This window comes from Vigna angularis, chromosome 8 (assembly GCF_016808095.1).
Source record: "Vigna angularis cultivar LongXiaoDou No.4 chromosome 8, ASM1680809v1, whole genome shotgun sequence".
NCBI classification, from domain to species: domain Eukaryota; kingdom Viridiplantae; phylum Streptophyta; class Magnoliopsida; order Fabales; family Fabaceae; genus Vigna; species Vigna angularis.
In genome coordinates, this window is record NC_068977.1 from 34387716 (window position 1) to 34511847 (window position 124132).

At 33.0% G+C, this 124132-nt stretch overlaps 14 protein-coding genes, 1 long non-coding RNA gene and 1 pseudogene across 18 annotated transcripts; 5 read left to right on the top strand and 11 right to left on the bottom strand.

Annotated features, from left to right (window-relative positions):
• Positions 1 to 9540: 9540 nt before the first annotated feature.
• Positions 9541 to 13557, bottom strand: LOC128193542 (uncharacterized). The gene is made up of 3 exons (XR_008244846.1): positions 13412 to 13557; positions 13191 to 13260; positions 9541 to 9712 (listed from the first exon to the last, which is right to left on the bottom strand). It is a non-coding gene; the product is annotated as an uncharacterized LOC128193542 (long non-coding RNA).
• A 21209-nt stretch (positions 13558 to 34766) lies between these two features.
• Positions 34767 to 35643, top strand: LOC108344621 (uncharacterized). The gene has a single exon (XM_017583055.2). The coding sequence runs from the start codon at positions 34839 to 34841 to the stop codon at positions 35415 to 35417; it is 579 nt and encodes a 192-aa protein (XP_017438544.1). The 5' UTR covers positions 34767 to 34838; the 3' UTR covers positions 35418 to 35643.
• A 4880-nt stretch (positions 35644 to 40523) lies between these two features.
• LOC108344620 (uncharacterized) lies at positions 40524 to 42587 on the top strand. The gene is made up of 2 exons (XM_017583054.2): positions 40524 to 40934; positions 42199 to 42587. Exons 1-2 carry the CDS (start codon positions 40581 to 40583, stop codon positions 42442 to 42444), a joined length of 600 nt encoding a protein of 199 aa, XP_017438543.1. The 5' UTR covers positions 40524 to 40580; the 3' UTR covers positions 42445 to 42587.
• Positions 42588 to 42895: 308 nt separating this feature from the next.
• On the bottom strand, positions 42896 to 43980 carry LOC108343986 (non-specific lipid transfer protein GPI-anchored 10). Its single transcript, XM_017582448.2, has 3 exons — positions 43508 to 43980; positions 43235 to 43306; positions 42896 to 43080 (listed from the first exon to the last, which is right to left on the bottom strand). The coding sequence occupies exons 1-3, from the start codon at positions 43869 to 43871 to the stop codon at positions 42935 to 42937; spliced, it is 582 nt and encodes a 193-aa protein (XP_017437937.2). The 5' UTR covers positions 43872 to 43980; the 3' UTR covers positions 42896 to 42934.
• Positions 43981 to 44662: 682 nt separating this feature from the next.
• LOC108344623 (heavy metal-associated isoprenylated plant protein 26-like) lies at positions 44663 to 45739 on the top strand. The gene is made up of 3 exons (XM_017583056.2): positions 44663 to 44958; positions 45055 to 45136; positions 45328 to 45739. The coding sequence occupies exons 1-3, from the start codon at positions 44947 to 44949 to the stop codon at positions 45555 to 45557; spliced, it is 324 nt and encodes a 107-aa protein (XP_017438545.1). The 5' UTR covers positions 44663 to 44946; the 3' UTR covers positions 45558 to 45739.
• A 239-nt stretch (positions 45740 to 45978) lies between these two features.
• On the bottom strand, positions 45979 to 47115 carry LOC108344619 (dehydrin DHN3). The gene has a single exon (XM_017583053.2). The coding sequence runs from the start codon at positions 47040 to 47042 to the stop codon at positions 46284 to 46286; it is 759 nt and encodes a 252-aa protein (XP_017438542.1). The 5' UTR covers positions 47043 to 47115; the 3' UTR covers positions 45979 to 46283.
• Positions 47116 to 52700: 5585 nt separating this feature from the next.
• On the top strand, positions 52701 to 58942 carry LOC108344616 (aluminum-activated malate transporter 9). 2 transcript variants are annotated; one of them, XM_052867215.1, is made up of 7 exons: positions 52738 to 53315; positions 54959 to 55096; positions 55206 to 55475; positions 55581 to 55717; positions 55804 to 55950; positions 56979 to 57023; positions 57878 to 58942. In XM_052867215.1, the coding sequence occupies exons 1-7, from the start codon at positions 52913 to 52915 to the stop codon at positions 58562 to 58564; spliced, it is 1827 nt and encodes a 608-aa protein (XP_052723175.1). In that variant the 5' UTR covers positions 52738 to 52912; the 3' UTR covers positions 58565 to 58942. The 2 variants fall into 2 exon arrangements, with proteins under 2 accessions (XP_017438535.1, XP_052723175.1); XM_017583046.2 differs by lacking the exon at positions 56979 to 57023 and having other exon boundaries at positions 52701 to 53315.
• A 2180-nt stretch (positions 58943 to 61122) lies between these two features.
• Positions 61123 to 69891, top strand: LOC108344617 (serine/threonine-protein phosphatase 2A 65 kDa regulatory subunit A beta isoform). 3 transcript variants are annotated; one of them, XM_017583050.2, is made up of 14 exons: positions 61123 to 61281; positions 61528 to 61944; positions 62245 to 62491; positions 63371 to 63483; positions 64456 to 64535; positions 64713 to 64854; positions 64936 to 65016; positions 66457 to 66561; positions 66672 to 66854; positions 67956 to 68048; positions 68675 to 68814; positions 68885 to 68951; positions 69478 to 69615; positions 69745 to 69891. In XM_017583050.2, exons 2-13 carry the CDS (start codon positions 61552 to 61554, stop codon positions 69595 to 69597), a joined length of 1764 nt encoding a protein of 587 aa, XP_017438539.1. In that variant the 5' UTR covers positions 61123 to 61281; positions 61528 to 61551; the 3' UTR covers positions 69598 to 69615; positions 69745 to 69891. The 3 variants fall into 3 exon arrangements, with proteins under 3 accessions (XP_017438539.1, XP_017438537.1, XP_017438538.1); XM_017583048.2 differs by having other exon boundaries at positions 69478 to 69891; XM_017583049.2 differs by lacking the exon at positions 61123 to 61281 and adding an exon at positions 61298 to 61425 and having other exon boundaries at positions 69478 to 69891.
• Positions 69892 to 71273: 1382 nt separating this feature from the next.
• LOC108344615 (lysine-specific histone demethylase 1 homolog 1) lies at positions 71274 to 74451 on the bottom strand. The gene has a single exon (XM_017583045.2). It carries the CDS (start codon positions 73885 to 73887, stop codon positions 71575 to 71577), a length of 2313 nt encoding a protein of 770 aa, XP_017438534.1. The 5' UTR covers positions 73888 to 74451; the 3' UTR covers positions 71274 to 71574.
• Positions 74452 to 74604: 153 nt separating this feature from the next.
• LOC108344618 (aspartyl protease APCB1) lies at positions 74605 to 78614 on the bottom strand. The gene is made up of 9 exons (XM_017583051.2): positions 77911 to 78614; positions 77066 to 77183; positions 76593 to 76822; positions 76252 to 76491; positions 75908 to 76058; positions 75724 to 75809; positions 75463 to 75577; positions 75305 to 75377; positions 74605 to 74915 (listed from the first exon to the last, which is right to left on the bottom strand). The coding sequence occupies exons 1-9, from the start codon at positions 78477 to 78479 to the stop codon at positions 74782 to 74784; spliced, it is 1716 nt and encodes a 571-aa protein (XP_017438540.1). The 5' UTR covers positions 78480 to 78614; the 3' UTR covers positions 74605 to 74781.
• Positions 78615 to 83673: 5059 nt separating this feature from the next.
• Positions 83674 to 84734, bottom strand: LOC108323587 (protein PLANT CADMIUM RESISTANCE 7-like). The gene is made up of 4 exons (XM_052867216.1): positions 84517 to 84734; positions 84367 to 84438; positions 84055 to 84264; positions 83674 to 83965 (listed from the first exon to the last, which is right to left on the bottom strand). Exons 1-4 carry the CDS (start codon positions 84620 to 84622, stop codon positions 83889 to 83891), a joined length of 465 nt encoding a protein of 154 aa, XP_052723176.1. The 5' UTR covers positions 84623 to 84734; the 3' UTR covers positions 83674 to 83888.
• Positions 84735 to 90921: 6187 nt separating this feature from the next.
• On the bottom strand, positions 90922 to 91977 carry LOC128193808 (uncharacterized; annotated as a pseudogene).
• Positions 91978 to 92640: 663 nt separating this feature from the next.
• LOC128193543 (protein PLANT CADMIUM RESISTANCE 7-like) lies at positions 92641 to 93702 on the bottom strand. The gene is made up of 4 exons (XM_052867217.1): positions 93484 to 93702; positions 93334 to 93405; positions 93022 to 93231; positions 92641 to 92932 (listed from the first exon to the last, which is right to left on the bottom strand). The coding sequence occupies exons 1-4, from the start codon at positions 93587 to 93589 to the stop codon at positions 92856 to 92858; spliced, it is 465 nt and encodes a 154-aa protein (XP_052723177.1). The 5' UTR covers positions 93590 to 93702; the 3' UTR covers positions 92641 to 92855.
• A 7934-nt stretch (positions 93703 to 101636) lies between these two features.
• On the bottom strand, positions 101637 to 102698 carry LOC128193544 (protein PLANT CADMIUM RESISTANCE 7-like). Its single transcript, XM_052867219.1, has 4 exons — positions 102480 to 102698; positions 102330 to 102401; positions 102018 to 102227; positions 101637 to 101928 (listed from the first exon to the last, which is right to left on the bottom strand). Exons 1-4 carry the CDS (start codon positions 102583 to 102585, stop codon positions 101852 to 101854), a joined length of 465 nt encoding a protein of 154 aa, XP_052723179.1. The 5' UTR covers positions 102586 to 102698; the 3' UTR covers positions 101637 to 101851.
• Positions 102699 to 110468: 7770 nt separating this feature from the next.
• LOC108343984 (protein PLANT CADMIUM RESISTANCE 9) lies at positions 110469 to 112223 on the bottom strand. Its single transcript, XM_017582445.2, has 4 exons — positions 112001 to 112223; positions 111852 to 111923; positions 111538 to 111747; positions 110469 to 110747 (listed from the first exon to the last, which is right to left on the bottom strand). Exons 1-4 carry the CDS (start codon positions 112104 to 112106, stop codon positions 110671 to 110673), a joined length of 465 nt encoding a protein of 154 aa, XP_017437934.1. The 5' UTR covers positions 112107 to 112223; the 3' UTR covers positions 110469 to 110670.
• Positions 112224 to 113454: 1231 nt separating this feature from the next.
• LOC108343734 (cytochrome P450 CYP736A12) lies at positions 113455 to 120656 on the bottom strand. Its single transcript, XM_017582082.2, has 5 exons — positions 120414 to 120656; positions 118051 to 118837; positions 116990 to 117817; positions 114400 to 115002; positions 113455 to 114322 (listed from the first exon to the last, which is right to left on the bottom strand). Exons 2-5 carry the CDS (start codon positions 118741 to 118743, stop codon positions 113483 to 113485), a joined length of 2964 nt encoding a protein of 987 aa, XP_017437571.1. The 5' UTR covers positions 118744 to 118837; positions 120414 to 120656; the 3' UTR covers positions 113455 to 113482.
• Between the last annotated feature and the right edge of the window lie 3476 nt (positions 120657 to 124132).

A 124132-nucleotide genomic window follows, 5' to 3' on the forward strand; every position in this document is an offset into this window, starting at 1 on the left:
ATAAAAGAAATTTAGATCATGCAATTGTAATATCATAAACACATTTTACTTTCAAATCAAAACAACCAAAGTATACAAATAGATTTTAGACTTGACCATCCGGAAACATGCGTTATTGTCGAGTTATGACAGGTTATACACTTGCAATGGTGGAACAACTGACCAACCTCAAGCTACCACACAAGATTAGTCTGTTAACTACTTATGGGTGAAAAACTCCATGCTATAAACTAGAACCTCCTCCTACTCCTCACCACATAATCTCTTTCTCTTTCTGAGATGGAGTAATTACTGTATTATTAGGATAACTTGCAAGAATGAGTCTCTACATCAATACATTACTCTACTTGGAACGACCATCAAGAATTTCACCTTAGAAACTCTTTTCAAACCATACATCCATACATACCTAGCCTCGTGCATAAGCCATCATAATATCCAATATATATTACCAAACAAACATTAAAGTATTAATATATCTCTCATCCATAAAAAATAAAAGAAAAGAAAGTGAAAACTCAAACTATTAACAGCACGTCCAGTGTTAGAACCCTGTCGCTCAACGTCAAACTTGCAGTATGCAAGTGCCGCTCAATGCCCAAATACACCACTCAACGTCCAAAAGTCAATTAGAGAGCTCAATGACTTTGTGGTGCTTAGTTCCATAATGACACTCAGTATCCTAGGACCCAGGAGCTCTCGGGTTTAACAACGTTGAGCGTCATATGGACCGCTAAGTGTCATACCAGATGACAATAACTTGTTTTTCTGGTTTGGGTGTACCTAAGACCTATCCAAATGACCAAATTGGTTTCTTAAATATTAGAATTGATGCAAAAACATGTTTATGGTTAAAAACATGTTTATGGTTAAAAACTAGTACCATTTTGCTCATTGCGTCAAAAAGTAGATGCACCACACAAAAGTGAACAACTCAAAAGCACCTTTAATTAATTCTACACATTATAAACTGAAAATTTGCAAACAAAGGGCCTAAACAAGTCATTGTTGACTCAAAACCAAACCCCAAACCTTCATTTTTATCACAGACCTTCTCCTTTGGATTTTCACTTGTTAAACCCCCTAAAATGGACTCAAAAATAGCCTAAAACTCAACCTATTAATTACTTACCAATTCAATATCATATTTTTTTTAATTAACTCAACTTCTAGACAAATTTTAAATGTCTCTAAAACAAATCCAAGAACTCAATTTCTCCCATTCGATCGTTACCTCAAATTCTCGCATATCAAAATCTCTTTTAGACCAAAATCAACCTACAAATCAACCTATTTTCTACTCAGTTTTCTTCCTAATCATACTCCAAAACAGCCACCTCAAATACACAACCAATACCAATTCGCCAACATAAAACACAATATATATCAGATTTCCAAAATGACAAGCATTCAACTTCATTTTAAAATTCATAGGTTATTGAACAATAAATCAGTGTAAACAGTTAATAATTCATCACACTGAACTTTAATTTCACAAAATACACCACAATCATCATTAATAAGCAATTATTCACTCTATCAAGATACACACTTCACTCAATTTGTGACATTCAACAAGTATACATCTTATGCTCTATCAAACATAATTACATACTTCTTAAAGTAAAATTAACGAAATCATTAGCTTCCCTTAACTTATTGAAAAACTCAAACGACTTTTGAAAGTAAACTACTCATGTCTCAACTCAGATAACTATATCTATACCTACAAATTGTATAATTTTGATCAAAGTAAACCATTATGACCAATGATCAATAAGGAACACACAAAAACTCTAAGAATATACATGCAACAAAAAATCTTTTTGCATGCGTGAAGGAAACTTAGTTTGAGAAAAAAGAGTAAAAACTGACTTACTCTTTCTAGAAGATTGATCGAATGAAGTTGAAGATATCACTATTGTGATCACCTAAATACTTTTTGATTATCAAAGAGATAACTCAAGGATTAGGAATCTTAAAAAAAGGAAAATGAAGTCTAGAAAAAGAGTTTTAAAAATATTTGTGTTTTTAGACAATAAGACGTGTTTAATATTTTTTTATTTATATTATCAGATTTTTTGCATTAAAATAATCATTTTTATTATTTTAATATACATATCAACTTTAATCTTTATTTTCTAAGTTCGTAAATATTTAATTAAAAAGAAAATATTTAATTTATTAAACTTATTTTCGTAAAATTACAAACTGAATCATCTTTTTTATTTCAACCAACTGTTTAAATTAAAGATATGAATTTGTAGTTGAATTACTTTTTCAAGAAAAAGTGAAATATAATAACGAATTTTAAAAGAGATATTTTAAAAATAGATTATTATTGTGATATCATGTATGCTTGGTTATGTAATTATATAATAATTGAGAAGAGTTGAAATGGAAGGAGAAGGACCTTTCAAACAAAGATAAGGATCGTTTGACTGAGTCAGCTTTATTGCGTTGTGTTGTGTTGGTGTGAGGTAGTTTCGCAGTTGTAATGCAAGTGGAAGGACAATCCAATGCACCGCTGTACCACATGTTTTCCTACACTACCTTGGTGAAAACAATAGATATATTATCAATATAAGCTATTTCCTTTTTGGATAATTATTCTTTTAAAATACTGTTAAGAATTCAGTTTAACTTTAATTTTGTTTTCATCTCTGTTTCGGTAGATTTTTTTCGGGATCGAGAGACCAATCTTCTTATGTGTCTTTTTTGTTTCGCTGGATCGTCTGTCTTTCTTCCGCTTAGATCGCTCGACTTTTACAATCTGATTGCTCGGTTGACTTCTGTCTAGGTCGTTCGGTCACGCCAGTCTTGGCCGATCGGTTGCCTTCGTGCTTTAGGAGGGAGGTACCTGCAGAAGATACTCTGACACTCAAGTTAGGCGCGAATTTGAAGAACCTCGGCTCTTGATTGAATATTTAGTGAAGGATTATCATTACTGAATGTTTAGGTGTTATGAAGTGCGAGCGTGAATAGATTGTGAATGGAACGTACCTGGCTTATGGCCTGCCTCTCTATTTATTTATATGTTGTCTCATGGATCTTAAGTTGACATAAGTCTAATAAAATATTAACAGAAAAAAATATAAACAGACTTATCTAAAAATCTGGTTAGTTGTTTATAACCTGCTTATCAATATCTTTAACTAGATATTCTTGATTATTTTATCATCCGCTGGATCAGTGGCCCAATAATAACTTAAGCATTGGTCCAATTGCGGCTCAATCTTTGACCTGGGTGGATGGACCAAACGGTGCTGAATGTTAACCGTTCGGTCACTAAATACGATACAATATCCATTTTTGTTTTTAAACGGATTTATTTTTGAGGAAATAAGTTTTTGTCTTTATGATTTTTGTTTTTGTTACTGACGACGTGAATATTCCAATTTTAAATTTGTTTATTAAACTGAGGCCCAAAGTGATGTGCACTGTGATGAAGCCCAATATTGGGCGGCCCATGGAAGGATTAAAGCCATCAGATGAATGGCTAATGTAGACGTGGCGAACGCTTCTTCACAAGTCAGGATAGAGAACGGAGAGCTTCCAGAGGGTTCCGTCTCAGAGAGTGGCGATCTCACGGTGGTCCGGCAGCCTTAGAGGCTTCAGATGGCAGTGGTGAAAGAGGAGAAAATGATCAGGGCAAAGAGACAAGTAAGTATTTCTTGGTTCCCATTTCTTTCTGTGTATTAAAGTGTTATTGCTTTTCATTGATTGTAAAACAGAACACATACAAAACATAAAACAGAAAACAGAGCTCTATATATAGTGCTCTGATGAACAGAAAACAATAAAGACCTAAAACAGAAAACATTAAAACAAAGCCCCAAAATGAACTTCGGTTCATTTTGTATTTATGTATCTAATAACAGATTCTTAATAGCCTCCCCTCAAGCTGGATGATGGATATTCATCATTCCAAGCTTGGGAATAATGGATTTGAACCTAGTCCGGTGAGGAAATTTAGTAAATACATCTGCAAGTTGCCCTTCTGATCGAATGGGAAGCAAATGTAAGAGCTTGGCTTGTATTTTCTCACGAACAACGTGACAATCTAACTCTATGTGCTTGGTTCGCTCATGATAGCTTTGATTGTGAGCAATATGCCTTGCTGAGTTGTTATCACAATAGAGGACAGCAGTAGCTGTTGGCTCAATGTGTAAATCTTGAAGAAGATAGTGTAACCACTGCATCTCACACACGGTGGCTGCAAGAGCCCTGTATTCAGCCTCCGTGGAAGACCTTGACATCGTACTCTGTTTCTTTGACCTCCATGAGATAAGAGAGTTGCCTAAGAAAATGCAGTATCCAGTAGTAGACCTTCTTGTATTAGGACATGTGGCCCAATCTGAATCACTGAATCCCTTTATCTGAGGATTAGAATCAGCAGCAAAGAAAAGTCCTTCAGCTGGACTTGATTTGACATACCTAAGTACGTGTTGTAAGGCTTGATAGTGGTGCTTAGTTGGTTCCTGCATGAACTGACTTAAAAGATTGACAGTGAAGCATAAATCAGGCCTAGTGTTAGTAAGATAGAATAATTTTCCTATTAATTTCCTATAATCACTAGGGTTTTCCATATAATCCTCCTTTTTGTACATACTGCTAGTATTGCTCAAATAAGGTGTAGAACTAGGTTTACTCCCTAGCATTCCTGTTTCTTCTAGGATATCCAAGGCATATTTCCTTTGGCACAAGTGTATCCCTTTCTTCGATCTAGCCACTTCAAATCCAAGGAAATACTTGAGTTCTCCTAAATCTTTAATCTGAAATTGATTATCCAAAAGAGTTTTCATGAGATTGATTTCTTTCATTGAATTCCCTGTCAAGACAATGTCATCAACATATATAAGTAAGGCTGTGAAATCCGAAAGGTTTCTTTTAACAAATAGGGAATGGTCGGATTTAGATTGGGTATATCCTGTAGAAATAAGAAAAGATGAAAGCTTGTCAAACCACTGTCTGCTAGCTTGTTTCAGCCCATATAAGGATTTGGTTAGTTTACAGACCAGCCCTTTATTGTCAACATTCAATCCTGGAGGAAGATCCATATAAACATCTTCATTCAAATCTCCATGAAGGAAGGCATTGTCTACATCAAGTTGATGTAGGAACCAGCCTTTAGAGGCTGCAAGAGCCAACAAAAGTCTAACAGAGGTGAGTTTAGCAACTGGGGAAAAAGTATCCAAAAAATCTATTCCCTCTTGTTGAGTGTAGCCTTTGGCTACCAATCTGGCTTTATATCTCTCAACTGTGCCATCAGCCTTATGCTTCACCTTATAGACCCATCTGCATCCGATAGACCTCTTTCCTGGAGGAAGTTGGGTCAAATACCAGGTTTTATTCATCTGTAGAGCATGTATTTCTTTCCTCATAGCATCAACCCATTCAGGGTTGTTCTTAGCTTCTTCATAGGAATTGGGCTCTTTGTTCACAGTCACAGCAAGAGTGTATCTCAAATGCTTATCTGAAAGAGATTTATAGGACAAAAAATTTTTAATGGGATAGGGAGTAATCAAACCATTTTTGGCACACAGTTGAGTGGATGGAGAGTGATCACTTTGTTGTATGTAATCTTTTAAGTATTCTGGAGTCCTTCTCATTCTGCTGGATTTCCTCTGTACATTCTCAAGTTCTTGGTCTATAGGATTGTCATTATCGGTGGCAGCTTCCTCTCCAGTAGATCTCTCATTCTCAGTAGAACTTTGTTCATGGCTGCAAGTAATGTCACCAAGAAAAAATAGGTCTCCTTTATCTTTATCATGATTACTGTTTCCTGCTTGTTTGTTTTTATATGGGAAAATATTTTCATAGAAGATAACATTCCTACTTATGAATATTTCTCTACTATTAATGTCAAGGACTATATATCCTTTTATCCCACTCTTGTATCCTAGAAAAATACCCTTTCTAGCTCTAGGATCAAGCTTACTTCTGTTACCTTCTAAGGTAGATGCAAAACATAGGCAACCAAAAATTTTTAAGTCAAGATAGGTGGGTGATTTACCCTGTAAAAGTTCGTAAGGGGTTTTGTCTTTAATGATAGGAGAGGGAAGTCTATTGATCAGATAAACAGCTTGGGATAGAGCATAGGACCAATATATGTGAGGGATATTAGATTGGAAGATCAAGCTGCGGGTTACATTCAATATATGTTGGTGTTTCCTCTCCACAACAGAATTTTGTTGTGGAGTCTCAACACAACTTCTTTGATGTTCAATTCCATACGAATTATAGACACTAGAGCAATTAAATTCAGGTCCATTATCGGTTCTTATCACCTTAACAGCCTTATTATGTTGTGTCTTAACCTTAGCAATAAAGCTCTGCAGCAGCTCTCTAGTTTGGCCCTTATTATGCATAAGAAAAATCCAAGTATGCCTACTGTAGTCATCAACAACAGTTAAAAAATATCTATGACCATGTACAGAGGGGGTAGATATGGGACCCCAAATGTCACAGTGAATCATGTCAAAACAGTCATCAGATAAAGAAGTGCTTTTAGGAAAGGGCAATTTGTGCTGTTTGGCAAAGTGACAGATATCACAAGCATCATTATCACTAGCAGTTTGAATATAAGGGAAAACTTTACACATCTTATCAAGAGTTTTATGTCCAGGATGACCAAGTCTAAAGTGCCAAATATTTACATTGTCATGTTCATACGAAAAAGCAAAACTAGGAGCTAAATTCCTTCCAAAAGATTGTAAATGGTAGAGTCCCTTGCACACACTAGCATACCCAATCATCTTCAATGTTGAGTTGTCCTGAATTTCATACATCTTAGAAGAGAAAGTTAGTGTACAGTTTATATCCCTAGTAAGACTTTGAACAGATATGAGATTAAAAGTGAATTCTGGTATATATAAAACATTAAAAATCACAAATTCTTTAGAGAAATGTATGGTTCCAGCATAGTGAGCAGTGACAGTAGAACTATTGGGTAGTTTTACTGATATAGGATTGATTTTATAGAAAGTTGTAAACTGGTTTTTATCATGGGTTACATGATCTGTTGCCCCTGTGTCTATGATCCAAGAAAATATACCTGGTGCATTTTCTGTGTTGTCTTTCTGGATTTGACTGATGCTGTGAGATGGGGTGTCAACTTTCTCCAGCATTTGCAGTATCTTTTGCATATGTTCATGAGTGAAAGAATTTTGAGTGATATTTTGCTGACTTGTCTGCACTCCAGTAGATGTTGAACAGACATTAGCTGCCCCCCATTCACTCTGTCCAGTGTTGTTTTCACCACTGTTGTCATTCTTTTTGTACCAAGGTGGGTATCCATGCTTGGAATAACACTCATCAATGGTGTGGTTCATCTTATGACAGTAGGAACACTGTTTTCCGTAGTTGGGGTTTCTCCCTCTCCCTCTTCCTTGATTTCTGGGAGGATTTCCACGTCCATAATTCTTCCAACCTTGATTGTTCTTCCATTGATTTTACTTTTCAGTGGTACTAGCAAGGACCTTGTTGTCATTCTGATTAGAATCATTTTTCCCTTGTCTTTCTTGCTGTATGATGAGGGAAAACACACGATTAATGTTGGGTAGAGGCTCCATAAGCAATATCTGGGTTTTAACAGTATCATAGCATTCATTTAGGCCCTTTAGGAAACATATGACATGCTCCATGTCCCTGTATTTCTGTGATGCTTTGGACAGATCACATTTGCATGGAATTTTGCAACTGCAAATGGGAATGGGTCTTAGAAATTCAAGTTCTTCCCACAAGGTTTTCAAATCTGTAAAATACTGGGTCACACTCCTTTCACCTTGCTTGATGGAGTGAATTTCTTGGAGTAAATCTGAGAATTTGAAGTGATCTCCTTTAGAAAATCTTTCCTTCAATTCTTCCCACAATTCTTGTGCATTCTCTACGTATATCACACTCTCAGCTATTTGGGGTGATAGGGTTTTAATGATCCAAGACAGCACCATCATGTTGTTTCTTTCCCAAGAATCAAACAAACTGTCACTTCTTTTGGGTCTTGTGATGCCTCCATCTATGAATTTTAGTTTGTTCTTGGATAAGAGAGCCCTTCTCATGTTTCTACTCCAAGAAGTATAGTTGGTTTCATTCAAGACCTGAGATATGAGGGAGGTGCCTGGGTTCTCCCCTGGGTGTAAGTAGTAGGGGCTGACTGGGTTATTGGTCTGGTCCAGTTTTTCCATAGTTAGCAAGAAAATTTCAAAGAACCAAAGAAAGATCAAGAAAAAGAAGAAAATGCAGCGGAATCAGTGGCAGAACAGGTCCAAGACCTGCTCTGGTACCATATTAAACTGAGGCCCAAAGTGATGTGCACTATGATGAAGCCCAATATTCGGCGGCCCATGGAAGGATTAAAGCCATCAGATGAATGGCCAATGTAGACGTGGCCAGCGCTTCTTCACAAGTCAGGAGAGAGAACGAAGAGCTTCCAGAGGGTTCCGTCTCAGAGAGTGGCGATCTCACGGTGGTCCGGCAGCCTTAGAGGCTTCAAATGGCAGTGGTGAAAGAGGAGAAAATGATCAGGGCAAAGAGACAAGTAAGTATTTCTTGGTTCCCATTTCTTTCTGTGTATTAAAGTGTTATTGCTTTTCATTGATTGTAAAACAGAACACATACAAAACATAAAACAAAAAACAGAGCTCTATATATAGTGCTCTGATGAACAGAAAACAATAAAGACCTAAAACAGAAAACATTAAAACAAAGCCGCAAAATGAACTTCGGTTCATTTTGTATTTATGTATCTAATAACAGATTCTTAATATTGTTGACATATATAATTAAGTTTTCTTATTACAGGAGAGATTTTGGGATGATTTTGTTGTTAAACACTAAAAATATATTAAAAACTTAAAAATATACATTTAAGATATTATTTAATTTAAAGGATAAAATTATGTCACGATTTTGTTTTAACAAAAGAACAATAAAAGAATAAGATGGATAGTTAGTTTAAGAATCTTGTTAAATCAATAATTATATTTTAAAGATATTGTCTTTTAAAAATAGAAATTTCATCACTTTTTTGTCCATAAAAAAACATCATTAAAGTGAAAGGAGAAAAAAATATTTAAACGGTGACATAAAACTATTAAACTATTAATTGTTATAAGAATAAAATATATTTTTTATATAATTTTTATATTGATAATCTCAAGTAGGAATATATTTAAGTTATTTATGAAACTATTATATGCATTAGTACAAATTTAAAAGAAAATTACAAGAAAACATGAAATTTTATACAAATATTGTCTATTAAATATAATCAGATGTTATAAAAACCAGTATTCAAAGTTTAACACTGACCTAAAGATTAAAAAACAGTATTAAAAATGAGTTTAAATTTAATTTTGTTCCCGTGTCAAGTTTTCGTTTCTAAGTCCTTTTAGTTCAGCTTTATTATTATATTTGAAATTTTTGCCATAATTATTTTTAAAAGAATAGAAGATATTTTAGAGAAATTAAGAAAGACAATATATTTAAATTATTCAAATCAATTTTTAATTGACACATCCAAAAATATAGTTATTCTAAAATAACCATAAATTTAAAACTTTACAAAATTCTGTCATAATATAAAACTATACACATGATCGAACGGTCCCTACAAAATTATACACACAACCGATCGGCCCTAGTCTAAGCAACTGGGTCATCTCCATCCAGCATCTGTTCTAGAGAACACTCAGTCATCCTCTGCTCACACCTACAGGAGGATCATTGCAAAGAAGAAAATACCGAACGAACAACGTATTCAAGACAGAAAAGAAAGGTAAGTTAGTGTAATTTAATAGTCATGTGAGCATACGATTCAAACAAACGGATCAGATAACCATACATATGTATAAAACATATAAACACATATTGACCGACTATGTTGAAAGTTCCACATCGACTAGAGATAAGACCAAATTATAATATATATAAGTGAGGTGTAAACCTCACCTTACAAGCCGGTTTTGTGGGGTTGAGTTAGGCTTAAACCCACTTTCTAATATGGTATCAGAGTCAGGTCAGAGCCTATCCTAGCGAGTTCTAAGTGGGCATTCTATTCTTCTATTTCACCCGCTATCGGGTCGTTATCAGACCATCCAATTTCTACTATCACGCACGAGATGTCTATACCTCGGCGTGAAAGGGGTGTGTTGGAAGTCCCACATCGACTAGAGATAAGGCCAATTCATAGTTTATAATTGGGTGCAAACCTCTCCTTACAAGCCAGTTTTGTGGGGTTGACTTAAGCTTAAAAGCCCACTTTCTAATATGGTATCAGAGTCATGGTTAAAGCCTATCCTAGCGAGTTATAAGTGGGCATTCTATTCTTCTATTCCACCCGCTATAAGGCCGTTATCGGACTACCCAATTTCTACTATCACGCACGAGATGTCTATACCTCGGTGTGTTGAAAGTCCCACATCGACTAGAGATAAGGCCAAATTATAATATATATATATATATATATATATATAAGTGAGGTGCAAACCTCACCTTACAAGCCGGTTTTGTGGGGTTGAGTTAGGCTTAAACCCACTTTCTAACAGACCACTTTAACTCGACCGTCCGGACTAGTAGTATTATGTAGCTTTGGTCATTCGTGCACTCGTGGGTGTAGTAACTGGAAACCCATCAGCTGCCACACGAGGTTAGCCCGTTATCAGTCATCGTAGGACCCCCCCTAGGCTAGGGCCTCTTGCTATTCTCATGACATGACTTACCCATCTCTACTTGAGAATTGGTAATCATTAGAATGTCAGGATGAACGTCGTGGATTTCGCTATCCATATTCATACTTTACCACCACCTTGATAACCAATCACTCAGACATTCCTCCTTGGAATTCTCTTTCATACCAGTTGGAACATCATACCTTATGACAACATCCACTACATTATTCATACATGTTCATATAACTGAATTTAAATAAGTGCTCAAACAGCAATGGAAACTGTCAGAGCGGCTGCAGCGGAATTGTTAGCGTGGAACAACAAACCAAGAGGGGGGGTGAATTGGTTCTTACTAAAAACGTGTGCCTTAAAAATTTCTACTCAATTAAACTTACTTAGCAATTAATGATAACAATTAAATAGAGTAAGGTTGAGAGAAATTTGCACAGATGATTTTATCCTGGTTCGGATCTTACCAATCCTACGTCCAGTCGCTTATCTCAAAACAAGATAAACAATTCACTAATCACAAAACAATTACAAACTACAATCACAAAGATACAATTTGTAAAAGTTTAGAAAACACCTCTCTTGATGCCACACGAGATGAGACAACACCTCCTTTGAATCTTCACAAAGGATGAAACACTTCCTCCGAATACTTCACGAAGGATGAACACCTCCTCCGAATACTTCACGAAGGATGAATTTCCTCTTCCAAACACCTCCTTAGACACACCAAGGATGAACCAGCTATTCCTCTATCACCGTAGCAGTATTTCACCAACTCTACAGACAGAGTTTCCTTAGCTGAGCAAGAGCACACAATTCTCAAGAGTTTATGAGTATTTGAGCACAAGAGAAGAGTTTCTCTTTTACAAAATGAAGCCTTCCATTATACTTATAGGCTTCCATTCACTAAAAGACAAACTTAACGGCTAGTTTCTCCAACGGCCATAAACGGCTAGTTTGTCCAACGGTCATAAACGGCTAGTTTCTTCAATGGTCATAAACGGCTAGTTTCTTCAACGACTAGTTTCTCCAACGTCCGTGTTAAGTGCGATACTCTTACCGTTAACCGTCACTATTCACGTGAATAGTGTCACTATTCACGTGAATAGTGTTACTATTCATGTGAATAGTACTATAGTGTTTTGTTGCAATGATTTACTATAGTAATTTTACAAAACACTTTTCTTTTTCTGATCTAAGTCCTATACATATTTCTAAGAGTATTACAAAAGCTTTCCATCACAATACAAATCTTCAAATCATTTTGATTCTTGATTGGTCTTGACTTGATTTGGACATCATCAAAACTTCATCTTCATCATTTTGCTAACAGAAACCACATGCAAGACCGAACACACTACGTACTTTGGAGACCGAACGATTTCTCACTACCCCAAAAGAACAGGACTGAACGATCCATAATAGGTAAGGCTGAAAAAGTGACCGAACACTCTTAAGGATTTAACTCTAACGTAACCAGAGTACAGTTAAACACTACTGTAATACCGAATACTATGGTGAGACCGAACACTAGAATAACCGAATCACTTGAGCTAAATTGAACACTTATAACTTAGGTCGAAAACTAACTTAGACTAAATACTCAGGTAAGACCGATCACTAAAGCATGACCGAATGGTCATTAACAGGTAAGGCCCATAGGAGGCCGAACGTAGTTAAGACCAAACACTACTAAGACTGAACGCTAGTAATAACTGAACACTACTAAAACTGAATGCTAATACAAAACCGAGTACTGCTAAGACCGAACGCTATTACAAAACCAAACACTACTAAGACAGAACGCTAATATAAAACCGAACACTTGCTAAGACCAAACGCTAATACAAAACCGAACACTTGCTAAGACCGAACGCTAATACAAAATCGAGCATTGCTAAGACCGAACGTTATTGCAAAACCAAACATTACTAAGTTCGAACGCTAATACAAAACCGAACACTTGCTAAGATCGAACGCTAATACAAAACTGATCACTACTAAGACCGAACGCTAATACAAAACCGAACACTTGCTAAGACCGAATGCTAATACAAAACCGATCACTACTAAGACCGAACGGTTATGAACTGGGAAGATTCTAAAGAGACTGAACCCAGTTAATGACCGAGTACCTGAACCTGGCCGAGCGGTCAACAGCGAATGCTTAACTTTCTGCATAATTCTGCAAAACTTCTGCAAAATTAAGAACACACTAGAATTTACCAAAACTAAACATTTTTCCCAACTTCTAATCCTCCATACATGATTCATATACTCATTTACACCTATCCAAGATTACCTAAACCTTTCTAACATCATTTCAAAGAATCCCAAACCAGAATTCACTCCAATTTCTGCATAATCCACAACTCAATAACCACAACATTTATCACCCCACACAAACATTGCCGAACACACAAACATTCAATTTCACACATGCAAAACCATCAAACAACATTTTCATACATCATCGACCAATCAATTAAATTAACTAGCTTCTCTTACCTCTTATCCGAAGAGAAAGCTTTTAATACCTTTAGGAAATTGCTTGATCCTCAGGAAAATCTAAGAACACCTACCGATCATCGATTGGAAAGAAGAGACCAACAGTAGGTCCAAAAACGAAATCAAAATTTGAGAAAAGAGTCTGATGAACACATGCAAATAGAATTTTCTCTTGCATGCACAAGAAAACATAATCACTAAGAAGAGAGGATGAAACTTACTGACTCTAAACACTAACTCAATCAGTGGAATGGAAAGCTCTTGACACCCGGATTGCTTAGGAACGATCTGATTGTTGAATAGATGAAGTGAGATTGAAGGAATCTAGAGAGAAGGAGTAAAAGAAAAGAGAGTTGAAGAATTTGGAGAGATATAACTGTATTCAGAGAATGAGACGAAGCTTTTGAAACTTTCATTTATATATCACTCTTATTTTACTTTAAATTGTTCGATCTCATCCTTTGCTTATATCTGTCTACTTCAAACTTCTTTAAACCTCTCGGCTCTTACACATGAAACTAGTATTAAAATAAATTTTATTTTATAAAATTTTAGAAATTGTCTTAACTTACATAAATAAGTTTGTTATATGTAATAAAAACGAAATCCTAAACACATATTATCTGATTAAATATAATGAAATGCTTAAAAAGCAGAGTTCAAATTTTATAAGGGAAGAACACCTAGAACACCGAATTAAAAATATGTCACTTCTGAAAGAGATAATTTTCCAGAAATTCAAAATAATGAGTGAGGTGAAAAAATAACCTAAAAAAGCTAAGAAATGTATGGTGGGAATGGGATATGCAAAGTGCAATATTTTTATCTGTTTATCTAAATGAGGCCCACTATTTATTTATTTATTTATTTATTATTATTATTATTATTATTATTTTCTTTTTAGATTAATAGTTGAATTGACAAGTGCAACTGACCCTTGTTTGCTCCATGCCTTCTTTAACCAAATATGCATGTTGAAGTTGACATTCACATTAATACATATCTCTTATTGTGAAATTATTAATGCGTCCACACTCATACTACAGTACAACATCTTCCACTGGATCCCACCACCTTTTTTTTTTTGTCTCTTCGGATACCTTAGCTGCTAATATCTATTTCCACTTTTATTTCTATTCCACAACAAAAAAAAAATGAAAAAAAAAATGCTTTAATCATTCAAAAATAGAATCACTTAAAGTTTGGTTCGGTTCTCTGTACAAATGTTTTGCTAACAAGTCAATCTCAATGGACTAACTATTTTTATTTTTATTTTTATTATTATTATTATTACTATTATTTTATTATTAATACTGCGTGTTGTTATTTTCGTACTTCTTATTGTCAACTAGGTTATCGTAGTACGATTGTTTATCATTTCTATGAAGATATATTTTTTAACTAATTTTAGTATAATAAAAAAATTAAAAAAATTACTTCAAAATTGAAAATACCTACAAAATTATTTACAAACCTAATTATTAATATTTTTTTGATTGATTAAATTTTAAGTTATTTATAATTGTTTATATTTCTAATTGTTTATATTTCTAATTAAATATTTCATAAAAATTGTTCTAGTAAGTTCTTAAAATATTTTTTTTTATTTTTGTCAAAGTATCTATTATTTGATTATTTGACTTTTGTGGTTAACAAAACGACGTCTTATTCTTTTTGTCTTTCGTTTCTAACTTATCTATTAACTTATATAAATTTTTCGATCTTCTCCAACTCGTGTGTTAACTTGTTCTTATATTAACAAAAAATAAATTTACTGTAAATTAAAGAAAATTAAAAAAAAAATTGATCGAAGAATTTTATATAAAAATACAAAGTTAACGACCACACCACTTCTTAATAAAATAATTTGTTTATTATATATTCAATTGAAAATATTTAAATATATAGTTATTTAAATTTTAATTGATTTTTTTATTTGACAACTATAAATTACACCTTAACCAATTTTTCAATAATATCTTAATTTAAGTGATTTTTTTCAATAAGAATTAAAGCATGTTAAAGAACTTATGATAAATCATGCACATACCGGTTAATACTTAAGTTAAACTTCTTTAATATTTTGATGTTTAATTTAATTTATTTTATTAATAGTTCTTTTTTAGGGTTAAATATGTTTTTATCCCTTAATTTTTCAGCGAAAATTGGAATTAGACTCTCTTCAAAACTATGGACTAATTTAGTTCCCAAACTTTAGAAATGTGTGAATTTAGTCCTTTTAACCAAATTTTGTTAACTTTATTTAATGTTTTAAACTCATTTCTCAGTAACTCAAATAAACTTTATTTTGTTAACTCAAATACTATCATGAAATACACTTGAAACATCAAATAAACCTAACAAAATTTAGTTAAAAAGACTAAATTCACACATTTCTAAAATTTGGAGACTAAATTAGACTAAAGTTTTGAAGAGGGACTAATTCCAATTTTCGTTAAAAGTTAAGGATAAGAAACATATTTAACCCTTTTTTTTATCTTGATTTGATAGCCATAGAAAAACAATTAAAAAATATCTCATAATTCGATTTAAAAGTTATAAATATAAGAAACATAATATTCTTATTTTCTGGTGTTTTCTTGAGCGAACTTTTAAAAGCAAATTAACAGAAAAAAGTGTGTATGTTTTTCATAATTATAAGTAAACACGTCAACTATAATTAAAAAAGAAAACTTGCTCTCACTAATTCTAAAAACGTGTCTTTAACTCTTAATACTTCTTTATTTTCTTTAAGTAAGAAATAACGTCATTATATATAAACTTACCTTTATCTTTAATGTTATAAAATTAACAATAATTATTTTATATTTTAAATTTATCATATTAGTGTAAATTAAGTCTTCATTAAGTTGTTTTAGAACTTTCAGATTAACTTTATAATGTCTCAGTTTTTAAATTTCCCTTTCACCTTTGTCTTTATCTTTCAAATATTCTGATCTTCATCTAGCATTATTAGCTGTCTTAATTTTGGTTTTATTTATTCTGTATTTTTTTAATATATTTAGTATAAACAAAGTAATCATGTGTATGAAATGATAATCGTGGCAAAATAAGTACTAAATAAAATAAGTAATTATTAATAAAAAAAACATGGCCTGCAAGTATTGATAAAAAAAAAGCCAGGAATGTATCTAAAATATTCAGTTAAGAAAAAACATGAAAATAAAATATAACGTTTTTCGCTATAGTCAAACACATCTGAGTCTAATTAAAATAACTTTATATTATATGTAATATTTAAACAATATTTTTTTGGTACAAATATTTAAATAATTTGTGTCGGCATTTGGCAGAAGACGTGATGCACTGGGGGACAGCGACGCCGTTTTATATTCAGCTTAAAATAATTACATGATTTTCCTGAAACGCAGTTATCTATCTGCCAAACCAAACACGTCATATCCCGAGAAATCTTCAATTTCATTATCCTTTGCCTGCATCTAAAATTTCTACCCAACAAGAGGGACACATTGGTACTTTCACAGATACTGTTTATGTTCCATATATTATTTACTTTTTTTCTTTTGCTGATAGATATTAGTTGCTTTATCATCATCATTTTCTATAAAAGAAAATAAAAAGTCATTCTCTACTATTATTTTTAATTGGAGAATTTTATTTATTTAACTGTTATTTTAAAAATTCAGTATAACATTAAAAATTCAATCTAACATTAGTCACTACTTTGTTACTTAAATGTTTGTTTTTATTTCTCCTTCAATGAATATTTATGGTGATGTTGAAATTAAAAAATTAAAACAACTATGACTATTCTATTCAAATAAAAAAGTATTAATTATTAAATTTTAAATAAATAATCTTAAAGAACACACTAAAAAACCAATAGAGTAAGAGCTTCGGTAGAAAAATGGTATTAGTTGGGAGTTTAATGTCATTGATTTAAGATATTTCCTGTCGGTATTTTATTTTTTTATTAAATAATTTAAGTTACTTTTAAATCCCATATCATATATTTACATTTTTTTTAATTCTAACAAATTAATGTTATGAAAATAATTGATAAATATAGATGGAAAGATATGAAACAAATATCTTTAACAAAATTTCAACTCTTATATTTTTCTCGTTTATTACTATTATACACGCTTATTTATTTGTCTATAGAAAGATAAAGAATGTGCTTATATTAGGGCGTTTAAAGATTCTCTTCTTATCTTCTCAAATTGGAAGTTCCTTTTTTTCGTGTGAAAGGGATTCGAAGTTAATTATCACACGTTCTTAGCTATATCCTGTCAAAATTTTGATTCAATTATTTTCCAAACATTACAAATCAACACGTAAATTATTTTATTATTTATGAGAAAATCTATTGCATGTATTGATATTTTTTTACATGTTAAAATTTTATATAACATAAAAAATATAAAAAAAAATTTAATACTATTTAAACTTTAAATAAAAACTTAAATCACAATATATAAAAATATTATATTAACTTTAAAATCATACACAATTATACAATTAAGCATACATAACCCATATAAATTTATTGTAAAAATCTAAAAAATAGCATTTTAGAGGTGACAATAATAATTGTAATACTTGATTATTTTAATATTAAAATATTTTAATATAAATAGTTTTACTATGAAATTTTTTTATTATTTAAAATACAATATTTATTATAAAAAAAAATTCAGAGTTTTTTGATTTCTTTATAAGAGTTATTTCTCTTTACTCGTGTGATTAAAGATCTGAGTTTGTATGATCAAACGACCTTTTCAATTTGAGGCAATCAATCTTTCTATTAACGTAAGTTGAGTTTCAACTTTTACTTTCATATGTAAGGTTGTTTGTTGAATGTGAATCTTTTTTTCACTTGTATGCATTTTTAGTCATCTATATAAGTCTCTACTAATCAGTTGTTATAATGGTATGTTTTGATCGTTCTTGTGATATTTTTATATGTAAATAGAGCATCTTGCAAGTTGGAAGGAGTTTCGCTAATTAGGGTATTGTAAGTTGTTGAACATATAAGAGAAACTAGCTATTTTGATGTACGTGAGTTTGATAATTTAATGTGTTGCGTGTTGATGAGATTGTTTAGTCTGTATGATTGTTTTAAACTAAATGATTGAATCATAATTGTTATACTTATTTGTGTTTGAATTTGTGCCACTGATAAAGCCTAAAATCTAAACAATTAAACAAGTCATAGACGTTTTCAACTTTAAAACTGTTTTGAACCAATACACAAAGAAAAAGTATTAATTTGAACAATTCATCAAGTTAAAATTCACTTAAAATCACAAAATTCATTTATTGGTAATTGATATAATGCTAAGTAGTATTAGAGTTAGATTAAAATATACAAGTGCGACAACTTTATTCAACTTTTTTTTAATATATCTTATAGAACAATAAGTAAAATTAAAATACATTTTAGAAAACTTGATTATATAATAATTACTCAATTTTTATTATTTTTCGAAAATGCATAATTTTACTAGTTTGTAATAGTGATAATGGAATCATTGCTAGCTCACAAGCATGTACTATGTACTATTAGCTTGTCTTCTGTGATAATTAATATACAATAAAAGAATGTGTCTGCTGAATTTTTCATAATTATACTTTTTTTATAAAATTTCTAATTGTATCTCTACGCGACAATTTCCTATTGGCGTACAGTTACACATATGAATACATTTGGTGACTTATTTAATCATACAATTAAGTAATTTATATATAAAAAAGTTCCACCATTCCAACATATCTGCTTGGCGTAAAACTGTAGTTAAAAGATTATTTAAAATACAAAAGCAAAAGTCAAAAGTAAGTTGGAAAGTAAAGTCTGAAAGAAAAAAAAATGTTAGATAATCACTGTATACTATTACAACCGTTTATAACAATACAAAATAGTTACACCACACAAAAAATATATATATATACATAAAAATTAGAATAATGATGTTTTGATAACATTCTTTTATAACATTTTAACATCTACGTGTTATGTGTTATTCTATAATTGATCCAAAATTATTTTACAATTAATAATAATAATTATAAATATCAATATAGATTAATCACAAAATACACGTAGATGTTAAAATGTTGTTAAAAGAATATTATCAAATTATCATTAATTTAAAAATTATATTATATATAGTTAGACTGAGCCAATATTTATACACACCCATATTTTATTTATCAAATAAAATAATATGAGCATCACAACTTTGTATTTACAATGTAAAGTAATATTTAAAAAAGTTAAATATATAAGTATTGCAAATTTAAATTAATAATGAAATATATCATTTGAATAAATGATTTTATCGATATGAAATATTAAGTCACATCAATGATGAAATATTAATATTTACTTAATTTCATTAATTAAACTTAAGATGCCTGAAATTTAAATATTATTTTTGTAAAATTATTTTAAGAATAAAATTTGCCAAGAGAGTTTTAATTTGATTTTGAGAGAGATTCTTTTGTATTTTTTGTTTATAGGGAAATGTATCTGTCTTTACTGAAAAGTCAATTGGAGGTGCATGTGAAAAGCTTTTCATTCGTACAACTTCATAATATTAAGATTTCTTCACTTATCTCATTAACGTTGTGATTGGTTTTAGGTAGCGGTGCTGACTAGGGCTGGGCACAATTCACTTAAAAACCATAAACTATAGTTTATCTATACTGTTTTGTACTTAAAAAACTTAAACTATTTTTACTAAAAACCAATTATACTGTTTAATAGTTCAGTTTGAAAATACTAAACTTATTGTATAGTTAACTGTTAACTGGAGTTAACTAGAGTTTAGATCATTCTCTGTCTCAATTTTCTCTCAACTCACGGCCACCGAAAGCTTGTCACTGTGCCCAAATGATGAACACACGTTTTCGTGTATAATCTCCAAGGTATTAAAATGTAATTTTTTTTCTTTTCTGAATTGTCTAACTTGAAAACAAAACCGTAATACTTTCGAATTGTTTAATTGAAAAGGGGAAGATGATGTTTATGTAGGATTCTAAAAAATTTCTAGAAATTTTGTTTCAAAAATGAGTTGAAACATGTAGTATCATAGTTACTTATTTTAATAAGATTTCTTATTTTTAGATCTATTGATTTTATAGAATTAAATTAGATTTAAAACTAATTGTTGTTAAAAACTTGTTTCAATAACCTTATTTAAAAAATTTTGTTTAATAAAACTTATTTTGAAAGGCTTCGTAATAAAGAAAACATATCATAAAAATTAAAATGGTCATTTCAAAAATTATAGAACAACAATTAATAATTATGGGATGCAGTGAGCAAAAGCCTGACACGTATTACTATTCATAAACAATTTGCAGAAAGATTTGGATCACTGTTAATTTTGAGCGCAATGCTAATATTTAACAGCAGTGCCAAAACATTTCGTTAGTTTGAGTTAAAATAGTTTACTGAACTAAACTATAGTTAACTAAAAAAATACTTTTTTTAGTTGAGTAAAATTACAACATAATTAAATTGTAATGATAAATAATTATAGTAATGATAAATAATTTTTGTATTAATTTTTGTATTAATTAGTTGTTCTTAAAAAGTTAACTATTATTATAATAATTATTAAAATAAAATGATATTATTAAATTTATACTAAAATAATTATCTATTTTAAAAAAAACTAAATTTTATTATATTGTAATTATATTTCAAAAACTGGTAATTATTTTTATAACTTAATAAAATTAACTATAATTGTAAAAATAAAAAGATAAAAGTACTTATGTAAATAATTATAAAATATAATATTATATATATATATATATATATATATATATATATGAGAATTCAGAAAAAGGTGAAAAGAGAAGAAAGATGAGAGTTTTTATATTAAACTAGATAATTGTCAAAATAAAAATATTTCGAATAACGCAAAACAGAGATAAACAGAAATATTTTTTAGAGATTAAGTTTTTAATCTATATAAAATAATATATAAACAAATTTATATTATTAAATTAAACTATATTTAATATGAGAATCAAATTTTAGACATTTTATATTTTTAAATTAATAATAAATAGTAATGATAAATAATTATAGTTATTAATTTAATTTTAATAATATGATAAAATAGTACCAATAATATTTCATTAATTTTTTTAAATTTTTTATTATAATTATTTACTAATTCTAATTATATAGATTTATAATTTAATTTTTTTAAATGCTGTGATGTTATTGAATATTAATTTATTTGTTTGTAATTATTAAAAAAAAATCAAATTGAACTAATTCTTTTAACTTTATCGATGATTAGCCATTGACAGTTGTACTAGTGCAAAACTACATTTATTTATTAGAAAAAGGTGCATTGTAGTTAACTGAACTAAAAAGTAGTTTAGTTCAGATTTTGTGAACTATTTTCTAGTACAGTTCAGTTTTTTTAAACTATTTTATAGTTAATTGTAATAGATTTATAGTGCAGTGCAAATAGTGCAGTTTGCCCACCCCTAGTGCTGACAGACCAAACAAATCAGACCGCATTCACGATACACTGAGCAATTGTCGGGAAAAGTTATCAGAATATATTTTCTTTGCTTCAAAACATTTTCTTTTTTAACATTTTTAGTAAAGGTCATGTAAAAAAAATGGTTTTATTTAATAAAAATAAAAAAATGTATATTGTTTCGGTATAAATCGAGTCATCTAAGTCCTGTTCTTTTCGACGTCGTTCGTTCCACGCTTTCTCCGTTCTTTCTGTTTAGTCAAGTTTTGTTCAGTCTCTTATGTATCGATTGAAGGTGTACTTGTTAAAGGTGTTTCGATGTCAAAGTTAATGATAGTCCCATCAGTAAGTTAAGCACGATAACAAATGCATAACTAATAAACTTGTCTACCTCTTATTTTTAACCTGTATTTATAGTTTTGGTCGTGAATTTCGAATTAGCAAAGTCTTAATCACGACCCAATCATCCTTAATCAGTATTTTACTTTAATTATGTTCGAAAATTCACCTGTCGTGACTGTCCGATCTTGACATTTCTCGAGATTGTCGACGCCGTTCGGAGATCACCAATTCATGAATTGGTAAAAGTAGTGTGTGAATGAATGGACTTCTAGATTAAGAAATTTAGATTAAAGAATTTATTTTTACAAAATTATTTGAGGCCGTAATAAGAATGTAAAAGTAGTAAATAGCTAGGAAGTGTTTTTTGTGGTGATTTTGGTTTGAGTGTTCCAAATGCATCCACGTCATCAAGGAAAGACAATTGAAATTATAGCACAATTATTAGTTTAAATTTAAGAAATATTTATGAGAGAATATTTTGGAAAAGGAAAAAAAAAGTTTGGCACGTAATAATCGAAAGAGTGGCACGTGTGAAGTGTAAGAACTGAGTTGGCACCGTGCATGGCTAATGGTGTCATGGGGAAGTGTGAAAGCCGCCACAGTGACTTGCACCGAGACAGTGCACGAGGTATTAACAAATGCTGTGTGCCGTACAACTTCTGCCCATTGTTTATTCTCTTAAATAATTGTTTTTTTAAAAGTATATATATATATATATATAACATGTTCTAATACTTCCGTTCACAAATATAAAGTAAAGAGTGGAACGAGGTTAGGATGTCTTATTTCTCATTCACAATATGCATTATTATAAATTTAAAATAAAAATGTAACTTTTGGAGCTCATATCTTACAAAAAAAAAAAAAAAAATTTCATTCATATAAATATAAAGAAAAGTTAATGGTTAATTATTTAACAACTATATCAAATCATATAAATAATAAAATAAAATTTTAAATATCTTTTTATTAATTGAGTTGTGTTTATTTGACTAATTATAATTACTTATTAATTCAAGCATGATAAAATAAAATATTGATGATTCAATTTAAGATAAAAACATATAAAAATTACTATATTTTAAAGTTATAAAATTATAGGATAAAAGTTTCACTAGATTTTATGAATCAAACTCTATGCAATAGTTTATATAATATATTTTTAACCTAATCAAACATTCACATCCCAGACATACTAGCTTTAATTTCTTAAAGATAAGTTGTAAATTTTTATGTAAAAATTAATTTTTTAGTTATTTTAACATAATATTTACAATAAGATAAAATAAATTAGTTAACTTATTATATATATATATATATATATATAACAAAGCAGGTTAATTTAATTTGTTTACTATGATATGATACTGCTTTATTAAGAAAATGGTCGAATTATACTAGTATGACAATTAAAAATGGGTTGAATTTTATAATCCAACTGTCGAGTTATTAGGACTAGCAAGTTTGCTCGTTTATTTTTTTTTTCTATCATAAAAAATATAACATCATGAAAATAGATTGAAATTTTTTATTTTTTACATAAAAACGGATGTTGAGTTGCCATATTGATTCTAAACTGAAAAAGGGTGAAACAAACTGAAAAGAACTTCAAGCTGTTTTAGATCTAAGCCAAATTCCTAATCTAGTTGTTAAGATTATGTTAATATGAATAGTTTAAAATTTTATGTTATTTTTTTTATTATTTTATCTAAATTTATAAAATTTATTTTATTTTAATTTTAAAATTTTATCTTTTGGTATAATTTATTTAAATTTGATTTTCAAAAGATAAATTTAATGCATAATTTTATTTCCCTTTAATCTTTTAATGTGATTTTATTTTAAAATTTTCGTTTTGAATAATATAATTTAAAATAAAAGATAAAAATCACTACAAACTTTCAAATATATGTGAATAGAAAAATAATATGTAAATATTTTCTTGCCATTAACAAAAGGAACAAATAAAGAATCATGATAATATAATGAATACTTTGTTCGTACCATGATAAGAGATATATATTTATTTGAGACACGTTATAAGAATAGAATAATTATAAAAAAAGTAAACTTTTATATTTTTAAAATAAAAAAATCAAACTATCATTACTTTCTCTTACCGTTACTTGTGCTCTCCATTTTTTTAATAGCAAAGTTAAAAATAAAAAGTAAAGAAGCTTTTTGAAAGTTTAAAAAGAAATAAAGAAGAAAGATTTGGATAATATAAAAAAGAAAAAGAAAAGGCTGCAAATAGGTTTATTCGAATGTGACGTGGTAGAAGAGAAAATAAGTTCTCATCTATCAAACTTTTCAGATGCCACGAGGAGAACATTGTCAGCGGCTGCTTCGGTAAAGAGACAACGTGCTTTCTACACTTCTTTTAACCTATTTTAAATTTTATCTTCATAAGTTTAATATATTTTTGTAATTCTTTTCTAAAAAATATATTTAAATTACATTCATTTTTTCTATTTTTTAAATTATACTCACTTTATAAGAAAAAATGATAATGATACTTTGACAACATTTTAATATTATTTACGTGTCATTCTGAGATTGGTTCATGTTGATGTTTATGATTATTATTATTGATTATGGAATAATTTTGAATCAATTACAAAAATTACATAATAACAACATGTAGATGATGTTAAAATGTTGTCAAAATATTATTATCTACAAAAGAAATTAATAAGCAGAAGTGTGAATGTAATTTGAAAATAATTTAGGTGATATTTATGTAACTTCAATTGTTATATTATTTAAAAAATAGTTTTAAAATATAAGAGCTAAAAACTGTTATAAGATTTTATTACAAAACTTAAAAAAAATAAAGTGACAAATGAGGGTAGAGATCAAAGTTATAATATATATGTGTAATTTTTGGTGAATAAATTGTGAATCTGTGTAATTTTTTTTAATGATGACTCCAAAAATAATTTTTTAATTTTATATGTTTTTTTGGTTTTCTTCTTCTTATTCTAAATTTTGTAATTTTAATGAATACCTGCTTGATAACTTAAAAAAATGTCATTTTAACAATAATGAATTTTCTAAAATATAGGATTGACTGAAGATTAATAAAACTTAAAAAACCAATTTTATTTAATAATTTTTAAAATAGAATAAAAATTGAATTACTTCATATTTCACTTGCAAGTGAGAAAGTACAGAAAAAAAGGACCCAAGAAAAGTAGGTGGGAGAATGGATGCCAATCAATGTTAAAGTAAAGGTTTAATGTCTCGGTAGGTCCCTATTTTCGGCGTGAATTTCAAATAGGTCCCTTTTCTTTTTGGCGTCTTAATTGGGTTCTCTTTTGTGTAAAATTGGAGCAATTAGGGGTCTGCCGTCAAATTAGACAAACGGCCGTTTAAGTTTGCCTACGTGTTATTAAAAATGATTTTGAATTAATTTTTGTATTAAAAAATGGATTTGTTCTTCAAGGGCAAAAAAGGAAAACTGGGGCAAACCCTTTTCATATAATCCTTTTCATATCATCTTCTCTTTGCCATTCCTCTGATAACCTCCAATCGCACCTCACCGGCGTTAGCCACGAAAAACAGTGGAAGGAGCAGCCTTACGCACCTGCAGCAGCGCGACGAATCGAACATTTACCACACAGATTTGCGTCTCGCAACACCTCCATTACAGATCTTGCGTTTGTGATAGATAGTGATATCACTTTCAAGAGTAAAGAATGGGTGACAAGAAGAAAAAGGCTCAGATGTTTGTGAAACCAGTGTCTGCTGCCGACACTGGATTTTTCTATGAAAAGAGAAAGCCGAGACAGTTCACAGAGAAGCTTGAGTTTCGAAAATTTGATCCTAGGGTTAATCGTCATGTTCTCTCAAAGGGCTTTCTATGTTTTTGTTGATTTACCTTGATTTATGTAGTTCTGGGTTAGATTTGTTCGGTTTAGATTAGGAAATTACCTAAATAAGAGAGGACTGTGGCAGCTTTGTGTTAGAGTTTTGTAATGATTGTTTCAGAGAGGACAGTTTATAATTAACTGTCCAGTTGCCTTTTCATTGTATAAATTCTAAACCTCTGTTCTTGTAAATGTGACTTTGAAGAAATCAGAGTGAATAATATTGTTTCTGTGCGTTTTACTCTCTCTTTCTCTGTTCATCTCCTTCATCTCTTTCTGTGCGTTTTACTTCTGGGTCCTGTAATCGATTACCATTTTTTGGTAATCGATTACACAATGTTGAAATCCTCACCCCTGCAAGACTGGAAATGTTAAGGGCGAAAACGTACTGGTAATCGATTACACCATTTTGGTAATCGATTACCAGGTGGGTTATGTTGGAAGAAGCACTCTTGCGTGAAACTTTCTGGAAAAATCGCGCCGGGCGGACGATCTGTATGTGGACGAGCGTTCACTGAAAATGGACGAGCGTCCACTTCTCCTACCGAGCGTGCACTGAGCGCATCTCGACGAGCGTCCTCTTAGCTAGATGGACGAACGTCCTCTTAGCTTTCGGGACGAGCGTCCTCTTCTGCCTGGACGAGCGTCGCTTCTGCCTGGACGAGCGTCCGCTTCTGCCTGGACGAGCGTCCGCTTCTGCCTGGACGAGCGTCCGCTTCTGCCTGGACGAGCGTCCGCTTCTGCCTGGACGAGCGTCCGCTGCCTGGACGAGCGTCCTCTTCTGCCTTGCACCAAAACAACCTGGTAATCGATTACACATGTTTTGTAATCGATTACCAGTGCTTTTGGTGGCATACAAATTTGAAGTCGTGCAGGGTGGTCATGATTTCAACACTCTGTAATCGATTACCATTACATTGTAATCGATTACAAAGTCTTGAAGTCGTTTTTGGGGTTACCACTAAGTGGCATTGTTGTTGGAATAGAATGTCTAACTTCTGTTCACATTCTCACTGGCCCTCTGTTTGTTTGCTTCGTTTATTCTTGGATTATGCCAGCTCAAGTAAGGCACTTAAAAGTTAGTTTGCAATTACGGTTGAGCTCAATTATGTAGAGATTTTTTTCCCAGTCTCTGCCTACTGCAACCATACAAACTCCAACCTTTGACTCCTCTCATCCGTAACCACCTCAACGCCTTCATCATCTATCATACACTTCTCACACTACTCACCTGTATTCACTAGGAACCATCAAGAACCACTCGGGCACAAACAAAACAAATTTTGAGTTTCTCTTCATGTCTCCAACAGTCAAAAAACAGGAACAGTGAGAAGCACGGTGAAGTTAGGTTGTCGGAGAAGAGCGAAGAAGGAGAAGGTCGCGTTGACGCTGGTAAATCTTCCTCCTATGGTGACCGTCATCGCCGGTGGCTGTCCTAGCTTGACGGAGCGTGGTCGCGCAACGGTCGCCTGACTGGAGATCTCGAGGGGTCGCGACGGTTGTGGACGCTGGTGCAGGAGTGCTTTGCCCGAAGTGAAGCGGGGCGCTGGGAGAAGCCCTGATAGCGAATAGCATCGTGACCTCTTGTAAGTTCTTCATTCGGAAGGGATTTCCCCTCCGCGCTTCCAATCGAAGAAGAAAAGAAGAACCGCGCTTCCAATCGAAGAAGAAAAGAAGAAAAGGGTTTGCCCCAGTTTACCTTTTTTGCCCTTGAAGAACAAATCCATTTTTTAATACAAAAATTAATTCAAAATCATTTTTAATAACACGTAGGCAAACTTAAACGGCCGTTTGTCTAATTTGACGGCAGACCCCTAATTGCTCCAATTTTACACAAAAAAGAACCCAATTGAGACGCGGAAAAGAAAAGGGACCTATTTGAAATTCACGCCGAAAATAGGGACCTACCGAGACATTAAACCTAAAGTAAATGACAACAGTTTTTTATAGGGAAAAAAAAGGTACTAAAATCAATGCCCAAGTGGATAAGAACAGTTTTTTCTCATTAAAAAAAGGTACCAAAAGTTTGATGTGCATAAAGAAAGAGAATCAAATAAAGAAAAAAAAATTAGTTAAGCCATATTTTCAATAACTTATTTTTATAAATGAAAAGTAAAAGAAAATTTAATTTATATTTAAACTTCAATTCATTTAATTATATGGTTAATGCTTGCAAAGATGAATGAGAGTTAGTTCCTTGGTTTATAGCAAGATAATAGTGTTGATTAACTTTTACATTTTAGAATAGAATAGTATTTATGAAGTATGTGTTTTGTAAATGAAAAAAGAAAAATAAAAACTCTTGTTCAAATGATATATTATTTTCGTAAATAATATTTTCCTTTACTTTTAATTAGTCTAACTATTGTAAAAAGTTATATATTATGTTACGTAGTAGTATTTTTAAAAATGATTATGTTTATTAATGTATTTCTATAAAACGTGATAAAGGATATTTAGTATTTAAACAATAATATAATTGATATATGGTGGTGCGAATGATGGTTATTATTGAGGTAGTATAATTTAGCAGGAGAATATTAAATTGTAGAAATATATGAACGAAATGTACCAATATTATTATTGGGTTTCAGGTCCAATTTTTTGTTTTAGGTTTTTTTTATTAATATATTTTTATTAAAATAATTGTGAAATTATATTTGAGAATAGTGTGAAGACCTGAAAAATGGACAAAGAACAGTTGGGTTTTATGTTGAGGCAGCCAAGCCCGTAAGACTAAGGGCACTATGACCTTAGAAAAGGACTTTCAGATCTAAGTTCATTATCTCAGCTTCCCATTCACTCTCTAAAAAAAAGCTTGTTCTTATATTTTTCTCTACTTCTTCACCAATTTCAACCGTTGCATTGTTGATTAGGTGATGCTCAGGTGACCGCGGTGTTGAGACCTTCGCAACCATCCGAATAGATTTTCATTCTTCAGCGGGTAAGTAGCTCTTAACTATTCTCCGCTGTTTAGGACTTAGGGCAAGTTGCATGTGCCCAGTGTACCTTCTTTATGTTTTTCCTCTGTTCGTTCTAGTTCTAAGAGCTGTTTGTATCACCACTTGGGTGATTTGTAGAGTGGGGTTGTGCCCTTGCTGCGTGAGGTGCTGTAGAGAACGGTACTTTAAGTTGTGCTGTGAAGTTTTCCAGGTAAGGGGAGATAGAATATTTCTTTAAAATGGTTGCATGAGGTGTATGTATACTGAATTCTGAACTGGTGTACTGTTTGGAGTTGTATTTTACATTTTTTAGTATATTGTGTGGTATGTGTTGAAATGTGAAATCTATGAACTGTGCTGTGATGTTATGAACTGAGTGGATGAGTTTAATCTACTGTAATTGATTAGGTTGGGAGTGATTTGGGGTGTGAAATCTGTTACAACACTGTTTAGATAGAAAGCATAGTGAATTAGTAGTGTTTTAAGTTATTTTGGAGGAATTGAGATAGTGAATTTGAGAGTTAGGAGTCTAGGGCTCTTGTAGTCTGTTCGGACAGTATAAGGAGGATATTTGTGACTTGTTACAATCATCAAACTGGTCAAAAACAGGTGCAAAGTAGTAGAATTGGAATTGGGTCCCTAAGTTGTGGAAATTGGTGTTTTAGAGTTGAATTTGAGTCTTAAGCACTCTAGATTTGTAGTAAGGAGGGTTGGGATCATCTAGATAAGCTTAATTAGGTATAAAACACAATCTAGGGGTGTTAGAAGTTGGGGAAACTGGTTAGAATTGGAAAATAGTGTGTGAGTTGTATAATTCTGCAAGATTTTCGTTCTGCAGATTATGCAGACTCGTTGCGCGAATGTTTTCGCACAGCGAGTCCTCACAGCGGGGTGCTCTCTGTTTAGTCATTCGCATAGCGAGTTGGTGCGCTGTGCGAGTGACTGGAGAGGGTTGCTCTCTGTCTGGTGATTCGCTTTGCGAATCTAGTCGCTATGCGACTGGTAGTGATCTGGGTTTAATGTCAATCAATTCGAATAACGAATTTGGGGCGCTATGCGAGGGTTTAAGGTCTGATAGTGTGTAGCAGAATTTTCAGTTTAGCATAGCGCGCAGACTTGGTGCGCTATGCGAATGGAGTTTAGCATAGCGCATAGGCTTGGTGCGCTGAGCGAATGTGAGTTAGTAAAACCCACTGTTTTTGTTATTTGCACAGCGAGTTTGGTGCGCTGAGCGACTTGCCCAGAACTTGTTTTTATTCTTTTTATTCCTTTTTTTATGATAACCTTGAGCTATGTTTTGATTATTAGAATGGTGTAAATGTATATATGATATTTTGTGATCAGTGAGGTTATATGTTTGGATTGAATGTGATAATATTATGGTATTTGGTTGTTCATGTCTTGAGTTAAGTTTCAAAGTGACAATATGATTGATGGACGTAATTCCATGGATCTCAAAGTGAGGTCACATGGTGGTGCCTTATGTTATTGGACGTAATTCCATGGATCTCAAAGGGAGGTTACATGGTGGTGCCCTATGTTATTGGACGTAATTCCATGATCTTCAAGGAGAAGATTCATGGTGGTGCCCTTAGTGTTTAGAATGATTTGCATGGTAGCTCAGTCTTGGGGGTTTTCCTGACGCTCCAATGGTCTTTCATTCTCAAGTAGAGAGGATTGATCCATGTGGTGAGGAGTAGCAGGAGGTCCTAGTATTGGGTGCTTCCAGTATGGCCCAAGGTGAGTGATAACGGACTAACTTCGTGAGTGTGGTAGGGTGAAACCCATTGGCAATGACTTTGCAAAACAGTAGAAGCCACCACGAGTGCATAACCCACCATAGCTCGACAATCATTCTAAGACCGGAAGAGTCAAGTTTAAGTGCCACAAGTCATGTTTGTATAATATAGTATATCTGTCTTTACCTGCATGTTGCCTATGACTGTTATAACATGATTTTTATATCTAGCTCACCTTTTCTTGTGTGTTTGTTTTTGCTTGGGTATGCTTTCTTTTGCAATGATCATCCACTTGGATGTGAGCAGAGATGGATGAGGTGCCTCTGGAGCAGGTTTTGAAGGAAGATGATGCTGCTGCTTAGTCTCCTTAGGATTCTATCAGTTATTCCTTATCTTTTGAAATACTCTATTATGTTTAAGTTTTAAATTAGGACTCAATTTGGGATGACTGTAAGCTTAAAACTTTATTTACAGTCTACTCTAACTGTTCTCTTTTATATAAATGTGAACTTACTATGTTATATTATTCTATATAATTTGGGATGTTACAAATAGAACTTAATTAAAAATATTATGAGCAATGAAAGAGTTTAAAAAATTTCCTTCAGAATGGGTAGTGTGGTATTGAGATTCAAATATTTTAAAGTTAAAAGTTAAAAGTATAAATAGAAATCTTATAAAGTGAGTTTCATTATTTCAAGTCACACCATCTTTTTAGAAGCTGTTTTTTTAGAGCTCTTATTTTTCTCTAAGTTTTCTACTTGCTAGGACATCTGTTTCAAGATCAGAGATGTCAAAATGATCAATACGACAAGGTTTTCAAGTCTTTCCGGTTAGTTATGGAAAAAGAGTAAGTTAGTTTTTTTTTATCTTTTCTATAATTTTCATGTTTTTCAATGCATGTGATCAGTTTTCACTACATGTGCCATTTGAGCCTTGCTTTAGGTTCTTTGTCAATGAATGGTTCTAACGGCGTACTCTGATCATGATTATGTGGTTTTTAGGTGCAGATGGAGTTCTTCGAGCTGAGTGAACGATTTTAGGTTCTGTAAAGTTGTTCGATCGTTTAACGGATGAGAAAAGCTAGATACCACTCTTTTATGTTGCCGATGCTTTGACAAACTGTTATGCATGTTGAATTTGATTTGAGATTGGTAGTTTGGTATGAGAATTTCTTGTGTGATTTCTTGTATGATTTTTTGTTTTGATGGTCTATGAATGATTGAAAGTGTTGTTTTAGTTGAAAGAATCAATATTGAAATCTATTATAGTTATTATGATATTGTGTTGTTTGAATTGCTTGATTTGGTTGAAATTGATGCGGAGTTGAGATTCTGATATGTTAGAATGTTGTTTAAAAATTGGTCTTGAATTGATAGTTTGACAAGTAAAATTATGTAGAGATTGTTCTTTGAGGGAGTTTGATGTTGGATTAATTACCTCTATTCTCTTGCTAATAATTATGATTTTTATTTTATTAATTTCTTTGTAAATATTAAGAGAAATAGATATTTTATTTGAGTTATTTAAATACTAGAATATAAAATAAAGTTGTTTGTTTAACAAATTCTAAAACTTTAAATTTTAGTTAGAAATTAATATTTGATATGACATTTTAGTTGGGTTAACTCCATTTGTAATAATTTATAATAAAAATATATATGCATTGATGAAGTTATTGAACAATTAAAATATTTTTTAGTTTTTTAAAAGTTATAGAGAAAGTGGATTTGAAAATGTATTGACTTTTGTACAGAGAATTGCTTTTGAATTTGATATAAAGCTTAAGTATTTGTGAAAAACGTATTAATTATAAAAGAAACAATTTGATGAAAACGTTGAAAATAAAAATTTATAAAATCTCTTAAAAAATCATCTAGAATATATTGTGTAGATAAAACAATTATCATTCTTCAAAATAGTTGAATAATTTAGAATATAAGAAGATATTTTTGATATATTATTTAGTGTTAAAAATAAAGTCATTGGACTGTATAAAATAATCTTATTACTCAAAAAATAATTTAAGAAAAATTATAATACACTTTAATATAAATCATTTTATTAATAAATAAAAAATCTGATTCTTAAACTTGTTTTAAACTCCCTAGTGATGTTTATAAATAACCTAAATTATACAAATGCATTATTGCACTTTGACGCTTAGTTATATATTTAAAGATATAATATATGTAAATCTCAAATACTGTAATTAAATAGATTTCTCCAATATCATATAGTCTTATAGTTGCATGATTCTTACATGTTCTTTGGTGAAGCAGTGAAAGAGTTAATAATTTATTACATCAATTATGTCATTCCTTGTATGTTACATTACATAGTATTCAATCAATGCTCTTACATGTTAGTTTATTCTTTTTTATTATCATTGTGACGATGGTGTTTTAAGTTAACACGACAACTTATATAAGTACAAATCTGAGACCAACAACTGTACTATACACACAGCTATGAATACAAAACTGTTACATTTAACGGATACTTGTAAATATTTTACACATGTAATTTAATTTAATTACAGTGACATATACAAGTTTAATTATACCAAGTAAAATTCATACTAATTTCCTTATAGATATTCAATGAATATTTGTGTGACAATCTTTTTATTTCTTAATTAATAAGTATATCGCGTTCGTTCGAATATATATTAAATATTGTTTTATAAAAGAAAAAAAAAGTTAAAGGATAGATAGAAATAAGACATTTCAAACAAAATAAAAATAAAAATAACACCCATATTCTTTTATTCAATATATATGTAATTTATGTAAGATGTGTTTTAAATTTTAGTTGATAAAAATATCTTTTATATATATATATATATATATATATATATATATATATATATATGAATTGTAAATTTTAAGATAAAAATATTTAAATAATTTTTAATTTTCTTTTACTTTTTAAAATTAAAAATCAAAATTATTAAAATCTTCTTTATTTAAAGTATATTTTTTTATTAATTAAAATTTAATACACTTTAAAATATTACATAAGTTAGTAAATCTATATCTATATATATATATTAAAAAAAGTAAATTTTATTGTATTTTTATTTTATTATTAATTATATATATGTACTTTTTAAATTCATTAATAAAATATTTCTAGCTTCTAATTTACCTTCTAGGCAGACTTATCAACTATCTTTTTTTTCTGTTCAAAATAATTATAGAAATTTGAAAGATAAATATAATTATTTGTGATGCTGTAGTTCATATATTAATAGAATAAGAAATTGATTAAAATAATATAAGAAAGAAGATTGATAATATATATGACAGAGATTGAAGGAGAAAGGCAAGTGGTTGGTGGTTCCAGGAGAATCCAACACCTTCAGTACTCCTTTCATAACCCTAGCCTCACTAGAACCTTCTTTCCTTGCCTTTCATCATTCATTAAAAAACAAACCCATATCTAATTTTTCTACAAATAAAAAAAAATAATAATAATAATATTCCACAAAAACAAAATCAACCCAACCCAAGAATCTACCACCACCTGTGGTGTGACCCACTGACCACTCCACCAAATCCCAAACTTTCAAAAAATAAACCTAATTAATAAAAAAACACACATGATGTTTCCTATTACGTGGTCCCCACCCCGGAACCCAAACCCGAATTAAATTTAGTTTATTGCCAGAAAAGAAAAATCAGCTATCTGCAATAATGGCCAACGGATCTTACACGCCAAAAAGGAAAATTCAGAACGACACACACAACATCAGTTTTTAACTTTTATCGTTACTTTTATTTTTTATTTTTCTTAATTTAATATCATACTACCTATTTATTTAATACAGTAGAATCTATCTATCTACGTGTCTCTTTCATAATTTTTCTATTTTCGGGAATTAAATTTGGGATTTTGTCCAAGGAAAAAAAAGTGCAGAATCATTGGTATTGACCATAATCCCTTGATTTACTTGATAAAACAATGTGATTAATATTAAAAAAAGTTATTATTTTGTTATGAATATTAAAAAAAGTTATTGTTTGTGTGAAAGAAAAAAAAAGATAGAGAGAGAAAGAAGGAGACGTCCGTGAATGGAGTTGTGTTTTATTATGCAGCGATATGCACGCGCCTGTCACTATCTTGCATTAGGAATTAAAGTAGACAAAGCCTATCTTACTTTTCCAACCCTTATATATAATACCCTTCACCCTTTCTCTTTCTTCCCACCCAAACCCTTCATCTTTTCTCTCTCTACAATCACTCTTTTTTCAACTTTTCAATGGAGGAAACAACCAAGAAGCGAGTTCGTCACGAGTTTGCTGCCGACTCGTCCGACTCGCCCGAGTCTAAGATTCCCCGAGTTGACTCGTCCGAGTCCTCGGTACTCCACTCCGATGTGCAGCTTCAGCACGACATTTTTAACATGCTTGACGATGCTGACAATGTGCCCGACCGTGACACGGTGCAGGGTCTCGACTCGGTCATCAAAAGCTTCGAGGATGAAATCAAGGCTCCGACTTTGGACCCGAATGACCCGACCCAGGTGCCTGATTCAGGCGAGCTGCAGACCAAGCTGGGGTATTTACTCGAAGCTTCCGACGATGAGCTGGGGTTGCCACCGACCGAGGCTGCTGTTGAGGAAGAACCGGGTCGGGTTGACCCGGCATTGCTTGAGCTTGCCGGGTTCAATGGGTTTGAGGATTATGTTCCGGGTTTTGACGCGTTTGGGTTCGGTTCTGGATTCGCGGCGGAGAGTGACGGTGGTGTTGGGAGTTTCGTGACCGTGGATGGGTTGTTCGATTATGCGGATTCGGCTGCGGATGTTTTGTGGCGGTCGGAGTCGTTACAAGCTATGTAAGTGATGGCGGTAACAGCGGTGACGGTGGGTGAAGTTTTGTGGTGGGGTTAGTAAAACGGTGCTTAGGGGTGGAAATGTAAATCTAGGAAAATTTGGGGGTATGAAGAGAAAAAAAATAGTAGCACAGAAATGTAGGTGTAGATGTGAAAAGTTGTAGGGTTAAGATTTGTTTGTTGCTTCGGTTTTTTCGATGAATTCAATTGAAACAAACTGGACTCTTTGACGACACCGTTTCATTGTTTCAGTTTTTTTTTAAAGATTCACGTTTTTCTTTTTATTTTTGGTTTTTATTTATGGAGAAAGTATTTTCTGTGAACCTGAAGAGTGTTAACTGCGTTAAATAACGTTTTAATTACTTTAGTACAAGATACTTTTAATCACTGTTTTACTCAACAATTTTGAGAATTTTTTATCATGTTTTATACTGCTTTTTTAAAAAAAATTGTAATGAAAATGAAATTATTGGAATATAGAAATAAAAAGTAAAACAAATGTTTTCTAAGTATATTATTAATGTTGCAAATGTAGTATATTTTTTGGGTTCCACATTAATATTTTGCAAAATTGAAAAGGTTCATTCTAGTATAAATATCAATTTTTAAGAAAGACTGTCCAACAAATATATCAATTTTTTATAAAAGGTCACTTGCAATTTGCTTTTCTTTCTGAAACTCGAAAGAGAAAAAAGGTGTCGTTACTGGTTAGCGTTACGTTACACCTTATTTATTAATGGTTGTTACGTGATAACTTGAAAAAGAGTTGTTTTTGTGCTGAAATGGTGAAAGAGTTGTTTTTGTGCTGAAATGGTGAAACTTTTATGTTTTTGTTTGGTTTAGAAAGTGGGAGGAAAAAAGGGAGAAGAGATTATTTTCTAGATTTATTTGATGGGAAGAAAAGCAATCACTGAGGTCAGTTGATTGTTTAGGAAAAAAGGAAATTGTACATGATGGTGATATATTTAGATAATATACAATAATTGATTTTACCCACTATACCATGATGCTGACATAGCGAAATTAATTGAAACAAATATTGGTTGCTTGACCTTTATCATGAAAATTAATTTACTTCTTATCATAAAGTCAATATGGGAATTCTATAATGAAAAGATAAATAAATAAATGAAATTTACAAATCGTGTACGAGGGTGAAAAAACGCAAGAGGTAAATAATTAACTGTTTGGTTGAATTATTATGTTGTTTAAGGTTTAATTGTTGTTTAGTGAATTTCTTTTGATAATTAAAAGATAAAAGACCTTAATGATAAATGTTTTGGGTGTGGGTCAAGGTCAATGTTGTGTTGTTCAAGATCTAATTATTATCTAGTGAACGATCTTATATGCATCATCCAAATCGATTGAGATTTAAAGATAAATGTTTCGGATATGTGACAAGGTTAACTGTTTAGGTCCTATTGTGTTGTCTGAAATCCAATTGTTTTCTAGTGAGCAGTCTCCTATGCATCCAAACCGATTGGGTAGTACCTAGATAAGGTATTTTGATGCCAAAGTTAGTTCAATGATTGACAAATAACAATGAATGTAATAGTTAATGCATGTTGATTACCTTTTTACTTCAAACTTTTATAGGTTTTGTGGTAGGCTTTTAATTAACGATGGTTTAATTACAGTCCAATTATGAGTAATCATACTTTTATCTTAAGTTAATCTGTTTTAATGTTAATATGTTTTGGTACCGTTTATTCCAATTGGTCAAATTCAAGGCTGAACAATATGCTTGGTGACCATCCAAGCTCAGTGGCTTGCTCTCCCAACTGGTGCATGGTCGATCGATCTAATTTATGGTTGGTTGGGCTTGCTGGTTTGATGTATGGTAAGTCGATCTACTTGGTGGTTAGCCAAACTTTCTGGTTTGCTTCAGAGCTAGGAGTTAACCATCCAATTTGATTTGTGGTGGACCGATCTATTTGGTGGTCAACCGAGCTTGCTAGTTTGCTCTTAGAGTTGCTAGGTTGACCATCAGTTTGATGTATGGTTGGTTGGTCTGTTTGGTGATCGTCCGAGCTTGTTGGTTCGTTTTCTGAGCTAATACTTGACCGTAACTTCTAATGTGTGGTTGATCAGTTTATTTGGTGATCGGTCGAGCTCGCTCGTTTGCTCTTCAAGTTGGTAGTTGAACTTTTCGTCTTAATCACACATCATATGAACAGATTAGTCGTTCGTCCAAACTCGTGATTCACAACTAATTTGATAATTGACCATTCTAATTATAATTGATTGTCCAGATTATAATTGACCAAACAATCATAAAATACAGTAAACAAAAATTAATAAATGTAATTCAAATTTTAATGACTTGATTTTTTTTAAATTTTTCAATAATTTCTTTAATATAGTTTATCCTCAACTTTTTATTTACTTACATCTACACTTCATTCAAAATATCCAAGATACAAACCAATAAATTATTCAATAAATTCAGTTTCTTGTTTTACCCTTCATTTTTATTTTTTGCTCTTCCAAGCTTGAGAAGGATGATCCAACATTGCAAAAGACCTTTATGACAATATTAAACAGTATCACTTTTCGCTCAAATAATTATATATGCTATCCTAGGATGTCTATTGGCTTCTTTTGACTCCATGATCGATGAGTTAAAAAAATACGACTACAGCAGAAATAAACATTAAGAATAACCACAAAGGTAGAACTAATATTCCAATTAAATATATATAAATTCAATATATTTATAATTTTAGTACTGGCAACCCAATTTACATTAACATTTACCTAAAAAAGATAAAGACTAACTCGTTTACAATATTAATATTAAGTTTAAACTTAATATTAATACCTATAAACAATTCGACAAATTTGATAATCTATTCTATTTTGATATAGATATGATATAATTATTTTATGACAGGATGTTAGTGTTTCTAGATGATTATTGATGATTCTCATATCCAACTGATTATATGTTTTTTTTAATTCTTCATCATTATATGATTTTTTTTTGTTTGTCTAATTCATTCTATAATATTTTATATAGTTCACTAACTTAATACTTAATCACATCGTGATAATATTTCTATAACAACTATCAACGCGTGCAAAACCTCACAGTTGTAAGAATTCAAAAAATAGTTAAAAATAAAAGTGTCATTTTAAATGAAACTTTAATATTTTATTAAAATATCGAGTTTATAAATAATTTTTTTTCTTATGTAAGTTTTATTTTATACAAATAATAATTTTTTGTAGACTTTTTTTTTCTTTAACATTGTTAATGTTTTTGTTGAACAAATTCATATTTTTTAAGGTCAAAGACCGTCGTAGAAATCCTAAATAAAGTAGAACAATCATAACTTATAAAATGTGACTATCCAAACAAATAAACAGGAGATTGAGTTAAACAATATATATGTAAAATTAATATAAAGAAACACGTTGATATAATAAACAGTTAACTTGTGTACATTGTAAGTTTACAGAAAAAAAAAATAAAAAAAATCATGCGACTAATTATAAGGCCAGCTCTTTATTGTTTGACGATATTTTAACTTCAGCCCATAGCTTGAAGATCTAACTATTTGCTAAACACAGTCCCCAAAAGCACTAATCTCACCTCTGAACTTTATCACAAGAACTACTACTCTTCGATAAAATTTAAAACTAACTACATACATCCCTTATATACTTAATTATTGATTAGTTAAGTTAGAGTTTAAATGTCGATCAAATTTAATTGTTACTTTTCTATTTTATTGCACACACTTATGTTAAACACTGAAAACAAATTGTACCGTATAACCGTCTGGTCAACATTAGATCGGACAATTTAGATGATTAAGCATATCACAAATACAATTATCTTTCGAGATTGAACAACCTTGACCCATAGACTGAATCGTCATCGTATAGAATCATTACTTCTAACATAGATCAATTTAAGAAAAAGTGTGATTATTATCAATTGCATCATGATTAAGCCATTACTAATCCAAAACCTATTACGAAGTCTATAAATATATGTTTGAGGTAAAGAAGCAGGTTATGATATTTAATACACATTAACTATTTGAATTCTCGAATTTTTACTAATTTTAACATTGAAATACTTCAAATAATTTTTAAATATAAACAAACGAATGATTAAGATAAACAATGACATAAAAATAAACATTTGAAACTTTAACAACTTATAAACTAATAAACTTTTAACTTCCACTCTATACTTAACAAAAAAAATGTAAAATGTAAGAAGATATTCAATGTAGTAAAAGTTGTTGCTAGCAAATACGTGAGAGTCCTAATTATTTATGTCACATTATGAATTATGACTTTTCCACCGTTATAGTATCCCAAGGTTGATTTCTAGAAGAGAAAAAAGTATAAGAAATTATAATGCAACTATAATTAACTTTATTAATTAAATTAAGTAAATTACATTTAAAATATACAATATATAAGATGTAATTAAACAAGGAATTTACTATAAGATAACAATTTTCTTTCCTATTCTTTTTTCGTTTAAACCGAATGCATACACTTTCATACTTTTTACTTCTGTTTTTTTTTTTCACTTTATTTTACTTTTACTAAATGACATATCCATTTTTCACATATTTCACCTCTACTATCTAAATTTATTTTCTAGCAATCAAACAAAGGTTAGTTAATAAAATTTATATTTTGACTCTAAAATATTCATCATTCTAATGATCTTTATATAACTTATCACTTAAATTCTTGAAATTAGAAAACCTTAACGAATGAACTTTACTGTATCCTCCCACTCATACCTGTGATAAATTGATTCTTTAGGGCTTTTCCCCCTAAGTTTAGGAATAATGTGACAATTAATGTCATTTTATTGAGTCAAATAGTTTTTTATCAGTAGATTATCACCCAGTATAAAATATTTGTTTATTAATAAATTAATAAAGTTAAAATAATTTAAGAAAATTTTGACAATTTCTAATTTTCGAAGGAGTAAATATTGAGTATTTTTTTTCACAAGTTTAATATACTTTTTAGTATTTGTCTCAATTTTTTTATACTCTATTTCAATATATATTTTCTTATTAATTATTGAGAATACTCAGTTTTTTAATATATGAAAAAAAAAACAATGTAATGCAAGATAAGTTAGTAAAATACAATCGATATCAATATCCGTTGCTAGCATTCTCATCCACCCATGGCGTTCACCGTGCCCATTGGGAGTGGCGCGGCGATAATCCCCTGCGGCAACACTACCGCAACCACTCGCTGCACCCGTTTCTTTCCTTCGTCAATTCGAACGCCAAGCAATCACCTATACTTGGCGTGCCCGAAGAAGTTCTCCTCTGAGTCGCATCGTTTCCGCGCCGTAACCGAACCGCAGGCCACGGCGGAGATCGAAGACGAAGAGCCCCTGGACGAGGAATTTGTTGCCCTTTACAGCAAAGTGAATGACTTTCTCCGGGAAGAACCGTATCTCTGGGAAGGACCGCAGTGGGACTTGCTCGGTTTCTTCGTCCAGTATTCCTGGATTATTGGCTTCGGTGTCGCGGTATATATAACTAATCACTCTATTCAACTTTGTTTCTTCTTCTTCTTATTCCTGAAAGTGTTGCTGTTTGTTCATGAAATTATAGTTCAGTGTTTAACAATATCTAAACTACTTGCTTAGGTTTAAACAATATCTTGAGCTTTCAAAAGTGTTATTACTTCTGGGAAAAATATTGTAATCTTAGTTTTAAATTAGTTTAGTTAATTGTAATAGTTTGAATTATGTTAATTCCATAAAAAAAAGCAATTAAAATTAATTTGTATATAACTTACTTTTGTATAAACTCTCTCCAATAACTTTTTAAAATTTTAATTTTTAACCTTTATCTTTAAACTTATACAATAGTGCTCGTCTTAGTTTTTAATGTTTAAATCTGTAGGGTTAACGAGATTAAAAAAAAAAATACTCGTAGAGATTGAAGCAAGTTAAAAATGTAAGGACTAAAGTGAGTAGTTGCTAGCTACAAGGATTAAAGCCTAGAAATTATATAGGTAGAGATCAAATGAGTAGTTAGGTCTTTTAGTTTTTTAAAGAATGGTGATTTTTACTATGTTTTGTTGCATCAATGTCGGGTTTCTCATGAATTGTTTTTCATTGAGTTATTAAATACAGAACTCTTTTTCTTAGTTTAAAGACGTGCATGTTTAATTTAAGAGGAAAGAATTAGGCTATTGCTTTGTTTATTTTGGACAAACTCAAGTTTCGAGTTAAACACTTTCTCATATTGTTGAGATAGAAGAGATAGATCTATTCTTACAATTTAGCATTAGAGTAGAGCCTCAAGTTGACCACTTTATGTATCAGAGGAAAAGTTTCATAAAACTTCATGAAAGATCATACCCATTCATTGATAACTAGGAGTCTCCATCACGAGGCCAGTGACCTTCTTCGCAGAAAACTTTTTACTGACAGGACACGATTTGAGGATGTTCATCAAATATGGATGGAGATTTTTGTTGGTGAATCCACATGCCACATATATGTTCTTAGATACATAATGAGACTCTTAATTCATATAAAAGGTTTTGAAGCTTTGTTTGTTTTCTTTATTGTCTTAAAAAAAAGAAGAGAAGTGGGTAGTCTTAACACTCTATGTCTATGATGGTTCAATCAAGGTTTTAAATTGTAATATTAAAGAACATCATGTAAATATTTATGTCTGTTATTAACTTGCTTTGATCTCGACCAAATTTTGGTAGTGTGCAGGGTATCATGGATATCTTTACTGAATCTTTGGATGTCCTTATGTTCACTGTCATTGCAGGTATGTGTTTCTCTATATGGTTGTCTTACATATCAGGAACCACCAAAAGAAGTGAGGGAAGAGATGGAAAGAAAGTATGGAGTGAGGTCTGGAGTGGAGTCCGGTGTGGAGTCTGATGCAGAATCGGGTGCAGAGTCCCGTGCAAACTCCAGTTCAGAATCCAGCGATGTTTTTGAAGAAACTGATGCATATGACTCTGATGTATTTGATTCCAATCCAACAGAGGTTGCTCCTAGTTTGGATTAGAGTCTTCATAGACACTGCAGATTGAATATGCCTTATTTTTGGCATATCAATGCAGACAAATGAATTCAAGCTTTTTCTGAACTAAATTTGTAAGCAATGCTTCTACATACTTGTACACCTTTTTATAGTGTATCACTTCTGAGATAGATTAGATCAAGTGAGTTAGTGATACGAGTATATGCATTATTAGTAGAAGGGGAATTTCATATGATTGCTCACATATCATTGATGACAATCTTCAGTCTTGGTTGCATACCAAATCCATTGAAATGCAATCAGGTAATATGGTTGGGTCAAGATTATAATACATTTTGATTACAATTTATGAAGTGTAAAAATTAATGATTAAAATTTAATTCAATCTCTAGTAGAGAAGGTAAAAATTGTATAGTATAATTATAATTTTTCTGTTACATGTAATCATAATCTAAATAAATTTAAAATGTCTAGGTTTAACATATTGTAATATAAAACTATTTCATTATACTTATTACATTATGTTACTAAAAAAAAATAATAATGCTACAGTAATAACATCAACCAATGGTTTCCTTATGTTTATGTTAGTTGCTTTGTTACTCCGAAACCCAAATCCCATCATGACAGGTGTTGGTGGAACTGAAAATGCAGGAGAAGCTACAAATACAGAAGAGCAAGATCATTAAAAATCATAAGCAAGTATCACAAGGTTTATATTTGTTTAAATACTTGAAGAAAAATTGTTAAATAAAAATACAAGAAAATAGAAGATTTGTAAAAGGAAAAAAAGAAAAGAAAAGGTGTTGTTTACCCATAACAGTGGAGTTGTTCTTTGTGCCTAAAGAAACCTGAGGAGCAGTTGCAGGCGTATGCACTTGATTCACTGAGGTAAAGAAACAAAGAAAAAATCAGGAGCAGTTGCAGGCGTATGCACTTGATTCACTGAGTTAAAGAAACAAAGAAAAAATCAATTCAATACATAATGTCATGAAATTATTCAAAATAACCGTTGAAATCTAAGTAACAATTATTTATACAAATCCATAATATATGATTTTGGATTAAATGTGAGTATTTATGCAACCTAAACAGACGGAGATATTGGCATTAACTTGAAGGTTGCAAAGAGCTGGTAACTGCAGAGCAAGTGTTCTGTTGATGGGAAAAGAACTGAAGTTAGTGGCATTGAACAAGAGGCAAAGGCAATGTGGCTCTTGGCTGTAGATCTGTTTGAGGTTGCCACAGCATAGTGACCCTGGAGAAGGGGAAGTACCCTGCACAAATGGGGTGCAAGGAATAAGGGGAATTAGGCTAGATGTGCATTCAGCTATGGTGGGGGTTGAAGGGTTAGAGTCTTGTGAAAGTATGTTGGGAAGATTAGAAATAAACAGCAAGAGAATAATCTGACACAAATTGGGGACAAAAAAGAAATTATCCAGAGACACCATTTTGTTATTTGTGTTAGTGTTTATGAAAGGTATCTAAATAGATAAATGATCACTTTTCTGTGTGAATTTTTCCATACATTATGTGTGAGTTCCATCTAACATGTATTTCTTGTTTCTTCCTGTGATAAACTAATTCTTTTAAAAGCTTAAAAAATGTCAAGCAGAGTTACAATAGTTTAATTTTCCTTCATCTAAATCAATCAATTAAAACTCTATATATAACTTTTGAGATGATCATTAAATAAGTCAATAATCTCACCCTAAAATTTTCTCAATTTTGATAATAAGATATTTTGAATGAATACTAATAAATAAAAAACCAGTATTAATATGCACAACAATGCTTATTCTATCTCTCTGTCATTCTTTCCTTTCTTTTTTTTCCTTTTTATTTACTTCCTATTCATAATTAGCACGGTATACTTCCATGATTAAATTGTTTTAATGGTTATTTTTAAATGAAAAAGATAAGAACATAATTGTCAAATCTGAAACAGAACTAAGTCAGGAACCAGTTCACATGTCTCTTAAAAAATCAATTTAAAATCTCAAAATAGAGTTGTTCAAAACTTGACAAGATAGATACTCATTTGGTCCATTAGGTGAAATGTTTGATAATAAAAAAAATGATTTTTTTACATGTTAAATAAGTTCAAATAAAACCAGCAAAAGTTTTTGTTTTTGCTTGATATTAAACATTTGTAAGCTGATCACTTTATTCCGGCAACAGTATGATCTCATGTCTTTTTTGTTTCAAAAGAAAGTATGCTTTCCTTTGTTTATGTAGTGGCATGCACAAAACGGTAACAAAGAAGTCAGGAATAATGTGACAAAGTAAGCTACATTTATCTCCCTTTGCCTAGCTACTCACAGAAAGAATCAGATTCAGCAAATTAAAGGAGCATCATCAAGGGAAATGCTAACCAGCTCATTATAAACTTTTTTTGACTCTCAAAGCTTGTTGTTGCATACTTTTAAGATTGAGTTTTCTTTTCCTAGCTCTCATTTCTACTATTTGGATTTTTCAAATTCCTGTTGTAGCTGTCTCTCTATCTCTTCCTAATTAATTGGTTTCATGACAGTGAAAGCAAGCACTAATCACCATCTTTTAGTTACCTAAAGAGTTTAGAAGCTATAAATGCTTAAGATAATCTGAATATTTTTTGTTTTCTTTGGGTTGCAGCATTACTGCATGGTGATGAGGATCAACATTGATTGCAGTGGATGTTACAGAAAAGTCAAGAGAGCCATTCTTGATATGCCAGGTTAGTTCATGTTTGGATTTCAGTTCAGAGAGTGATATATCATTTTTATTTGTTAAAAAACTTGTACTGAAGTTTCACAAAAATGGTATCATTAGGCTTCACTGATCATTCTTAATATCTATGCAGCAAGTTCTTATAGTTGTGAAATAAAGTTCAATTGTAGATTTTCTTAATTTCTTTGACTGTGTTAGGGTTGGACAGCCATCTCCTTGAGAAGCAGCATACAAGGGTAGTTGTGTGTGGCAGATTCATCCCACAAGATGTGGCAATCAAGATAAAGAAAAAAACTAACAGAAGAGTTGAGATTTTAGACATTCAAGACTTGAGCGAGAGCAATGAAGAAATGGAAGACCAGAAACCAATCACCAATAATTGGACTCTTTTAGCCACCCAGAATCAAATGGGAGCGTGTCTGGCTTGAGAAAAACAGAATATATATATATATATATATATATATATATGTGTGTGTGTGATGTACTATTTATCTCAGCTGCAATAATTTTCCTGTTTATGAAGTTATTAGCTGGTAGCTAGTTACTTTTTCAGAGAACAGTTACTCTTATGTGTTATTTCCAATAATTTAAACCTTAAATATATATGAAACATATACATTGCTATCTACTTCTACCAACTCAACTAATGGCGCATTCTAGGGTATAATTAGCATCTTTAAAATGAAATAAACTCCTTAACAAATCCTACTAAATTTTTTAAGAAAACCAGTGATTCTTTCTAACAATTTTTCTCTTTCTTCCCTTTATCTCTTATGCATGTTAAAAAGATATTAATGAAGGTGATAACAGAAAATCGCTGGTGACATACAATTTGAAATGGTCAAGAAAGAAAGAAATAAAAACTTGCTTCATTGGAAAATTTAAAACACACAACTGAAGCACCCTGCTATACAACAGGGTAGGTTTTACATATGCATTGGCAGAACAGAACATCTATGCCTTCTTTCCCTCGCATGCATGCACCTTTTATTCCTCTTGCATACACTATAACCATATACAAGATCCACCGCATTTACACGACAAGACAGTACTGTACGAGTACGTATATATGCAGCAAACTTATTCAAAAACACAACAATATAACATGTTTATACTATGTAGTATACTTGCATGCATGCACAGACATGATGTCTCTACTTGTTGTCACTGTTGCCTCCGGGAAGCTTCTCTTTAATCTTTTCTATTATCCCTTTCTTGTCCTGATCATTCTCACGATACTCCCTTCCATACACATCATCTCTGTGTGCTCCCCCAGTGTTGATACCATACCCAGTTCCACTTCCATAACCACCACCAGCGCCGCCACCAGATCCATAGCCGCTGCCACCTGTGGTTCCACTTCTAGGACCAGTCCCTGTGTCAGCGGTGTTGGCTCCAACGTAAGGGCCTTCCAGACCAGTGTCACCAGTAAAGCCGCCGGTATTCCCATGTTGCCTCCCGGTGTCACCAGCAAAACCACCGGTAGTCCCATGTAGTCTCCCGGTGTCATGTTGTCTCCGGGTGTCACCAGTAAAACCACCGGTAGTCCCATGTTGTCTCCCGGTGTCACCGGTAAAACCACCGGTAGTGCCATATTGTCTACCGGTGTCACCAGTAAAACCACCGGTAGTTCCGTGTTGTCTACCAGTGTCACCAGTAAAACCAGTGGTTGGTCCTTGCTGTCTACCGATGTCACCTATAGTTCCGTGTTGTTTACGGGTGTCTACACCGTAGACATTACTGGTATCATGTTGCTTGTTAGTGTCATCCCTAACACCATCGGTGGAGGAGGTTATATAGGTGACACTGGCAGCTTGAACCGGGTTGCCATATTCATCAGTTTCCCTTACAACGTTTCCATACTCGTCGATCTTGCGACCCTGATCCTCGTACTGCTTCTGATAACTTGCCATGGTTGATGATGTTGTTGTTGTGATTATACGAGCTTGTGTTTGAAGGTGCTGTTGTTGATGAAAAGAAGCATGCTAGCATGGGGTTTTATACGAGAAACCAAACATAAGAATCTGGTCAAGGGTCGTAAAAGCATGACACGTGCCATGTGAGTTGCACGATGCATCTGCCACGTGCTTGGACACGTGTTGGTGTAATTTTTTGTGAAAGCGTTGGTGTCGTTTTCAGGATCATGAGTTGACACGTGCGAACTGAACTTGGTGGATCGGTGGAACAGGCCCAAATGGATAAGGTTTACCTTCCTGGGCCATGCATGGGTGTGAATTTCTGTGTCAGTGAAAGGTACGAAGAACGTGACACCTGTGACAATTCGATAAAGATAAGAGAATCGAAAATTAGCCACGAAAAATTTAGGAAAAATGTTCTTGAATTTTGATAATGTGTATATATCAGTGACTTAAAATAAATATAAGTGTTGTTGAAGCTATTTTAGTGTTTAACCAATATGATTAATTGAAATTTTAAGATGATGTTAAATTAAATTTAATACATTAAAGTTATTGTAAAATTTATATTCATAAGGCTAATTTTGCTTTTGGACGGTGAAAGTGGGTTAAAGGAGCAAGACGTGGTATAACTTGGGTTGGGCTTTTCTTTAACCCAGAAATGCATATTGGTCCTTTCTTTTTAACTATTTGTTTTTCTCTAACTACACCTGTGATGCTTTGTCAAAATTTATTCGAATATTATTCTCGTGCACGTAATTGGACTCAATGTTCTGAAAAAAGAGAGTAAATTTTAGGATTATAAAAATTATGTGTATTTTAGGAATTCAGTGTTTTTTTATTATTATTATTACCATTTGGCTCTTTTGTTTCAAAATATTATTTTATATATAGTTTAGCGCTACTATAAATCTATTTCTCATCCAAAATATATTAAGGTTTAAAATATGTGATTTTTTTGACTTGTAAACTCTTAAACATTGCTTCTCTGTGCTTTTAGTTCGACTGAGAGTTAAGGCCATAGATTTTGTAAGCATTGACAATGATATTGTTGAAAAGTCAGTGAAAAATAAATGTTTACTTAATTTAGTTATTTTTTGTTTTTTATGTTTATTCTCTAGTACAATGAAAAATGCATTTTTGGCGTATGTTTATGGATGTCTTAAATATTTTTTTATGATTGTATAAATCATTAGATTAGAACTGCATATTTTGATTTATTATTGTGAGTCATTCTTAAAGTTGTGTTTTTACTATTAAGTACATCGTGGATATGGCAAGAGACAAAAATAGAGAAGACGAAAAGTGTAATTGTCTTTCAAGTGTGATGATGATTATTTGTCGAACGTGTGAGCTTTTGAAATTTAATCATTATATCTATCGGTCAAGTTAAACCTAAATTATACACCGGTCAACTAACAATTAATTACACAAATTAACAAAAATTATTTATATTTAAACTCTTGACATGATCAAAAAAAAAAAAAGTCAATAATATTACGTTTTATTATCTGAAACGAGCATATAAATTTTAGAGAAAAATTTAATATGTTTACGTGTATAACTCAAATGTATTATTTAAACAATAAATTTTAATAAAAAGGTGTAGTTTTAAATAATCATAGTTTGTTAAAGCTTATAATTATTTTTGTATAGTTGTGTAGCTCATATTACTCCCTTATAAAAAAAAATTGTATCTCACTTTAATTACACACTTACACAAAAAAAAAACACACCCAATAAAGGAGCAAGAGTGACACGGACTTTATTGAAAATAGAAAATAATTGTAATAAACTCTTTTACTTTTTCTTTAAGAAATAAGTCATTTAAATACGTATACAACAACTAATTGAATAATGAAAAAGAAAAAACATTAACTAATTCCTAAAAAATAGGAAAAATTATCACCACTATCTACTAACAATCAGTTTTACCAAAATGATACAAATTTATCTAACAATCCCTTCTTTAACTAATTTTTCTAACATTAATTTAAACTAAAAATCTTCTATCCTACCCACTTCAAGCATTTTTTTGTTTGAAATGTATTTATCAACTTTTTTTAATATGCAACTTGATGTTTACTTTTGCATTAAACAAAATTAATAACTTCGTTTTTATTAGATCTCTAAAAAAAATATTTGACATCGATGTGCATGCTTCTTTCATGCAAAATAGACTTTTATACAATTTTATAATTGAGCTATTATCATAATAAATGATTGCTAGTCCATACTCTTTGAAGTAAATTTCATCAAGTATATTCCTCAATCAAATAACTTGATATGCCCCTCTTATTGTAGCTACTAACTCGGTCTCAGTTGTTGATTTTATACATCATGAGATGTTTGTTGAACCCATCATGAATACATACATGTATTATTTTTCTTATGACAAAGATCACCTGCATAATTAATCTATGTGAAACTAAACAAATCTAATTTTTCACCCATTTGATAGAATGAACTATATTTAATGGTCCCTTTCAAGTAACAAAAAATTCTTTTTGCTGCTAGAAGATGTATCTTTTTCGGACATTCCATGTATATATTAATAATATTTACAACATTCATTATATCTCGTCTTGACAAGTTGGAGTGTAATTTTTAACTTAGATGTATATATAGTTATATTTTGTAATAGAATTATCCTTACACTAAGACAAAATTTGTCTTTGACGATCCATTATTTATATCTAAAATAAAAACAATAAAAATAAACATGATGACAATTTTATGAATAAGTAGAATGATTTTATATGAAACTACTTACGAGCTAACGTAAATGAGATAATTTACGTTAGGTTGCTCATTGTCCAATATAAATTATCTTGTTTATATCGTCCATAAGTGGTTGTTCATTATCCAATGTAAATTATCTTGTTTATATCGATCCATAAGTGGTTTGATGTAAATTTCTTCTTATATTTACATCCACATGCTCTCTCTCCTCCTTTTCACTGAAGAAAACATGTTGAATCGTTCTTTCAACTTAAGATTTTATCTCTAGAGACGAAATAATGGTGATTTGGTAATGCTTTTTGAACAAGTTTTTTTCTTTAATAATAAACATGACATGATGAGTACTTATGTATGATTGGTTTATCATTGAAGTTTGATTACTAAAATTTCTATTTTTATCTATAACTTAGAAACATAAACACAAAACAAAGAAGAAAAAAACTCCACGAAGAATAAGAAAAGTATTCTTTTGAAAAGTTAAAAATACAAAAGAGAGAAAAGACGAAAACTTTATATAAAGCAAAGAAGACCTATATGACAAAAGTCACTAGGACACTAACCTATTTTAAGGAAAGACTATTATACACACAATTGTACATTACTTATTCCTTTACATCCCCTCAAGCTAATGTCTCCAAGTTTGCTTCGAGATTGAAGAAAAGAAGAACACTGATTGGTTTGGTGCGATAATCAGCAGCTTGATGTTGGACTGGTAGATGAACAACGTTAATATAGAACCGCTAGTAACCTTGTCACGAACAAAATAAAAATCAAGTTCAAAATGCTTTGATCTAGAATGCAAAACTGGATTAGCAGCAACCAAAACAGTATTGAGATTATCACAATATATAATAGATGTAGAAGGATGAATGGTAAGTAATTATATTTCAAATAATTTTTTTATTAGTAATTGATTTCTTTTTAAAATGTCGGCAATGTAGTAATTATATATAGAGTTTGGCAGGAAGTTAGTTTCTAAAATGGTGCTGCACAACGACTCTGAAAGAATATGATTGTGAGATAATTAGTTAATACGCTGTTTGACTTTTGATAGATAAATTAGTATAAGGTCAAATCTCAATCTATTACTAAAATGTATTTATAAAAAGAGTTATGCATTTAATAATAGAATAAGTTAATATTAAAAAAAAATATTTATTTAACTATTTAAAATATACAATCAATTTATAGTATTAAATGCTACATTAATATTTATTTGATTTTATTTTATAATATATATATATATATATATATATATATATATAATGTTTGTATAGATGTTTAAATATTATAATTATATTTTGTAATATTTTTAGCCACATAAGCTTTTATGAAATCCTACACTCAATTTATTATCTGAAGATTGCTAGCAAAATCACCAAATTTTGGAACTTTGATAATTGAAACACGTATTAAAAGCTGTACTAACTTTTTACAGTTGTGCCAAAACTCAGCAAGATTTTAAGATTACCTGGTTGATGTTTGTTATCACATTTATGCTAATTTTAAAATGGTTATTAATCTTTTTTTTGTTGTTAATAAATTAATATTAGCATCTATAAATAAATATTTTATTAATTATGTTTCAAAGAAAACAATGTTTTTATATTTTAGAAAATTGATACTAACTTTTACTTATTGTATTTTAAAATAATTATTAAAATGTATGAGTAATTTAAAAAATGTAAATGAAATGAATTTAAAGATACCAGTATTATGAAAATTGTTTCGAGAATAAGTTTCACTTAAAATAACTTTTTGTGGCTTGCTCCAAAGTTATTAAGAGGAAAAATAATCACAAAAATAATAGAATAGGATATACAAAACATATTCACTTCATATATATATATATATATATATATATATATATATTTGAAGATAAGGATAATGATACTTTCACAATATTTTAACAACATCTACGTGTTATTATGTGATTGGTACAAAATTATTTCACAATCAATAATAATAATCATAAATATTAATATAGACCAATCACAAAATAATACATAAATAGTGTTAAAATGTTGTCAAATATCATTATCCTAGAGATAGAGTAGAATAGTTTAGATAATTATTACATAATAGGCTTAAATGCTTACTTATTTCTGTGTTAAGAGGTGAATTTCTGTTTAGTACTCGATTTTAAAAGTGCAGACATTAGGGTTCCAAAGTTGTCAAAATTGTATAAATTGAGTCTCTTCCGTTAAAATGGACAGTAACGGCGTTAACTTCCAATTCACGTGGCAAATTAATCTACATTTTTTCTTCTCTCTCCTCTGCCTTTTCCTGAAATGCCCCTAACTTGTATGGTTTAGTTGTGTTGGATACCTAGTCAAATGAGGCAAAGTGGGGGTAAATAACCTGCACTTTATGTGTTTGTGAATATGCCAATGTATATTTTACCAACATGGAGCCAACATTCATTTGATGGTTTCAACCTTATTCTATGTGATGCTGAAATATTTTGCATAAAAGTAGTCTTAAAGGGTGGCCGTGAAGTATTTCAACACAGTTTTATTAGTTTTGTTGTTGTTATTGCCATGAAATGTGTGTTGGGTGATTAGCTTATTTGCATGAAGTGTGTTGGATGATTAGCTTACTTGCATGAAGTGTGTGATTAACTTATTTGCGCGCAGTAGCATGGAGGTGTTTTCTAAGTTAACAATGGAGGTAGGTTTTGCAAGAAAAACATTTAATAAAGATATAAAAAAAAACTTGGGATATTTCAGGAAAAAGACAGAGAAGAGATAAGAAAAAATACAGATTCTTTCACCACGTGAGCTGGAAGTTAACTATATTAGTGTCTGTTTAACGGAAGGGACTCAATTTATACAATTTTAACAACTTTAAAATTTAATGTCTAGACTTTTAAAACTGCTATTAAAAAGAAATTAACATGTGGATACGATAAGCCTACTTAATACAGTTGGGAGACCCACCTCGTCGTGTAATCACGTTATGTACATAGTGACTCTTCGTTACCACAAACAAACACGACTTAACATCTATAGCATTCCTACACCGCCACGTTTCGGAAACACTATTCCACCATTCTAGCAATTCCAAACTCGCGTCTGCGTTTAGTTAAACTTCTCAGATTCTCGTTTGCTCCGATTTTGGCGGCGATGATGAGTTCGGCGGCGAGGGTGCCCAAGTTGGGCTCCTTCCGTCACAGCTTCGCCGAGAAGAAAGAGAGGCTGCTCTCCATGAAGGGTGGAGGTTACTCCCAAATTGGGATCGCTCTGCCGGAGTCCGACGAGGAGGACAACTCGCCGCGGAGGCGATGCTGCTCATACCGCGCTGTCTCCGACGGGATCATCGGCGTGTGGAAGAGCACGAAGCGCGTGACGGCGCGAGCATGGGAGATGGGGATGTCTGATCCCAGGAAGATCATATTCTCCGCAAAAATGGGACTCGCTCTCATTCTCCTTTCTCTTCTGATTTTCCTCAAAAAGCCCTTTGAGGACGTTAGTCGATACTCTGTTTGGGCTATTCTCACTGTCGTTGTGGTCTTCGAATTCAGCATAGGTATCTCAACCTTCAATCTACTCTCCTTTTCAAAATTCTTCAGAACAATCTTTCTCAAATCCTTGAAAAATATTACTGGAGAGAGTTTTTTGTCAGAATCATGATTTTTTTGTAAATTAACACACTATTTAACGTTTTAGGATGTAAATTAAATTTTGATACTACTAGTTAATCTTATTTAGTTAATTCCTAATGCTTACTTAAAGTCAAGAATCTAGTTGACCCCACCTGAATTGGTTCATTTGTTGTTTTTTATATTAAAATTTGGATTTGAATTTTTAAATAGAAAGTAGTAGGGTTTCTTTGGATTAAGTTTCTTTTTGGATTTATTATGTAGTTTGAGTGTTGAATTCACTATTATTTATAGTGTCGTATGCGATTTAGCCAAGAGTATTTCTCCTTAGGACAAATGTGGGTCATATATAGAATAAAAATTGAAACTATAAAAAGAAAAAATTACATCTCCTCACCTAAATTATCGTGGAATTTTTACTCTAAAAGAATATTTTGGAATTTAGCTTGCTAAGATGAGATTAGCAAATATTGAAATTATAGCTAATTTAAAGTTGAATATATCTATGCAAAAAAAATGTCGAATAACATATATAAATACTATATACATAAATATACTGGATGCCCCTGAGTGTGTTTTCTAATTGAGGGTCGGTGTAGAAAACTGTATAGAAAACTCATATAGTGTTATGTACCTGAATTAAATTCTCATCATTAGATATAAGCATGTTGTTCATCACAATCATAGCTTTATTTTTTAACATTTAACAAGTATACCTCTTTCCTTGTACTTTTTTCTTTCCAGAAAGACATTTATTATTAGTGTCTAGAATTGCACGTGATTCGTATAATTGGCTCGAACTTAGTCCTTTTATCACTTAAACCTAAAGTAACATGCAAAATTGGAACATGCGATTGACAACCAAATTCATGTCTCTTTCTTTTTTGTTTTTAATTATAAGACCTAATTAATATAAAGTGTTGTCTGTGCTCAAGTTGTTGTCATTCGTATCCGCTATGGATTAAGATAATTGTTTCCTATTTTTATTTTCGTTTTCGTTTTGGGGGTTTTAATTCCTCTTCCTCAAGGGGGAATTGTCGAAGAATATGCCTGTTTTTGTGCATAAAGGCCTTAAACCTTTTCAGTAGACATATAATTTTGTATTTTGATTGGGTCATTGGGGAGTAGGTAGAAGAAATTCAGTTAAAATATTCTATCGTGGTAGAGTGATACGTTGGTTCTGTTAATTTAGTTAGTTTGTCTAGAAAACTAATACTAATCCAAGGAAAAGTACTTGTTGACCAGTGTGTTCAGGGCAGTGGTCGGGAAAACTCAATTTTTTTGTTAAATATTATTTTGAGCTTTTAAAGTAATATTGTTTCCTTTATTAAATATATTTTACTGTCTCCTTATAGATTTCTTCTGTCTTGTAACGAACGAAATCACAGGCTATAGTTTTTTTCTGCTGCATGTTCCAAGGCCTCTACTTATTTAATTCAACTGTGTTCATGTACTTCATCTTTTATTAAATTCAATACTTTTATAAAAAATCACTGGCTGAAGTAAGACATGTATTCGTAAATTCTAATTTCAGTTATAAACAATAATTTGTGACAATGTAATCCTGCAGGGGCAACTCTTAGCAAAGGACTTAACAGAGGACTGGGGACTTTGTTAGCTGGAGGTCTAGCTTTGGGAATGGGAATCTTATCACAGTTGGCTGGAAAATGGGAAGAGCTCATCATAACTGTTAGCATCTTCACTGTAGGTCTGGAATTTGAATCACATCTGTTTCTTATGCTGATAAAGATTCATCAATTTTTTTTCTTTTTTTGAGTATGCATTGTTCTGACAGTGTTATTATGTATGACTGGCAGGATTTTGTGCCACATATGCAAAACAATATCCAACAATGAAGGCTTATGAATATGGTTTCCGTGTGTTCTTGATCACCTATTGCTACATTATTGTATCAGGGTATCGAACAGGAGAGTTTGTTCAAACAGCTATAAATAGATTTTTGCTCATTGCACTTGGTGCTGCTGTCGCACTCGGGATAAATGTATGCATATATCCAATATGGGCCGGTGAGGATCTGCATAATCTTGTGGCAAAAAATTTCGTGGGCGTTGCTGCATCATTGGAAGGTTGTCTTAGTTTTTGGAATTGTAATAGACTACCAACTAATATTTTGGTGTGGCTTCATAATCTTATTTCTTGGGTTGAATAAAGTTTTTGAGCTTCTTTTTCAGGCGTTGTTAATAACTATCTTAATTGTGTTGAATACGAGAGAGTGCCTTCTAAAATTCTTACATACCAAGCTGCTGAGGATGTGGTTTACAAAGGCTATAGATCAGCTGTTGAATCTACAAGCACAGAGGATTCATTGGTATAATCTATTTTTGTTTTGTTTCACTTTTCACAGCAAAATATTGATTATCCTTTTGACTCATTAGTACGTATTTCTTATTGAAGATGGGTTTTGCTGTATGGGAGCCACCTCATGGAAGATATAAAATGCTTAGATATCCATGGCAAAATTATGTGAAAGTAAGTGGGGCTCTAAGGCATTGTGCATTTATGGTCATGGCTATGCATGGATGTATACTTTCTGAAATACAGGTACTTCTTAAAACTTTTCTGTTCCAAAGACTTAAAAGTCTTTAGAATCTTTTGTATTTACTTTTGGTGGACGGTTTTTAGGATTTGGTTTTGCAATATACAAACAGGTTTGTAAGGCGAGGTTTACACCCACTTATATACACTTTATTTCTAGTCGATGTGAGACTTTCAACATGGCTCTAACCTAGCTCTGATACCATGTTAAGAAGTGGACTTTAAGTCTAACTCAACTCTACAAAATCGGTTTATAAGGTGAAGTTTGCTTCCACTTATATACTCTAAATTGACCTTATCTCTAGTCAACGTGGACTTCCAACAAAAATCATTGATAATTTATTTAAATAGGGATTAAAAAATTACTCCAGGTTCGACTGTTGGTGTTTTGAGGCTAGCAATGTGTGGGGTCAGAACATGAGGATTCATTAGAACAAAACGTATTTGAAGTTCCTTTAAGTACTTTTGATATAAAGATTTGCACTATGGGTCAGCATAGGTTATTCAGCTGAACCCTTAATTGTGACCAGAGAACAAAACCAAAAGCACTTAACAAACTTCATCTAAGTATTTTTTTCCCAAACTGAGATCGACTATTAAATTAAGTCATTTGGGTTTATAGAGAAATGTCTACTGATTGTAAACCTTAGACCTGGAAAAATCAATTTTACTCGCACATACTGGAATTTAGCTTCATTTTTTGTAATCCACTGTCAATTACTTTGATCCCCAAGTTCAGAAAGCTAATATTACTTCAGCTTCTCTTAACTTTTATTATCCACTATTAACCCCTTCAGCCCGAAAATCTTGTATTCTTAGTGGCTGAACGAGAGATGCAGTCAGATCTTGACTTTAACCCAACTATACCCCATGTGTCACTACTGGTACCTGATACATACTGGGACTCAGTATATAGTTTCTGGCTTAAAAATCCTTTTCTGTTATTTTTGACATGAAAACGGATAAACTTGAGGTTGTTTTCACCTCGTCATATTTGACATGCTAATCAGTGCTGTCTTTTCTCATTCTCGTAGGTTGAATATGGTCACTGCATGAACTCAAGTTTTTATGAGGCCAAAGTACTGTTTCACTTTTCTATTTCTTGTCAAAAACAGTATATTGGTATAATGTGTTCCAATTCTTCTAATATTTACTTTTACAATTGCTTTTATGGTTCCTAATCATATGAAGTAACTAATTTACTGCTAGGACTCTGCGTGGTTGATTTACGCTTGAAACTTTGGTGGAATAATTTATCCATAACATCTATAAGTGGTGTTATTATGTGGTTTAGACTTTATAGATCAGGGAGTTAGTTAGGAGTTAGTTGGGAATCAGTTAGGAATTGTTAACTATCTTTGTTAACTGTTTTTCTATTTGTACAGTTCATATTTTAGGTTTGTAATTAATTCTTAGAAATTTTGGGAAACTTTTCTTCTTCTCTCTTTCTCTACTCTTTCCAATCTTAAAAACACACTTCAGATATCTATTAAAATATTTTTTACTATGTATTTTTGGAGTAAGGCACCGAGTTACTCCCTGATATTACAATTACTAGTTAATTTAGTGCCTGAAATTATAAAAAATCTAATTTCAGTCCTTATACCAGCCATTAATATTTTTGGTTGTTATTTTTTTAATTTCAAAGATTAGAACGATTGATGTTTGACAACATTAGGGACTAAAATGACTGCCATTTTAGTAACTTTTGGGAGGTACAATGACACTTTTATAATTTAAGTGATAGTTGCTCATGATTTCAATGAATTTTTACATTACTTTTCTTGTGTTCTTTCTCCTGACAGAGCATACTTCAAAATTTCGGATAATTTAAAGTTAAATAGTTGGGAAATTTTAATTCTTATTCCAAACGTTTTTTTTTTTATGATTTATGCAAAAACACGTGTACTTAGCCTCCCTTGTAAATAAACAGGCACCACCAGAGAAGAGACAAGTCTTTAGAAGGGAGCTTCAGAAGGTGGGTTCTGAAGGGGCAAAAATTCTAAGGGATCTCGGAAACAAAGTAAAAAAAATGGAGAAACTAGGCGAGGAAGACATTCTTTACGAAGTACACGAGGCAGCAGAAGAATTGCAGCAGAAAATTGACAAAAAGTCCTTCCTCCTTGTGAATTCAGAGAGCTGGGAAATCGGAAACCGGCCAAGAGGGGAGGGTGATCCTCAAGATCTCTTGAACGTGGATGAAGAAAGACACTTTTTGGAGTACAAGTCTCTAAGTGAAGCTGTGCTTGATCTCAGAGCTGTCAAAGTTCCAAAAGGTTGGGGAGAACAAGCAGCTCCTGAGAAGAAACCTGCAGTGCCTGTAGGTGTTGGTGATGAAAACATGTTCAGGAAACAGATATCTTGGCCTGCTCATATTTCCTTCACAGCAGATGCAGTGACAAAAGAGGAAGAATCTAAAACGTATGAAAGTGCTAGTTCTTTGTCTCTAGCCACTTTTACATCCCTTCTGATCGAGTTTGTGGCAAGGCTCCAGAACCTTGTAGATTCTTTCGAAGAGTTAGGCGAGAGAGCAAAATTTAAGGACCCTCTTGAGCAAGCACCAACAACAACTGGAGGGTTTTGGAACCGGTTGTGTAATGTTTTGACGGTCAAGGATTGAGAATTTGAGAAATGGCAGCATTGACTAATCTGAATTAAATGCTGAAATCCCAAAATCATAGTGTGTACCTTTTTTTTCTCCTCGAGATCAACTGAACTCATCCTCAAAGCCATCATTCTTTATTGACTTCGTAAGCCCAGAACAACTCACCTAAATCAACCGCTGAGTGCTATTACTAAGGTAATAGGATTTCCTCTATGATTTTTATTTATATAATTTTGTATGATAAAAACAAAAAATAATTCATCATGTGATTTTAATTTATGTATTTTTTTTGTATATATAGACACGTTTGTCGTTTTAGGATTTTACTCTTACTACTCAGTAGTTAAAGAAGAAAGTTTATAAATCACACTAAATTAAGGAAATTTTCATTATTATTTTTTTTATTGCTATATAAATTCACATTTTATGTAATCAAAGATATTTATATAAAACTTGCTCTTGAGGTGGAAAATGAATGTTATATATTCTTAACTTATTTAATAATCTCCAATAATGTGACTTGTCGTAATAATATATCAAGCTTTTTTTTTTTATGAAAAAAATTATCAACCTTTATTAAGGTCATCCTGAACAGGACACTAAACATCTTGCAACTATTATTATCACAATACAATTGAACGAGAAATTGTACCTAACTGGATTTTGAATCGGTAAGAAACCTTCATAGACCATTCTTTTTAGTATTTATATGTAATGTATATAGTTACAACCTTTTGTTTCTTTTAATGTTATGATGTTACCTCTATAGTTGGTGGTTTTAACAAAGTTCCTTTTCCCGAAGTATTTTAGAAAGCATTCATGTGTTTAGCTATTTACACTAAGAGCATAAGTTAAATTTGATTTAGTGTGGAAGAAATACATTACAAGTCTTTGATATATTTTTTTATTGGTTAAAGTTTGATTTTGAGATCTCTGTTTCAATGACTTAAGATCATGTCTTAAATTTCTTGTACTATTTCAATGTTTTGTATTCTTCTAAATCATCTCTCATAAGTATCATATAATCAACATATATCATAAGAAGTAATGTATGATTTTAGTTGCTATGTTGACATTCAAAAACCATCATTGACTTGGTTGTTTTAGTCAACATATTGATTTATTCAACTTGTATACCTTTTTTTGTCTTGTGTATTCAAAATCTCAAATGTTTCTAATTATTTCATATAAACTTCTTTAGACAATTATCAATATAAGAAGACATTTTTTTTTATTAAATCGTTGAAAGGATAAATTAAAACTAGAGATAACAATACTCAAAATGTGCTAATTTTGGATATGAGAACAAATATTTTAGTGTAATTTATTTCAAATGGTTGTGTATATTCCTATGTTACTAATTGTGTATATTCCTATGTTACTGATCTATCTTTGCATGTCTCAACTCTACCATGTGTATTATATTACATACCCCTATCGACATTCTAATAATTTTTTTCCAATCGGATAATCTACCAATTCTTTCGATTTATTTTATTGCAAGATCTCATCTCATTTATAACAGCATTACAGATGAAATTAACTAAAGCTTTATAAACATTGTTAAAAATAAATAATTAACTTACGTAATATTTGAATTAAATAAATTTTTATTTTTAATGTGATTACTCATAAGTATTTGATGTCATTGGTTAAATCAAAATCATAAATAGACATAAAAATGTTTCTAATAACACAATTTGACATAATTTATATATATATATATATATATATATATATATATATAAAGATTATTTAACAAATGTATAATATGTTATATCGTCATTATGAATATAAAATGTTTTATTTTGATATGGTTATGAATATACAAACTCTTGCTTTCGATGTGGTTAAATTTTTCGCGTTATGTAATTGTTGATATGATAAAATTGTTACTTTGTTCTCATATTTAAACACATTAAACCAAATATTTATTTAAAATTTTCAAATTATACTTTTCAGATAAAATAATCACTAAATTGTTTTATTTAATTTTTTAATCTTAAGCAAATTAATTCTAAATAACACAAGCATAAAAATACTCATGCAAACAACAAAAATTATCATATGAAAATGTTAACTTCTATAATTATTATCAATATGAAAATTCTCTTTTTTACCCAATACATAAAAGTTAAGCTCAAACAACTATTACTTCAGTTCAAAATATTATTCCCTAACATAGAAATAGAAATAAAAAATACTTGGATTAAAATACTCTCCATTTGTAATTATTAGTCGTAAATTATTCTAAATTTTCATTCTTTTCCGTCACTCACAATAACAATAGAGTAAAAATTTGCTACAACTATAATAATATATATTATAATTCTTTTCAACGTATGGCTTACTTTGTCTTTACAATCCAACCGAGGAATATCATTACAAAAAATAAATTTAAAAAGGAAACAATTTAAAAATTTAAAAACTTTTTTTTTTTTACAATAGAAGAATTAATTGACAGTGCATATTATTTGTAGTTTGATTTCAATTATTCTAAAGAAGAAATCATATTTACGCTACAATCTTTTATAATATTTTTTTTTTTTCAAAATTATAAGAAGAAATTTGCAGCCAATGATGAACAATACAAGGAGAAGAAGCAGTTACACCCTCGAGAATGGTGAAATTCCAGGGAAAATTATAAATCCAAATTTCTCCCAATCCAAACGGCAGATCCGATCCGCGCTACATTCCCATTCCTCTCCGTCCTTCAACAAATTTCCTTTCAGGTGTCACAACATCACTTCTCTTTCTTCCTTCTCTCTCTTTCTCTCTCTGCCACAGCAACACATTCATTCATTTTTTTTTCTCAGTTTTTTTTTTCAATTTCTCTTCGAACTACGGCTCAATTGCTTTAGATCAAGAAGTGTATTGTAGATTTCTTGTTTCTCTCACGCTCTTTCCTTTTGTCGTTTTGTGTTTTGAATTTTTGCTTAATTGAAATCAAGTGAATCGTTGATCTTCGATCCTTGCAGTTTTTGAGGATCCGGTGAAACCACATGGCGATGGTGGACCAGCCTCTGTATCCGATTGCCGTATTGATCGATGAGCTGAAGAACGAGGATATTCAGCTGCGGCTGAACTCGATCCGACGGCTCTCCACGATCGCGCGGGCGCTTGGCGAGGAGCGGACGCGGAAGGAGCTGATTCCGTTTCTCAGCGAGAACAACGACGATGACGATGAAGTGCTTCTCGCAATGGCCGAAGAATTGGGTGTGTTCATTCCCTACGTGGGAGGCGTGGAACACGCCAACGTGCTTCTTCCTCCGTTGGAGACGCTCTGCACCGTTGAGGAAACTTGCGTCAGAGACAAATCGGTGGAGTCGCTGTGTAGGATTGGGGCTCAGATGAAGGAGCAGGATTTGGTTGAACACTTCATTCCTTTAGTTAAGGTAGTACATATACATAGTTGCCTGCGTTTTTATTCAGCATTTTAGGTTTTGTTTGTATAAACTTCATTGTAAGTTCTTTGAAGTGAGTTTTCCATAAGCTATAAAATCAAATTATGCCCCTCAGGTTTCGGAGAAGTTAATGAAAATAATTTCTCTGAAAATTAAATGCATACGTTGATTTGAGCTTAGGCCTCATTTCATTTTACTTGCTCACGAGGAATTTATCTAAATAGGATTATATTATGAGTCTGATTGTGGTTTGAGTGGGATTCATTGTTTTTGTTATTTTGGTTGTTGTAGAGGCTGGCTGCTGGCGAGTGGTTCACAGCACGAGTTTCGTCTTGTGGTTTGTTCCATATTGCTTACCCTAGTGCGCCGGAGGTGGTGAAGACTGAACTGAGAGCCATATATGGCCAGCTCTGTCAAGATGATATGCCGATGGTTAGGAGATCTGCTGCTACAAACTTGGGAAAGTTTGCTGCCACCGTTGAAGCTCCTCACTTGAAATCAGACATCATGTCTGTGTTTGAGGATCTTACACAAGATGGTATGTGAAGATGATGTGGCGAATTCCAGCATCTCATCATTAATCTGTTATATAATAGTAGGATAGAGGCAACAGTTTTAGTGTTTGTAATTGTATATAGTTCAAAAAATTTTCTTCTTAGATGAGTTGAGGACCCACGTAGTTAGTTAGCTGTGAATGACATTACTCAGGCTATCTGTTTCTTCTAGGGATTTATGTTTGTCTATAATCACCTTGTCTAGATTGGGAATTAGATATATTTAAGTTCACAAGATTAACAAGAAAGAAACTGAAAACAAAATAGAAGATTGCATCTGATTAAGGTATTTTTGGAGTCTTAGAGAAATTTCAACTATTTCATGCGTGATGTTAATCTGAAAGGTATTCATGAAAGTAAAGACCCTAGAATACAAAAAATATTATGTAACAGTCTAATGGTTCTCAACTGTTCATATTTGATCTCTGTTTATCTTAGTTTCCTCTTAGTCCAAAATCTTGGTATAAAAGGTGAAATATGTATGTTAAAAGTTTATAAATAACAGCAGACACTTGCAGACTTTCACTGATTGCCTTTTGTTATTGATCTTTGCAATAAAAGGAACAGTGATAATATTTTTAATTAGGAAGACGCCAGATGGTGGACCTGTTCAAGTGAGATTCACATAACTGCTAGTCATGAATAGAACAATTGTATCATTCTTCCTTATAATATTATCAGGAACCTTGGCATACTGAAGTTTTTGTTTGTCAGTATATTAGAGTGACTAATGGGAGAAATAAATACAGGTTTAGTCCATTATGGTCATTTGTGGAATAACTATTTTAGTCTATTTTTTAAGTTGATTGGTTGGATGGAGTTGCGTGTATTAACCAATGATTTCTTGACCCTTGTTCTTGCAGATCAAGATTCTGTTCGGCTGCTTGCTGTTGAGGGTTGTGCAGCTCTAGGAAAATTGTTGGAGCCTCAGGATTGTGTGGCACATATTCTTCCTGTCATAGTCAATTTTTCTCAGGTTTGTTGACCATTAGCAATTCTATATATGTAGAGATATATCTTCCATAGCCATTTTGTCCCTCATGCTCGAGCATACTAAACATATGCTTAGTACTCTACTCTTAACAGAGAGAAAGCGAGGGTAGCAGCTCTTAGAAAAAATAATGTAGAATTGCACCAAAGATAGTATGATCATGTGAAAGAAGACCAATAGAAGCTGCAGAAATAGAGTTGATTAAATGGAGGACAGGCTATTAGTACAACTTAGAGGAAGAACGAGAAAACTTTATAAACCATTAAAAAGAATTTAGATCTAATTAACTTCTATGAAGACTCGATTTTGGACAGAACACAATGGTGTGGGAAAAGTATTTTGTTTTTGTTGAATAATATTATATGAAAGGATTCTTTATTTACCCTTGATAGCTACATGTTTTGGGCATGATTGTGGCTTATTTGTTACTTTTTGAAGCATACACTTCTGTAAATACAAATTTTATTGAACAACTAACCTGTATGAATATGATGCACTGTACCTAGATCTTTGTTGGTGGAAGAATGATAATCTTACACTAATTCAAATTAAAAGATTAAAGTTGGAAATGGACCTGCTAGGGTGATAACATTCCCCACACCACTGCATTAGCACATATTGAAGTCGCATGACATTAGTTTGTTGACTTGTGAGTAGTAATGAATTGCATCAGGAGTTATTTGACAGTTGAATTAGTTTAATCCTGATGCAGGTCTCTAGAAGTTGGATTCTTTTATGGTTTTACTGTTAGTTAGTTGTCTGCATGCTTTTCATATTTAGTAGTCCCATCCTTTTTGTCATTTTGAAGAACCTTTTTTCGTGTTCTCAATATCAAAAGCCAAAAAACTAAATAAAAAATTAATTTGGGTTTTGCTGGCTTGTGTTGTTTCCAACTTTCTGAAGTGAATTTTTGTTTGTTTTTGTCACATTTACATAGTTGAATTACTTCTTATACAGGACAAGTCATGGCGTGTTCGTTACATGGTTGCAAATCAACTATATGAGCTATGTGAAGCTGTTGGTCCTGATCCCACCAGGTAACCATTTATGTCTTCTATCTGAAAGTCCGTGTTACTAATCACTGAACATTTTTCATTGGTAAAAAAACTACCATGCTTCATTATTTCTTTATAATCTATGACATTATTTAAAAAATTAAAATGTATTTGTTTCCTAGATTCAAGTTGACTTATATAAATGTGATGCATTTGTAGGTCAGAATTGGTTCCTGCCTATGTTAGGCTGCTGCGTGATAATGAAGCTGAAGTACGTATTGCTGCTGCTGGGAAAGTAACTAAGTTCTCGCGCATTCTAAGTCCTGAACTTGCCATTCAGCATATTCTACCCTGTGTGAAGGTATACAGTTACCTTGGACTCTTACAGTTTTAGAATTTATGATAATACCTCAATTACATCGATCAAGTTTACCTAATATAGGAGCTATCAAGCGATTCATCTCAACATGTTCGCTCTGCATTGGCTTCCGTTATAATGGGAATGGCACCAGTGTTGGGGAAGGTATGAGGCTTTCTCTAAGCTCTTAAATTATAGAAACATAAAATTAGGACATTTACAAATGTGTCTACGGAGGTGTTTGAAAAGGGATAGAAAATCACATGGCTTAGGTTATTATATGAATAAATGGTTTAGCATGTAAGGAATTCTTTCCAAATGTGACTTAAGTATTTAATTGTTATGGGAGAGAAAAACGAGAAGTAATGTGAAGGAATTCATGTATCTTGATTATACAATGGAGGTTTTTATTTATAATTAGAGCCAAAGGCATATTGAGTAAGGGCTACACAATTATACTGCTCATGTTATTCCTAATTACGGTATTTTCATTTTTATACAATACATTACATAATTACAAAATTCCTACCCATTTGCATCAATAGTTAAAAATGTTTTGTTATGTTTTTTTCTCATGGCAGATATGTTTTATCCTATTATAAGGGCAATTGCCATATCTACCTTAAAATTCTATTAGAATATGATTTCGTGGTTTACTATATATTTAAATTGCCTTCACTAATCAATAAGTTGAATAAAGATTTTGAAAAAATAAAATTATTTTACATGTTAGAGTTATTACCATGAGATAAATTTATGCCTCTATTCACCATCTAACCTCAATCACTTGGGCTATTGCTCAGATAACTCAATTTTATATACCTTTTTTCTTGCATAGTTATTTTTGAGTTAGAATTTTTCTTTTGGGGGAAACTATCCTTTTTTAAATGTACAAATTAGTTTAAGATCATGGTTTGTTATTTATACTTTTCTCTTTATCTTAATTCCCTTTTCATAAAAAAATGGCAAGAATTATCTTTCGAATCAGATAATTCATTCAGGTCTTGATTTCTTTATTTCTTGACTAATAGATCGATCACATTTCTATACAATATCATTACTTTTTTTTTATTGATATTAATGTTAAGAATAAATTGTTTTTGTGCCTATGTATTGTTTCGTTCCCATTCACACTTTAAATTTTCTAGATCCTCCACCTAGCACTTGCAGTGGCATTAAACGTCAGGTTATATATTTATCACTATCCATAAACATATCATGCCTCATGTGGTGAAATAGGCATACTATTGTATCTCTACAATACATGCATTTGGCAGGATTTGGTCTATTTGCTTTCCAAACTTTGGCCATTCCCTTATAGAAAAAAAAAATTAGTTAATAATATTCTGGTCTGTACAAAATATGAAAAACTGAAATTAAAACCTTTACCTATTTTCTCCACTTTATTTTTGGACCTCTGCCTATTTTCTCCACTTTATTGTTTTTCATCTCCTCATACTAGCACGTTTGTTTCTGTTTTCTAATACTCTGCTCTGTTGGGAGAAATATTTGATTTTATTCCTTTACTCTTGATACTGTTCCTACCTAAAAGCAATTCAACTTAGGTGCCTTCTTGCTTTTCCAATAATTATGTGGTGGTTGCAGGATGCAACAATTGAGCAACTCCTGCCTATTTTCCTTTCTCTTTTGAAAGACGAATTTCCTGATGTCAGACTAAATATTATCAGCAAGCTTGATCAAGTGAATCAGGTTTGTGGCTTAAAATTCAACGTTCTTTTAGATTGGCTATGTACGTTTCAAAATTATTATTTTTCATATACTACCTCTTAGAAGCTTGTAATTTTACACGTGGATTGCAGGTTATTGGTATCGATTTGTTATCTCAGTCTCTGTTGCCAGCTATTGTGGAGCTTGCCGAGGATCGGCACTGGAGAGTTCGACTTGCTATCATAGAATATATACCCTTATTGGCAAGCCAATTGGGTGTTGGGTTTTTTGATGATAAGCTCGGTGCTCTTTGCATGCAATGGCTAAAGGACAAGGTATGTGAAGCAAGTGCAATTATTTTCAATTGGTTCTAATCTTACTTTTTATGTCTATTTTATTGAAAACAAGTTATTTTGTCTTGAGCTTTACGAATGTTATTATAAATTTCATATATATATGTGTATTGTTTTTTAAACAAATGTTTAGTTTATGCAATATTTTGTATGTTTAAGCTAAAAGAAATGATAGAATTACATGTCTTTGGGAATTTGTACTGCGCTGTTGGTGAAGATTGGGTTTGCCCAATGTGCTCCATTTTTGGTATATTTGGTTGGAAAGAAATGCCAAAACGATTTGGGATAGGTTGTACACTTAACTTCTTTGTGGTCTAAGGACTTTCTAGGAGAACTATATTTTATAGTTCTTCAGAGAGATTGACATGCATTGATACATGTTTCATGTTCTTGATTTTTATGTTTTCCTTTTGATTATTTTTTGGATTAGCTTTTCAGGATATCCTATCCTCTTGTAGTAGTACCTTCTGTCTTTCCTAAGAAGTTTTTATGATAATCAAAATGATGGTGATGATAATAATAATAATAATGTGATTTTTTCTATAATTTTAAAGCTCTCATTATTAGCTTTAATATGTTACTTTTAAATAAACAAGTCAGGTCAAACTCTACTACAGTGCTTGGCTTTTTTTAATGGTGCTTATATCTGACATGTATTTTCGTGGCCTTTTCTTTTCGCATGAAAAGGAAAAAGAAGAGAAATTGGTGTTACTTACATATCTTAATTTTAGAAGGCGAAAAGAATAAGCAAAAGTTAGTGTAAGTTATTTAATGTTTAATTTTCAATTTGATGGTGGTTTAGGATTGGCTGTAGAAAGACCCAAAAGGAAAATACCACTTAATGTTTCATATAAAGATTACAAGTCTTATGTTTGATGGAAGGTTTAAACTGAATCTTCCATTGAACGGGTCGGTTATAAAAAATATTCAAAACTCTTCTGGTCACGAAGCTAACTATTCATTCTTTCCTTTTTACTAGGGGTAGGGGTGTTCAATTCTTTTCTGCTTCTTATTTTAGTATTTTTTATTATAGATTCGTTGTGTTATATTGACTTTCTTTAATGTATGTTCATGTATTTGTAGGTATACTCAATCCGTGACGCGGCCGCAAATAACATCAAACGCTTAGCAGAAGAATTTGGACCGGATTGGGCAATGCAACACATTATTCCCCAGGTTTGAAAACAGACACTTAGTTTGTTGATATACATTTTCAGTATATTTTACCTTGAACTACAGAAAAGGATTCCTACACCAGTGATATCATAGAACATCCTTAATGTTTACCTTGACATTCTATCTGCGGCCAATTTTGCTTAGGTTATGAAATTTGTTTAAAGATCAATTAAAATTAATATAGGTTTCTTGGTATTGACATCTTAGCGTAAAGCCCATATTCAACTATAGACTAATAAGAAAACAAAAAATTACAAGATAATATTGATTTAGAAATAATGATAATGAAAAAGTAAGCACACGATATCAAGAAATGAAACGAACTATTGGAATGGGTTTGCGAGCTGCAAAAGGAATTACACAGGGCTAAAAGGTTAAAGTGAAAAGAAAAGAGAAGTCTTACATTCTTTAAAGGCATTGGGAGAAGGAAAACAAGGTTTATATCATTTAAAGAAACCCTAGATTTTGAATTGGGTTCGGTAGTGACTGGGGAAAGATTCTATTCTATCTACTTGTAGAATGTGTGCTGGAAATTTTGTTGCAGTAGACACTTTTCTTAGTACTTCAAGGATTAGAAAAATATGTCCTGAATGCTATTATCTAATGAACTACTGTATCCTTTGCAGGTTTTGGACATGGTTACTGATCCACACTATCTGTATCGGATGACGATCCTACAAGCAATTTCTCTACTGGCTCCTGTTTTGGGCTCGGATATTACTTCTTCAAAACTGCTCCCTCTGGTCATTAATGCATCAAAAGATAGGTAAAATTGTGGAGTCCTTACTTCTTTTGTGTATCTTCCTTTGAGCCAATACTCATAGCATGTCTTGCAGGGTACCTAATATCAAATTCAATGTAGCCAAAGTGTTGCAGTCCCTCATCCCAATTGTTGATCAGTCTGTAAGTAGCTTCCATTTAAGGTTTCATCTTTAACATGCCCCCATCACATAGTTACTTGGACTACAATACCGTATGGATCTCTAAACTAAAAAATCTAGTATTTTGAAAACTAATCCGAGGAGAGCCATATTATTTGTTAATTTGGTTCAGAAATATTGAGGTCCAGATTAATTTTTGTTGTAAATTATTTTATGCTACTTTGAATTGGTTGTTTCTTGACTTTATCACTATAAAAAGAATTTCAAACTAATTATTTGTGGAAAATGCTTGGATTACAAAACTAGTTGGTTGAAAGCTAAGCTGACTGTTTGGTACTGGTAAATGGCAATGTTATCACTTGAAAATCTCTGTCCCAATTGTTCTCAATAGACTATAGTTTGTTTTTTTCAATAAAGCTTGTGACAGTGAGGAATGATATGAAATGCATTACTGTTTAATAGAAGACTGTTGGGTTGCCCTCTCCCAATGCATGATTTTTTTAGCGTCTCTTTAATTACTGATCGTAATTATCGTTTGAATAATGAAGGTCGTTGAGAATACCATCCGTCCCTGTCTGGTTGAGCTGAGTGAGGATCCAGATGTTGATGTTAGGTTTTTCGCCTCTCAAGCACTACAATCTAGTGATCAAGTCAAGATGTCTAGCTAGATCAGTCTGCATGTTGTCGTTAGTTTTTCTTTCTTTTTCTTTTATATAAGATTTACATTTTCTTGTGTAATTGGCAACATGCCAACTTGCCCAATCTTTTGTATCACATATCATTGTGGTGATCCTGCTTTGCTTTCATTTTATCAGTATTACCAGGTTCTTTGTAGTGAAGAAACATTGTCCGGAGGTGAGATCGGTTTTGATGACCACTAATTATGATTTACCAATGTGAACATATTTTGTATGAAATTTTGATTTACCAATACAATGAATATATTCATTATCTGCTTAAAATATGTCCATTCTAAAATATCAGCAGCTAATGTAAAAAAAGTGGGAAATTAGGTTTGGATTATTAGACACTTCAAAGTAAAACAAACATTTATTCGGTAACCATATAAACTTAAACTCTTAATTGAGTAGGTTTTTTCTTATAATTCCACATTTTCTTTCATATATAATTCCGCACAAAGATTTTAGATTCAGTGGTTTAAATTTTTTTGGATTGAGTGATTCATGTTTTGCAAATCACCCTATTCGAAAATTAAGAAAATTAGACATTGTGTTTTAGAGTGCATAAATCTAAAATTATTAATTTTTATCATTTTTAATAATTTATAATGTATTTTCTAATTGTGTAATTTAGAATATATTTTAAATGTAGATATACATTTTGAATTATATTTTGGAATTCAAATTTACATCATAGATAACATTAATACAAGATACATGAAAAAAATTAAAGAAACTCATGCAAGTATGAAATGGTAATCAAAATGTTAACTTAAACATGATAATAATTAAATAAGGTTTTGTCAAGTTTGAAAAATTAATATGAATACAAGATATAAGAAAAAATTTACTTACACAAATAATATTCAATTCTCGGTTTTTAAAATGATTATTTATTTGGTATATCTTTAACAAAAATATATTTATTTATTTTTCAAACTTTTAAATATACAAACATTTCCCATACTCTAATAAACAACACTTATTTTTTGTATTTTTAATAAACATTTATGTTTTGTATTTTTTTAATAATATATACTCATTTTTCTTATTTTTTTTATCCAAAATAATTTTTAATTTAATTTATAAAACATTTTTTATTTTAAAAATTATTTTTTATTTATATAATTTTTATTTAAATCTTAGTCAGTATGATATTTTAAAGTATAACAAGAAAAGTAATCTCAATTTATTAAAAATAAAAAAAAATGATATTTGTTTAGCACAGAAAAATGAGTAATTATTAGAAAAAGTTATGAATGTATTGAAATGTATATTTTAAAATTAGAGACATCCCACATGCACAACTATAGTAAGATATAGTTTGATTGATTGCTGATTTGTTGACGTGTCTCATATAACTGAAAGCGATACTAATTAATGTCTGCTGTTCCGGTACATTGGGAGACGACAGTTAGATCTCATTTCTCTTTTCTCAAGTTTTCAGTGTCAACTAATTTTTATCAGAAGATAAAAGGGATACCAATTATTTTAAATTAACAAATTCAGAATTTGAAATTATAATTTTAGATTAAATATTGTAGAAATAGTTTATGAAACTTTTAATTCAAAACTTCCTGAGAAAAAAAATTTAAAAGACTATAATTATTATAAAATATAAAGGACAAAATAATCATTTCAAAATAAATGAAGGGTCCAAGAAGAAATCTAAGCCTCCCTTTGGGGTATCATTGAATCTGGAATTCACTATTTGAACTAGTTCTTGAAGAGTTTTAGTAGCTACCATACTCGACCTAAACATTTTTACATTCAAAATCATAAAGAGAAAACAGTACTGCTAACAGTTTTTGTTCATTGTGAAACATCCTTAAAAAAAAGGTAACACGTGGAAAATTGGTCAGAATCTAATTAGATCTCTGAAGAGTATAAGTTTAATAATATAACAGGATCAAGGAAGTTCTATTCTCCATGATGCCATTAAGAATCTGCTTTCCCAGCCGTAAGTCAATTTTCCAGTGCATCAAAGTTGTGTCTAGACAGTTTTATGCTGCCAATAAGAGATTCAGCCGCACCACTTAAACCCTTCCTCCCAACCAAACTCACCCCGAAATTGCGGTTTAAAATTCTCATCCTGTTCTCATCCCCCTCCACCTGACTCAACTCAATGATTCGCTTCTTTGAGAGCAAGGCATAGAGATAAAGATTGCCAGCACCTCCAATCTTAACCCTCAGTAACGAACTGGAATCAAGATCATTCAGTTTTGGATCATACAAAGCAGAGAAGCTACCAAATGCCATATCAGGTTTCAAAAACAGTTTGTGCAAATCATCATCCTCCTGGATGTTACTTTTTGATGTGTCAGGTATAGAAGACCTCCTCTTTGCCACTCTCAAAATGTTTGCAGCCTCTCTCATTCCACTGAGAAACGCTCCATGCATAGTTGCAGGATACTGCTTGCTAGTTGCCTCTCCAGCAAAGAACACTCTTCCATTCCCAACACTCTCTGCAAGAATGTCATAGTCATCTCCTGAAGACCCAACAGCAACATATGAGTAAGATCCGTACGCAAAGTGATCCTTCCCCCACCGAGTACACACTGCCTGAACAGGTTCCGGAACAACAATCCCCTTTGGATTAAATATATCCTTCAGAATGTCCAACACCCTTTTCACAGACTCCACCGGTGACATCATCTCAAACCTAATTGCAGCCTCCCCTGCAACAAGAGCCACCAGAAGCGGACCCCCAGACACCGAGGAGTAGCTATAGAACAGAAAAAACTCACCCCTCATACTCAAATCCTCAGTCAAATGACCAAAAGTATCAATGTCCCCGCCCCAGAAATTATATGGAAACAAAATTGCAACCTTGTTCAACAACCCAAACCCCAACCTACGAATAGCATCCTTCTTCCTCTGAGGAAGTTCAGGCACAAACTCAATATCCCCCTTCTTAAGCACCCCCAATGGCACTGTACAAAGCACCATATCCCCTCTGAACTCCATCCCACCAGCAGAAACCGCCACCCCATCACTCCCATACTTCACACACTCCACAGTCCTCCCATAGAAAATCGGCAGATCCTCTGCCAATGCGCGAACAAATGTCTCATTTCCCCCTGGAATGAAGCAATGATCACCCCCCATCTCATAGGGATCATCCTGATCCCAATACGCCATCGACAAATTGGACATGAGAGTTGCATTCGCGTACTCCAAATTTGCAAGGTGCCAATTCAACAGCATCCTCTCCTCCTTATCCTCAGCGACCTTGTAAACCCTTCTGAAAGCCTCCAATGCCGTCCCCAATGGCACATCCACCGACTTCACCTCCTCAATCATTGCCTGTCTGAGCTTACAAACCCTCTCTAACAACTTGTTAAACGAAACCTCAACCCTGGAGTCAACTTCAGGGTCAACACTCCTGCCATCAGGCAAATACAGAGGACAAATATCCCTAACCTTATGCAATGGCAAACCCAATTGCCTAGCAAGTACCCCAAGAGGGTTCCCATTTATACCAGTGAGGACACTGCCACCGAAATCTGCTGCAGCCTCAACACCATCACCACTCATCTTCTTCGTCTTGACCCTCCCGCCGGGTCGGGTCCTACCCTCCAAAATCACGACTTTAAACCCCATAAACACTAACTGTCTGGCTGCAACCAAACCCGCGAACCCAGCACCGATCACAATCACCGTTCCTCGATCAGACCCATCGAAAGGTTTCAGCTTTAGGGTTTTTATCTCCTGCGCAAGGCCGAAGTTAATGTAACCGTGCTCCAGGAGGAATCGGTACGCGGTTTCAACCAAACCCTTGTGCTCCGACCGGATTGACCGGAGGGCCCGGTCGTGGGTTAACCAGACAGAAACGTTGGACCGCCACCGCGCCAATATGTGGTTTCGGACGACGATGTAGTTCGATTGCTCGGAGCCACCGACGGTGGAAACCACGTTCGCTTCGATCTCTTCCTCGGTCAACGAGTCCACGGGGAACCCCACCGAGATCGCTATTAGGGCTTCCACGTCGCAGTCCTTGGCTACGTCGCTTCGGCGAGTGGAGGACGGAGCATTGAGTTCCGTGAAGAACTTCTTGCGACGGCGACGTTTTCGCGGCGGTGGAACCGGGTCTTGTCGGGTCGTGGTGGAGTCTGGGGATTCTGGAACGGCGGGCTCGGGCGTCATTTGGGTGGGGAGGGAGGAGTCTGGGTCTTCGGAGGAGTTTTGGGGAGACATTGCGACGTCGTTTTCCGGCGATAAGGTTTGTGACGGTGGCGGTACCGGAGGATGCGGCGGCGGCGGCGGCGGCTCCGTCATTGTTAGTGGTGGGTGGTGATGAGTGATGGCCAGTCTGATCTTTCGCTCTTAAATTATTTTTTTTGGCAGGTTTGGATAAAGAAGACTATTTATTATTTTCCTTCTTCTAGTATCTGACCCGTATATACACTATATAATTAATTATATATCTCTTACTTTTTTGTAGTTTCCATTTTTATATTTTTTTAAATTATAATTTTGGTCTAACTTTGGTCTATACTATAACTGCTTACATTATTTCAGTTAAGAAGTTTTTGATATACTTTTAGTATTTTTCATTCCGTTTTATATTTTCATTAATCTTATAATTTTATAGAAGACCCTATTTTTAATCATCCTTTGTATTGATTACTTTTCTATTAAAGTATCTTAAATTATTTTGATTTACAAACAGTAAACACTATAAATTGTCTCTTCTTCTTTTCCATGAAAATTTTAAAAAATAGACTTTAATATTTAAAAATTAAAACTACACTATCAATGTCCTCTCTCCATCCATCAATTACTTAAGAGTTTTGAAAAAAAAAATCTTACAAATTAGTTATATGAATCTTATATTTAGAAAAAAAAGAGGATATAATAGTTTATATAAAAGAACTAAGTACACTTTCTCCAGTACTTCCTTTCAAACAGTATTATTAAATGAAATCCACTCAAAACCATCAAAAACACCAATTTTGAAGGTTTCCAAAATAAGAGAAAGTGTTGGTGGTGACATTTTTCATAGTGAAATAGAGATTGGAGTATAAAATAACCTATTATATCCATTACTCTTCTAAGTTCCTATATTTTGTGTGTAACTCTACATTGGCTGTTTTATTCGTGGATGCCATCTATGATTTTAGCATGAAAGGATCTAAATAATACAAGTTATATTGTTTTCCTCAGAGTAAATTATAGCATGGTATCAGGGATAAAACTGTTTTTCTTTCTCAATCTTCTGCTTGACATGTCACAGTCTGCTCGCTTCCAACCAATTTTCTGCTTTGCATTATCGTACACAACTAAGTATCCTCTGAATGAAATGTCTGCAAAAAACACCCCAGTTGAGTTATTCATCATCAAACACATTAAACACAAATATACAAACATCATAGGCTAAGTGAAGTAGTGTAAGATAAATTGGAGATAACAAGAAATGATCATACAAAAATTTCAGAAATGGATGAGGATGGATTTATCATCTATCCCTGCAGTGCAGTTGCAGAGAGACTTGAAATTGCAGAAAAAATCAGTTACTGTTTTCTAAAACATTGGTATGAATCCAAACCAAGAATATGTGAAGGATCTACATAGGAAGGAAAATAACCCTGTATTTGCAATCCAATCATTGACACTTATACCACTATAAGGTAAAAAGAACACAAAAAATAGAAATTATTTGTAAGCTTTCAGGTTTTCATAAGGATGAGAGTACCTCCAAGAATGATTGAGGATCCATCATTTACATCACTACCATCAAGGATACCCAAGCACACATTCCCTTTGTTCTGCAGCAAAAAGGTAGTTTTTTTAGAATGAATGACAGTAACAAAATCAGTTGGAACAAAAGTTGTAATAGAAATATATGATTACACTAATGATCAAGTAACCCTCTGGAGGTATCTGAAAAATTGTGGACAAAATCCACCACTTGTTTCCAAACCGAAGAGATAAGGTCTTGAAGTAATCCTTGACATCTTTGACAGATCTGCATTCATGTAACATGGATTTTAGAACAAAATAGTGTCATTTCACCTTGTGTAATTACTGCTTTACAAATTAAGTTACTTTAGTTATTATAAAACCAACATTACAAATGCAAAAAATTATTGCACCTTGAGTAATTTATCTTACTTGATTGGGAAATTTGCTTGCCAGCAAATGGGTAAAGTAGTATCTGAATCATCTTGAACGAGTTTCAAGCCAGAAACTTCATTAAGCTGCACCGATAGGTATAAATAATGAATTTGTGGTGTTCAAGAACAGACTCAAGAAAAATGTACAAAATGGTTGCAGATTGATAAATGTAAAAACTCACAGAAGCAACAAGATCCAAGTATGCTTCTTTTGGGAAATATGTATAAGAACTGCCACTGTCAAAAACCACCTTTCCTACTTTGCTTTGGCCATCAAAACTGAGTTGCCGATTTCCATAATTTATTCCAAAAATCTCAGTTTGGTATAAATCCCTATAGATTAGAGTGCATTCCACATGAGAAGAATCAGAACAAACATCAGAATAGTACTCAGCATCAGGAAAAACACAGTTTCACAATACATAAAAACATTTTCAAATGAAAACACAGTTTCACAAAAGAATATCAAACTCACTTCATAATTAAATGGGAATAATCACATTCCTAATTAAGAAATCATACTCACGTAGTAAGGGTATAGGCCATTGGTACCCAAGTCATACCCCAATATGGCAAGAAATCATCACCCAAAAACATGTAACCTCCACCAACTTCATCATTGCTCAAGCAATGACCAACCACATTCTTAATAAGCCCTTTACTTGCTAACTGGTTAGGTAGGCTCACTTTTGCCCTGCTCAGTCCCATGATTCCATCTGTCTTTGCCAATGTGTTCAAAAGTAAGCCTTCTTGATCATATCCACACCTTAATACAAAAGTATAGCATTGAATGGATCATAAATTTCTTACAATACATTATTGCCAAAAGAAAAAGGTAGAGCTGCAAAAAAAAGAAGAGATTCATACCCAAAAACAAAATTTAGCTTGATTTTGGATCCATTTTTAGATACAAGATGAAGATCGTCTCTAATAAGAACTCCCAAGGAAAAACTCCTATCTGCATATTCAATTTCATAGTCACACTGTTGAAAACTTTCGTGATGTCCATTCTTCTGATTTTTCTGAACATCCAAGCAGAGAGAGTCCATGGTTGATACTACATTGGATCTTGTGGGCTTGTAGAGGGCATGAGCTCCCTGAATTAATTTTATACTTCAAGTAAATACAGTTCTCCAATCGCAAAAATCCACCAAGGCAAAATTTCATAAACATCTACTATTTAAGTTATATCTATGCTCTATAGTTCCTGTTGTTGAGAGACATTTTCTACCTTATCAGCTTACTTTGACAACATACATAAAAGATGGCAACATGTGCTATATAAATATTTCACACATCTACCTGAGGTGTATTGATATTTGATTAATAACAAAGTATACCTTTCCACAACTTCTGCAAGGAGCATCACACTGCATCCAGGTTAAGTCACTCCCTGTATCCACATCAAGAAAATAACTTCTTGGAGGATTTCCAACACGTAAAATAGTGAAATACAATCTGCAAGGAAGAACATGTTGCTAAGTCATCTCATCAGAGAAGGAGTTACCAAAAATCAGTAGTTCCTATTGCTTATCATACAATTGCCCTATTCTTTTTTATAAGCTAACTAAATATTATTAATGCATAGAAATAGCTCGGATGTGCCATTATATAAGGTCCACAAGACAAAAGGGCAGATAAATATCAAACACTTATACCCCTACCAATTTTAACAATGACAAAAATATACATCTATATTTGATCTCTTCTACCTAAAAGCATCCAATCTGCCCTATGTACATTTGATAACATGTATCTTTACACCAGCATCGTATTTTCCTTTCACCAAATATGCACATACACAACGCATAATAATACATTTCTTCTCTCCGAATTTGACCTATACCTCTCTTTTCATCTCGTCCTTTAACAAGCTCTTGCATTCTGAATACAGATGGTAATGAAAGTGCAAAAGGACAAAAGGAAATGTACTACTATAATAATGGGTATTAAAGAAATTAATGGCTAAAAACCATTTTTCTTTCTTTCTGAATTTCATAACAGTAGTAGTGTAATTACAGAAACAGTGTTGCTGATGCAGTTGCAATTAAAGCTGAAGCAGAGCTTCTATATTAATTATTAAATCACTAGGTAAAAAAGAAACTTTTAAATTCTTCAATTTTACTTTTGTTGTTCCTCGTAAACCCAACAATGAAATCAGGAAAAGCAACGATTTTGATCATACCCGTCCGGAAAAACATTGCCACTGACAGGAAAAACCGAAGAAGAGTCAACGGCCACAACCTCGGAACCAACCCTATTTTTTGTTTGTGTCAAAATCTTTTCTTTATGAACAAGCTTCCCCAGTTGGAGCTTCATGTTCTTCTGCCCCAAAGCACCAAATTTAGGATACAGAGGGAACAAATATGATCCGGGTTTGCCATCATCATCACTATCATTCTTGGGGCCACTCAGTTCCAAAGTGGTGGTTGAAGAAACAGAACCATAGAGAAAGAGAGCAAAGAGAAGAACACCAAAGAAGGAGAAAAGCTTCACTGGGGTGGAGTGGAAGAGTCCTCTGAGTGAAAAACTAAGCTGAGTATTAGACGGGTTGGAGTGAAGGGAAGGATCAGTGTTGTTGTGATCATTGAGGTTTGTTTGGTTTTGGCCTGGTTGTTGAAGAATTGAGGGTTGAAGAGAAGAAGGGTCAGAGAAAGTAAAAGCAGTGATGGTTTTGCCCAAAGAAGGGTTATCTGGGGGTGGAAGGGAGATTATAACAACACCTTTGATCTGAGGAAAATGATCATCTTCCATCTCTGCAGCAGCAGCCGCAGAAGAAGATGAAGAGAGAGGGAAGAGATGAATGAAGAATGTGTGTAGCTATACCAAGCAGTCTCTAGTCTACTCTCTCATATGATATCAGACAGGACTTGGTCAATGCATAGTTACTCTTATCTTAGCAGCAGAAAACGTGTTCAGTACTCTGTTTACTCAGAAGAAGGTTCCTTCCAAGCACCAAGAAATAACCACCTTAGAAAAATGTTGCTGTAATTGTTGTCTTAGAATTTTTTATTGTTTTTGTTCAAAGTATTACTCAGTTTTGTTTTATTTTTATCACTTTGAAAATATTTTTCTAGGTCTGGTTGTGGTTAAAGTCCTTCTTATTTAATTAGGATCAATTAAATCTGAAGCATTACAACATTCGATTTTAGCTGTCCAATTTTTTAATCACTTTAACTCAAATATTTGAATGTCATAATTGTATTATTTTAATTTCTAAAATAAAATATATGCGTAATCATAAGACCTCCTTCTTAGAATATAACATCAAATATGAAACTTTAAGTTATAAAATAAAAAAAATATTTTTATATTTTGAAAACATTAACACCAACGAGGATTTTGTGTAATAATTTTTGGAACAGAGATTGCGTAAGTAAAATATATTAAAAGATTAAAATTATACTTTTAGATATAAAAGACTCGTCTTGATAAAATGTGTATTTAAGTAATTAAAATTATAATTAAGAAAATAAAACGTCTTAAGTATAGTTTATATACAGTGTTTTTTCATCCATTTTTACGTTTCCATTTGAACTTTTATGTTGTAAAATATAGAAGATACTTGAAATTTTGCAAATGTTTGAGGTGATTTATATTGCAACTTGTCATACGTTGGAAAATGAACCCAAAACACCTCCTGTTAGTCATTTAAAAGGCACCCAAACTCTGATGTGTTAATACCAGGTGTCAAGAATGGAAGATTCGAGAATCAGACAGGAGAGTGTACGTTTGTTAGACGTGGGGTAGACAAAAATAATTTTTCTGAAAAACCCTGCTCACTCTCCTCTGCATGCACCTTCTCCTTTCCAAACTTTGATTTCCATTTCTCTTTTTTCTCTCTAGAAACTTCCCCTTCTCTCTACTGTAACTCATCTTTCTCTTCTCCGATCATCATTCAGAGACCGTAGAAGTATTCCCGGCGTCGTAAGCTTCATTCTGAACCGAACAGTTCCAGATTCTGAAACTATTTGAAGAGTTTGGTTGAGCGTTGAGAGTAGAAGAAATCTTAATTCCGCGAAGTGAATTTTATTCTGAAGGACGTACGTTCACACTATCCAAGTAAGAGAAGCTTATTCAATTTAATTCGTATGTTTGTATTGTGCTGTATGTACGTTCTATGAGCTGTATGAAGCATGGCTTTGTGATATTTGATTTTTGATATATGATAATGATTATGAGCTGAAGTATGAGGAATATGAAATGTACTATGAAATGAATATATGAAAATATGAAATTATATGCTGAGAAATGAGTTTAAATGTAAATGAATTTTGAATATAAATTTCCCTATGATAATGTTCGTTTGTCATTGAACGGTCCTTGACCGTTTAGTTTTTCTAGTAAACTTCTGTGAAGTTGAATTCTTTCATTTGGGAAGAATTCTAGTTGAGGACGAACGCCCTCTTGTAATAGTGTTACGTTTGAGCGTTCGGCCAAGCGTAGATGCCCTGAGTGTTATGAGAGGAAGTGAGAATCTTGTACACATAAAATTGTATACTTAGTTATTCTTAAATCCTATCTCCATCATCTCGTATTATATTTATTTCCATTACTATTTCTATTATAAGTTTAAATCAGTGAGTGGTCTCGACCCAAGCTCTCGTAAAGAGTGGCGCTCGGTCTTATACCGAACGCTCGTACTCGTCTTTGATTATTAAACTTGTGGAAACAGCGTTCGTCCAAATTCAGTAAATTCTTTTACCGGGTTCGGTTCATTCGTTCCATGATATATCTATTACATTCGGTTTTTCTCTCAAAACGATAGTTAACCTCTAGATCTCATTCTATTCTGAAATGGGAATTTCTGTTTCGTTTTCATGCGTTCGTCCTCGTTCTGATTGAGGATAGAACGTTCGGTAATTGGTGCCTTTATAAACCTTTGAACAGAGAGGATATTTAATTTATTGACAATAAAGATGAATTGGAAAAAAAATTGAAAATGAAAGATGAAATTGAGAGGGATCATGAATGAAATAAGAAGAGAATGTGATATGAATGAAATGATGTGAAGTTGAACGAGCGTTCCGGGGAGGAACGACTCTTGGATGAAATTGGGAATTGTAAAGTATGAATGTGGACAAAGCTTAGCTGGCGATTCATCCTGATATTCCGTGGGTACTCGTCCTCAAGTAGAGGAGAGTAGTTCATGCGTGGGAATGACAGGAGGTCCTAGTCCTTAGAGGTACTTTGGATGGAACGGACTAACCTTGGGAATGACAGGAGGTCCTAGTTCATCGTAGCTACACAAAATTCATACAGTCCGGACGGTCGGTCTAGTAATAGGTCTTGTTTGGATTATATATATTGGAATGTATTTGATATGTTTGAATGTGAGAAATGCATGTTATTACTTGAATTAAATTAAATAAGCTTACCCTGTGTTTTTCATTGTGTTGTCGTGTCTTTGTACGTCCGTCTTGTCTTTACAATGATCATCCGTGTGAATGTGAGCAGATGGAAGCGCGCTACTGGAAGAGGCGCTGGAAGAAGACAATTTGGAAGATGCGAACCTCGTAGAAGTTGAAGTAAAGGTCGAACCGTAGGACGTTCGGTTTGTAGATAGTAGTTTTGTATGAAGTGACCGTTCGGTCACTTCCTTCTTCTTTTGTTATCTGACCGATCGGTACCTCGACTTTTGTAAGCCGTTCGGTCATGTTTCCCTTAATCTTGTACAATTACTTTTGATTCGTATAAGACTGAACTGATATATTACCAATTGTAATTATTTCTAATGTATGGTTTATTACTGTATTTTTGGGGATATTACACAACTAATATCTAGTATTTGTTTCAGACATATTGTTGACTTATAATTTTTTTCATTGACATTGAACATTGAATTATTTTTTATTGATGATGACAAATAAATATAAGGTGAATGAATATGTTTTCTCTGTATAAAACAAATAAATTAACACAAAATATATATAATAAATAAAATTATCTGCAATAAGACTAATTCATGTAGAATATGGTAGTTAGGACTCCTTTATTATATAACATTTTAAATCATATCAACCAATTCCATAACTTAGTAGTTTGTAAAAAGTAGTTCAGAAAAACTCAACTGAACTATTTTTTATCATATCAAACTGCAGTGAAGTGCGTTGAATTGATCTAAACTACATGCACTAATTTTAACTCATAAAGTTTAAGTTTTCAAACAAATCATAACAGAGCAGATCACAATAAAAAAAAAACTGCCAACGAGCAGTGGTCCAAGGATTGCATTTTCCAAGAGCTGGTTGAGCTTTTTGATGCCAAATTTGCTGACACCAACAGACTTTGCCAAGCCTAATCCGCAACACTCTTCCATAGCTTCCCATATTCCTTTCATGTCAAAGGAGGAGATCACATTCTCCTTTAATATATCAGCTGGCCCTCTGGCTTCACGTTTCAACCTCACTGGTCAATGAATCAAATACAGATCTACATACTCCAACCCCAACTTCCTAAGTAGTTTCAGGGAAGTTTACATAACATGCAACAGGAGAAACAAAACTTGATAAGAGGATGCTACCTCTTCACCTTTTTCCATCTTTCTTCTTTTTAATTGAACTTGCATGAACACCTGTGGGGCTTGGTGACTTTGCATTCTTACTCTTGACAGGACCTTTTCCTGCTTTTGATTGCTCTGTCTGGTCTACGATTTCTGCTTCTTCTTCCTAGCATTCAAAAAATAAATGAGATGAAATACTAAATTTGAATAGTATTAATGAGGTAATTAAACCAATTCAAGGGAATAAAAATCCTCTCACCTTAGAAATGGTGACATTGTTTCAACCTATGTAGTCGTTTGATCCTTCCTTACTTTCTGCCTTGGATGAGTAATCAGTTGCAGTGCTATCATACTGGTTTAAGAAACATACTATGCTCTGATACCATATACGGGTGACAGAGAAAAGAGAAGACAGAGGATGACAAAAACAACACTGAATAGTCTGTATTGTAGACAAAATCTAAACAAAGCTAACAGTTTTCTCCTTCTCCAACTCAAAATCTGAAAAGAAGAAAAATAAAGTCCTGAAACAATAGTAATTGAAACAATGCGGCAACGCATCATAGATGAGAGATAACCAAGTCAATTGTCGCGTAGAGAAACACACACTAAGAAGAAAGCTATCAATATTAATGGCAAACTGGAAAAAGCGAAACGTGGAAGTGAGGTTTCGATGATAACTTTCCAAAAGGCGGATACGACGGAGATCGGAGAAGAGGATGGAGAAGCGGTGGATTTGTCCCTCTCAGGTTCGGATCCGGATCCACCTAAAGGAGCCTCCATTTTGCGGTGCAGTGTCTGAATTGGTTGAAGAAATTGTGGTGTACTTTCTTCTTTTCTTTTTGGTGTCTCGGTTTCGGGTTTTGTATTCGTCTAATCGAAAAACGGATCTGAATGTGTTGCAAAGTTAATTAAATTAAGTAATATTAGCTTAGCTTAATACCTTTTATTCATGTTTTATTTTGTCAATAACGAGTGATTTAGCTGGGTTCATAATTTGTACCATTGTTATCAATTTTTTTCATTATCATGAGTAATTTTTACATCTACAGGTGCAGTTTTGAAGGAGACAGGTTCTTCCTTGTAATCGTTGGGCCGAGTTGGTACTCTGGGCTTTGAGCCCCCGCACTGCTCAATTTTTGTTATTTGTTAATTTGTCTGTTTATTTATTTTAGGACAAACTTTTATGACTTAATAGTTAAATCTTGAATTCCTAACGTTTGAGGTGAACTTAAAAAAAATAAAAATGCTATTTTAGTAATACGTAAAATATTTGAGGATTATAATATTTTTTCAAAACTGTTTCCAGCCTTTAAAAATGAATTTGAGAAATTAAACTTTTTTTACAAAATAAAAAAATTAGGATTTATTTCTAATTTTGAAGAGTAAAACCATTGATTTGTTGTGTTGAGAAATGGAAAAAGAAGAAAAGAATTGCCAAGACAATTTTACACGAAAGATAAGTGTTTAATAACATTATTCTTTTGATTTTACCCACAAGACAAGAAACAATTAACACAACACAATCAAGGAAACACTTCAGACAGTAGAAAGCCAAATACAGTACTTTGAAGGAAAAGCAGAAACAGATGATTGAGAGAAACAAAAAAAGCAGAAAGAAGTAAGGTGTCCATGAAAGGTAGAGTTGAGGAGATCAATATCTAACGAGTCATGGCTGATGCAACACGTGGAGCTTCCAGGTTAGCTTTTCTCATTCTTTCCTCGTTTGCCTTCCAACCTAGAAAAATACATATGCAACTAATTAGAGGACCTTGTCCAGAAACCAAATATGTGTGCGTAAGTTGTTGATTGAGTAATTATATATACCTAATGAGGGGTCAAGTCCACGGTTTTTAAGTTCCCTGTGCTCTTGGCAAATAGCACAAACTAAACAACAATAGTGAACGAAGCAATCTGAGTATGGTTCTTCAGGTAAGTTGTAGAGAGATCTTAGCTTGATTCTGAATTTGTATGAATATAAGCATCCCAATCCCAAACAGCCAAGCCCAAAAAATATCAAACTTGCACGTGTAGCAGCTGCCATTAATATTTTCAACACATTAGGAAACTAAGTAAAATATACTTTTGACTATGAAGTAACTTCCAAGTGGAACCATTTAAAGATTTCAGTTTACTCACATGTTCTTCCCTGGTCTATAATTTCCGCATTACGACCAAAGGTGAAACTAGGACAGAAAAACGTAAAACAACCTTGATGAAAACAAATGGGAGAATGTTAATATAAAAGACATAGTAATAAAAAAGACACGGTGTGAATAGAGAACTTACAATTTCCTTTGTCGTCAAAGCAATCGTATAAACCAGTTGTCCATTTCCCAGTTGGTGGAGCATTGCTGTTTCGTTGTTGTGCTATCTTACCTTCAACCTCGGACATTTTGAAGCAGATATAACAGACACAGAATATATTTATATATCAGATTAAGAGATTAGAAACTCTATGCAACTTTTTCCTAGTTCACTACATTATCTTGCATATATATAGCCACTGGAAAAGCTCCACAGAGTTGCATTATATATATATATATATATATATATATATATATATATCTATCTATCTAAGGCTGCATAATGAATAAGCTCAAAGATTGACATAAGAGTTATTCAATAAAATTATCAATGTACTTGGTGATAATGGAAGAGGTACCTCTTCGATTATTCATTTATTTGAAAAAAGAAAACAGTAATATTAGATTGTGATATATTAAAGACATTATCTTGAAAAAAAAATTGTAGTAGTGAGGAAGAATCCAATTGAAGAAAATCCAACAAATTTTGTCACTAAATGATTTTCTTCATTAATTTTAAACGTTGTCTAATTTTATTGAAGATGATTAAGCAAAATTTGGTATCATTAAGGACTAGTACTTTAAAGTATCTGTGTGAACGTGTCAATGTACTATTTCTTTGTTAGACATTTAATTATGTTTTTTTAAATGACTTTGCGTTTATCTTTTACATTATTATAAAGCAATATAAAGGAGGATAATTAAGTAAAAAAGTAATTTTCAGAATAGATTAAGAATTACAAAGCAGAGGAGTCGTAAGAGAAGTTCTATAAAACTAATTAAGGTGTAGTTGAGGTAAAGGAAAATTACGTGAAAACTTAGAATGTTGAATTTTCAATTGTTATTATTGATTCTAAATAATCTTGTTAATTTGACCATATATCAATTATTATATCTACTTTTAGTTATTTGCAAGACAAAATTAATTATATTTATACGTATAATACGGTATCTTTCAAGTGGATGTTAGATGTGGATAAAATCTAGGTGCATGTTGTCTTTATTTGGATGTTATTTCTTTGATTTTAATTGGTTATATTTTTCAAATATTATGTTTTGTTGTTTGTAGTTATTTGGAGGTGGTGAATGGTTGCAACAAAAGCTATGTTTTATGTGTTCCAAAGGTGACTTCTTCTTGATGTAATTGATTCATGAGGTGCTAGTAAGGGCACATCAGGGTGAAGCCTCAGGGTCTCCTTCACAACCATATCCAGATAACTTAGTTTTGCCAAATCAATCTCCTCCACCATCTTCTTCATTCCAACCACGTCTTTAAATATTGAATTATTTTATATATATATATATATATATATATATATATATATATATATATATATATATAAAGTTCTCTACAATAAGACTAATTCATTTAGAATACAGTAGTTAGGACTTGTTAACATTTTAAATCATATCAACAATTCTGAAACTTAATATTAGGTAGGTGGACAAAATCAATGGTAATGTTAAAAATTGTATAGAAAGAAAAAATAGTTTGATTGAACTGAACTAAAAAGTAGTGTAGATGAACTGAACACATTGTCAAAGGAGGGGATCACATTCTCTTTTAATATATCAGCTGCCCTGTGGCTTCAGGTTTCAACCTCACTGGTCAATGAATCAAATACAGATCTGCATACTCCAACCCCAACTTCCTAAGCAGTTTCAGGGAAGTTTACATAACATGCAACAGGAGTAACAAAACTTGTTAAGAGTATGCTGTTGGTATCTAAGAAAATTATCTCTTTTAATAACTAACTTTGAAATACAAGCTCACACAGAATACTTCACTCTTTCTTTCTCACAACACTCTAAAAGCTTACATACACCACTATATTTCTCTCTTCCCTCACGGCACACTACACAAGCACTATTTATTTTTCTTTCACTTCCTTGATATTTTCACACACACGGTGCTTCTATTTATAACAAAGCAAAGACAAAACAATCCAAAACATTTGTGGCAGTGGAGTAGACTGAAAATGGTGGACACTAGGATTCAAGTAAAATCCAAATTATAGTGGTATAGTGGGCAACGTAATGGAGCATAATGGATGGAGCATAATGGAGATAATGATTGGAGAAAGTGGAAGACCCATGATGGGTGGTTGGTTGTCCACTAAGTTTATTTTACAAAACTCCTCCATAAACTTAATGGACTTTGTATCCTTCTATCATGCCGATCAACTTCCTTAAGTCTTGAAATGACCTTGTTGGTAATGGTTTCGTGAATATATCTACAATTTGCTTCTTGCTCTCTACATGTTCAAGTTCCACGCTTCCTTCTTTCACTTTTCACGGATGAAATGAAAACGAACATCAATATGCTTGCTTCTCTCATGATTTACCGGGTTCTTTGCTAACTCAATTGCCAATCTATTATCTACTCGGATCAACACCTTTTCTTCTTACATTATCTCCAAACTTTTCAATAGGTTTCTCAGCCATATTGCATGTCGGACACTTCAGGATGCTGCCACATACTCAGCTTCACATGTGGATAGCGTTACGATGGGTTGCTTCTTTGATAGCCAAGTAAATGATGTATCTCCCATGAAGAAAACATAGCCAGTTGTGCTCTTTCTATCATCTATATTTCCACACCAATCACTATCTGAATATCCACTAAGCCGGTAATGATCTGAGTTGGTGTACAATAATCCAAAAGACATGGTTCCCTTTACATACCTTAGTATCCACTTTAGTGCTTTCCAATGAGAATACCTTGGCTCCTCCATAAATCAGCTTGTGATTCCTACACTTAGCATCAAGTCTGGTCTTGTATTTGTTAAGTACCTCAGACTTCCAATCAAACTGCGATACCTGGTTGTATCAACTTGATTTCCATCTCCGTGTTTGGACAGTTTTGTTCTAGGTTCCATAGGAGTAGAAACCGGATTGCACTTCATCATCTTTTCTTTCTTCAATATCTCCTCAACATACTTCTTTTGAGACACAAAAATTCCTTTTGTGCTTTGGTCCACCTCCAAACCAAGAAAGTACTTCATAACACCCAGATCAGTCATCTCAAATTCTTTTTTCATCACCTTCTTAAACTCTACGACCAACTCATTTCTGCTTCCCATGAAGATTAAATCATCTACGTATAGAGCAACGAACAACATATCTCCTTTGTTCTTCTTTAGGTATAGAGCATGCTCATACGGACACTGCTCATAACCATTCTTCTTGAACTGGGTGTCAATTCTCTCATTCCAGGCTCGAGGAGCTTGTTTCAAGCCATACAATACTTTCTTCAGCTTCAACACTTTTTTCTCTTCACCTCTTCTCATGTAACCGAGAGGTTGCTCTACATAGATCTCTTCTTTTAAAATTCCATTTAGAAATGCTGATTTCACATCCATATGCTGTATCTTCTATCTGTGTTGTGCTGCTAAAGAAAATAGTAGTCGGATTGTCTCCATTCTTGTTACTGGAGCAAACACTTCATCATAGTCAATTCCTTTTTTGCTGTTTATAACCTTTCACCACGAGACGAGCTTTGTAACGTTTCACATCTCCATTTGCATTGATTTTCTTCTTGTATACCCATTTTAAGCCAATTGGTTGAGCTCCTATGGGTAGATCTGTCAGTTCCCAGGTTTCATTTTTTTCAATTGAGCTGATTTCTTCGTTCATTGCTTTCTTCCATCTTCCATCGATCACAACCTCTTCAAATTTGACATCTTCTGCTCCTGTCAACAAACATATTACATGTACCTCATCAGTGGAGTTGTAAATGTCTTGTAAACTTCGAGATCTAGGTTGCACAGGTTCATCTTCTTCATCAGAATAATTGTTGATTCTCTCAACTATAGTCTCCAGGTTTCTTTCAGCAGCTTTCTTAGATATTGTTGAGTTCTCTTCTCCAGACTCCGAGTTCCATGATGACTTTTCCTTCATGTTGTCCCAGCTCCATTCACTTTCCTCATTAACTTGGACATCCCGGCTTACAACTACCGTGTTTGTAATTGGGTTATAAAGTTTGTATGCTTTTGCTTTTTCATCGTACCCAATAAAAACATATTTCTTGCTTTTGTCTTCTAGTTTTGTTCTGTGCTGAGTAGGAACATGACCATAAGCCATACTGCCGAAAATCCTAAAATGGCTGACATTCGGCTTTGTCCCACTCCATGCTTCTTGTGGAGTTATTCCATTTAGTTTAGTATGTGGACACCTGTTTTGCACATAAACTACACATTGTACTGCTTCTGCCCAGAACTTCTTTGGCATATTCTTCCCTTTAAGCATGGTTTGAACCATATCAAGAATGGTCTGATTCTTCCTTTCAGCAACACCATTTTGTTGTGGGGAGTATGGAGCTGTAAGAAATCGTTTTATCCCATGTTGTTCACAGTATTCATTAAACTTTGTTGAAGTGAATTCACCTTCCCTGTCTGATCGGATAGCTTTTATCTGTTTGCTGGTCTCCTTCTCCACCATTAGTCTGAACTTCTTAAATGCATCAAAAGCTTCTGATTTCTCTTTTAAGAAATATACCCAAGTCTTCCGAGAGAAATCATCCATGAACGAAATAAAGTATTTCTAACCACTGAATGAATCAGGAGAGATTGGTCCACACAGATCGGTGTGTATCAGACCAAGTTGTTCATCTGCCTTGAACTCAGTTGACTTCGGAAACTTAGTCCTCGGATGTTTTCCGAGTATACACTCTTCACAAAACTTGTTTTCAAATTCTACATCAGGTAGTCCGCGTACTAATTGCTTCTCTAATAGTTCGGTCAGACCTCCAAAGTTCAAATGGCCAAAACGGAAATGCCATACCATAGCTTCGTCCTTCACGTCACGCTTTAGACACTTATTTTTAAGAATATTCAGCTCCAATTTATACATCCGGTTTTTCTTCATTTCTACTCGGGCAATCAGACGACCGCTTTTATCTTTCAAATATAGTACTCGATCTTTTATCAGAACTGAGTTGCCTTTTTCCATCATTTGACCCATGCTTAAAATATTACTTTTCAACTCGGGAACATAGTAGACATCCCTTATTTCTCCAATCCGTCCATCCTTCTGCATGTGTCAGATTGTTCCACGTCCTTTTACAACCACCTTGGAATCATCTCCAAATGAGACATGTTCGATTTCAACCTTGATGAGTTCGTTGGACAAACTCTGATCTCCGCACATGTGGTTACTTGCCTCCGTGTCTAAGTACCAAACCGAATTGTTTGAATAGTTTGGCACAAGCTCAGCTTCTGGATCTTTTGACATCAATAAGATCCCAATTTCTTCATTGGTTTCCTCAGTAAGAAAATTTGTTTCCTTTGTCTTTTCAGCCTGACAATATTTTTCTATGTGGCCTGGCTTCCCACAATTATAGCAATTTCCTGATCTGCACTCGTTTGCGTAGTGGCCAATTTTGTCACACCTAAAGCATTCAATTCCTGACTTAGATCGACCTTATCGGCCTCTTCCTTGACCACGACCACGCCAATTCTGTTGTCTAGTCTGGTTTGTGTCGGCTTCAAATTCATCTCTGCCACATCCACCTCTTCCTCTTCCTCTAGGATCTTGGCCCTGAGTGTTCCAAGTTCCTCTTAAGTCAAGTTGCACTTGTAGTGCTTGGTCAAGAGGTTCTTTCATTTTTCTTCTCCTTTGTTCATGGGCCTCAAGTGACCCAATAAGCTCTTCAACTGAGAGTGTTGAGAGGTCCTTCGATTCCTCTTGCTTTCAAAATCATCTGTTAGTGATCTCAAAATTTTCTCTACCACCCTGCTGGTGACAATTCCTCTCCATTTTTACAGATTTGATTTGCCACTGCTTCCACCCGAGATATATACTCGGTTACTCTTTCTTTTTCCTCCATTCTCAAACTTTCAAACTCGCCTCTGAGAGTTTGAAGCCTGACTTGCTTCACTCGGTTGTCACCTTTGTATACTTTCTCCAGAATCTGCCATGCTTCTTTTGAAGATTTAGCATTTACTATCTTCTCAAAGCCAGATTCATCCACAGCTCGGTACAATATGTATAGAGCTGATTTATCCTTCACACGCGTTTTCTTCAACTCTGCAAGTTGGGCAACCACCTGTGCTTCGTCATCTGTGGGTTCTTCGTATCCAATCTCCACTACATCCCATACGTCTTGGGATCCCAAAAGAGCTCTCATTTGCACACTCCAATTGTCATAATTAACTTTTTTTGACAACTGGGGTAGAGACATACTGTTTACAAAGTTTGGCATTTCTCACTCTCTCCTTTTTTAACTCGAACACTCATACTGTGAAAGCTCTGATACCAAATTGTTGGTATCTAAGAAAATTATCTCTTTTAATAACTAACTTTGAAATACAAGCTCACAGAGAATACTTCACTCTTTCTTTCTCACAACACTCTAAAAGCTTACATACACCACTATATTTCTCTCTTCCCTCACGGCACACTACACAAGCACTATTTATTTTTCTTTCACTTCCTTGATATTTTCACACACACGGTGCTTCTATTTATAACAAAGCAAAGAAAAAACAATCCAAAACATTTGTGGCAGTGGAGTAGACTGAAAATGGTGGACACTAGGATTTAAGTAAAATCCAAATTATAGTGGTATAGTGAGCAACGTAATGGAGCAAAATGGATGGATCATAATGGAGATAATGATTGGAGAAAGTGGAAGACCCATGATGGGTGGTTGGTTGTGCACTAAGTTTATTTTACAATGCTACCTCTTCACTTTTTCCATCTTTCTTCTTTTTAATTGAACTTGCATGAACACTTGTGGGGCTTGGTGACTTTGCATTCTTACTCTTGACAGGACCTTTTCCTGCTTTTGATTGCTTTGTTCTGTCTACGATTTCTGCTTCTTCTTCCTAGCATTCAAAAAATAAATGAGATGAAATACTAAATTTGAATAGTATTAATGAGGTAATTAAACCAATTCAAGGGAATAAAAATCCTCTCACCTTAGAAATGGTGACATTGTTTCAACCTATGTAGTCGTTTGATCCTTCCTTACTTTCTGCCTTGGATGAGTAATCAGTTGCAGTGCTATCATACTGGTTTAAGAAACATACTATGCTCTGATACCATATACGGGTGACAGAGAAAAGAGAAGACAGAGGATGACAAAAACAACACTGAATAGTCTGTATTGTAGACAAAATCTAAACAAAGCTAACAGTTTTCTCCTTCTCCAACTCAAAATCTGAAAAGAAGAAAAATAAAGTCCTGAAACAATAGTAATTGAAACAATGCGGCAACGCATCATAGATGAGAGATAACCAAGTCAATTGTCGCGTAGAGAAACACACACTAAGAAGAAAGCTATCAATATTAATGGCAAACTGGAAAAAGCGAAACGTGGAAGTGAGGTTTCGATGATAACTTTCCAAAAGGCGGATACGACGGAGATCGGAGAAGAGGATGGAGAAGCGGTGGATTTGTCCCTCTCAGGTTCGGATCTGGATCCACCTAAAGGAGCCTCCATTTTGCGGTGCAGTGTCTGAATTGGTTGAAGAAATTGTGGTGTACTTTCTTCTTTTCTTTTTGGTGTCTCGGTTTCGGGTTTTGTATTCGTCTAATCGAAAAACGGATCTGAATGTGTTGCAAAGTTAATTAAATTAAGTAATATTAGCTTAGCTTAATACCTTTTATTCATGTTTTATTTTGTCAATAACGAGTGATTTAGCTGGGTTCATAATTTGTACCATTGTTATCAATTTTTTTCATTATCATGAGTAATTTTTACATCTACAGGTGCAGTTTTGAAGGAGACAGGTTCTTCCTTGTAATCGTTGGGCCGAGTTGGTACTCTGGGCTTTGAGCCCCCGCACTGCTCAATTTTTGTTATTTGTTAATTTGTCTGTTTATTTATTTTAGGACAAACTTTTATGACTTAATAGTTAAATCTTGAATTCCTAACGTTTGAGGTGAACTTAAAAAAAATAAAAATGCTATTTTAGTAATACGTAAAATATTTGAGGATTATAATATTTTTTCAAAACTGTTTCCAGCCTTTAAAAATGAATTTGAGAAATTAAACTTTTTTTACAAAATAAAAAAATTAGGATTTATTTCTAATTTTGAAGAGTAAAACCATTGATTTGTTGTGTTGAGAAATGGAAAAAGAAGAAAAGAATTGCCAAGACAATTTTACACGAAAGATAAGTGTTTAATAACATTATTCTTTTGATTTTACCCACAAGACAAGAAACAATTAACACAACACAATCAAGGAAACACTTCAGACAGTAGAAAGCCAAATACAGTACTTTGAAGGAAAAGCAGAAACAGATGATTGAGAGAAACAAAAAAAGCAGAAAGAAGTAAGGTGTCCATGAAAGGTAGAGTTGAGGAGATCAATATCTAACGAGTCATGGCTGATGCAACACGTGGAGCTTCCAGGTTAGCTTTTCTCATTCTTTCCTCGTTTGCCTTCCAACCTAGAAAAATACATATGCAACTAATTAGAGGACCTTGTCCAGAAACCAAATATGTGTGCGTAAGTTGTTGATTGAGTAATTATATATACCTAATGAGGGGTCAAGTCCACGGTTTTTAAGTTCCCTGTGCTCTTGGCAAATAGCACAAACTAAACAACAATAGTGAACGAAGCAATCTGAGTATGGTTCTTCAGGTAAGTTGTAGAGAGATCTTAGCTTGATTCTGAATTTGTATGAATATAAGCATCCCAATCCCAAACAGCCAAGCCCAAAAAATATCAAACTTGCACGTGTAGCAGCTGCCATTAATATTTTCAACACATTAGGAAACTAAGTAAAATATACTTTTGACTATGAAGTAACTTCCAAGTGGAACCATTTAAAGATTTCAGTTTACTCACATGTTCTTCCCTGGTCTATAATTTCCGCATTACGACCAAAGGTGAAACTAGGACAGAAAAACGTAAAACAACCTTGATGAAAACAAATGGGAGAATGTTAATATAAAAGACATAGTAATAAAAAAGACACGGTGTGAATAGAGAACTTACAATTTCCTTTGTCGTCAAAGCAATCGTATAAACCAGTTGTCCATTTCCCAGTTGGTGGAGCATTGCTGTTTCGTTGTTGTGCTATCTTACCTTCAACCTCGGACATTTTGAAGCAGATATAACAGACACAGAATATATTTATATATCAGATTAAGAGATTAGAAACTCTATGCAACTTTTTCCTAGTTCACTACATTATCTTGCATATATATAGCCACTGGAAAAGCTCCACAGAGTTGCATTATATATATATATATATATATATATATATATATATATATATCTATCTATCTAAGGCTGCATAATGAATAAGCTCAAAGATTGACATAAGAGTTATTCAATAAAATTATCAATGTACTTGGTGATAATGGAAGAGGTACCTCTTCGATTATTCATTTATTTGAAAAAAGAAAACAGTAATATTAGATTGTGATATATTAAAGACATTATCTTGAAAAAAAAATTGTAGTAGTGAGGAAGAATCCAATTGAAGAAAATCCAACAAATTTTGTCACTAAATGATTTTCTTCATTAATTTTAAACGTTGTCTAATTTTATTGAAGATGATTAAGCAAAATTTGGTATCATTAAGGACTAGTACTTTAAAGTATCTGTGTGAACGTGTCAATGTACTATTTCTTTGTTAGACATTTAATTATGTTTTTTTAAATGACTTTGCGTTTATCTTTTACATTATTATAAAGCAATATAAAGGAGGATAATTAAGTAAAAAAGTAATTTTCAGAATAGATTAAGAATTACAAAGCAGAGGAGTCGTAAGAGAAGTTCTATAAAACTAATTAAGGTGTAGTTGAGGTAAAGGAAAATTACGTGAAAACTTAGAATGTTGAATTTTCAATTGTTATTATTGATTCTAAATAATCTTGTTAATTTGACCATATATCAATTATTATATCTACTTTTAGTTATTTGCAAGACAAAATTAATTATATTTATACGTATAATACGGTATCTTTCAAGTGGATGTTAGATGTGGATAAAATCTAGGTGCATGTTGTCTTTATTTGGATGTTATTTCTTTGATTTTAATTGGTTATATTTTTCAAATATTATGTTTTGTTGTTTGTAGTTATTTGGAGGTGGTGAATGGTTGCAACAAAAGCTATGTTTTATGTGTTCCAAAGGTGACTTCTTCTTGATGTAATTGATTCATGAGGTGCTAGTAAGGGCACATCAGGGTGAAGCCTCAGGGTCTCCTTCACAACCATATCCAGATAACTTAGTTTTGCCAAATCAATCTCCTCCACCATCTTCTTCATTCCAACCACGTCTTTAAATATTGAATTATTTATATATATATATATATATATATATATATATATATATATATATATACATATATACATATATATATATATATATATATAAAGTTCTCTACAATAAGACTAATTCATTTAGAATACAGTAGTTAGGACTTGTTAACATTTTAAATCATATCAACAATTCTGAAACTTAATATTAGGTAGGTGGACAAAATCAATGGTAATGTTAAAAATTGTATAGAAAGAAAAAATAGTTTGATTGAACTGAACTAAAAAGTAGTGTAGATGAACTGAACACATTGTCAAAGGAGGGGATCACATTCTCTTTTAATATATCAGCTGCCCTGTGGCTTCAGGTTTCAACCTCACTGGTCAATGAATCAAATACAGATCTGCATACTCCAACCCCAACTTCCTAAGCAGTTTCAGGGAAGTTTACATAACATGCAACAGGAGTAACAAAACTTGTTAAGAGTATGCTGTTGGTATCTAAGAAAATTATCTCTTTTAATAACTAACTTTGAAATACAAGCTCACACAGAATACTTCACTCTTTCTTTCTCACAACACTCTAAAAGCTTACATACACCACTATATTTCTCTCTTCCCTCACGGCACACTACACAAGCACTATTTATTTTTCTTTCACTTCCTTGATATTTTCACACACACGGTGCTTCTATTTATAACAAAGCAAAGACAAAACAATCCAAAACATTTGTGGCAGTGGAGTAGACTGAAAATGGTGGACACTAGGATTCAAGTAAAATCCAAATTATAGTGGTATAGTGGGCAACGTAATGGAGCATAATGGATGGAGCATAATGGAGATAATGATTGGAGAAAGTGGAAGACCCATGATGGGTGGTTGGTTGTCCACTAAGTTTATTTTACAAAACTCCTCCATAAACTTAATGGACTTTGTATCCTTCTATCATGCCGATCAACTTCCTTAAGTCTTGAAATGACCTTGTTGGTAATGGTTTCGTGAATATATCTACAATTTGCTTCTTGCTCTCTACATGTTCAAGTTCCACGCTTCCTTCTTTCACTTTTCACGGATGAAATGAAAACGAACATCAATATGCTTGCTTCTCTCATGATTTACCGGGTTCTTTGCTAACTCAATTGCCAATCTATTATCTACTCGGATCAACACCTTTTCTTCTTACATTATCTCCAAACTTTTCAATAGGTTTCTCAGCCATATTGCATGTCGGACACTTCAGGATGCTGCCACATACTCAGCTTCACATGTGGATAGCGTTACGATGGGTTGCTTCTTTGATAGCCAAGTAAATGATGTATCTCCCATGAAGAAAACATAGCCAGTTGTGCTCTTTCTATCATCTATATTTCCACACCAATCACTATCTGAATATCCACTAAGCCGGTAATGATCTGAGTTGGTGTACAATAATCCAAAAGACATGGTTCCCTTTACATACCTTAGTATCCACTTTAGTGCTTTCCAATGAGAATACCTTGGCTCCTCCATAAATCAGCTTGTGATTCCTACACTTAGCATCAAGTCTGGTCTTGTATTTGTTAAGTACCTCAGACTTCCAATCAAACTGCGATACCTGGTTGTATCAACTTGATTTCCATCTCCGTGTTTGGACAGTTTTGTTCTAGGTTCCATAGGAGTAGAAACCGGATTGCACTTCATCATCTTTTCTTTCTTCAATATCTCCTCAACATACTTCTTTTGAGACACAAAAATTCCTTTTGTGCTTTGGTCCACCTCCAAACCAAGAAAGTACTTCATAACACCCAGATCAGTCATCTCAAATTCTTTTTTCATCACCTTCTTAAACTCTACGACCAACTCATTTCTGCTTCCCATGAAGATTAAATCATCTACGTATAGAGCAACGAACAACATATCTCCTTTGTTCTTCTTTAGGTATAGAGCATGCTCATACGGACACTGCTCATAACCATTCTTCTTGAACTGGGTGTCAATTCTCTCATTCCAGGCTCGAGGAGCTTGTTTCAAGCCATACAATACTTTCTTCAGCTTCAACACTTTTTTCTCTTCACCTCTTCTCATGTAACCGAGAGGTTGCTCTACATAGATCTCTTCTTTTAAAATTCCATTTAGAAATGCTGATTTCACATCCATATGCTGTATCTTCTATCTGTGTTGTGCTGCTAAAGAAAATAGTAGTCGGATTGTCTCCATTCTTGTTACTGGAGCAAACACTTCATCATAGTCAATTCCTTTTTTGCTGTTTATAACCTTTCACCACGAGACGAGCTTTGTAACGTTTCACATCTCCATTTGCATTGATTTTCTTCTTGTATACCCATTTTAAGCCAATTGGTTGAGCTCCTATGGGTAGATCTGTCAGTTCCCAGGTTTCATTTTTTTCAATTGAGCTGATTTCTTCGTTCATTGCTTTCTTCCATCTTCCATCGATCACAACCTCTTCAAATTTGACATCTTCTGCTCCTGTCAACAAACATATTACATGTACCTCATCAGTGGAGTTGTAAATGTCTTGTAAACTTCGAGATCTAGGTTGCACAGGTTCATCTTCTTCATCAGAATAATTGTTGATTCTCTCAACTATAGTCTCCAGGTTTCTTTCAGCAGCTTTCTTAGATATTGTTGAGTTCTCTTCTCCAGACTCCAAGTTCCATGATGACTTTTCCTTCATGTTGTCCCAGCTCCATTCACTTTCCTCATTAACTTGGACATCCCGGCTTACAACTACCGTGTTTGTAATTGGGTTATAAAGTTTGTATGCTTTTGCTTTTTCATCGTACCCAATAAAAACATATTTCTTGCTTTTGTCTTCTAGTTTTGTTCTGTGCTGAGTAGGAACATGACCATAAGCCATACTGCCGAAAATCCTAAAATGGCTGACATTCGGCTTTGTCCCACTCCATGCTTCTTGTGGAGTTATTCCATTTAGTTTAGTATGTGGACACCTGTTTTGCACATAAACTACACATTGTACTGCTTCTGCCCAGAACTTCTTTGGCATATTCTTCCCTTTAAGCATGGTTTGAACCATATCAAGAATGGTCTGATTCTTCCTTTCAGCAACACCATTTTGTTGTGGGGAGTATGGAGCTGTAAGAAATCGTTTTATCCCATGTTGTTCACAGTATTCATTAAACTTTGTTGAAGTGAATTCACCTTCCCTGTCTGATCGGATAGCTTTTATCTGTTTGCTGGTCTCCTTCTCCACCATTAGTCTGAACTTCTTAAATGCATCAAAAGCTTCTGATTTCTCTTTTAAGAAATATACCCAAGTCTTCCGAGAGAAATCATCCATGAACGAAATAAAGTATTTCTAACCACTGAATGAATCAGGAGAGATTGGTCCACACAGATCGGTGTGTATCAGACCAAGTTGTTCATCTGCCTTGAACTCAGTTGACTTCGGAAACTTAGTCCTCGGATGTTTTCCGAGTATACACTCTTCACAAAACTTGTTTTCAAATTCTACATCAGGTAGTCCGCGTACTAATTGCTTCTCTAATAGTTCGGTCAGACCTCCAAAGTTCAAATGGCCAAAACGGAAATGCCATACCATAGCTTCGTCCTTCACGTCACGCTTTAGACACTTATTTTTAAGAATATTCAGCTCCAATTTATACATCCGGTTTTTCTTCATTTCTACTCGGGCAATCAGACGACCGCTTTTATCTTTCAAATATAGTACTCGATCTTTTATCAGAACTGAGTTGCCTTTTTCCATCATTTGACCCATGCTTAAAATATTACTTTTCAACTCGGGAACATAGTAGACATCCCTTATTTCTCCAATCCGTCCATCCTTCTGCATGTGTCGGATTGTTCCACGTCCTTTTACAACCACCTTGGAATCATCTCCAAATGAGACATGTTCGATTTCAACCTTGATGAGTTCGTTGGACAAACTCTGATCTCCGCACATGTGGTTACTTGCCTCCGTGTCTAAGTACCAAACCGAATTGTTTGAATAGTTTGGCACAAGCTCAGCTTCTGGATCTTTTGACATCAATAAGATCCCAATTTCTTCATTGGTTTCCTCAGTAAGAAAATTTGTTTCCTTTGTCTTTTCAGCCTAACAATATTTTTCTATGTGGCCTGGCTTCCCACAATTATAGCAATTTCCTGATCTGCACTCGTTTGCGTAGTGGCCAATTTTGTCACACCTAAAGCATTCAATTCCTAACTTAGATCGACCTTATCGGCCTCTTCCTTGACCACGACCACGCCAATTCTGTTGTCTAGTCTGGTTTGTGTCGGCTTCAAATTCATCTCTGCCACATCCACCTCTTCCTCTTCCTCTAGGATCTTGGCCCTGAGTGTTCCAAGTTCCTCTTAAGTCAAGTTGCACTTGTAGTGCTTGGTCAAGAGGTTCTTTCATTTTTCTTCTCCTTTGTTCATGGGCCTCAAGTGACCCAATAAGCTCTTCAACTGAGAGTGTTGAGAGGTCCTTCGATTCCTCTTGCTTTCAAAATCATCTGTTAGTGATCTCAAAATTTTCTCTACCACCCTGCTGGTGACAATTCCTCTCCATTTTTACAGATTTGATTTGCCACTGCTTCCACCCGAGATATATACTCGGTTACTCTTTCTTTTTCCTCCATTCTCAAACTTTCAAACTCGCCTCTGAGAGTTTGAAGCCTGACTTGCTTCACTCGGTTGTCACCTTTGTATACTTTCTCCAGAATCTGCCATGCTTCTTTTGAAGATTTAGCATTTACTATCTTCTCAAAGCCAGATTCATCCACAGCTCGGTACAATATGTATAGAGCTGATTTATCCTTCACACGCGTTTTCTTCAACTCTGCAAGTTGGGCAACCACCTGTGCTTCGTCATCTGTGGGTTCTTCGTATCCAATCTCCACTACATCCCATACGTCTTGGGATCCCAAAAGAGCTCTCATTTGCACACTCCAATTGTCATAATTAACTTTTTTTGACAACTGGGGTAGAGACATACTGTTTACAAAGTTTGGCATTTCTCACTCTCTCCTTTTTTAACTCGAACACTCATACTGTGAAAGCTCTGATACCAAATTGTTGGTATCTAAGAAAATTATCTCTTTTAATAACTAACTTTGAAATACAAGCTCACAGAGAATACTTCACTCTTTCTTTCTCACAACACTCTAAAAGCTTACATACACCACTATATTTCTCTCTTCCCTCACGGCACACTACACAAGCACTATTTATTTTTCTTTCACTTCCTTGATATTTTCACACACACGGTGCTTCTATTTATAACAAAGCAAAGAAAAAACAATCCAAAACATTTGTGGCAGTGGAGTAGACTGAAAATGGTGGACACTAGGATTTAAGTAAAATCCAAATTATAGTGGTATAGTGAGCAACGTAATGGAGCAAAATGGATGGATCATAATGGAGATAATGATTGGAGAAAGTGGAAGACCCATGATGGGTGGTTGGTTGTGCACTAAGTTTATTTTACAATGCTACCTCTTCACTTTTTCCATCTTTCTTCTTTTTAATTGAACTTGCATGAACACTTGTGGGGCTTGGTGACTTTGCATTCTTACTCTTGACAGGACCTTTTCCTGCTTTTGATTGCTTTGTTCTGTCTACGATTTCTGCTTCTTCTTCCTAGCATTCAAAAAATAAATGAGATGAAATACTAAATTTGAATAGTATTAATGAGGTAATTAAACCAATTCAAGGGAATAAAAATCCTCTCACCTTAGAAATGGTGACATTGTTTCAACCTATGTAGTCGTTTGATCCTTCCTTACTTTCTGCCTTGGATGAGTAATCAGTTGCAGTGCTATCATACTGGTTTAAGAAACATACTATGCTCTGATACCATATACGGGTGACAGAGAAAAGAGAAGACAGAGGATGACAAAAACAACACTGAATAGTCTGTATTGTAGACAAAATCTAAACAAAGCTAACAGTTTTCTCCTTCTCCAACTCAAAATCTGAAAAGAAGAAAAATAAAGTCCTGAAACAATAGTAATTGAAACAATGCGGCAACGCATCATAGATGAGAGATAACCAAGTCAATTGTCGCGTAGAGAAACACACACTAAGAAGAAAGCTATCAATATTAATGGCAAACTGGAAAAAGCGAAACGTGGAAGTGAGGTTTCGATGATAACTTTCCAAAAGGCGGATACGACGGAGATCGGAGAAGAGGATGGAGAAGCGGTGGATTTGTCCCTCTCAGGTTCGGATCTGGATCCACCTAAAGGAGCCTCCATTTTGCGGTGCAGTGTCTGAATTGGTTGAAGAAATTGTGGTGTACTTTCTTCTTTTCTTTTTGGTGTCTCGGTTTCGGGTTTTGTATTCGTCTAATCGAAAAACGGATCTGAATGTGTTGCAAAGTTAATTAAATTAAGTAATATTAGCTTAGCTTAATACCTTTTATTCATGTTTTATTTTGTCAATAACGAGTGATTTAGCTGGGTTCATAATTTGTACCATTGTTATCAATTTTTTTCATTATCATGAGTAATTTTTACATCTACAGGTGCAGTTTTGAAGGAGACAGGTTCTTCCTTGTAATCGTTGGGCCGAGTTGGTACTCTGGGCTTTGAGCCCCCGCACTGCTCAATTTTTGTTATTTGTTAATTTGTCTGTTTATTTATTTTAGGACAAACTTTTATGACTTAATAGTTAAATCTTGAATTCCTAACGTTTGAGGTGAACTTAAAAAAAATAAAAATGCTATTTTAGTAATACGTAAAATATTTGAGGATTATAATATTTTTTCAAAACTGTTTCCAGCCTTTAAAAATGAATTTGAGAAATTAAACTTTTTTTACAAAATAAAAAAATTAGGATTTATTTCTAATTTTGAAGAGTAAAACCATTGATTTGTTGTGTTGAGAAATGGAAAAAGAAGAAAAGAATTGCCAAGACAATTTTACACGAAAGATAAGTGTTTAATAACATTATTCTTTTGATTTTACCCACAAGACAAGAAACAATTAACACAACACAATCAAGGAAACACTTCAGACAGTAGAAAGCCAAATACAGTACTTTGAAGGAAAAGCAGAAACAGATGATTGAGAGAAACAAAAAAAGCAGAAAGAAGTAAGGTGTCCATGAAAGGTAGAGTTGAGGAGATCAATATCTAACGAGTCATGGCTGATGCAACACGTGGAGCTTCCAGGTTAGCTTTTCTCATTCTTTCCTCGTTTGCCTTCCAACCTAGAAAAATACATATGCAACTAATTAGAGGACCTTGTCCAGAAACCAAATATGTGTGCGTAAGTTGTTGATTGAGTAATTATATATACCTAATGAGGGGTCAAGTCCACGGTTTTTAAGTTCCCTGTGCTCTTGGCAAATAGCACAAACTAAACAACAATAGTGAACGAAGCAATCTGAGTATGGTTCTTCAGGTAAGTTGTAGAGAGATCTTAGCTTGATTCTGAATTTGTATGAATATAAGCATCCCAATCCCAAACAGCCAAGCCCAAAAAATATCAAACTTGCACGTGTAGCAGCTGCCATTAATATTTTCAACACATTAGGAAACTAAGTAAAATATACTTTTGACTATGAAGTAACTTCCAAGTGGAACCATTTAAAGATTTCAGTTTACTCACATGTTCTTCCCTGGTCTATAATTTCCGCATTACGACCAAAGGTGAAACTAGGACAGAAAAACGTAAAACAACCTTGATGAAAACAAATGGGAGAATGTTAATATAAAAGACATAGTAATAAAAAAGACACGGTGTGAATAGAGAACTTACAATTTCCTTTGTCGTCAAAGCAATCGTATAAACCAGTTGTCCATTTCCCAGTTGGTGGAGCATTGCTGTTTCGTTGTTGTGCTATCTTACCTTCAACCTCGGACATTTTGAAGCAGATATAACAGACACAGAATATATTTATATATCAGATTAAGAGATTAGAAACTCTATGCAACTTTTTCCTAGTTCACTACATTATCTTGCATATATATAGCCACTGGAAAAGCTCCACAGAGTTGCATTATATATATATATATATATATATATATATATATATATATATCTATCTATCTAAGGCTGCATAATGAATAAGCTCAAAGATTGACATAAGAGTTATTCAATAAAATTATCAATGTACTTGGTGATAATGGAAGAGGTACCTCTTCGATTATTCATTTATTTGAAAAAAGAAAACAGTAATATTAGATTGTGATATATTAAAGACATTATCTTGAAAAAAAAATTGTAGTAGTGAGGAAGAATCCAATTGAAGAAAATCCAACAAATTTTGTCACTAAATGATTTTCTTCATTAATTTTAAACGTTGTCTAATTTTATTGAAGATGATTAAGCAAAATTTGGTATCATTAAGGACTAGTACTTTAAAGTATCTGTGTGAACGTGTCAATGTACTATTTCTTTGTTAGACATTTAATTATGTTTTTTTAAATGACTTTGCGTTTATCTTTTACATTATTATAAAGCAATATAAAGGAGGATAATTAAGTAAAAAAGTAATTTTCAGAATAGATTAAGAATTACAAAGCAGAGGAGTCGTAAGAGAAGTTCTATAAAACTAATTAAGGTGTAGTTGAGGTAAAGGAAAATTACGTGAAAACTTAGAATGTTGAATTTTCAATTGTTATTATTGATTCTAAATAATCTTGTTAATTTGACCATATATCAATTATTATATCTACTTTTAGTTATTTGCAAGACAAAATTAATTATATTTATACGTATAATACGGTATCTTTCAAGTGGATGTTAGATGTGGATAAAATCTAGGTGCATGTTGTCTTTATTTGGATGTTATTTCTTTGATTTTAATTGGTTATATTTTTCAAATATTATGTTTTGTTGTTTGTAGTTATTTGGAGGTGGTGAATGGTTGCAACAAAAGCTATGTTTTATGTGTTCCAAAGGTGACTTCTTCTTGATGTAATTGATTCATGAGGTGCTAGTAAGGGCACATCAGGGTGAAGCCTCAGGGTCTCCTTCACAACCATATCCAGATAACTTAGTTTTGCCAAATCAATCTCCTCCACCATCTTCTTCATTCCAACCACGTCTTTAAATATTGAATTATTTTATATATATATATATATATATATATATACATATATATATATATATATATAAAGTTCTCTACAATAAGACTAATTCATTTAGAATACAGTAGTTAGGACTTGTTAACATTTTAAATCATATCAACAATTCTGAAACTTAATATTAGGTAGGTGGACAAAATCAATGGTAATGTTAAAAATTGTATAGAAAGAAAAAATAGTTTGATTGAACTGAACTAAAAAGTAGTGTAGATGAACTGAACACATTGTCAAAGGAGGGGATCACATTCTCTTTTAATATATCAGCTGCCCTGTGGCTTCAGGTTTCAACCTCACTGGTCAATGAATCAAATACAGATCTGCATACTCCAACCCCAACTTCCTAAGCAGTTTCAGGGAAGTTTACATAACATGCAACAGGAGTAACAAAACTTGTTAAGAGTATGCTGTTGGTATCTAAGAAAATTATCTCTTTTAATAACTAACTTTGAAATACAAGCTCACACAGAATACTTCACTCTTTCTTTCTCACAACACTCTAAAAGCTTACATACACCACTATATTTCTCTCTTCCCTCACGGCACACTACACAAGCACTATTTATTTTTCTTTCACTTCCTTGATATTTTCACACACACGGTGCTTCTATTTATAACAAAGCAAAGACAAAACAATCCAAAACATTTGTGGCAGTGGAGTAGACTGAAAATGGTGGACACTAGGATTCAAGTAAAATCCAAATTATAGTGGTATAGTGGGCAACGTAATGGAGCATAATGGATGGAGCATAATGGAGATAATGATTGGAGAAAGTGGAAGACCCATGATGGGTGGTTGGTTGTCCACTAAGTTTATTTTACAAAACTCCTCCATAAACTTAATGGACTTTGTATCCTTCTATCATGCCGATCAACTTCCTTAAGTCTTGAAATGACCTTGTTGGTAATGGTTTCGTGAATATATCTACAATTTGCTTCTTGCTCTCTACATGTTCAAGTTCCACGCTTCCTTCTTTCACTTTTCACGGATGAAATGAAAACGAACATCAATATGCTTGCTTCTCTCATGATTTACCGGGTTCTTTGCTAACTCAATTGCCAATCTATTATCTACTCGGATCAACACCTTTTCTTCTTACATTATCTCCAAACTTTTCAATAGGTTTCTCAGCCATATTGCATGTCGGACACTTCAGGATGCTGCCACATACTCAGCTTCACATGTGGATAGCGTTACGATGGGTTGCTTCTTTGATAGCCAAGTAAATGATGTATCTCCCATGAAGAAAACATAGCCAGTTGTGCTCTTTCTATCATCTATATTTCCACACCAATCACTATCTGAATATCCACTAAGCCGGTAATGATCTGAGTTGGTGTACAATAATCCAAAAGACATGGTTCCCTTTACATACCTTAGTATCCACTTTAGTGCTTTCCAATGAGAATACCTTGGCTCCTCCATAAATCAGCTTGTGATTCCTACACTTAGCATCAAGTCTGGTCTTGTATTTGTTAAGTACCTCAGACTTCCAATCAAACTGCGATACCTGGTTGTATCAACTTGATTTCCATCTCCGTGTTTGGACAGTTTTGTTCTAGGTTCCATAGGAGTAGAAACCGGATTGCACTTCATCATCTTTTCTTTCTTCAATATCTCCTCAACATACTTCTTTTGAGACACAAAAATTCCTTTTGTGCTTTGGTCCACCTCCAAACCAAGAAAGTACTTCATAACACCCAGATCAGTCATCTCAAATTCTTTTTTCATCACCTTCTTAAACTCTACGACCAACTCATTTCTGCTTCCCATGAAGATTAAATCATCTACGTATAGAGCAACGAACAACATATCTCCTTTGTTCTTCTTTAGGTATAGAGCATGCTCATACGGACACTGCTCATAACCATTCTTCTTGAACTGGGTGTCAATTCTCTCATTCCAGGCTCGAGGAGCTTGTTTCAAGCCATACAATACTTTCTTCAGCTTCAACACTTTTTTCTCTTCACCTCTTCTCATGTAACCGAGAGGTTGCTCTACATAGATCTCTTCTTTTAAAATTCCATTTAGAAATGCTGATTTCACATCCATATGCTGTATCTTCTATCTGTGTTGTGCTGCTAAAGAAAATAGTAGTCGGATTGTCTCCATTCTTGTTACTGGAGCAAACACTTCATCATAGTCAATTCCTTTTTTGCTGTTTATAACCTTTCACCACGAGACGAGCTTTGTAACGTTTCACATCTCCATTTGCATTGATTTTCTTCTTGTATACCCATTTTAAGCCAATTGGTTGAGCTCCTATGGGTAGATCTGTCAGTTCCCAGGTTTCATTTTTTTCAATTGAGCTGATTTCTTCGTCCATTGCTTTCTTCCATCTTCCATCGATCACAGCCTCTTCAAATTTGACATCTTCTGCTCCTGTCAACAAACATATTACATGTACCTCATCAGTGGAGTTGTAAATGTCTTGTAAACTTCGAGATCTAGGTTGCACAGGTTCATCTTCTTCATCAGAATAATTGTTGATTCTCTCAACTATAGTCTCCAGGTTTCTTTCAGCAGCTTTCTTAGATATTGTTGAGTTCTCTTCTCCAGACTCCGAGTTCCATGATGACTTTTCCTTCATGTTGTCCCAGCTCCATTCACTTTCCTCATTAACTTGGACATCCCGGCTTACAACTACCGTGTTTGTAATTGGGTTATAAAGTTTGTATGCTTTTGCTTTTTCATCGTACCCAATAAAAACATATTTCTTGCTTTTGTCTTCTAGTTTTGTTTTGTGCTGAGTAGGAACATGACCATAAGCCATGCTGCCGAAAATCCTAAAATGGCTGACATTCGGCTTTCTCCCACTCCATGCTTCTTGTGGAGTTATTCCATTTAGTTTAGTATGTGGACACCTGTTTTGCACATAAACTACACATTGTACTACTTCTGCCCAGAACTTCTTTGGCATATTCTTCCCTTTAAGCATGGTTCGAACCATATCAAGAATGGTCTGATTCTTCCTTTCAGCAACACCATTTTGTTGTGGGGAGTATGGAGCTGTAAGAAATCGTTTTATCCCATGTTGTTCACAGTATTCATTAAACTTTGTTGAAGTGAATTCACCTTCCCTGTCTGATCGGATAGCTTTTATCTGTTTGCTGGTCTCCTTCTCCACCATTAGTCTGAACTTCTTAAATGCATCAAAAGCTTCTGATTTCTCTTTTAAGAAATATACCCAAGTCTTCCGAGAGAAATCATCCATGAACGAAATAAAGTATTTCTTACCACTGAATGAATCAGGAGAGATTGGTCCACACAGATCGGTGTGTATCAGACCAAGTTGTTCATCTGCCTTGAACTCAGTTGACTTCGGAAACTTAGTCCTCGGATGTTTTCCGAGTATACACTCTTCACAAAACTTGTTTTCAAATTCTACATCAGGTAGTCCGCGTACTAATTGCTTCTCTAATAGTTCGGTCAGACCTCCAAAGTTCAAATGGCCAAAACGGAAATGCCATACCATAGCTTCGTCCTTCACGTCAAGCTTCAGACACTTATTTTTAAGAATATTCAGCTCCAATTTATACATCCGGTTTTTCTTCATTTCTACTCGGGCAATCAGACGACCGCTTTTATCTTTCAAATATAGTACTCGATCTTTTATCAGAACTGAGTTGCCTTTTTCCATCATTTGACCCATGCTTAAAATATTACTTTTCAACTCGGGAACATAGTAGACATCCCTTATTTCTCCAATCCGTCCATCCTTCTGCATGTGTCGGATTGTTCCACGTCCTTTTACAACCACCTTGGAATCATCTCCAAATGAGACATGTTCGATTTCAACCTTGATGAGTTCGTTGAACAAACTCTGATCTCCGCACATGTGGTTACTTGCCTCTGTGTCTAAGTACCAAACCGAATTGTTTGAATAGTTTGGCACAAGCTCATCTTCTAGATCTTTTGACATCAATAAGATCCCAATTTCTTCATTGGTTTCCTCAGTAAGAAAATTTGTTTCCTTTGTCTTTTCAGCCTGACAATATTTTTCTATGTGGCCTGGCTTCCCACAATTATAGCAATTTCCTGATCTGCACTTGTTTGCGTAGTGGCCAATTTTGTCACACCTAAAGCATTCAATTCCTGACTTAGATCGACCTTATCGGCCTCTTCCTTGACCACGACCACGCCAATTCTGTTGTCTAGTCTGGTTTGTGTCGGCTTCAAATTCATCTCTGCCACATCCACCTCTTCCTCTTCCTCTAGGATCTTGGCCCTGAGTGTTCCAAGTTCCTCTTAAGTCAAGTTGCACTTGTAGTGCTTGGTCAAGAGGTTCTTTCATTTTTCTTCTCCTTTGTTCATGGGCCTCAAGTGACCCAATAAGCTCTTCAACTGAGAGTGTTGAGAGGTCCTTCGATTCCTCTTACTTTCAAAATCATCTGTTAGTGATCTCAAAATTTTCTCTACCACCCTGCTGGTGACAATTCCTCTCCATTTTTACAGATTTGATTTGCCACTGCTTCCACCCGAGATATATACTCGGTTACTCTTTCTTTTTCCTCCATTCTCAAACTTTCAAACTCGCCTCTGAGAGTTTGAAGCCTGACTTGCTTCACTCGGTTGTCACCTTTGTATACTTTCTCCAGAATCTACCATGCTTCTTTTGAAGATTTAGCATTTACTATCTTCTCAAAGCCAGATTCATCCACAGCTCGGTACAATATGTATAGAGCTGATTTATCCTTCACACGCGTTTTCTTCAACTCTGCAAGTTGGGCAACCACCTGTGCTTCGTCATCTGTGGGTTCTTCGTATCCAATCTCCACTACATCCCATACGTCTTGGGATCCCAAAAGAGCTCTCATTTGCACACTCCAATTGTCATAATTAACTTTTTTTGACAACTGGGGTAGAGACATACTGTTTACAAAGTTTGGCATTTCTCACTCTCTCCTTTTTTAACTCGAACACTCATACTGTGAAAGCTCTGATACCAAATTGTTGGTATCTAAGAAAATTATCTCTTTTAATAACTAACTTTGAAATACAAGCTCACAGAGAATACTTCACTCTTTCTTTCTCACAACACTCTAAAAGCTTACATACACCACTATATTTCTCTCTTCCCTCACGGCACACTACACAAGCACTATTTATTTTTCTTTCACTTCCTTGATATTTTCACACACACGGTGCTTCTATTTATAACAAAGCAAAGAAAAAACAATCCAAAACATTTGTGGCAGTGATGGGTGGTTGGTTGTGCACTAAGTTTATTTTACAGATGCTACCTCTTCACCTTTTCCATCTTTCTTCTTTTTAATTGAACTTGCATGAACACCTGTGGGGCTTGGTGACTTTGCATTCTTACTCTTGACAGGACCTTTTCCTGCTTTTGATTGCTTTGTCTGGTCTACGATTTCTGCTTCTTCTTCCTAGCATTCAAAAAATAAATGAGATGAAATACTAAATTTGAATAGTATTAATGAGGTAATTAAACCAATTCAAGGGAATAAAAATCCTCTCACCTTAGAAATGGTGACATTGTTTCAACCTATGTAGTCGTTTGATCCTTCCTTACTTTCTGCCTTGGATGAGTAATCAGTTGCAGTGCTATCATACTGGTTTAAGAAACATACTATGCTCTGATACCATATACGGGTGACAGAGAAAAGAGAAGACAGAGGATGACAAAAACAACACTGAATAGTCTGTATTGTATACAAAATCTAAACATAGCTAACAGTTTTCTCCTTCTCCAACTCAAAATCTGAAAAGAAGAAAAATAAAGTCCCGAAACAATAGTAATTGAAACAATGCGGCAAGGCATCATAGATGAGAGATAACCAAGTCAATTGTCGCGCACAAAAACACAGACTAAGAAGAAAGCTATCAATATTAATGGCAAACTGGAAGAATCAGCGAAACGTGGAAATGAAGTTTCGATGATAACTTTCCAAAAGGCAGATACGACGGAGATCGGAGAAGAGGATGGAGAAGCGGTGGATTTGTCCCTCTCGGGTTCGGATCCGGATCCACCTAAAGGAGCCTCCATTTTGCGGTGCAGTGTCTGAATTGGTTGAAGAAATTGTGGTGTACTTTCTTCTTTTCTTTTTGGTGTCTCGGTTTCGGGTTTTGTATTCGTCTAATCGAAAAACAGATCTGAATGTGTTGCAAAGTTAATTAAATTAAGTAATATTAGTTTAGCTTAATACCTTTTATTCATGTTTTATTTTGTCAATAACCAGTGATTTAGCTGGGTTCATAATTTGTACCATTGTTATCAATTTTTTTCATTATCATGAGTAATTTTTACATCTACAGGTGCAGTTTTGAAGGAGACAGGTTTTTCCTTGTAATCGTTGGGCCGAGTCGGTACTCTGGGCTTTGGGCCCCCGCACTGCTCAATTTTTGTTATTTGTTAATTTGTCTGTTTATTTATTTTAGGACAAACTTTTATGACTTAATAGTTAAATCTTGAATTCCTAACGTTAATGCTATTTTAGTAATACGTAAAATATTTGAGGATTATAATATTTTTTCAAAACTGTTTCCAGCCTTTAAAAATGAATTTGAGAAATTAAACTTTTTTTACAAAATAAAAAAATTAGGATTTATTTCTAATTTTGAAGAGTAAAACCATTGATTTGTTGTGTTGAGAAATGGAAAAAGAAGAAAAGAATTGCCAAGACAATTTTACACGAAAGATAAGTGTTTAATAATATCATTCTTTTAATTTTACCCACAAGACAAGAAACAATTAACACAACACAATCAAGGAAACACTTCAGACAGTAGAAAGCCAAATACAGTACTTTGAAGGAAAAGCAGAAACAGATGATTGAGAGAAACAAAAAAAAGCAGAAAGAAGTAAGGTGTCCATGAAAGGTAGAGTTGAGGAGATCAATATCTAACGAGTCATGGCTGATGCTACACGTGGAGCTTCCAGGTTAGCTTTTTTCATTCTTTCCTTGTGTGCCTTCCAACCTAGAAAAATACATATGCAAATAATTAGAGGACCTTGTCCAGAAAACACATATGTGTGGGTTTTTTTACACTTCTAGTACACTTTTAAGCAAAAATGATGAGAATGAATTAATTGCGAAATATACCATAATGTGCTGTGTTAAATGTTTTAAAAAAATCCGTCTCAAAATGTTTTTTTTCCCTTGAGTTATAGGTTAAGTTGTTTGTACACAAAGTTCCTGAAATTGCGAGCTACCGCATGATATTGTCATGAATTTCTGAAAGTTAAAATGGTGTTTGTGTACACGATGATATTTTGATAGGAAAATGTTTTTTTAATAACTTTTGTACATCACTCACTTAATAACTTTTCAGTTTCAAATATCTTTTAAAAAATAAATTCAAACATATCACCAAAAAGTGACACGTGATCTATTGTCAAAAAGTTGTTACAAAAGGTTAGACTAAAGATTCTTTGACATATTTAAATATTTTACATTCATTTGACATTACCCTTATCTATATTTTATTCTCTTCTTTCTTGAAATAATAAAAAAGTTTACATTTTTATGATCATTTTACTCTTATAATATGTGTTAAATGAATATAAAAGTGTCATGGTATCATTACTTCAAAGGTTATTAATAGTCCATTTTGGTGCATGTGCATCCATGACAATTTGTAATTAATTCAAAATCTATCCATTTTCATATTTTTTTTTCCTAAAGCTAGACCACAAGTATTATAAGTATTATAAATAATAAAAAGCATATTTGTGTGCGTATGTTGTTGATTGAGTAATTATATATACCTGTTGAGGGGTAAAGTCCACGGTTTTTAAGTTCTCTGTGCTCTTGGCAGATAGCACAAAGTAAACAACAAGAGTGAACGCAACAATCTGAGCATGGTTCTTCAGGTAAGTTGTAGAGAGATCTTAGCTTGATTCTGAATTTGTATGAATATAAGCATCCCAATCCCAAAAGGCCAAGCCCAAAAAATGTCAAACGTGCACGTATAGCAGCTGCGATTAATATTTTCAACACATATTAGGAAACTAAGTAAAATATTCTTTTGACTATGAAGTAACTTCCAAGTAGAACCATTTAAAGATTTCAGTTTACTCACATGTTCTTCCTTGATCTATAATTTCCGCATTACTACCAAAGGCGTCAGGAGGAGAGACCCACGTAAAACAACCTTGATGAAAACAAATGGGAGAATGTTAATATAAAAGATATAGTAATAAAAAGACACGGTGTGAATAGAGAACTTACAATTTCCTTTGTCGTCAAAGCAATCGTATAAACCAGTTGTCCATTTCCCAGTTGGTGGAGCATTGCTGTTTTGTTGTTGTGCTCTCTCACCTTCTACCTCGTACATTTTGAAGCAGATATAGCAGACACAGAATATATTTATATATCAGATTAAGAGATTAGAAACTCTATGCAACTTTTTCCTAGTTCACTACATTATCTTGCATATATATAGCCACTGGAAAAGCTCCACAGAGTTGCATTATATATATATATATATATATATATATATATATATATATATATATATATGTCTGTGATCACCTTTTCAAAATGCAAAGAAATTCCATTACCCTTTATAAATCTAGCCATTAATATAAATTAGTTTATCTCTTATCAAGCTGTTTAGGTACATATATTAGTTTAAGTTAAGGCTGCATATAATGAATAAGCTCAAAGATTGACATAAGAGTTATTCAATAAAATTATCAATGTACTTCGTGATAATCAAAGAGGTGTAAAAATAACATTTATTTGAAAGAAGAAAACAGTAATATTAGATTGTGATATATTAAAGACATTATCTGAAAAAAATTGTAGAAGTTACGAAGAATCGAATTGAAGAAAATCCAACAAATTTTGTCACTAAAATGATTAAGCAAAATTTGGTATCATTAAGGACTAGTACTCTAAAGTCTCTGTGTGAACGTGTCAATGTTATTATTTATTTGTTAGACATTTAATTATGTTTTTTTAAATGACTTTTTGCGTTTATCTTTTACAAAAGGGAATTGTGTAATTCTGCATACATTATTATAAAGCAATATAAAGGAGGATAATTAAGTAAAAAAGTAATTTTCAGAGTAGATTAAGAATTTCAAAACAGAGGAGTCGTAAGAGAAGTTCTATAAAACTAATTAAGGTGTAGTTGAGGTAAAGGAAAATTACGTGAAAACTTAGAATGTTGAATTTTCAATTGTTATTATTGATTCTAAATAATATTGTTAATTTGACCATATATCAATTATTATATCTACTTTTAGTTATTTGCAAGACAAAATTAATTATATTTATATATATAATACGGTATCTTTCGAGTGGATGTAGATGTGGATAAAATCTAGGTGCATGTTGTCTTTATTTGGATGTTATTTCTTTGATTTTAATTGGTTATATTTTTCAAATATTATGTTTTGTTGTTTGTAGTTATTTGGAGGTGGTGAATGGTTGCAACAAAAGCCATGTTTTATGTGTTCCAAAGGTGATTTTTCACTGTGTGTGAAGTCTAAGCTATGTTTTATGTGTTCCAAAGGCAAATGTGATCTTTCACTCTGTTTGAAGTCTAAACTAAGACTAACGGTAAAATGATATATATTTATATTCATTGAGCATATATTAAAAATAAAATATTATAAAAAATGAACTTTATATTTAAAAAAAGAAAGCAAAAATAAAAAATGATACTATAAAATCAATGCATGTCAAATTTTCATTTTTCTTAAATTAATTCACAAAAGTTTGATAAAGTAGACGATAAGTTGGAATGAGAAGCAAAGGTGTTGCTCGTGGCATTGATAAGCCTGATTTCTCGTTCATATCTAATTCATGGTTAGCAATGCCATCAGGTAACTCCCAGTTGAAGCAGTGCACCAACTGTGCTATAACCAATTTAACTATGCTCAAACCCATCACCATTCCTGGGCAGCTTCTCCGACCAGACCCAAACGGTATAAGTTCAAAGTCTTGTCCCTTAAAATCTATGTTGCTGTCGACAAATCTTTCAGGGTAAAACACATCAGCATTTTCCGACCACACTGTAGGGTTTCTCCCTATGGCCCATGCATTTATTATTATTCGTGACTTCTTCTTGATGTAATAGCCTTCTATCACTATATCCTCCATTGATTCATGAGGTGCTAGTAAGGGCACAGCAGGGTGAAGCCTTAGGGTCTCCTTCACAACCATATCCAGATAACTTAGTTTTGCCAAATCAATCTCCTCCACCATCTTCTTCATTCCAACCACATCTTTCAGCTCGTCTTGAACACTTTCCATCACTCTTGGATGTCGCACCAGTTCTGAAATGGCCCATTCAATCACGTTGCTCGAAGTTTCTGATGCACCAATTACCATGTCGAACACAATACCCTTTATGCAACTTTTATCGATCACAGGTGCATCTTCAACATGTCGATGCATTGGTTGGTCTTTCAACGAAAGTAGTGTGTCAATGAAATCGTTAAGGTGCCCTTCTGCTTTAGGAACCCCTTCGTGTTCTTCGATAATCTCCTCCAACATTTCATCAAGCGCTTTACTGATTTTCTTTGATCGTTGTGTTAATCCCTGTTAATCAAGAAACAAAATTAATCATCCGAATGTAAAGTTGGTGTCTTTATATCAGCAACTTCTTATATACAAACCTGAAGATCAAAGGGTCGAAACCAAGGCAAATAATCTGCCAAATTGAAAGCTCCTGAAACACTCATGGTCTCCAAAAGAATCCCTTTCAAGTCAAATCTATGATCCTTGTTCCTTCCCAGCACCATCTTACATGCCATGTCAATCAAAACTTCCCCCACTCGCTCACTGAGGTTCACAACCTCACGCGCCGCCGCTGCTTCCCTCAACCACTCCACCATCGCCCCAATCTCCCTCTTTCTCAAAGGCGCAAACCGCTCCACCTTCGACGCGCTCAGCAGGTGCGTGGTGCACACCTTCCTCACGCCGCGCCAGTACGCGCCGTACTCTGCAAACGCCACGCTCTCTGGGCCGTACGTGTATTGGGCCGCTTCGAACTTGGGCCTGTTCGCGAACACGGCGTCGTGGGTTTTGAGGAACAGTTCCGCGGCCTCCGGAGACGAGACCACAACGGTCGGAACGGTTCCCAGTTGTAACGACATTATAGGACCGTAACGTTGGGATAGGGATTGGAGCGAACGATGTAGGAGTGCTTCTCTTCCTCCTACCATCATGTGGAGGTTTCCGATTATCGGTAACCGCGGCGGCCCCGGAGGAGGCGGTGGCTGTCTCCGTCGTGACGCGGTGGTGCGTAGGATGTAGATTGATGAGACTAGGGTGGCTAGGAGAATGGGTAGTGTTAGATGGAACATGTTGCTGTTTGGTTTATTGTTGATGTGTCTGAAGCTTTGGAGATGGCAAAAGGAATCGGTTGTGACCTGTATTTATATCTTCTTCCTCCATGGATTGATTCAAGTTGGGTGATTCAAAATTTTGAAACTTTATAAGAAATTAAATTAGTTAGTATTTTAACCTGATTTTGAAAAACCCAACAAAAAATTAAAAGTACACTTCAAAATCAATTGATAGTGTCTATTACCGATTCCTAGATTATAAATCAATCTTTCAAACTTTGACCGAAGCATATGTTTGATTTGTTGGTATGTATGTATAGTTTAAGAACTGATAATATGTTAATGTAACGGTTGAAGAAGTAGTGAAGAGGATCAGTGTCTCTTTGTGATTTGGGACGATTCTACATCAGATAATTCTGATTGTTTTTCTTGATGATTATAGATTTTTTGACGTATGAAATCAGATCACGTATTTTGTGATGATCGAAGAACAATCCTCAGTGGATTTGATTCGAATCTATTTGACAACCAAAGTAAGCATTGATAACTAAAATTAGCAGTGACCTGGTACATGTATTGTATTTGGTTAGAACATTTTCAAGATGAAGATATCAAAACATATCCCTAGAAAATGACTGTCCTTTGAAGATGAAAAGAATGTTTTCGGCTGTTTTTTTTGTTTTCAGAATTAAAAGTTTCTTTATTGTTTTTATAGAGAAAATGCTTCAGATTAAGAGAAAGTTAACCTCATTATAAGGTTAGAAAAGACCACAAACCTTGGCAAGAACAGTATAATTTATATATATCAATAAGATCAATCTGAATGCACCCAGAAGCAGAAGATTTGACCAAATGTGCTGACTCTGATGGATAAATTAAGAATTGCATATCTTTGATGATAAGAATTAATGAACTACGTGTTTAATAAAAATCTTGTGACGTCAATTTAATCTCATGCTTCGTTCCATTTTCTGCATTCAACATTTGCCAGGAGAGATTACTTCTCAGAATTTCTGTTCTATGCAATTACTTTCAAGTTCGTATATTCTGTTTTTTTTTTCCATGATTTGTTTTGCGCTGCTGGTTTTCTGCTCCAAATTCGAATATTAGAATAGTGAATGTTTCGTTCATGTATAGACACAAAATCTCACAGATTAAAATTTACAAACCATACAAAATCCAATTTGAAGGTTCATGCAGACCAAATAGTATGAAGTTTAGTAACTCAAATGATTGGGAAACGAGTAATTGTCTCATTTCATATTGGTAATCGGTTAAACTGAAAGTTACACAATTTTAGAACTCGTAGAAATTACTTAGCCCCACTTGCTATTGTTTTGCTTGGGTTAATAATTGATATCTTTTTTAACTGACTACTCTAATTTGTTAGTTTTATTCAAAATAGTCTTCTTATTTTTGAGTTGTTCAAAGTGGTCCATCTTTCAGACAGGTCATTCAGTTTGTCTTCTGTTTTTTTATTGAACCATGCTATGAATCTTTGAGACACAGTCGGTTGACCCAGTGAGTATACAGACTGGTGCAGGAATATTGTAAAACTGTGTTAAAAAGAAAAGAAATAAACAGAACTATGAGAAATAAAGTAGAAAAATTAATTAGTAAAAATGTACTAAATGTATACTTTGGTAAGAAAGGAGAAAAAGGGGTGTGATATAACAGGCAAACGAACAAAAAAATATAGATGAAAAATAGTAGAAGTATACTTTCGTGATGCAGTTTTGTACTATAGCATTAACAGAATTGCAGTCAGTGAATCCAATTGCAGCAAACAAATACAAAGTGAGAACCGATTGTTATCTTATTTCAAAAAAGAAAAGAAAAGAACATATTTTCCTGATTTAATTTTATGTAAACAATATCTAGCAATTAGGGTAATCTGCATAATTTATTCCTTTCCAACTTCATCTGCTAGGCGATAAGTTGGCACAGCTAGCAAATGCTTACTTCTTGGCATTGTAAGACCAAATTTCTCAGTCATGTCCAATTCATCATGGGACATGCCCAAAGGAAGCTCCCAATTGAAGCAATGAACCAATTGAGCCAGAACAATCTTAGCAGTGGTGAGACCCAAATGAATCCCAGGGCACCCTCTGCGACCTGAACCAAATGGTATGAGTCTAAAGTCAAATCCTTTTATGTCAACATTGCTGTTGGAAAATCTTTCGGGACAAAACTCCTCAGCATTATCTGACCAAACTTTAGAATCTCTCCCCAAAGCCCATGCATTCACTATCACCCTTGTCTTTTTCTTTATGCAGTAACCATCTATAGTAACATCTTCTCTACACTCACGAGGTACCAGCAAAGGTGCAACAGGGTACAACCTTAGTGTCTCCTTCACAACTAAGTCCAAATAAGTCAACTTTTCCATATCAGTTTCCTCCACTTTTCTATTCATCCCCACCACACTTTCCAACTCAGCTTGAAGTTTCTTCATCACCCTTGGATGCTTTAAGAGTTCTGACATGGCCCACTCAACCGTTGTGGCAGATGTGTCAACTCCTGCAATAATCATAGTCATCACAATAGCCTTGATATGTGTTCTTTCAATCACAGGACCATGTTCATCCTGAGGATCCAGGGGTTGATGCAGAAGTGCAAGTAATATGTCCACAAAATCCTTTTGGCCCTTTTGTTCTTTATCAGAATCCTGTTCGTGGTCTTTGATAATCTGCTCCATTACTACGTCAAATGATTTACACACTTTCTTTAATCGTTTTACCAGCCCCTGAAAGTCACATCAGAAAATTAAATCATATATTGTTAGAATGATTTTTTTGTTCAGCACAGATTCTGTCCTTCAAAGATAATCTTGTTTAAGACACTACTTAAGGGATTAATCTCTTTCAACCAATGTTTTTCGATATTCATAGATGATAACTCAACCATCAAACCAACAAAATCACAATAAAATCTATACTGTGAAAGATCATTAACAAAACATGCAGCAGCATTTCATACCTGAAGATCAAACATGCGTAGCCAAGGCAAATAATCTGCAACATTGAAAGTTCCTGCCAAGTTCAGTACTTCACGAACAAGGTTCTTTACATCGAATCTATCGTCCTTACTGCGACCAAAGATCATTTTAAAGGTGAGATTCTCAATGAGATCCCCTACAGTATCACTGACATCCGTAACCTCATGTGATGATGCTGTCTTCTGCAGAAAGCAGACAAACTCTGCCAACAGCTCACTTCTCAAAGGAGAAAACATCTCAACTTTTGATGCAATCAGAAGTTGTACTGTGCAGAGTTTCCTCATGTTGCGCCAGTAGGGGCCATACTCAGAAAAAACTAAGCCTTTACCACCATAGGAAATATAGTGGGATGAGATGCTTTTAGGCCTGGAAGCAAAAGTAATGTCATGAGTCTTGAGGAATAGTTCAGCTATTTCTGGTGAAGATATCACAATGGTTGGAACCTGTCCCAGCTTTAAGTACATTATAGGTCCATATTCTGCTGCAAGGGATTGAAGGGTGCGGTGTGGTAATTTCCCTAGCATGTGGAGATGACCAATAATTGGCAGGGGCTTGGGACCAGGTGGATGTTTTTCATTATCTTGGCCTTGTTTTGCTTTCAACACAGCAACTGATACCACAAATATGAATACCACAAGGAGTATTGCAGGAATAGCTACTGTTTCAGGAAACATTTCTGATTTTTCTTGATTAAAAATGGAGAATGTGTGGAGTATTCCTTATATGATCTTAAGGTAACCAAGGTTTTGCAATGGACAAAATTTCCTGCTACAAAAGAAAAATGGGTGATTGCAGAGTGAATGTTAGCTTGGAACGCGAAAATAGAAAAGAAATAAACTTCATACTTCATGTAATCAATAAACCAGACTTGTTAAACAAAGGTGAAGAATTAAAGCCGAAAGATTATAAAGTAAAAATTAATTTACTCTAAATTCAATTAATATATATATTCTGCTATCTCCTCACCAATAAAGTGTTTTTGTTGGATAAGATGAGAAATAGATTGAAAAAGTGAGGTTGAGGAATGCAGGAGATAGACATTCATGTGAAAGAGAAAAAAAAATACAGAAAAAAAAGAAGAAAAATAAAAGAAGGTTGGCCTAAGACCAAGAGCATTACAAGTTATCTGCATAAACTCAAACGAAGATGACTAAGGCATAAAAAATGAACATTGGTGATTGATTGACAAGTCCACTCTCTTCAAGGATAAAAACAAAATGCATTGAGTGCATTGGCTTGACAAGTTTGCAGGTCAATTCACTAAAATCAATAATAATAATAATAATAATAAAATTATTTCCAGTAAAATTTAAACAGAAGAAAATTCAAAAAAATGCTATATCACTGATATTCAAAATTTTATTTATTTTTATTACAATTGAGCAAGATGAGCCAAAATGAGTTCCTGAATATTGTTGGTCAAAGGTAATAAACAACTTTATTAAAGAAATACATTGAAAATCATGAAAGAGTGTAGTGTTAGATTACTTGTTTAAGTATCTCAACCCAAACATGAAAACACCCTTTTTCCGTATAGAATTAAATAGCTTGACAAATGACAGACACAGCCAAGATGCTGATAGTGATTCAAATCATATCATCACATGGGTTTAAACCAGATTGGTGCCAGGCAAAACCGACCCTACAAAGATTTTATTTCTCCTAAAACAAGAGTAGTTCCAATTTCAACTTCTTATTACTATTATTACTAAATCTCTAACAGCAGTAAAATAATTAAGAGATTTAATTTTAAATTTTTTTTAATGACAGAAGCAAAATACCCCACAAATTCATGAAGCACGACCATAAACACAACTCGACTACAGTTCTGTTCGAAAGAATATATGTAAAACTAAAATTGACAGATAAACATACCTTCTTAAACTGTGCTAACATGTAACAACAAAAGAGAGTTGTACTGCGTATGATTAAAGAAGATGGTAACAGTGGTTGAAGAAAAAGAAAAAGAAAGATAGCAGGTTTACTTAGTACTGATTTAGTGGGATTCGGTAGCTGCAGAATAAAATATAATTTTCTATTATAATAATATTGTTGAAGAATAGATACAAAATGAATATCCTACAACTTGTTTTTTCTTTATCTGGTTTAGGCAGATCTGTAGAAAAACTGGTTCTGAAACACAGTAGAAAGGGTATATAGTGATTTAAGAAAACACAGTTTCTGAAGTTACAGTCACAGGATTCAATAAATCAGCAATAAAGTTAAGACTTTTGAGCCTCCTAAATTCCCCCTAAACAAAATAAGACAACACAGGAAACTTTTGAGACAACAGTTTGCTTTGTCCCATTGCCCTGAAAATAAGAATAGAATGAGAGAGAGATACCTTAGTGTGTGATTGTGTGGATCCAACGAAAACCTCAGCAGAGAGTGCAGAAGACAGATCAGAAACGTTAGAAAATGAAACAATTAAAGCAAGAAAACGTGTTTGTGTGGGCTGTTGGTATTGAAGGAAAGATATATGAATGTGAAATGATTTTGGAATTTTGTTCATATAGGTTCGTGGCAAATTGCTGGTTCTGGCATTCTGGTCATCGGAGACTTTGGAAAGAGAAATGATATACTTCCAATCTTCAAATATTTTTATTTTTATTATTTTTTCTCTCTCAAAAGTATACAAATTTATTCTTCTATAATCATTTTTACTTTTACTTGTGTTACATTTATGTCTAAATATTTTAAAACATTAGTCAAACTCTTGTACTATCTACCTTAGAATTTTCAACTACTTTGCTATTTTATACTGAAACTGCTTTCTTCATCAATCTTACTATCTCACAAGTAAGTTAAATTAAATTTAATCTACGTACGAATCAAATTATATTACATCAGAAAAAATATGTTTTTTTTAAAATTATTTGTAGTAAGATGTTGTCATAAGTGGATTTGTGTTAATGACATTTGGTGTAAATTTATCTCGTATGATATATATATTCTAAGTGGATTTGTGTTAATGACATTTGGTGTAAATTTATCTGGTGTATATGATATATATATTCTAACTCAACAGGGTGTTAGACATATGGTTTGTTTGATTAGGTCAGACTCATAATTTAAATATTAGATTTACAAGAAATATATGATGTGATTTGATAGAAAAAGATGAACATGTTTCTCATTATTAAATATTGATCTTGTTTAATAAGTTGTACATCTTTGTCATTATAAATTCATATGCTGAAAAAACGTGTATACAACACACCATTAAAAGCAGTGTGACTTCCAAATTGACTAGTAATGGTTGTCTTACTAGTTTTATTGAAGACAAACTTCTCTACAAAGAGTTTGAATTTTGAATTTTGAATTTTAAATTTTAAATTCTTTCCTCTTTAAGTTTTGAATTTTCAGTCAATGTTTCTAGATTTAAAAAGAAAAAATGAACGTATACGTAATCTTTACATACGCATTTAATTTAGGCTAATGATTTTATGGGTTTATAAATAGTCATGGTCTTGTCATGTTTAAATATATTAAAATAAAGATCTTTTGTATAACATTTTTAAAACTTATTGAACGAAAACAAGAGTTTTAGTCTTATATTGGATCATTGAATGAGTAGCCAAAACTTTGGTAATTACTTCTCACAATTATTAACTGCACCCGACACTAAAACAAAAAGACCAAATTATCCTTTATCAATGTTATTATTTTTGTCGTCGCCATTTCTATTATCATTGTTGAAGCAGAGAAATTAGAAAAGAAAGAATGTTACCAGGAAAAAGAAGAGAGAAAACGAAAAAGTTTGTTCTCAAAAGTTCTTTTCTAAAATTATTTTATGTGTTTTAGAAAACTTTTTTCAGAATACATTTCATGTGGAGTGTTCAATAAAATACGTTCCTCAATATATATATATATATATATATATATATATATATATATATATATATATATATATATATATATATATATATTTTCAGAAATTATATTCCGGAAAGTTCTCTTTTAGATGCATTTCATATGTTATAAAAATTTAATTTTGAAAGTCTTATTTCAAAAATTTCGAAAAGTTTGTTCTGAAATTTTTTTGAAACATATAATCTAGAAATAGTCTTTAAAAAGGATAAAACGATATTTTTAAAATTTGAAAAGGTGTACAAAGAAATTGGGGGTGCAATAAGTAAAAGCTTATACTTCAATTAAAGTTTTTGGTGACATCCTCGTTCTTATCAAAGACTTTCTCTTTCTTTTTTTTCCTTTGAATTGTTTACATGTTAACGTTAGTTCTCTGTCTTATTTTGTTTGTGTTCTTCAAAGTATATATTATTTCCTTTAAACACTTCAATAATCTCATGAATTAATTTTGATTATAAGGACTGTTGTTTTAATTTCTTCCTTGCTTTGCTTTTTGTTTTTATTCATTAGTAAAAAAAAAACTTTGACGTGTATTACTTTTTGCAAAAATACCAACATTGTAACGAAAGACGTTGATTGACGTAGAAATAAAAAAGGCATTGATTAATGTTGGAGATAATATTTTTTACATTAACTGACGTGGAAAATTACTATTTTTGGACATTAATTAATATAAAAAATTACCATTTTTTTACGTCAAAATAGTTATTTTTAACATTAATTAATATCAAAAAATGATTATTTTTTGAGGTCTTTCTCTTTTATTTATTTATAATAAATAATGATTATTTTTTAGAGTTTTAACAAATATGAAAAGTAAAAAATTAGCAAATGTAACACAAATTTGATATTTTATATATCCAAAATTATTTTCAAATTTGTATCAACTATACATTAAAGTTATAATGTTACACTGAGTAATGTATATTGACTATTTATTTGTGATTTTTTGTTTTGATTGTTATAGTTATTATTTTTGGTTGAATTTTTTTTAGTACTTCTTGAAATTCTTATTTTAGGGGAAAAACATCAGGAGCCCTTATTTTTGGTACGTCTAAAGTTTAAAAATTATTTGAAATGTTAGTTGTTGTATATCTTTAAACGACCATAACTTTTGTTCCGATTAACAAATTTGGCATTATTATGTATCAATTTGGGATAGAAAAAATTTTCCAATGTTGTGACAATCCACATAGTTGGATATTCCTTTTGGATTTTCAAAAAAATAGACCGTTTTCTATTTTTTGTCAATTCATTTTGTTTTTTTAAATTTTGCAAAAATATTTTACATACTTAGACTTTGAATTTTGATCTAAAATTTTTTGTGGGGACTTCTCATGATTTTGTGTACTTTGAAAAAAAATTCAAGTCATTTGAAGTTCTTTTGAATATTCTCTCAGTTTTACCCTAAGCTTGGATGTATGTGGTGTATGAACAACAAACAAGTCCAATCATACCAATATAAACAATATCAACAAGTTCAATCAATTTATAATCCATGAAAAACAAAAATGAAGTTCATAAAAAACCTAAACCGAAACCAACATTCAAGAAGGTGAGTTCGTCGTCAAAATAAAATGTTGTCACTAGCGAGGGAGATAGGAGAACGCATCTATGCTCCAAAGAATACCTATGCATGAAACCAATCAATTAAAAAGGGAAAGAAAATGATACTTAAAGTACTCAACCAATGTGCATTTGTGTAAAATGAAAGAAAGATTACAAGTGTTGGTCGTTGAAAACTTCGTCCGAAAATGATTTAAGTAGAAAAAATCGCGCAAAGATGAAATGAATAAATTTTTATCATCCCATTCAAAAATTTTAATGAATTCATTAGTATATAATGTGTATAAAATAATATTCCAATGTATTATAGTTTTTTAACAACATAAACTATAACATTTAATGTCATACGTGAGTACATTTTTACTTTTATGCTAAACATTTTATTCAATATGACATTAAAAGTTTATAATTTTGATGTTTATTGAGCATATGACGTTAGATAAATATAAATTTTAACGGCAAAATCAAATATTTATTTATAAAAATTTCATCTATTATTTTCAACTTTTTTGATATTACAACGTATTAAATCTTATTATATAGTAGTGATTTCATCCTTACATGCAAACTTTTACATTTATGCCATCATCGTGTTGCATTAAATCTATGTCTACTGTAGTAATTATC

Excerpts from the sequence above, each read along its gene's own strand:
- LOC108323587 (XM_052867216.1), bottom strand. The coding sequence starts at position 84,622 with ATGTCCGAGGTTGAAGGTAAGATAGCACAACAACGAAACAGCAATGCT. Across the intron at positions 84,439-84,516 it reads CTTTGACGACAAAGGAAATT|GTTGTTTTACGTTTTTCTGT; the intron begins GTAAGTTCTCTA and ends GTTTTCATCAAG. Across the intron at positions 84,265-84,366 it reads TATAGACCAGGGAAGAACAT|CTGCTACACGTGCAAGTTTG; the intron begins GTGAGTAAACTG and ends TATTAATGGCAG.
- LOC108343734 (XM_017582082.2), bottom strand. The coding sequence starts at position 118,743 with ATGTTTCCTGAAACAGTAGCTATTCCTGCAATACTCCTTGTGGTATTC. Across the intron at positions 117,818-118,050 it reads TACGCATGTTTGATCTTCAG|GGGCTGGTAAAACGATTAAA; the intron begins GTATGAAATGCT and ends TGTGACTTTCAG. Across the intron at positions 115,003-116,989 it reads CTTATCGCCTAGCAGATGAA|CCACCGCCTCCTCCGGGGCC; the intron begins GTTGGAAAGGAA and ends CGACGGAGACAG.
- LOC108344623 (XM_017583056.2), top strand. Across the intron at positions 45,137-45,327 it reads AGCCATTCTTGATATGCCAG|GGTTGGACAGCCATCTCCTT; the intron begins GTTAGTTCATGT and ends TGACTGTGTTAG.
- LOC108344615 (XM_017583045.2), bottom strand. The coding sequence starts at position 73,887 with ATGACGGAGCCGCCGCCGCCGCCGCCGCATCCTCCGGTACCGCCACCG.
- LOC108343986 (XM_017582448.2), bottom strand. The coding sequence starts at position 43,871 with ATGGTGTCTCTGGATAATTTCTTTTTTGTCCCCAATTTGTGTCAGATT. Across the intron at positions 43,307-43,507 it reads CAATATCTCCGTCTGTTTAG|TGAATCAAGTGCATACGCCT; the intron begins GTTGCATAAATA and ends TCTTTACCTCAG. Across the intron at positions 43,081-43,234 it reads GAACAACTCCACTGTTATGG|CTTCTCCTGCATTTTCAGTT; the intron begins GTAAACAACACC and ends CTGTATTTGTAG.
- LOC128193543 (XM_052867217.1), bottom strand. The coding sequence starts at position 93,589 with ATGTCCGAGGTTGAAGGTAAGATAGCACAACAACGAAACAGCAATGCT. Across the intron at positions 93,406-93,483 it reads CTTTGACGACAAAGGAAATT|GTTGTTTTACGTTTTTCTGT; the intron begins GTAAGTTCTCTA and ends GTTTTCATCAAG. Across the intron at positions 93,232-93,333 it reads TATAGACCAGGGAAGAACAT|CTGCTACACGTGCAAGTTTG; the intron begins GTGAGTAAACTG and ends TATTAATGGCAG.
- LOC108344616 (XM_052867215.1), top strand. The coding sequence starts at position 52,913 with ATGATGAGTTCGGCGGCGAGGGTGCCCAAGTTGGGCTCCTTCCGTCAC. Across the intron at positions 55,476-55,580 it reads CGTTGCTGCATCATTGGAAG|GCGTTGTTAATAACTATCTT; the intron begins GTTGTCTTAGTT and ends CTTCTTTTTCAG. Across the intron at positions 57,024-57,877 it reads CAAGTTTTTATGAGGCCAAA|GCACCACCAGAGAAGAGACA; the intron begins GTACTGTTTCAC and ends GTAAATAAACAG.
- LOC128193544 (XM_052867219.1), bottom strand. The coding sequence starts at position 102,585 with ATGTCCGAGGTTGAAGGTAAGATAGCACAACAACGAAACAGCAATGCT. Across the intron at positions 102,228-102,329 it reads TATAGACCAGGGAAGAACAT|CTGCTACACGTGCAAGTTTG; the intron begins GTGAGTAAACTG and ends TATTAATGGCAG. Across the intron at positions 101,929-102,017 it reads TGGACTTGACCCCTCATTAG|GTTGGAAGGCAAACGAGGAA; the intron begins GTATATATAATT and ends GTATTTTTCTAG.
- LOC108344618 (XM_017583051.2), bottom strand. The coding sequence starts at position 78,479 with ATGGAAGATGATCATTTTCCTCAGATCAAAGGTGTTGTTATAATCTCC. Across the intron at positions 76,823-77,065 it reads CTTGCAGAAGTTGTGGAAAG|GGAGCTCATGCCCTCTACAA; the intron begins GTATACTTTGTT and ends AAATTAATTCAG. Across the intron at positions 75,810-75,907 it reads ACTTGGATCTTGTTGCTTCT|CTTAATGAAGTTTCTGGCTT; the intron begins GTGAGTTTTTAC and ends CTATCGGTGCAG.
- LOC108344619 (XM_017583053.2), bottom strand. The coding sequence starts at position 47,042 with ATGGCAAGTTATCAGAAGCAGTACGAGGATCAGGGTCGCAAGATCGAC.
- LOC108344620 (XM_017583054.2), top strand. The coding sequence starts at position 40,581 with ATGGCGTTCACCGTGCCCATTGGGAGTGGCGCGGCGATAATCCCCTGC. Across the intron at positions 40,935-42,198 it reads TTATTGGCTTCGGTGTCGCG|GTATGTGTTTCTCTATATGG; the intron begins GTATATATAACT and ends CTGTCATTGCAG.
- LOC108343984 (XM_017582445.2), bottom strand. The coding sequence starts at position 112,106 with ATGTACGAGGTAGAAGGTGAGAGAGCACAACAACAAAACAGCAATGCT. Across the intron at positions 111,924-112,000 it reads CTTTGACGACAAAGGAAATT|GTTGTTTTACGTGGGTCTCT; the intron begins GTAAGTTCTCTA and ends GTTTTCATCAAG. Across the intron at positions 111,748-111,851 it reads TATAGATCAAGGAAGAACAT|CTGCTATACGTGCACGTTTG; the intron begins GTGAGTAAACTG and ends TATTAATCGCAG.
- LOC108344617 (XM_017583048.2), top strand. The coding sequence starts at position 61,552 with ATGGCGATGGTGGACCAGCCTCTGTATCCGATTGCCGTATTGATCGAT. Across the intron at positions 62,492-63,370 it reads TGAGGATCTTACACAAGATG|ATCAAGATTCTGTTCGGCTG; the intron begins GTATGTGAAGAT and ends TTGTTCTTGCAG. Across the intron at positions 64,536-64,712 it reads GTTGGTCCTGATCCCACCAG|GTCAGAATTGGTTCCTGCCT; the intron begins GTAACCATTTAT and ends ATGCATTTGTAG.
- LOC108344621 (XM_017583055.2), top strand. The coding sequence starts at position 34,839 with ATGGAGGAAACAACCAAGAAGCGAGTTCGTCACGAGTTTGCTGCCGAC.